The sequence below is a fragment of the Anomaloglossus baeobatrachus genome, chromosome 9 (assembly GCF_048569485.1).
Source record: "Anomaloglossus baeobatrachus isolate aAnoBae1 chromosome 9, aAnoBae1.hap1, whole genome shotgun sequence".
NCBI lineage: Eukaryota > Metazoa > Chordata > Amphibia > Anura > Aromobatidae > Anomaloglossus > Anomaloglossus baeobatrachus.
In genome coordinates, this window is record NC_134361.1 from 59,439,497 (window position 1) to 59,572,041 (window position 132,545).

The window sequence follows — 132,545 nt, forward strand, 5'->3', positions numbered from 1 at the left end:
TGCACTTTGCTTCAGTCTCTATGTTGTTTAGCACTCTCACAGTGCTTGTTACTGCCCATTTCACGGTCACCACTATTGGTTGCAATGCAGTTTCCTTGCTCCTCTATGGCCCTCACTAAACACTGGGACAGTCTACCTTAATAGTGATTGATAGCTAGCTCACAATTTGGGGTGGGTATCTATGGCACAGATATTGCTCTGCACTGCAAAGCGTCTTCTCACCTTTGTGTGCATGTATGTCTAACCTCTTTTGGTGGAAATGTAAGAGCAATTATGTGGTCTGCCGACTAACGGGTTGTGTAGAAACATTTATGCCGCTGATCCCACCCTCTCATCTGCAACTTATTCCACATATTCCTTGATAGGACACATTGCAGAATCTTTGCTTCTTCTTGTGATATGTAACACTGCTACCCAGTGACCTCCTTTATTAGGCTCTGATGCCATTGCTCACTTGTATGATTCATTGTGTCTCACACAGAATTGGAGCGTTGCTAACAATAAAATGACTTTACATATACATTGGTATTACAAAATATTAAATAACATGATACTGTCTAGCTAGCGCATTACTGGTGCTACACGGCAGGTATAATACAGCATAATGAGGCATAGAACCGTTTACATATTGCACAATAATAACATTTGCATAGTAATGCCATAATTTAGGTAACTAGGTTGTGTCTCCAATGCAATGGTTCTTGTAAGAGGGAGTGTCATGAATATCGTCTACTTGTTACACATGTGACTCGAAAGGGGAACTCCACTGTATAGTACAGGTACACCTGCCCTATAACACTTGTTCACACGCACACCCAGCTTTCCCAAGTACCAGACAGGTACACCGACTGCATCCTGGCATACACAGGTAATACAATCTGGCTAATCTTTCCCTCTTTGATGTTTGGAGTCTGTTTAGAGCAGCAAGGAACAAAACTATATTTAATTTTATATTTAATATATGAAAAAATGACAGTGCTTACAAAGTTATAAAAAGATGTAATAAAAAAAAGACAAGGAAAAAAACAGTACAAAATTTAAAAAGGATAAAATACTGAAATGGATTGGATCTGTGAAACCTTCTGGTAGATGAGTCTCTGAAAATTTAGACAGATCTACAATTCATGTCATCTTTCCTGGATGATGATTTTAATGGGTCCCATCCATGTCCATAAGTACACACTGAACCTCAACTCTGTTAACCCGGTCACTGCAGGGTGAATACAATCGAACACAATTTGTCTAAAAGCAACTAAATTCCCTAAGTAACTAATGACCGTTAAAATGTAACTTTTATTATTACTCAAATTAAATGACCTTCTATAAAAAGGAGCAGATAGGGGAAAGAATATAATAGTGTGTGTGTGTGTGTGTATAGATATATATATCTATATATATAATTGCCTTATTCTGTCTGTCTGTCTTGCTCCAAAATTGTGTCCTTACGGTGACAAACAGCGGATTGGCCGCTGGGCTCGCCATGGCCCCGCCCCCCCGCACGGATTGGCCGCTTGCCTCGCCTCGGCTCTTCCCCCCCGCACGGATTGGCCGCTCGCCTCGGCTCCGCCCCCCGCACGGATTGGCCATGTCCTTACGGTGACAAACAGCGGATTGGCCGCTGGGCTCGCCATGGCCCCGCCCCACCGCACGGATTGGCCGCTCGGCCTCACGGGTTGGCCGCTCGGCTCCTCCCCCCCCCGCACGGATTGGCAGCTCGCCCAGGCTCCGCCCCCCACACGGAATGGCCTCTCGCCCCGAGGTGAGCGCATCAAGGTCCTGCAGCGGCGGAACACACACGCACACACATAAGAACAGACACACACATCAGATCACACTCACTCTCACACACACCTCAGATCGCATCCACACACTCACAACATCCCGTGATATCGCTTGCTTCTTGGCGGCGATCCTGTGCATGCAGTGACCTTCCAGGACCTGCCGGAGGATCACATGGCCGAAAGCATGTGGTATCTCCGGATGTTGTGATTGTGTGAGCGCGTATGTGCGATATCGTCAGTGTGTGTGTGTGAGTGTATGCGATCGGATGTGTGTGAGTGTGTTCTGATGTGTGAGTGTATGCGATCGGATCTGTGAGTGTCGGCAGAGGAGCACGGCGTGCAGCACAGCTGCTGGGACCGCCCACCGGTGGGCACAGGGAGAAGTGGGGTGTGTGTGTGAGTGTATGCGATCAGATGTGTGCGTGTATACTGTCTGATGTGTGACTGTGGAGCACGATGGGGGGTGCGCAGCATGGGGGATGGAGCACGATGGGGAGTGCGCAGCATGGGGGATGGAGCACGATGGGGAGTGCGCAGCATGGGGGATGGAGCACGATGGGTAGTGCGCAGCATGGGGGATGGAGCACGATGGGTAGTGCGCAGCATGGGGGATGGAGCATGATGGGGGGTGCGCAGCATGGGGGATGGAGTACGATGGGGAGTGTGCAGCATGGGGGATGGAGTACGATGGGGAGTGTGCAGCATGGGGGATGGAGCACGATGGGGAGTGTGCAGCATGGGGGATGGAGCACGATGGGGGGTGCGCAGCATGGGGGATGGAGCACGATGGGGAGTGCGCAGCATGGGGGATGGAGCACGATGGGGAGTGCGCAGCATGGGGGATGGAGCACGATGGGGAGTGCGCAGCATGGGGGTGGAGCACGTTTGGGAGTGCGCAGCATGGGGGATGGAGCACGATGGGGAATGCGCAGCATGGGGGATGGAGCACGATGGGGATTGCGCAGCATGGGGGATGGAGCACGATGGGGGGTGCGCAGCATGGGGGATGGAGCACGATGGGGATTGCGCAGCATGGGGGATGGAGCACGATGGGGGGTGCGCAGCATGGGGGATGGAGCACGATGGGGAGTGCGCAGCATGGGGGATGGAGCACGTTTGGGAGTGCGCAGCATGGGGGATGGAGCACGATGGGGATTGCGCAGCATGGGGGATGGAGCACGATGGGGGGGTGCGCAGCATGGGGGATGGAGCACGATGGGGGGGTGCGCAGCATGGGGGATGGAGCACGATGGGGGGTGCGCAGCATGGGGGATGGAGCACGATGGGGGGTGCGCAGCATGGGGGATGGAGCACGATGGGGGGTGCGCAGCATGGGGGATGGAGCACGATGGGGGGTGCGCAGCATGGGGGATGGAGCACGATGGGGGGGGTGCACATCTCCCCCCAAAACACACACACACCGCCACACACGCACTGCACAACACACCACACACACACACTGGAAACCACAAACACCGCCCTACACAGACACCCACACACACAGACAACGCCGTACACACACAACACCCAGAACATGTACAGCGCACTACACAAACACTTGGTAACTACACACAACAACATCTATATATATAACAAAAATCATACATTAACTACACAATACGTAAATTCTAGAATACCCGATGCGTTAGAATCGGGCCACCTTCTAATATATATCTCTATATATATATATATATATATATATATATATATATATATATATATATATATATATATATATATATATAATTAGTGCTGGCCAAAAGTATTGGCACCCCTGCAATTCTGTCAGAATACTCAGTTTCTTCTTGAAAATTATTGCAATCACAAATTCTGTTATTATTATCTTCATTTATTTTGCTTGCAATGAAAAAACACCGAAAGCGAATGAAACAAAAATCAAGTCATTGATAATTTCACACAAAACTCCAAAAATGGGCCAGACAAAAGTATTGGCACCCTTAGCCTAATACTTGGTTGCACAACCTTTAGCCAAAATAACTGCGAACAACCGCTTCCGGTAACCATCAATGAGTTTCTTACAATGCTCTGCTGGAATGTTAGACCATTCTTCTTTGGCAAACTGCTCCAGGTCCCTGAGATTTGAAGGTCGCCTTCTCCAAACTGCCATTTTGAGATCTCTCCACAGGTGTTCTATGGGGTTCAGGTCTGGACTCATTGCTGGCCACTTTAGTAGTCTCCATTCCTTTCTATCAAACAATTTTCTAGTGCTTTTTGAAGTGTGTTTTGGGTCATTTTGCTGCTGGAAGACCCATGACCTCTGAGGGAGACCCAGCTTTCTCACACTGGGCCCTACAATATGCTGCAAAATTTGTTGGTAGTCTTCAGACTTCATAATGCCATGCACACGGTCAAGCAGTCCAGTGCCGGAGGCAGCAAAGCAACCCCAAACCATCAGGGATCGGTACCGAATCGGGGAGCCGATTGGAGCCAAGCACCAGGCAGGGTACTCAGACCCCGACTAGGCTTAAAGCCAACCTTTAGCCAAATTTTCTGATTGCGGTCTGGACCTCAGGGGTTCATTCCCACCCAAGTCCTGATTGAAGGCAACAGCCCAACCGTTCCGTATAAGTGCCACCGCCAAGGGCCAGAGATCCAAAGGGCCAGCGTCTGCGGGCAAACGAGCTCCTCCGGCACGTATACGTCGGGGAGCGGACTCCCGGTGCCCAGGCATTGGAGTCAAGACACAAAACACAGGTGCAGGGAAACGACAGCCACCATCAACCCATCCAGGGAGAACATCGCAGCCGGCTGCGGGCCCCGTCCATCCAGCCGTTTGGTTTACCAGAGACTCTGTCCATCTGTGTCTGAGTGAGTACACCAGTGCCATCCGGCACCGCGCTGCACCGCAACCCTGCACCCTGCGAACCCCATCCTGCGGGATCCCAACCTCCTACCGGGCCCCGGGACCAACAGACCCTACACACTCAGGGGTCAACACCTAGCTGTTCCCTGCTATCGCTCCCGGGAACCCTGTCACCAGCCGTGGTGGTGCCCACCATCACCACAACCCGTGGGTGGCGTCACGAACTCTATCTATCCTGAAACCAAATCCAAATCCCCTTTTCACTCGTGGGCGAGGAGCACTGCTCGAGCCCCGGGTCCGGCCTCACTCGAGCCACCGAGGAGAAGGCACCGGATCCGAGCGCAATCTCCCCGAGCAGCCCCTGCAAAGGGGAGGCTGGCTCCCGCCCCCGACATTTATTTTTGTCACATTTTTTTCACCACTGTACTTGGATTAAAAACAAAAGCAGCATAAGATCCCGTCATTTTTTGGGGAACAGATTCTGATGTTTGCTCCAAAGGATTTTTAAAGGGAATCTGTCGCCAGGTTTTTGCCACCTAATCTGAGAGCAGCATAACATAGGGGCAGAAATCCTGATTGCAGCAATGTGTCACTTACTGGGCTGCTTACTGTAGTTTTAATAAAATCACTGTTTAATCAGTAGTAGATTATCATTACAGGACTACTTGGCGTTCTGCAGATAGTCCAGCATAGTAATGAGCTCTGTATAACTGCTAGATCTGCAGCAGAGAAAACTATGATTTTATCAAGATGACCGCAAACAGCTCAGTAAGTGACACATCGCTGGAATCAGGGTCTCTGTCTCTACATTATGCTGCTCTCAGATGGGGGAGCAAAAAACTGATGACAGATTTTCTTTAAAGGGATCCGTTCCCGTGATCGTTGCTGCCCAAGCCTCGGCAGCAGTATCCGGGCCCGGACGTAGACACGAGTGTTCCTCTACAAGATTTCGGAGAAAATAGATCAGGGATCGGCCCGGGGAGCACGAATCGAGCGACAGATCCTGGAACAGGGCTGTTCTGGTGTATAGAAATGACTTGTTGGGTAGTGATGGGTCCTGGGGGGCCGGCTTCGTGTGCAGCGTCGTCCCCTGACTACACGCCCTGGAATAGCGCCCACATAGACTGTGGCGGTGTACAGCACTGCCCCATCTGGTTCCGGTGTAGCCCCTGGGACACAATACAGGACAGGTATATACTTTTTTTTGCCCCCACTTCTCTCATAGCCACGAAATAACTATTCTGCAGCCTGTATGGAGTAGCTGTTCCTTTGTTGTTCCTCCTGGACACGTGAGAATAGTTTGACACATGGGACTGTGCACACAGACCTAGGAGACCATTGCTGACACAATTTCCAGGAGGAGTGACAGAGGACACGGCACAGGGGAGGTGGACCGCAGCCAGAGCACAGTAATCCGGCAGTGACGCGGCCACCGGCTGCTCGTACGGAATAACGCGGCGCAGCAGGGCAGTGAGGGGTTAATGCGCGCGGTGCGTACAGGGGGCGTGTGACGGCGCTTCCCGCCGTTGGCGTGACGTCAGCACGTCGTGCGTCTGCGAATGAAAGGAAACAAACAGTAGAGATTACGGAGCTGTTCCTGGAATCAGTGGCTGTGAGCGCTGGCGGGAGCGGCGCCGGGGCAGCGGGTGAGTGCGGCGGGAGGGAGCCGCGGGGTGAGGCGGCAGTATCCGCTCCGGAGGCCGGACAGCCCGGGACTCTCCCGCCGGAGCCCGGTGTGGGGGCCGTACATGGCATCCTGGGGTTACTGGGAGACGCGTCATGTGTACGGGCTGCACCGAGGGACATGGCGGCCACTCCCCCTGACAGCTGCTGCTCCCAGTAGTCACCCACTGCTGGCGGTGCCTGTTGCTAGGTAACAGTTTAATGTGTCAGCTATGGAGGAGGCTGAGGTCAGATGGGTCACACTGGACTGCTCCCTGGGGGTCCGGCCGCTGAGACCCCACAAGCACTGCCTCTTGCCCTCATCATGTTCAGCACCGCCGGGGAGGTCGGTGTGGTGACGCTCTGTGTCACTCACTGCACGGCTTATACCGTGGCCACTGCGCCCCTGGCTACCGTCAGCTCAGGCTGGACCCCGGGGATGAGCAGTGATCGCGCATCTCCCACTCCGGCAGTTACAGCTCCGCTCGCGCCTGGTTTCTGGCCACGTGAGTGGTGTATGGAGGCAGTCATACCATAGAGATGAGTGCTGGATTCACAGAACGTCGCCTTCCTCCCGACAAGCCCCAGCTGCTCCTCTGATAGCCGGCCTGCTGGTGGCCATGAACGCGGTGATGACCTCTCGCCAGGCCGGCTATCAGAGGAGGAGTCGGGGCATGCAGGACTCACACCACGCGATCGAGCGCCCTCCTGCAAATCAATTACCGCTCATGTACCCCTAATATGTCCATAGGCCCCGTGTTTGCCAAAAAAGTGGCCAGTAAGTGTCTTCCTATAGGGTAATGTAGGCCACTTGGCAGCGGTGCCGGGCTCTGCCCTCCTGGACCGTCAGGACTTAGTGCCCGTATCGTAAGCCGGTATCTCACGTCTGTCATTCACGATTCATGTGTGATCTGTGATGTCTGAACCGGCCGCGGATCCCCGGACTCCAGCCCTGCAGCATCCCAGCCATATATGAGGCTATTGAATTGCAAAGCGCTGCGGAATATGTTGGCGCTATAGACATAAAGATATTATTGGGAGACCTATGGCCAGTATGTTGTCAGAATATGGATGTGACTCCAGCCGTAATGAGAGAAAATGTAATTCATGAACAGTATTTGTTTTTGTTTTGTTTTTTTTTCACCAGCGTTTTGTGAACTTGCGTAAAGCGAACGTCCGATCATGTCGGGCTCTTCAGGACAGAAGAAATTATCATTGCGGCAACGGAAATGTGGATTCTGCAGGTCAAACAGAGAAAAGGAATGCGGGCAGCTCCTTACGTCCAGTAACCAGAAGGTGGCAGCACATCACCGGTGCCTGGTAGGTGTCAGGATACAGTTTCCTGCTCTCGCTACTTTCTGTGTGTTAGATATGATATATATTTGCCCTGAGGCTTGCAGCTCGTCTATCACTGCACGGGACTAATCCTCTGTTGGTCTAGGTGGATTTGGAGAGTTGTAAATTCTTTACACTGACTTTTTTTTTTTTTTTTTTTTTGTACCCTATAGCTCTTTTCTTCCGCTCTTGTATCTTCACAAACTGCCAGTGAAAACCTTGGAGGGTTTTCTGTAGAAGACATACAGAAAGAACTGAGAAGGGGCAAGAAGCTGGTATGTCACAAAAGGTTAAACATTCCTGTCCTGAACTATTAGGTAGTAAATGGTAAAAACAGATGCGGTTCTGCATTATACCTTGAAATGGTGTAGGGAAGGAGTAGGTAATGCTCGGGTCTTTATCCAATGGCACACTGGTCATGGGTGCACATAGAAGAGGGAAAAGAATTCCAATATGAGTCCCAGGAGATCAGAAGACCACGGCACAATCCATTCTATATCCAAAACGTGCTTTATTTAATCCAAGAAGTGCATTAAAAAGCGGGGAGAGAGCCGGGTGCAGGCCCCCAGGGGACGACGGCTGTTTCGCACCCCTAGTGCTTCCAAGGGTCCACTACCATAGTTGACCCCTGGAAGTACTAGGAGGTGCGAAACGGCCGTCGTCCCCTGGGGGCCTGAACTTGGCTCTCTCCCCGCTTTTTAATGCACTTCTTGGATTAAATAAAGCACGTTTTGCATATCGAATGGATTGTACCGTGGTCTTCTGATCTCCTAGGACTCATTAGGTAGTAAATGGGTTTCACTCTTGGGTTTGGTTCATGTCCGTGTTGTAGCCCTCATTTTTAGTCTTTTTAAAATGGACAACTTTAACAAAAACCCTACAGACCCCATCGTGTGTCAGATGGGTACATTTGGTGTCGGTGAAAATTTAGTAATTCATAACCCTAGTGTGGACCCAGTCTAGCTATCATTAGGCTATGTGCGTACTTTGCGTTGTTACTTGCAGTTGTAAATGCATTCTCTGGCAGAAATTGTCTGTCAAGTTTGGTTTTGACCAAAAAAAAAGCCAGTAATATGCTTGCGTTTTGGCCGTGTTTTTACCGCGTTTTACATGCTTTTTCATTGCTTAAAGTCAGATGCGTTTTGAATACAAATACACTAAAGTGTAAACATTCAAAAAAATTGAAAAAAATAATTACAAATATGATTAAAATCATACAAAATAGCTAATTTTATTAAAATGATAACTGTTCTAATATTTATATATAAAATTACGTTAATTTATTGATATTAATTTAATTGTCGGACTATGTGTGTGTGTGTGTGTAAAGGGACATATCATGCCCTTAATGTCAAAAAAGCACGCTTTCAGCATGTAAAACGCTAGGATATTGATTTAGGATGTGTTTTTTAAACTTCTCATTGACTATAATGGTAACGAAACTCTGCCAAAATGGCAAAAACAATTGACATGTTGCTTCTTTAAATGCAAAGATTTTGACAAATTTTCAGCATCAAAAAGGCTGTGTTTTTAACAGCATGGTGCGCAAAAGAAATCCCTATTTCCCATAGACTTTGCTTGAAAATCAAAACGCATGCATTTTTGCATTAAAACGCTGCAGTTGGAAACGCATGAAAAAAAAGCGAAGTGCGCACACAGCCTTAAAGAGGCCGTCTGCAAATTCCCTCTTTGGTGATGGCTCTTGATTACCGGGAGTCCTATCTGTGATAGGCGTTTTTAGAAAGGATCCACCATGGGGATTAGCAGATCACATCTGGTCTGGCTCCCAATAACATCAGCAGGGAGTGGATCTTGTGAAAATTTGTGGCATTTCCTGTGCAGTGGATGCAGCTAGCTCATTGGGGAGGGAGGTCTGGGTGTGGTACCCTTGCGTGATGCCCATTTACTTGGGAGAGGTTGTCTTTAAGGGACATCTTGTTCGTATAGTGTTATTCCCAGCTTATAAAACCATAGCCTACTACCTAACCATGCCATCCTTTTATTGTTACTGGAGGTCTGCTATCTGAGACACTCCCAGCCCTGAAAATAAAGGGGCTATTGACCTGCATCTTTTAAGTTGTTACATATGAGCAGTGCTGCGCCTTACCCTGCCGCCCAGGGGGAGCTGTGAACTTAAATTGGTGGTTCAAAGTCCAAACTAATTTTCTTTCTAAATATGTTTAGTTCCATAATATAAACTTTTGTCTAAACTACTTGAATTAAAAATGTACTTTCCTCCTATACTATCTATTATATTTTATTTTCCTTTCCTTTTTCATGATGCTTTGAGAACCCCCAATACATGCTTGGGTACTCAAATGAAGCATCATCAGCGATGTGCACAATGACAGCGCACTAGATCAGATCAGCAGTAACGAGCTGGCAAAAGAGCATATTGTCAGAATACATGGTATGAAGTGACAAGTAATGTCACTGGTCTCTGCACGTCCGGTATTCTGATACCACTCTGTTGCCGATTCGTTACTGCTGATCAAAGGCCCAGTGCCCACACTGTGTAGTTTTGACGCGTATTTTCAGAAATCTGCAGCAAAATCTGCATGTCCATTGTAACGCCAGCAAAGTCTATGAGAATTCAGAAGTGAAGGGCCCACGTTGCTTATTTTTCCCATGCGTCTTTGGTACAGGAAAAAAGAAATCTGCACCAAATACGCAAGGAAAAAATACTCAACGTGGGCACAGCACTTCTGAATGCTCATAGACTTTGCTGGCTTTACAATGGACATGCAGATTTTGCTGCAGATTTCTGAAAATCTGTGTCAAAATCCGCAGCGTGGGCACTGGGCCTAAAGGGGGCTTTACACGCTGCGACATCGCTAATGCGGAGTCGTTGGGGTCACGGAATTTGTGACGCACATCCGGCCGCATTAGCGATGTTGCTGCGTGTGACAGCGATGAGCAATTTTGCATCGTTGCAAAAACGTGCAAAATCGCTCATCGGTGACATGGGGGTCCATTCTCGATTATCGTTACTGCAGCAGTAACGATGTAGTTCGTCGCTCCTGCGGCAGCACACATCGCTCCGTGTGACACCGCGGGAACGAGGAAGCTCTCCTTACCTGCCTCCTGGCCGCTATGCGGAAGGAAGGAGGTGGGCGGGATGTTACGTCCCGCTCATCTCCGCCCCTCCGCTGCTGAGATTCTCAGTGTCCTCAAAAAGGAAGTAATAAAAGCAGTTTAAGGTGGTGGAGGCAGGGAATTTTTCATTCAGGTATATTAGAATAATAGTTTAGATTATGGCACATATTTAGGGGGAAAATTTACTTTGGACTTCAGACTGCCCCTTTAAAAAATAAAACCATGATCTCAATGTCCGAGTTCACCCACATACTGATCATAAATGGATTCCTTATTCTAGTGATATGCTGTTACTTTATAAGACTGGGGAGCATTTTTAAGAGAGCGTCGTCTTTGCTGCCCGACTGCACAGCCACCTGATTGTCCTTTGCTGATTGAGATTAACTTATATTGTGCAAAATGCATATTCTTGTATGCGATCGTAGCAGATTGCCATTGTGAATTGTATATTTTGCTTGTTCATCAGTTGATTGCTGACCTGTTTAGACAAGCTAATTGGTAACAAGCATTCTTCAATTGTTCCCCACTATCGTCCGGTGTCGGTCACATTTTATGGTGCATTGTCAGTCAATGAGCACAGTTATTGCTTGTGCGTATGACTTACTGAATGTTGTGAAGATGGAGAATAAATTGAAGAAGAAAAAGTGTCATTCCAGTTCCCAGCGCCATAAGCTTATAGTACAGGACTGGATGACGCATTTAATTCCTGCAGTGCTGCCGCTCAGCCTCCATTGTTTCTCTAATGCCTCTGTCTTCCCAGATGTGCACTTTGTGTCACTGTCCTGGTGCAACAATCGGATGTGAGGTGAAGACATGTCGCAAGACCTATCATTATCACTGCGCCCTGCACGACAAAGCCCAGATACAGGAAAACCCATCACAAGGAATATATCTGTAAGAACAAAGAATTCTTCCTCAATGTTGTAGAAGATAATGGGGTTGTCCAGTGAAAACTAGTTATTTAAACGAAAAAAGGGGGTATGAACGGGCATCCTGCTGGTGAGTGATAATTTTTCACCTGACAACCCCTTCAGCCCCCGGGCACTTTCCGTTTTTGTTTTTTGCTCCCCTTCTTCCGAGAGGCGTAACTTTTTTATTTTTCCATCAATCTTGCCATATGAGGGCTTGTTTTTTGCGGGACGAGTTGTACTTTTAAATGAAACCCTAAGTTTTACCATATAGTGTACTGGAAAACGGCAAAAAAATTCCAAGTGCGGAAAAATTGCAAAAAAAAAAGTGTGATCGTACAATAGTTTTTGGGATATTTTATTCACTGTGTTCACTATATGGTAAAACTGAGGTATCTATGTGATGCCTCAGGTCGGTGCGAGTTTGTAGACACCAAACATGTATAGGTTTACTTGTATCTAAGGGGTTAAAAAAAATTAACAAGCTTGTCCAAAAAAACGTGGCGCACGTTTTGCGCCATTTTCCAAAACCCGTAGCGTTCTCATTTTTCAGGATCTGAGGCTCAGTGATGGCTTATTTTTTGTGTCTCGACCTGACGTTTTTAACTGTACCATTTTTTTTCGCAGATGCTATGTTTTGATCGTCTGTTATTGCAGTTTGCGCAAAATTTGTGGCGACCAAAAAACGTAATTTTGGTGTTTGGAATTTTTTTGCCGCTACGCCATTTACTGATTAGATTCATTGATTTTATATTTTGATCGGGCATTTCTGAACGTGGCGATACCAAATGTTTTTTTTATTTTTTTAACCCTTTAATTTTCAATGGGGTGAAAGGGGGGTGATTTGAACTTTTTTTTTTTTTTTTTTTTTTTTTTTATTTTACTAGTCCCCCTAGGGGGCTATAGCGATCAGCAATCCGATCGCTTTGCAGTATCTGCAGATCTCAGCTACAGAGCTGAGAACTGCAGACTTGCTGCTTCACTTTCAATGCCGGCTGTATTCCGGCATTGAGAGGAAGTGAGTCATGTTAGCTACAGGCGTCATCACATGACCCTGTGCTACCATGGCAACCGCCGAAAGTCACGTGATCATGTCACGTGACTTCCGGTGGGGGCGGGGTAAGTGACTGTAATGGCGGCGCCCATATACATATCGCTGCCAAGATTTTGGCAGCGAAATGTAAGGGGTTAATGGCCGCGGGTGGAAGCGATTCCACCCGCGGCTAGCAGGCACACATGTCAGCTGTTGATAACAGCTGATATGTGCGCGGATCGCCGGCGGCGGGGCTTACCGGCACACGATCCATGACGTACCCAGTACGTCATGGGTCGTTAAGGGGTTAAAGGGAACCGGTCACCGGATGTTCCTAATACTACCTAACGGTCAGTGCGAAGCAGACTGGTTGGTTGGGTGTCTCTGCTCTGTGGTGCCGGCGCCTCGTCTTTCAACCATCTTTGTCCTCCTTCTGAAGCAAGTGTGGATGACGCGTCCTACGTCATCCACATTAGCCGGCATTGAGGTCCTGCACAGGCGCACTATAATGCTTTGATCTGCCCTGAGCTCAGTGCACCTGCGCAGGACATCACTGTCGGCTAGTGTAGATGATGTAGGACGCGTCATCCACACTAGCTTCAGAAGGAGGACAAAGATGGCTGAAAGAGGAGGCATGGTCCCAGAGAACGGAGACGCCCATCGGACCAGTCTGCTCCGCACCGATGTCACAAGCTCCCAATAAAAGTCTATGAAAGCCAGAACAAGACTCTCATAGACCTGTATTTAGTTGTGACCTCGGCGTGCTCCATATAACACTGGAGCTGCTGGCAGGTCACAAATCACCAGAGACTTAGCTTGTGTTTGTCCTAAGGAATCTCAGGTAGTAATGACCACCAAACTGAGGCACTGCTGACAAATATTAGAAATGTTTAAGTTTTGTACACTTTGCTTCAGTAATAATAAAAGTTCTTTTCTATTTAGGATTTTTTGCCGGAAACACAAAGAACAAATGCACAATTCAGAAGGTAAATATTATGAAACCTCTTCACTTGCTGTGAGTTTGAAGACCTAATTTAATTCCAGTTTCATTAGAATTAAGGAAGCTTGACCACTGGAGGGCGCCGCGAGGGGATATTGTGAGGGGATGTTTTGGTGTTTAAGTGGGAAGAGGAGGAGAGCTGGGCAGGGAAATGTTATGGAGTAGTGACGCAGCTGACAAACTATTACTAAGAGTGACAGACGGACTGTTGCAAAACCTTATCTTTAATTTTTCATTAGTTGTTTAACTGATCTGATTTAAAACATAAATACATAAAAAAATAAAAATTAGGAAGTTTTGGGGAGATTTGTTGGAAGTGGCGCCAATCAAGATTTTTTTTTCTTTGCTTTTCCAAAAAGCTTTCTAGAATGAGCGGCAATCAGTGGGTTGCTATGGTCAACTCTACTTTTTCTTGCACCCTATTTGTGAGAAATGACCATATTTTTCGTTTTATAAGACGCACCGGATTATAAGATGCACCCCAAATTTAGAAATAAAAAAGGTATGAAATGGGGTCCGTCTTATACTCCGGTGTTGTCTTACCAGAGGGGTGGTGGTGGAGCGGGGTCACAGGAGGCAGCGGTGGCATGTCAGTGGTGGCAGCGGAAGATGCGGTGGTTGTGTGGTGGAGCAGGCCGATGCGGTGAGTGTCCCAGTCTGTCCGCGGTCCGGACTTCAAAGAAATGGCGCCTGGAGCGGCGTGTGCACCGATGGAGCTCTCATCCAAGAGGCTGACTCCCGGCGCCATCATTTGAAGCTGAGACTTCAGACAGACTAGGACACCCACTGCACAGCCACCCAGCCTCCCGCCCGGCCACACAGTGGCAGCCAGCAGGCCACCCACACAAAGAGGCTGCTGGCACAGACAGGCACACACAGCCCCCCCCGCCAATACACTAAAAAGAGAGCTAGAACCCTGCTTCACCTCATAGGTGCTCTGGAGAAAAAAATAATCAATAGGGAGGAAGAACTCCGGCACACTTTTACTCCAATGAAGAAAAAATACTCAAAATGTGTAGTCAATAAACTTGTTTTTATTTCAAAAAGTGAATAGAAAAAGTCCACATGAATGAGAAACGTTTCGACCGAACCCGGTCTTCCTCAGACAGGACTTGATGCCACAGTATTACTACTGGATATACGATTGGAGCTGCAGCACAACAGATGGACAAGTATCCTTAACACCGGGATATATACGGTAAGGTGTGATTGTTTATGGAAGACGGTCATCAAGCATACAACATCATTTTAAGGTTGTATGCTTGATGACCCTCTTCCATAAACAATCACACCTTACCGTATATATCCCTGTGTTAAGGATACTTGTCCATCTGTTGTGCTGCAGCTCCAATCGTATATCCAGTAGTAATACTGTGGCATAAAGTCCTGTCTGAGGAAGACCGGGTTCGGTCGAAACGTTTCTCATTCATGTGGACTTTTTCTATTCACTTTTTGAAATAAAAACAAGTTTATTGACTACACATTTTGAGTATTTTTTTCTTCATTGGGGAAAAAGTGTGCCGGAGTTCTTCCTCCCCGCCAAGACATCTCCTGGTAAACTGTATTGGGATTTCTTCGGCGCTCCATTGGGAGACCCAGACGATTGGGTGTATAGCTACTGCCTCCGGAGGCCACACAAAGCACTACACCAAAAAGTGTAAGGCCCCTCCCCTTCTGGCTATACACCCCCCGTGGGATCACGGGATGCTCAGTTTTTCAAGCTTTGTGCGAAGGAGGTCAGACATCCACGCATAGCTCCACTGTTTAGTCAGCAGTAGCTGCTGACTATATCGGATGGAAGAAAAGAGGGCCCATATAGGGTCCCCAGCATGCTCCCTTCTCACCCCACTTGCGGTTTGTTAAGGTTGAGGTACCCATTGCGGGTACGGAGGCTGGAGCCCACATGCTGCTTTCCTTCCCCATCCCCCTAAGGGGCTCTGTGGAAGTGGGATCTTACCGGCCCCCAAACCCTGAGGCCGGGCTCCATCCACAGACCCAGAGACCCTGCTGGAGGAGCTGAGTACCGTCAGGGACAAGGCCCTGCAACATTCAGGTACTCTGTGTCCCCGCACAGACAGGCCACGCACACTCCAGACTTGCTGGGTGTGCTAGTGCGCCGGGGGCAGTAGCGCTGCGCGCTCGGGTTAGAGTCACTGCAGCTTAGCTGAGTGATTTTATGTGTTGGGAACTGCCGCGCCGGCCGCTCCGGGAGCGGTGGCGCGGCTGGGACTTGTAGTGCGCCGGGGACTCGCGCTGACCGCGCTTTTACGGCGGCAGCGCTCATAAATCTAGTCCCCGGCTTTTGCGGCCTAGCTCCGCTTCGTTCCCCGCCCCCACCCTGTCAATCAGGGAAAGGGAGAGACGCTGTTCTATAGTCAGCGCCGAGGGCTGGAGTCTTATTTACATACTCCAGCCCTCTCACTGGGCACAGTGGGGACGCAAGTTTCCCGCTCTTGGTCTAAACACGCCCAGGGCCCGCCCCTCTCCACAGGACGCCGGCAGCCATTCCTGCATGCAGTCTGGCTGGAGAACGGACACAGGCTCTGGGGGACTCAGACAAGGGGCTCTGGCGACCACACACCCGCGTTTATGCGGGCGGTAAGCTGCACATAAGTGCTGGCCCCACTAGTGCCACAGTGTTTTTTGGTGCACTTTTTCCCTGTACCATATATATTTATATTGCACTGTACGGTCGCTTCTTGGCTTATACCCTATATTGCTCTGAGGAGACAACAACATGTCATCCGCAAAACGCAAGGGTGCCAAGGCACAGGCGGTATGCACTGCTTGTGTCGCATGTGGGGCTAATCTACCGGCAGGTTCCAATGACCCCCATTGTGTGCAATGTTCAATCCCTGTGCCACTTCGGCAGCCAGAGTCTATGGTAGTAGTGGCCCAGGCAGAGACGCCTGTGAACCCTGCCCCGGTGACGGGGACAGAATTTGCAATTTTTGCTGATAAGATGTCTGTGACTATGACAAAAATCCTGGAGACCTTGCAGTCCAGGCCAGTTACTCAGACCATGGACACTGCTGTGTCTATGCTCCCCGGTCCCCCTCAGTTGGAACTAATCCGTACTTCAAGGGGGTCCCAGGCTTCACAGGCTGAAGGCTCTGACTCGGATGACAGTCCCAGGCAGCCTAAGCGGGCTCGCTGGGAAAGACCCTCGACGTCATCACACTGGTCAGGGTCTCAACGAGAAGAGTCTCTGTATGAGGAGACAGAGGTGGGTGATCAGGAGTCTAATCCTGACACCGCTCTCAATCTAGATACCCCTGATGGTGACGCAATGGTAAATGACCTTATAGCGGCCATCAATAGACTGTTGGATATTTCTCCCCCAGCCCCTTCAGCAGAGGAGGCAGCTGCACAGCAGGAGAAGTTCCATTTTCGGTATCCCAAGCGTAAATTGAGTACTTTTCTGGACCACTCTGACTTCAGAGAATCAGTCCAGAAACATCATGCTTATCCAGACAAGCGTTTCTCCAAACGTCTTAAGGATACACGTTATCCCTTTCCCCCTGACGTGGTCAAACGCTGGACCCAGTGTCCAAAGGTGGATCCCCCAATATCCAGGCTTGCGGCTAGATCCATAGTTGCAGTGGAGGATGGGGCTTCACTTAAAGATGCCAATGACAGACAGATGGACCTGTGGTTGAAATCTGTCTATGAAGCTATCGGCGCGTCGTTTGCTCTAGCATTCGCGGCCGTGTGGGCACTCCAAGCTATTTCCGCTGGTCTGGCACAGGTGGACTCTATCATACGTCCAGCAGTGCCGCAAGTGGCGTCCTTAACTACGCAAATGTTTGCGACATACGCTATCAATGCGGTACTGGACTCTACGAGCCGTACCTCAATGGCGTCCGCCAACTCTGTGGTTTTGCGCAGAGCCTTGTGGTTAAAGGAATGGAAAGCAGATTCTGCTTCCAAGAAATGTTTAACCAGCTTGCCGCTATCTGGAGACAGACTGTTTGGTGAGCAATTGGCTGAAATCATTAAACAGTCCAAGGGTAAGGACTCCTCCTTACCCCAGCCCAGATCAAGCAAACCTCAACAGAGGAAGTGGCAGTCGAGGTTTCGGTCCTTTCGAGGCTCGGGCAAGCCCCAATTCTCCTCGTCCAAAGGGACTCAGAAGGAGCAAAGGAGCTCAGATGCCTGGCGGGCTCACTCACGTCCCAAGAAAGCAACCGGAGGAACCGCTTCCAAGCCGGCTGCCTCATGACTTTCGGCCTCCTCTCTCCGCATCCTCGGTCGGTGGCAGGCTCTCCCGCTTTTGCGACATTTGGCTGCCACAGGTCAAGGACCGGTGGGTAACAGACATTTTGTCTCACGGGTACAGGATAGAGTTCAGTTCTCGTCCTCCGCCTCGGTTCTTCAGAACTTCCCCACACCCCGACCGAGCAGATGCCCTTCTGCAGGCGGTGGGCTCTCTAAGAGCAGAAGGAGTGGTGATCCCTGTTCCTCTTCAGGAACAAGGACAAGGTTTTTACTCCAATCTCTTTGTGGTGCCAAAAAAGGACGGCTCATTCCGTCCTGTTCTGGACCTAAAACTGCTCAACAAGCATGTGAACGCCAGGCGGTTCCGGATGGAATCCCTCCGCTCCGTCATTGCCTCAATGTCTCAAGGAGATTTCCTTGCATCAATAGACATCAAAGATGCTTATCTCCACGTGCCGATTGCTACAGAGCACCAACGCTTTCTACGTTTCGTGATAGGAGACGACCATCTACAATTCGTAGCTCTGCCATTTGGTCTGGCGACAGCCCCACGGGTTTTCACCAAGGTCATGGCGGCAGTGGTAGCAATCTTGCACTCTCAGGGACACTCGGTGATCCCTTACTTAGACGATCTGCTTGTCAAAGCACCCTCTCAAGAGGCATGCCAACTCAGCCTGAATGTTGCGCTGGAGACTCTCCAGACTTTCGGGTGGATCATCAACTTTTCAAAGTCCAATCTGTCACCGACCCAATCACTAACGTATCTTGGCATGGAGTTTCATACTCTCTCAGCGATAGTGAAGCTTCCGCTGGACAAGCAGCGGTCACTACAGACAGGGGTGCAGTCTCTCCTTCAAGGTCAGTCGCACCCCTTAAGGCGCCTCATGCACTTCCTAGGGAAGATGGTGGCAGCAATGGAGGCAGTCCCGTTTGCGCAGTTTCATCTGCGCCCACTTCAGTGGGACATTCTCCGTCAATGGGACGGGAAGTCAACATCCCTGGACAGGGAAGTCTCCCTTTCCCAGACGACCAAGGACTCTTTGCAGTGGTGGCTTCTTCCCACCTCTTTATCACAGGGAAGATCCTTCCTAACCCCATCCTGGGCAGTAGTCACGACGGACGCGAGTCTGTCAGGGTGGGGAGCAGTTTTTCTCCACCACAGGGCTCAGGGTACGTGGACTCAGCAGGAGTCCACCCTTCAGATCAATGTTCTGGAAATCAGGGCAGTGTATCTGGCCCTACTAGCCTTCCAGCAGTGGCTGGAAGGAAAGCAGATCCGAATTCAGTCGGACAACTCCACAGCGGTGGCATACATCAACCACCAAGGAGGGACACGCAGTCGGCAAGCCTTCCAGGAAGTCCGGCGGATTCTGATGTGGGTGGAGGACAGAGCATCCACCATATCCGCGGTTCACATCCCGGGCGTGGAAAACTGGGAAGCAGACTTCCTCAGTCGCCAGGGTATGGACGCAGGGGAGTGGTCCCTTCACCCAGACGTGTTTCAGGAAATCTGTCACCGCTGGGGGGTGCCGGATGTCGACCTAATGGCGTCTCGGCACAACAACAAGGTCCCGACCTTCATGGCGCGGTCTCGCGATCAAAGAGCTCTGGCGGTAGACGCCTTGGTGCAAGATTGGTCGCAGTTCCGGCTCCCTTATGTGTTTCCACCTCTGGCACTCTTGCCCAGAGTGCTACGCAAGATCAGATCCGATTGCAGCCGCGTCATACTCGTCGCCCCAGACTGGCCGAGGAGGTCGTGGTACCCGGATCTGTGGCATCTCGCGGTCGGCCAACCGTGGGCACTACCAGACCGACCAGACTTACTGTCCCAAGGGCCGTTTTTCCATCGGAATTCTGCGGCCCTGAACCTGACTGTGTGGCCATTGAGTCCTGGATCCTAGCGTCTTCAGGATTATCCCAAGGGGTCGTTGCCACCATGAGACAGGCTAGGAAGCCCACGTCTGCTAAGATCTACCACAGAACGTGGAAGATATTCTTATCCTGGTGCTCTGCTCAGGGAGTGTCTCCCTGGCCATTTGCATTGCCTACTTTTCTTTCTTTCCTGCAATCTGGGTTAGAAAAAGGTTTGTCGCTCGGCTCCCTTAAAGGGCAAGTCTCGGCGCTATCCGTCTTTTTTCAGAAGCGTCTAGCACGACTTTCTAAGGTGCGCACGTTCCTGCAGGGGGTTTGTCATATCGTACCCCCGTACAAGCGGCCGTTAGATCCATGGGATCTGAACAGGGTACTAGTTGCCCTCCAGAAGCCGCCCTTCGAGCCTCTGAGGGATGTTTCACTTTCTCGTCTATCACAGAAAGTGGCTTTTCTGGTAGCGATCACATCTCTTCGGAGAGTGTCTGAGCTAGCAGCGCTGTCATCCAAGGCTCCTTTCCTGGTCTTCCACCAGGACAAGGTAGTGCTGCGCCCCATTCAGGAGTTTCTCCCTAAGGTGGTATCCTCGTTTCATCTAAATCAGGATATCTCCTTGCCTTCCTTTTGTCCTCATGCAGTTCATCGGTATGAGAAGGATTTACATTTGTTAGATCTAATGAGAGCACTCAGAATCTACATTTCCCGCACGGCGCCCCTGCGCCGCTCCGATGCACTCTTTGTCCTTGTCGCTGGTAAGCGCAAAGGGTCGCAGGCTTCCAAAGCCACCCTGGCTCGATGGATCAAAGAACCAATTCTTGAAGCCTACCGTTCTGCTGGGCTTCCGGTTCCTTCAGGGCTAAAGGCCCACTCAACCAGAGCCGTGGGTGCGTCCTGGGCATTACGACACCAGGCTACGGCTCAACAGGTGTGCCAGGCAGCTACCTGGTCGAGTCTGCACACTTTCACCAAACATTATCAGGTGCATACCTATGCTTCGGCGGACGCCAGCCTAGGTAGAAGAGTCCTGCAGGCGGCAGTTGCCTCCCCGTAGGGGAGGGCTGTCTTTGCAGCTCTAACATGAGGTATTTCTTTACCCACCCAGGGACTGCTTTTGGACGTCCCAATCGTCTGGGTCTCCCAATGGAGCGCCGAAGAAGGGAATTTTGTTACTTACCGTAAATTCCTTTTCTTCTAGCTCCTATTGGGAGACCCAGCACCCGCCCTGTTGTCCTTCGGGATTTTTGGTTTTTTCGGGTACACATGTTGTTCATGTTGAACGGTTTTCAGTTCTCCGATGTTACTCGGAGTGAATTTGTTTAAACCAGTTATTGGCTTTCCTCCTTGCTTTAGCACTAAAACTGAGCATCCCGTGATCCCACGGGGGGTGTATAGCCAGAAGGGGAGGGGCCTTACACTTTTTGGTGTAGTGCTTTGTGTGGCCTCCGGAGGCAGTAGCTATACACCCAATCGTCTGGGTCTCCCAATAGGAGCTAGAAGAAAAGGAATTTACGGTAAGTAACAAAATTCCCTTCTTTAAGACGCACCCCCTCATTTTCCTCCCAGATTTTTGGGAGGAAAAGTGCATTTTATTCGAAAAATACGGTACTTCTTTTGTGCCGTACATGGCAATCATTGCTGAATATAGTGGGGTTTGTTGTTTTTTTTTTTTTTTGTTTTTTTTTTATTATTAGTCCAAGAGCTCTAAAAAAAAAAAAAAAAAAAAAGTTTGGGGAACTCAGATTTCCTGGACACAAACAAATAATGTATTCATTATCATCCATCCATCTTCTGAATAATCAGTTGAAGCCAGCTTTATATGCTTTTGTATACCATGTGGTTGTGTATGTGCCGGGTGAATGACACTGGAATGATTTACAATCTGTCTTTAATTCTTTTAGATGAATTAGAAGAAGAGTTTGGCCACAGAGACTTAAGTCCATCACCTGGTAAACGTGGTAGAGGAAGGGGCTCGCGTGGAAAATCGAGGACTGCAAACTCCAGAGGACAGTCGGAGGAGAGCAGGCTCACATCTTCACACTGTACAGAGGAGACCGAAAGCAGCTCCAGTGTAAGCGGTGGAGGAGGCTGTAGAGATATAAGGGTTGTAATGGTTAAAATAATGCTATTACCTTATTAGATCAGCCACATGGTTGCAGACATGGCCATCTCATGGCCTCCGCAATTAAGTGGGAATGCAGAAAATTGTAAAAGTGTGCATGTTCCAAAAACTGTGGCACTGTATAAATCCCATTAGTTGTGAAATGTCAGCTGAGCTATTCCCTTTTAAACTATTGTCTGGCAGTGTCGGAAAACTGTAAATAATATACAGTGTGTGCACCCATATCCTGTCCACTGCCATTAACTTGAGAACAGCGGTAGCTATAGGCATAAAAGTGGTGTCTCGGTATAGTAAAGTATCCATTTCTGTATGCAAGGTGTCAATTTGTTTTGAATTGATACCCTACAACTTTGTAATTCACTTTTCTTTGTCGCTCCATTGGGAGACCCAGACAATTGGGTGTATAGCTTCTGCCTCCGGAGGCCACACAAAGTATTACACTTTAAAAAGTGTAACCCCTCCCCTCTGCCTATACACCCTCCCGTGCATCATGGGCTCCTCAGTTTTATGCTTTGTGTTGAAGGAGGCACACATTCACTCATGCTCCCATTTTAGTCAGCAGCAGCTGCTGATTGTATCGGATGGAAGAAAAGAGGGCCCCCAACAGGGTCCCCGGCATGCTCCCTTCTCACCCCACTAAGTCGGCGGTGCTGTTAAGGTTGAGGTACCCATTGCGGCTACAAAGGCTGGAGCCACATGCCGTTTTTCCTTCCCCATCCCTTAGAGGCTCTGGGAGAAGTGGGATCCTAACCGGTCACCATTCACTGGGACCGGGCTCCCTCCGCAGCCCCTGGGGGAATCTGACGGACAGGAGACTGGGTATCATCAGGGACAGGCCCTGCATCTAAAAGGTACTCTGTGTCCCCTTGGGGACGGTGCATGGAGCGCCTGTGTTACAGACGCTGCAGCGGCTGCTGGTTTTTTTGTGACGACCGGGACTACCGCGCCTGTTTGCCGGCCGCGTTGTTAAATTTAGTCCCCGGCTTCTGCGGCCTAGTACCATAACTCCCGCCCCCGGACCTGCCAGTCAGGGGTAAGGGCGGGACGGTCGACTGGACGTCGGCAGTGAGGGCTGGAGCATACTTAGGTGTTCTCCTCCCCCCTCACTGAGCACTGTGGGGCACCAGATTCCCGCACTTTATTAGTCACGCCCACGGCTCCCTCCTCACCTGAGAACTCTGGCAGCCATATTTACAATCACTTCTGCCGGTGGAGGATTTCAGAACGAGCTCTACAGCTCTGGGAGGCCCAGGCAGGGAATCTGGTGGACACACAACCGCTTTGGGCGGTCGGTAAGCCACACTGGTTACCCGGTGCTGGCCCCCCTTGGGTGCCGAAGTGTGTGTGTGTATATATATATGTATACAAATATATATATATATATATATATATATATATATATATATATATATATATATATATATATATATATATATATATATATATATATATATATATATATATATATATATATATATATAGAATTTGTATACATTTTCTCTGTTCGGCCGCATTGTTTTGCTTTTGGCTATATACCCTCAGTGATCACTCTCAGAGGAGACTACAGCATGTCGTCCGCAAAGAGCAAGGGTGCCAAGGCACAGGCTTATTTTGCGACCTGTACCTCTTGTGCGGCTATGTTACCTGCAGGTTCCACCTACCCTCACTGTGTTCAATGCTCGGCCCCTGTGGCACTCACTCAGCCGGAGCCTCGGGCACTGGTGGGACCCTCGGCTCAGGTAGAACCGCCGGCTTCCACTGTCCAGGTGGCAGGGACAGAATTTGCAGTTTTGGCTGAGAAACTCTGAGTCGCTTTCACAATCCATGGCTCAGTCTATGGACAGATGGTCTGCTAAGATACTAGAAGCCTTGCAGTCCAGATCGGTCACACAGGCCCCGGGCAACTAAGCGCCTTAATGACACACGTTACCCCTCCCCCCCCCCCCCCCCCCCTGACGTAGTTAAGGGTTGGGCTCAGTGTCCCAAGGTGGATCCTCCAGTCTCTAGACTGGCGGCTAGATCCGTAGTATCAGTGGCAGATGGTTCATCGCTCAAGGATGCCACTGACAGGCAAATAGAGCTCCTGATGAAATCCATCTATGAAGCCATAGGCGCGTTGTTTGCTCCGGCCTTTGCAGCCGTGTGGGCACTCCAAGCTATCTCAGCTTGTCTGTCTGAGATTAATGCAGTCACACGTACCTCTGCTCCGCAAGTTGTGTCTTTGTCTTCTCAGGCGTCGGCCTTTTCGTCCTACGCCATGAACGCCGTCCTGGACTCAGCGAGCCGTACAGCGGTAGCGTCTGCCAATTCGGTGGCAGTCCGCAGGGCCATGTGGCTACGCGAATGGAAGGCAGACTCTGCTTCCAAGAAGTTCTTAACCGGTTTGCCATTTTCTGGCGACCGTTTGTTTGGCGAGCAATTGGATGAAATTATTAAACAATCCAAGGGTAAGGACTCGTCCTTACCCCAGTCCAAACCAAACAAACCTCAGCAACGAAAAGTTCAATCGAGGTTTCGGTCCTTTCGGCCCTCAGCCAGGTCCCAATCCTCCACGTCCAACATGTCAGAGAAGGGCCAGAGGAACTCTTCTGCATGGCGGTCTAAGTCACGTCCTCCAAAGACCGCTGGAGGAACCACCTCCAAGGCGGCCTCCTCATGACTTTCGGCCTCCCCAAACCGCATCCTCGGTCGGTGGCAGGCTCTCCCGCTTTTGCGACGCCTGGTGGCCACATGTCCAAGACCGATGGGTGAGAGACATTCTGTCGCACGGTTACAGGATAGAGCTCAGCTCTCGTCCTCCGACTCGTTTCTTCAGAACATCTCCGCCCCCCCCCGAGCGAGTCGATGCACTTTTTCAGGCGGTGAACACTCTGAAGGCAGAAGGAGTTGTGATTCCCATTCAAGAACGTGGTCGCGGTTTTTACTCCAACTTGTTCGTGGTGCCAAAAAAGGACGGATAATTCCGCCCCGTTCTGGACCTCAAACTGCTCAACAGACACGTGAGAACCAGACTGTTCCGGATGGAATCTCTCCGTTCTGTCATCGCCTCGATGTCCCAAGGAGACTTCCTAGCCTCAATCGACATCAAGGATGCTTATCTCCATGTGCCGATTGCACCAGAGCATCAACGCTTCCTGCGTTTCGCCATCGGGGATGAACACCTTCCGTTTGTGGCACTGCCTTTCGGCCTGACGACAGCCCCACGGGTCTTCACCAAGATCATGGCATCCGTGGTGGCGGTCCTACACTCTCAGGGCCACTCGGTGATCCCTTACTTAGACGATCTCCTAGTCAAGGCACCCTCCCGGGTGGCATGTCAACACAGCCTGACCATTGCTCTGGAGACTCTCCAGAGGTTCGGGTGGATCATCAATTTCCCAAAGTCAAAATTGACACCGACACAATCGCTGACTTACCTCGGGATGGAGTTTCATACTCTCTCAGCGATAGTGAAGCTTCCGCTGGACAAACAGCGTTCGCTACAGACAGGGGTGCACTCTCTCCTTCGGACCCAGTCACACCCCTTGAGGCGCCTCATGCACTTCCTAGGGAAGATGGTGGCAGCAATGGAGGCAGTTCCCTTTGCGCAGTTTCATCTGCGTCCACTTCAATGGGACATTCTCCGCAAATGGGACAGGAGGTCGACGTCCCTAGACAGGAACAGCTCTTTCACTGGCAGCCAAAACCTCTCTTCAGTGGTGGCTTCTTCCCACTTCCTTGTCGAAGGGAAAATCATTCCTGCCCCCATCCTCGGCTGTGGTCACGACGGACGCGAGTCTGTCAGGGTGGGGAGCGGTCTTCCTCCACCACAGGGCTCAGGGAACCTGGACTCCGGCAGAGTCCTCCCTTCAGATCAATGTTCTGGAAATAAGGGCAGTGTATCTAGCCCTAAAGGCGTTCCATCGGTGGCTGGAGGGCAGACAGATCCGCATACAGTCGGACAACGCCACGGCGGTCGCGTACATCAACCACCAGGGCGGCACACGCAGTCGTCAGGCCTTCCAAGAAGTTCGGCGAATTCTGCTGTGGGCGGAAGCCACAGCCTCCACCATCTCCGCAGTTCACATCCCGGGCGTAGAAAACTGGGAAGCAGACTTTCTCAGTCGCCAGGGCATGGACGCAGGGGAATGGTCTCTTCACCCGGACGTGTTTCAAGAGATCTGTTGCCGCTGGGGAACGCCGGACGTCGACCTCATGGCGTCTTGGCACAACAACAAAGTCCCGGCATTCATGGCACGGTCTCAAGATCACAGAGCTCTGGCGGCGGACGCATTAGTTCAGGATTGGTCGCAGTTTCGACTGCCTTATGTATTTCCTCCTCTGGCACTGCTGCCCAGAGTGTTGCGCAAGATCAGGTCCGACTGCCGCCACGCCATCCTCGTCGCTCCAGACTGGCCGAGGAGGTCGTGGTACCCGGATCTGTGGCACCTCACGGTGGGTCAACCGTGGGCACTCCCAGACCGACCAGACTTGCTGTCTCAAGGGCCATTTTTCCATCTGAATTCTGCGGCCCTCAACCTGACTGTGTGGCCATTGAGTCCTGGCTCCTAGCGTCCTCAGGGTTATCTCAAGATGTCATTGCCACTATGAGACAAGCCAGGAAACCAACGTCCGCCAAGATCTATCACAGGGCTTGGAGGATCTTCTTATCCTGGTGCTCTGATCGGGGTTTTACCCCCTGGCCTTTTGCCTTACCCACTTTTCTTTCTTTCCTTCAATCCAGAATGGATAAGGGTTTGTCTCTCGGCTCTCTCAAGGGACAAGTATCGGCGCTTTCCGTGTTTTTTCAAAAGCGTCTAGCCAGGCTTCCGCAGGTCCGCACGTTCCTGCAGGGAGTTTGCCACATAGTCCCACCTTACAAGCGTCCGCTGGAACCCTGGGATCTTATCAGGGTGCTAACGGCTCTTCAGAAACCACCTTTCGAGCCGATGCGGGATGTCTCTCTATCACGCCTTTCGCAGAAGGTGGCCTTCCTAGTGGCAGTCACATCACTTCGGAGAGTGTCTGAGCTGGCAGCGCTGTCATGCAAAGCCCCCTTCCTGGTGTTTCACCAGGATAAGGTGGTTCTGCGTCCGGTCCCGGAATTTCTCCCTAAGGTGGTATCCCCTTTTCATCTCAATCAGGATATCTCCTTACCTTCCTTTTGCCCTCATCCAGTTCACCAATGTGAAAAGGATTTGCACTTGTTAGATCTCGTGAGAGCACTCCGGTTCTACATCTCTCGCACGGCGCCCCTGCGCCGTTCGGATGCGCTCTTTGTCCTTGTCGCTGGCCAACGTAAGGGGTCACAGGCTTCCAAGTCAACCTTGGCTCGGTGGATCAAGGAACCGATTCTTGAAGCCTACCGTTCTTCTGGGCTTCCGATCCCTTCAGGGCTGAAGGCCCATTCTACCAGAGCCATGGGTGCATCCTGGGCATTGCGGCACCAGGCTACGGCTCAGCAGGTGTGTCAGGCGGCTACCTGGTCGAGTCTGCACACTTTCACGAAACACTATCAGGTGCATGCCTATGCTTCGGCAGATGCCAGCCTAGGTAGGCGAGTCCTTCAGGCGGCGGTCGCCCACCTGTAAGAGGGGGCCGTTTTTCGGCTCTTTTTATCGAGGTATTCTTTTACCCACCCAGGGACTGCTTTTGGACGTCCCAATTGTCTGGGTCTCCCAATGGAGCGACAAAGAAGAAGGGAATTTTGTTTACTTACCGTAAATTCCTTTTCTTCTAGCTCCTATTGGGAGACCCAGCACCCGCCCCTGTTCCCTTCGGGCTGTTGTTCTTTTGTGTACACATGTTGTTCATGTTGAATTGTTCTTTTGGTTCATGGTTTCAGTTCTCCGAACATCCTTCGGATTGAATTTACCTTAGACCAATTTATAAGTTTCCTCCTTCCTGCTTTTGCACCAAAACTGAGGAGCCCGTGATGCACGGGAGGGTGTATAGGCAGAGGGGAGGGGTTACACTTTTTAAAGTGTAATACTTTGTGTGGCCTCCGGAGGCAGAAGCTATACACCCAATTGTCTGGGTCTCCCAATAGGAGCTAGAAGAAAAGGAATTTACGGTAAGTAAACAAAATTCCCTTCTTTATCGTTCCTTTGGGAGACCCAGACAATGGGTGTTTAGCTTCTGCCTCCGGAGGACACACAAAGTTCTACACTTAAAAGTGTAGCTCCTCCCACTGAGCTTATACACCCCCTGATAAGCAGACTCAGCCAGTTTATCGCTTTGTGTTCAGGAGGCATACATCCACACATGCATTCTCATTTGATTTTTTTCCTTTTGGAACGAGATTGAAGAGTGGGGTCCACGTCTGGACCCCCGGCATGTCCCTTCTCACCCCACTGTGTCGGCGGTGTTGTTGTAAGGTTGATTCCTAGGCTGGAGCCTTACATGCCATGCTCCTTCACCATCCCTCCTGGGCTCTGGCTTGAAGTAGGAGCCAGCACGGTCTCCATGCTTGGCAGGAGACCGGTCTCCATCCGCAGCCCTTCAGGACCCTGCTGGACCGGAGCACTGATCCCCAGGGACATGGCCCTGCGTCTCAGCAAGCTAAGTACCTGAGACGTTTAGTTTTCAGTGTCCCTGTACTGTATTGTTGTGGGAGAGTGTGCTGATTGTGTTTTCTGACATTTCCGGCGGGTTCTCTAGCTGTCGCCTGAGAGCCGCGCCGATGGTGCCTGCGCGCCGGCCGCGCCGCTCAAATTTAGGCCCCGGCTTCGCCGGAGGCCTAGTTTCAGTTTCACTGACCTCGCCTGTCTCTCATGCAGAGGGACAGGCTCGGCTCCTCCCGGCGGCCGTTCTGTGCAGGGGAGGGACACTCCCCACTGCTGTGTGTGTCCCCCCCCCTCCCCTGTAGGTCCCTATGGCCCTCCAGTTCCCGCTCCTCAAGCAAGTCCCGCCCCCTCTCCGCTCCGGCGGCCATTTTTTTCAGCGTTCTCTCTGCATTGCAGCGCTGGTCTGCAGCATCTCTGCTGAGGTGCTGTGCTTGGGGGTCCGGGCTTTGGGATCTGGAGGGCACACAACACCGCTCCAGCGGTCTGGTAAGCCACAACCGGTCTCCAGTTGTGGACCTCTGTTTATACTCTCTGGGGTTCATTCTCTGGCAGAGCCTCCACTCCAGCAGCATGTCTCACACAAGGAGCAAGGCTCCAAAGCTTTATTCAGTATGCACTGCATGTAAGCTCGTGCTGCCTGAATCGAGCATTTTCCCACATTGTGATGCCTGCTCTAACCTGACGATGCCTCAGCCTGGAGTCTCACCCCCAGTGGTCTCTCAGGCTGCTCCTGCTCCTGTGGCTGAGCCCCCGGGTTGGGTAGAAGCTTTTTCTAGGTCTATCTCCCAGTCTTTTGCTGACTCCATGGGACATCTGTCCAGGACTTTGCTGAACATGCATCAGCCGCCTTCACAGGGTGCCTCTGCTGCTAGGGATCTCTCAGGACCGGAGCTCACAGAGGATTCCTCATTTGGTCCCAGACCCCGTCCTCCTGAGAAGAGACGCAGGGTCCCCTCTCCCTCCTCCCGCGGCTCTGAGGTTAACTCCATGTGCCCCATTGATCTGTCCGAAAGTGACTCAGATGTTAATGATTTGATTACTTCCATTAATTCTGTACTGGACCTCAATCCGCCAGTATCAGAGAAGCAACCCTCTCTAGCAGAAAAGCACCAGTTTACCTCGCCTAAGAGAGTGTTCTTTAACCACTCCAGTTTTCAGGCCGCTGTGGCCAAGCCCAGAGCCTGTCCTGATAAACGCTTCCCAAAGCGTGGTTCTGATGACCGCTTTCCCTTTCCACCTGAGGTGATCAAGGAGTGGGCTCAGTCCCCAAAGGTAGACCCCCGGTGTCTAGACTCTCAGCCCGGACCGTTGTATCAGTGGCTGATGGCACCTCTCTTAAGGATTCCACTGACCGCCAGATTGACCTCCTGGCCAAATCCGTATATGAAGCGGCGGGGGCCTCGTTCTCCCCGACTTTTGCAGCAGTGTGGGCTCTCAAAGCCATCTCTGCTTCTCTAGAGGAGATGCATTCCCTCGCCAGGGAATCTATGCCCGAAATGGTTGCCTTAACTTCCCAAGCTTCAGCTTTTTCATCCTATGCCATGTCTGCCATGCTGGAGGCTTCTCACCGCACTGCGGTGGCTTCGGCTAATTCCCTCGATATCCGCAGGATCTTGTGGCTTCGAGAGTGGAAGGCAGATGCTTCTTCAAAGAAGTACCTTGCTGGACTCCCTTTTGCTGGGTCCAGGCTGTTCGGTGAACAGCTGGATGAAATCATTAAGGAAGCTACTGGCAGGAAGAGTACTTCCATGCCACAAACCAAAGCCAGGAAACCTGCCCAGGGTAGGAATCAGTCGAGGTTTCGTTCCTTTCGTTCCTCCAACTGGTCGTCCTCTAAGCCCTCGGCCTCGTCCACTAACTCAGCCAAGGACCAGAAATCCAACTGGCGCCCAAAAGCGCGTCCACAGAAGACCGCAGGAGGTGCTGCCGCTAAGGCAGCCTCCTCGTGACTATCTGGCCGCGCCAGCAACGTCCTTGGTCGGTGGCAGGCTCTCCCACTTTGGCGACGCGTGGTTTCAACACGTCTGCGATCAGTGGGTGAGGGATATCATCTCCCACTGCTACAGGATAGAATTCTCTTCCAGCCCGCCAAACAGATTTTTTCTCTCAACTCCCCCCTGCTCCAAGGCTGCCGCCTTCTCGCAGGCCGTGGCATCCTTGCAGGCAAACGGAGTAATTGTATCGGTGCCCGCCCGGGAACGGTTCAGAGGTTTCTACTCAAATCTCTTCCTAGTTCCCAAAAAGGACGGTTCCTTCCGGCCCATCCTGGATCTCAAGCTTCTCAACAAGCATGTTCAGGTGCGGCACTTTCGCATGGAGTCCCTGCGATCAGTCATTGCTTCAATGACCCAAGGGGATTTCCTGGCATCCATCGACATCAGAGATGCCTATCTGCATGTGCCAATTGCAGTTTCACACCAGCGTTGGCTACGTTTTGCAATCGGAGAAGATCATTTCCAATTCGTGGCTCTCCCCTTCGGGTTGGCCACAGCCCCTCGGGTATTCACCAAGGTAATGGCAGCAGTGATTGCGGTCCTGCACCTACAGGGGTTGGCAGTGATTCCTTACCTGGACGACCTTCTAGTCAAGGCTTCATCCAGCGCGGACTGTCAGCGGAGTGTCTCGCTCACTCTCGCCACTCTAGCCCAATTCGGGTGGCTGGTCAATCTGCCCAAATCCACTGACTCCGACCCAGAGTCTCACGTACCTAGGGATGCAGTTCGAGACTTTGCCGGCACTTGTGAAGTTGCCCTTAATCAAACAGCAGTCCCTCCAACTGGCGGTGCGCTCTCTCCTGAGGCCCCGCCGTTATACTCTCAGGCGCCTGATGCAGGTGCTGGGTCAAATGGTGGCGTCAATGGAGGCTGTTCCCTTTGCCCAGTTCCATCTGCGTCCACTGCAGCTGGATATTCTCCGCTGTTGGGACAATCGGCCTTCCTCCTTGCACAGGTTAGTGGCTCTGTCGCCACAGACCAGGAGCTCTCTTCAGTGGTGGCTTCGGCCCCTCTCTCTGTCCCAGGGGTGCTCCTTCCTGGCCCCGTCCTGGGTGATCCTCACCACGGATGCCAGTCTATCCGGCTGGGGAGCGGTATATCTCCACCACAGAGCGCAGGGCACTTGGACTCCGTCCGAGTCAGCCTTTTCGATCAATGTGCTGGAAACCAGAGCTGTGCTTGTTGGAGGTACAACGCATCCTTCAATGGGCGGAGGACTCCAAGTCCACCATATCCGCAGTCCACATCCCAGGCGTGGAAAACTGGGAGGCAGATTCTCAGCCGTCAAACCGTGGACAGTGGCGAGTGGTCCCTGCATCCGGCAGTGTTTCAGTCAATCTGCCGCAAGTGGGGCACTCCGGACGTGGACTTAATGGCATCCCGTCACAACAACAAAGTTCCGGTTTACGTGGCTCGCTCCCACGATCCTCAGGCCTTCGCCGCGGACGCTCTGGTTCAAGACTGGTCCCAGTTTCGTCTGTCCTACGTATTTCCCCCTCTAGCTCTCTTGCCCAGAGTCCTGCGCAAGATCAGAATGGAGGGCCGTCGAGTCATCCTCATTGCACCGGACTGGCCCAGGCAAGCTTGGTACCCAGACCTGCTCAATCTGTCCGTAGAGGTGCCGTGGCATCTCCCGGACCGTCCAGACCTTCTCTCACAAGGTCCGTTCTTCCGCCTGAATTCTGCGGCTCTCAGATTGACGGCGTGGCTCTTGAGTCCTGGATTTTGACGGCTTCTGGTATTCCTCCTGAAGTCATCTCCACTATGACTCGGGCCCGTAAGTCTTCCTCCGCCAAGATCTATCACAGGTCTTGGAAGATTTTCCTGTCCTGGTGTCGCTCTTCCGGCCATCCTCCTTGGCCTTTTTCCTTGCCGACCCTTCTGTCCTTTCTACAGTCCGGTCTGCAGCTAGGACTGTCCATCAACTCTCTCAAGGGACAAGTCTCAGCTCTGTCAGTACTGTTCCAGCGGTGTCTCGCCCGGCTGGCTCAGGTCCGCACCTTCATGCAGGGCGCGTCTCACATCATTCCGCCTTACTGGCGGCCCTTGGATCCCTGGGACCTTAATTTGGTTCTCACGGTTTTGCAGAAACCCCCCCCCTTTGAGCCTCTTAGGGAGGTCTCTTTGCATCGTCTTTCTCAGAAAGTGGCTTTTCTGGTGGCCATAACTTCCCTCAGGAGAGTCTCTGATTTGGCCGCGCTCTCTTCGGAGTCACCTTTTTTAGTGCTTCATCAAGACAAGGTGGTTCTCCGTCCGACTCCGGACTTTCTCCCTAAGGTGGTCTCTCCTTTCCACCTTAACCAGGACATTACCTTACCTTCCTTTTGTCCGGCTCCTGTTCATTGCTTTGAAAAAGCGTTGCATACTCTGGATCTGGTGTGTGCTCTCCGGATCTATGTGTCTCGCACCGCTGCTCTTAGGCGGTGCACTTCTTTTTGTGCTAACCACAGGTCGGCGTAAGGGCCTTTCTGCTTCTAAGCCGACCTTAGCCCGTTTGATTAGGTCGACCATTTCGGATGCCTACCAGTGTTCTCAAGTGCCTCCCCCGCCGGGGATCAAGGCTCACTCGACCAGAGCTGTCGGTGCTTCTTGGGCTTTCAGGCACCAGGCTACGGCTCAACAAGTCTGTCAGGCTGCCACGTGGACTAGCCTGCATACCTTTTCAAAGCACTACCAAGTGCATGCTCATGCTTCGGCAGATGCGAGCTTGGGCAGATGCATCCTTCAGGTGGCTGTCGCCCAGTTGTGAAGTTAGGTTCTGCCTAATTCTTTGTTTTTCTGTTTATTTCCCACCCATGGACTGCTTTGAGACGTCCCATGGTCTGGGTCTCCCAAAGGAATGATAAAGAAAAAAAGAATTTTGTTACTTACCGTAAATTCTTTTTCTTATAGTTCCGTATTGGGAGACCCAGCTCCCTCCCTGTTGCCTGTTGGCACTTTTCTTGTTCCGTGTGTTATCACCGGCTGTTGTTGTGGACAGAGTTTCCGGTTGTTCCGGTTTTTGCTCTGTTTTACTTGTGGGTGGCTATTCTCCTTCAGCTTTTGCACTAAACTGGCTAGATCTGGTTCTCCAGGGGGTGTATATGCTCAGAGGGAGGAGCTACACTTTTGAGTGTAGTACTTTGTGTGTCCTCCGGAGGCAGAAGCTAAACACCCATGGTCTGGGTCTCCCAATACGGAACTATAAGAAAAAGAATTTACGGTAAGTAAACACAATTCTCTTTTTTTTTTTTTCTCGTTCCGTTTTCAAGATAAAAATGGTAACTTTATTGTTTTCCACCAGGTGGCGCTATGGGTGGCTTCATTGTGTAGCACATGGCTACTTTACTATACCTAGACACCACTTCTATGCCTATAGCTGCCGCCGTTCTCAAGTTAATGGCAGTGGACAGGATATGGGTGCACACACTGTGTAGCAAATATATGTTAAATGTCTTTCTTACCTCCACTGGGGCATAAGACCTTGAGTTATTTGATTGCTAGTAAGTGTGAGAACACCAATGTTTAGATGGATATCTCTTCTGTTCGCATTTAGTAATGTGTATAGAGGGTATATTGCAATACTTATTGTCCTCCATCTTTTTGCTGTTTCCAGTCCAATGTGGCATCACAGATGGCATTTGTAGGAGGCGAGTTGCCTTGTTCCGAGTATCATACACTTGCACAGAGATAGTTATCTTTGGTCCACACTGCAGACAGAGTCGGCAGGTCACAATTGCAGCCACATAATGCTACGTGAGGCTAGAAAGAATATGCTGTTGGTTGAATCTGTATTCCCGGCTGCGTGCATGCGCAAACAGGTTGTATGCTCCCACCTGCTGAGCTGGTCACAACCTCAAAAAAAAAAAAAAAGTGGAGTTTCTCAGGCTCAGACCCCCACCAATCTGCAGTCAGTTTGTTTGGCTATGTGTGCAAATCTAAAAATAAGGAGCGCTGATAGTGCAATACTAGATGGACAAGTGCGGTATATCAGAAATACACACTCACCTGAATCGGTTGTGAAAGTCACAACCACTGGTACGCATGAGATACTGGCGTCTGCTGCAGCCCTACGTGGATGAACATACAAAATGGAGTAGAGAAGGGGTTAACGCCGCGCATCAGCCAAAGGAAGATGTAGAAATGTTGATGATAATTAAACTTTTTTATTCCATAGGTCTACGCGTTTCGAGGTGAAAACCTCTTCCTCAGGACCAGTACATCAACAAAAAGGCTTTCATCGTTCCTATGGGAGACCCAGACCATGGGTGTTTAGCTTCTGCCTCCGGAGGACACACAAAGTACTACACTTAAAAGTGTAGCTCCTCCCCCTGAGCTTATACACCCCCTGGTGAGCAGACCCAGCCAGTTTATCGCTTTGTGTTCAGGAGGCATACATCCACACATGCATTCTCATTTGATTTTTTTCCTTTTGGAACGAGATTGAAGAGTGGGGTCCACGTCTGGACCCCCGGCATGTCCCTTCTCACCCCACTGTGTCGGCGGTGTTGTTAAGGTTGATTCCTAGGCTGGAGCCTTACATGCCGTGCTCCTTCACCATCCCTCCTGGGCTCTGGCTTGAAGTGGGAGCCAGCACGGTCTCCATGCTTGGCAGGAGACCGGTCTCCATCCGCAGCCCTTCAGGACCCTGCTGGACAGGAGCACTCATCCCCAGGGACCTGGCCCTGCGTCTCAGAAGCTAAGTACCTGAGACGTTTATATTTCGGGGTCCCTGTACTTTATTGTTGGGGGAGAGTGTGTTTATTGCATTTACTGACATTTCCGGCGGGTTCTCTAGCTGTTGCCTGAGAACCGCGCCGATGGTGCCAGCGCGTCGGCCGCGCCGCTCAAATTTAGACCCCGACTTTGCCGGAGGCCTAGTTTCGGTTTCACTGCCCTCGCATGTCACTCATGCAGAGGGACAGTCTCTGCTCCTCCTGCGGCCGTTCTGTACAGGGGAGGAACACTCCCCACTGCAGTGTGTGTCCCCTCCCCTGTAGGTCTCAATGGCCCTCCAGATCCCACTCCTCAAGCAAGTCCTGCCCCCTCTCTTCACTCCGGCGGCCATTTTCTCAGCGTTCTCTCTGCGTTCAGTCTTTGCAGCGCTGGTCTGCAGCATCCCTGCTGAGGTGCTGTGCTTGGAGGTCCGGGCTTCGGGATCTAGAGGGCACACAACACCGCTCTGCACAGCACAGCGGTCTGGTAAGCCACAACCGGTCTCCGGTTGTGGACCGTCTGTATATACTCTCTGGGGTTCATTCTCTGGCAGAGCCCCCACTCCAGCAGCATGTCTCACACGAGGAGCAAGGCCCCAAAGCTTTATACTATATGCGCTGCATGTAAGCTCCTGCTGCCTGAACAGAGCACCTATCCACATTGTGATGCCTGCTCTAACCTGGCGGTGCCTCAGCCTGGAGTCTCACCCCCAGTGGTCTCTCAGGCTGCTCCTGCTCCTGTGGCTGAACCCCCGGCTTGGGTAGAATCCTTTTCTAGGTCTATCTCCCAGTCCTTTGCGGAGTCCATGGGACTTCTGTCCAGGACTCTGAATATGCATCAGCCCCCTTCACAGGGTGCCTCTGCTGCTAGGGCTCTCTCAGGACCGGAGCTCACAGAGGATTCATCATCAGGGCCCAGACCCCGTCCTCCTGAGAAGAGATGCAGGGTTCCCTCTCCCTCCTCCTCCCGTGGCTCTGATTCCAGAGCTGACTCGCAGGATGAGGACGATGCCTTTACAGGGGGCTCGGAGGCTAACTCCATGTACCCCATTGATCTGTCCGAAAGTGACTCAGATCTTAGTGACTTGATTGCGTCCATTAATTCTGTACTGGATCTCAATCCGCCAGTATCAGAGGAGCAACCCTCTATGGCAGAAAAGCACCAGTTTACCTCGCCTAAGAGAGCAAAGAGTGTGTTCTTTAACCACTCCAGTTTTCAGGCCGCTGTGACCAAACCCAGGGCCTGTCCTGACAAACTCTTCCCAAAGCGTGGTTCTGATGTCCGTTTTCCCTTTCCACCTGAGGTGGTCAAGGAGTGGGCTCACTCCCCAAAGGTAGACCCTCCGGTGTCTAGGCTCGCAGCCCGGACCGTTGTGTCGGTGGCTGATGGCACTTCCCTTAAGGATTCCACTGACCGCCAGATTGACCTTCTGGCCAAATCCGTATATGAAGCGGCTGGGGCCGCATTTTCTCCGACTTTTGCAGCAGTGTGGGCTCTCAAAGCCATCTCTGCTTCTCTAGAGGAGATGCATTCCCTCACTAGGAAATCTATGCTCGAAATGGATGCCTTAACTTCCCAAGCTTTGGCCTTTTTTATTCCTATGCCATGTCTGCCATGCTGGAGGCTTCTCACCGCACTGCGGTGGCTTCGACTAATTCCCTCGCTATCCGCAGAATTTTGTGGCTTCGAGAGTGGAAGGCAGATGCTTCTTCAAAGAAGTACCTTGCTGGACTCCCTTTTGCTGGGTCCCGGCTGTTCGGTGAACAGCTGGATGAAATCATTAAGGAAGCAACTGGCGGGAAGAGTACTTCCATGCCACAAACCAAAGCCAGGAAACCTGCCCAGGGTAGGAATCAGTCGAGGTTTCGTTCCTTTCGTTCCTCCAACTGGTCGTCCTCTAAGCCCTCGGCCTCGTCCGCTAACTCAGCCAAGGACCAGAAATCCAACTGGCGCCCTAAAGCGCGTCCACAGAAGACCGCAGGAGCTGCTGCCACCAAGGCAGCCTCCTCGTGACTATCTGCCCGCTCCAGCAACGTCCTTAGTCGGTGGCAGGCTCTCCCACTTTGGCGACGCTTGGTTTCAACACGTCTCCGATCAGTGGGTGAGAGATATCATCTCTGATGGCTACAGGATAGAATTCTCTTCCAGTCCGCCAAACAGATTTTTTTTCTCTCAACTCCTCCCTGTTCCAAGGCCGCCGCCTTCTCTCAGGCCGTGGCAGCCTTGCGGGCCAATGGAGTGATTGTACCGGTTCCCGCTCGGGAACGGTTCAGAGGTTTCTACTCAAATCTCTTCCTAGTTCCCAAAAAGGACGGTACCTTCCGGCCCATCCTGGATCTGAAGCTTCTCAACAAGCATGTTCAGTTGCGGCATTTTCGCATGGAGTCTCTACGATCAGTCATTGCCTCAATGACCCAAGGGATCAGAGATGCCTATCTGCATGTGCCAATTGCAGTGTCTCACCAGCGTTGGCTACGTTTTGCAGTAGGAGAAGATCATTTCCAATTCGTGGCTCCTCCCTTCGGGTTGGCCACCGCCCCTCGGGTATTCACCAAGGTCATGGCAGCAGTGATTGCAGTTCTGCACCTCCAGGGGTTGGCAGTAATTCCTTACCTGGACGACCTTCTAGTCAAGGCTTCATCCAGCGCAGACTGTCAGCGGAGTGTCTCGCTCACTCTCTCCACTCTGGCTCAATTCGGGTGGCTTGTCAATCTGCCCAAATCCACTCTGACTCCGACCCAGAGGCTCACGTACCTAGGGATGCAGTTCGAGACCTTGTCGGCACTTGTGAAGTTGCCCTTAGTCAAACAGCAGTCCCTTCAGTTAGCGGTGCGTTGTCTGCTGAGGCCCCGCCGTTATACCCTCAGGCGGTTGATGCAGTTGCCGGATCAAATGGTGGCGTCCATGGAGGCTGTTCCCTTTGCCCAGTTCCATCTGCGCCCCCTGCAGCTGGACATTCTCCGCTGTTGGGACAAGCGGCCTTCCTCCTTACACAGGTTAGTGGCTCTGTCGCCACAAACCAGGAGCTCTCTTCAGTGGTGGCTTCGGCCTCTCTCCCTGTCCCAGGGACGCTCCTTCCTGGCCCCGTCCTGGGTGATTCTCACCACGGATGCCAGTCTATCCGGCTGGGGAGCGGTATATCTCCACCACAGAGCGCAGGGCACTTGGACTCTGATTGGAAGGGCTGACTCGGACAATGTGCTGGAAACCAGAGCCGTGCTTCTAGCTCTCCTAGGTTTTCACCACCTATTGGCGGGCAAGCACATCCGAGTCCAGTCAGACAACGCGACAGCGGTTGCCTACATCAATCACCAAGGCGGGACACGCAGCCGCCTGGTAATGTTGGAGGTACAACGCATCCTTCAATGGGCGGTGGACTCCAATTCCACCATATCCGCAGTCCACATCCCAGGCGTGGAAAACTGGGAGGCAGATTATCTCAGCCATCAAACCGTGGACGGTGGCGAGTGGTCCCTGCACCCGGCAGTGTTCCAGTCAATCTGCCGAAAATGTGGCACTCCGGACGTGGATCTAATGGCATCCCGTCTCAACAACAAGGTTCCGTTTACGTGGCTCGCTCCCACGACACTCAGGCATTCGCCGCGGACACACTGGTTCAAGACTGGTCCCAGTTTCGTCTGTCCTACGTGTTTTCCCCCTCTAGCTCTCTTGCCCAGAGTCCTGCGCAGATCAGAATGGAGGGCTGTAGAGTCATCCTCATTGCACCGGACTGGCCCAGGCAGACCTGCTCTCACAAGGGCCGTTTTTCCGCCTGAATTCTGCGGCTCTCAAATTGACGGCGTGGCTCTTGAGTCCTGGATTTTGATGGCTTCTGGTATTCCCCCTGAAGTCATCTCCACTATGACTCGGGCCCATAAGTCTTCCTCCACTAAGATTTATCACAGGACTTGGAAAATTTTCCTGTCATGGTGTCGCTCTACTGACCATCCTCCTTGGCCATTCTCCTTGCCGACCCTTCTGTCTTTTCTACAGTCCGGTCTGCAGCTAGGACTGTCCCTCAACTCTCTCAAGGGACAAGTCTCAGCTCTGTCAGTACTGTTCCAGCGGCGTCTCGCTCGGCTGGCTCAGGTCCGCACCTTCATGCAAGGCGCGTCTCACATCATTCCGCCTTACCGGCGGCCCTTGGATCCCTGGGACCTTAATTTGGTTCTCACGGTTTTGCAGAAACCCCCCTTTGAGCCTCTTAGGGAGGTCTCTTTGCATCGTCTTTCTCAGAAAGTGGTCTTTCTGGTGGCCATAACTTCCCTCAGGAGAGTCTGATTTGGCCGCGCTCTCTTCGGAGTCACCTTTTTTAGTGTTTCATCAAGACACGGTGGTTCTCCGTCCGACTCCGGACTTTCTTCCTAAGGTGGTCTCTCCTTTCCACCTTAACCAGGACATTACCCTACCTTCCTTTTGTCCGGCTCCTGTTCATCGCTTTGAAAAAGCGCTGCATACTCTGGATCTGGTGCGGGCGCTCCGGATCTGTGTCACGCACCGCTTCTATTAGGCGGTGCACCTCTCTTTTTGTGCTAACCACAGGTCGGCGCACCTCTCTTTTTGTGCTAACCACAGGTCGGCGCAAGGGTCTCTCTGCTTCTAAGCCGACCTTAGCCCGTGGATCAGATCGACCATTTCGGACGCCTACCAGAGTTCTCAGGTGCCTCCCCCGCTGGGGATCAAGGCACATTCGACCAGAGCTGTTGGTGCCCTCTTGGGCTTTCAGGCACCAGGCTACGGCTCAACAAGTCTGTCAGGCTGCCACTTGGACTAGCCTACATACCTTTTCGAAGCACTACCAAGTGCATGCTCATGCTTCGGCAGATGCGAGCTTGGGCAGACGCATCCTTCAGGCAGCTGTCGCCCATTTGTGAAGTTAGGTTCTGCCTACTTCTTACTTTGTTCGGTTTATTTCCCACCCAGGGACTGCTTTGGAACGTCCCATGGTCTGGGTCTCCCATAGGAACGATGAAGAAAAAGAGAATTTTGTTACTTACCGTAAATTCTTTTTCTTATAGTTCCGTATTGGGAGACCCAGCTCCCTCCCTGTTGCCTGTTGGCACTTTTCTTGTTCCGCGTGTTATCACCGGCTGTTGTCGTGGACAGAGTTTCCGGTTGTTCCAGCTATTGCTCTGTCCTACTTGTGGGTGGCTATTCTCCTTCAGCTTTTGCACTAAACTGGCTGGGTCTTCTCACCGGGGGGTGTATAAGCTCAGGGGGAGGAGCTACACTTTTGAGTGTAGTACTTTGTGTGTCCTCCAGAGGTAGAAGCTAAACACCCATGGTCTGGGTCTCCCAATACGGAACTATAAGAAAAAGAATTTACGGTAAGTAAACAAAATTCTCTTTTTTGTTGATGTACTGGTCCTGAGGAAGAGGTTTTCACCTCGAAACGCGTAGACTTATGGAATAAAAAAGTTTAATTATCATCAACATTTCTACATCTTCCTTTGGCTGATGCGTGGCGTTAACCCCTTCTCTACTCCCATTTTGTATGTTTGGCTATATGCACACCCTGCCGTTTTGTTTTTTTTTTGTTGTTTTTTGTTTTTTTTTACTGCACCTTGTCACAGAGTTTGGAATTATCAAAAAAAATAAACTCTTGTAATGGTGCGTTTTTAAAGGAGAAATAAAATAGGATAGGATAATAGCTAGAATACATAGAAAAAATAGAACATATAGAATAGATAAGAAAAAACAAATAGCAATAGCTTGATAGAGGGATGGCCTGCTGGTCTTCATTTTTGGGGGATAAAAAATGACGTGGGGTCCCCCAATTTTTCATATCCATTGCAGTAACAGCAGCAGGGGTAATGAGGAGTTAACAGTTCACAGTTGCTACTAAGGCCTTGCTTAGTGATGGCAGGCGTCTGAAACACTTCACACACCCCCCCCCCCCTCCCTCAATCACCACTTAACCCCCCCCCCCCCACCCCTCCCAAACACCCCTCCAGGTCCAACATAATCCATAGGAGGTCCCACGGCGATTCAGCTCTGCTGTAGCTTTGTCCTGTCACAGCGAGCATCATAGAACATAACTGTCCGCTGTGAGCTCCACACAGCAAGTGATGTTAGCCGCTCAATATGCGGTGACGTTACTCGGGTGATTTACGGTCACAGCGGAAGTCCATGTGTTGTCGAGTCCGCGACTGAAGTGCCCGCAGGTGGAGGACTCACCGGAGTGACGTCACCGCTGACCAAGCTGCTCACTTCACTTGCTGCGTGGAGCTCACAGTGGGTGGTCTTGTTCTATGGCGCTCGCTGTGGGCGTCAGATGAAGCGGTGCTGGAAGTGTCGTGGGACCTTGTGTGAATTATGTCGGACCTGTAGGGGTGTTTTCGGGGGTGGGGGGGGGTTAATAAAGGCGTGAAAGGGTGCTTTTTAGCCTTTCAAATAAAGGATTTCTTAGGTATGTGCTAAATTTACTTTCACATATAGATTAGTGATGAGGGGGGTGTCTCGTAGGCATCTACCATCACTAATATAGCACTTACTGGCAGCTATGGGCTGCCATTAACTCCTTGTTACCCTTATTTCCACAGCACCAGGGCAATTGAGAAGTGCTGGAACTGTTGCATTTAATGGAAGCAGCAACTCCAGGCGGCGGCTGGCTAATATTTTTAGGCTGGGGAGAGCCTAATAACTATAGGACTCCAGTTTGAGAATACCAGTCATCAGCTGTGGGGCTTTATCTTGGCTGGTTATTAAAATTGGAGGGCACCGCACGCTGTTTTTCTTTAATTATTTGACTGTATGTTAAAGTCCCGCCCAACAGCAGCTGTGATTGGTTGCAGTCAGACAGCTGTCACTCAGCATTGGTTGCAGTCAGATGCGCCCCCATCAGACGCCAGGGAGTGGGGGAAGCGGTGAATATTTGAGTCTAATGAGCGCCTGGCTCGGAAAGATCAGAGTTGCCACGGGAGCAGTGTGACATCCGCCCCTTTGATTAGTGAGTATGTAGCGTTTAGGGAAAGAGAGCCAGACACCCCAAAATCACTCCAGCATTTATTTTTTTTTGTCATTCTGGAACTAACTTCATGAGCTGCGTTTTTGTTGACAAAACCACAGATAAAACATATGCAAAAAAAGCAAACCATTTGTAACCATGAGCTTTGTCATGCGTTTTTCAACCCCTCACTGATTTCAATGGGTGATAAAAGTTGACAAAAACGCAAGAAAGAATGAACATGCTGCTTCTTTGTCACAAAAGACAAACTGCAACGTGCGCACAGCAAATCTGACTTCTCATAGACTTTGCTGGGAAGTTAAAAGTGAACATTCTGACAACAAAACTGCACCAAAAACGCGACAAACTGCAGCGTGCGCATGTAGCCTTAGGTATGTGCGCACTAGGTGTTTTTTCACGCTGCGTCTTTGTGCGTTTTTGTCTCAAACGCGGCAAAAACTCATGCGTTTTTACCGCGATTTGGTGCGGTTTTGCTCACTGCGTTTTTAATCAGTGCACAATGCCATTAAAGATTGTTGATGGAAAAAAAAAGGTCTGTCATTTCCTTCTTCAATATGTTCTTCATTGTATGCAGGAGAGCAGACAGCAGCTGCAGAACTACAAGGCTCAGCATCCTCCATCCCGGACTGTATGCAGGAGTTTTTTTTTACCCAAAAAGAAAAAAAAAATGACATGGGCTTTGCTATATTTTTGTATGCTAGCCAGGTACAGCAGGCAGGTACAGGCTGCCCCCAACCCCCAGCTGCCTATTTGTACCCGTCTGGGAATCAAAAATATAGGGAAGCCCCCTTTTTTTTTTTTTTTTTTTTTTTTTTTTTTTTTGTCTCCCTTCAGTTTATCTATCAGCATAAGGTAGTTCACACTTAAGCTGGGTTCACACTAAGCGACAGCGACAACGACGTCGCTGTTACGTCACCATTTTCGGTGACGTAACAGCGACCTTGTAAGTCGCTGTTATGATCGCTGCTTAGCTGTCAAACACAGCAGAAGCAGCGATCATAACGTCTCTGTGCTACATGTGCAGAGAGCAGGGAGCCGCGCTTAGCGCTGGCTCCTTGCTCTCCTAGGTACAGTACACATCGGGTTAATTAACCCGATGTGTGCTGCAGCTACATGTCACAGTGCAGAGAGCAGGGAGCCGCGCACACTGCTTAGCGCTGGCTCGTTGCTCTCCTTGCTACAGTATACATCGGGTTAATTACCCGATGCGTACTGCAGCCACATGTGCACAGAGCAGGAGCCGGCACTGGCAGCAAGAGCGGAGGCTGGTAACGAAGGTAAATATCGGGTAACCAGGGAAAGGGCTTCCCTTGGTTACCCGATGTTTACGCTGGTTACCGCTTACCGCAGCTGCCAGACGCCGGCTCCTGCTCCCTGCTCGCTTCATTTCGTCGCTCTCTTCGCTGTCACACACAGCGATGTGTGTGTCACAGCGGGAGAGTGACGACCAAAAAATGAAGCTGGACATTCAGCAACGACCGGCGACCTCACAGCAGGGGCCAGGTCGTTGCTGGATGTCACAGACAGCGACAGGACGTCGCTGCAAACGTCACAGAAAATGGTGACGTAGCAGCGACGTCGTTGTCGCTGTGTGTGACACCAGCTTTACAAGTAGTATCCACATTCCACCTCAGTGAAGATTTACTGCTTTTCTTTGTCGCTCCATTGGGAGACCCAGACAATTGGGGTGTATAGCTTCTGCCTCCGGAGGCCACACAAAGTATTACACTTAAAAGTGTAAAGCCCCTCCCCTTCTGCCTATACACCCCCCGTGCATCACGGGCTCCTCAGTTTTTATGCTTTGTGCGAAGGAGGCTGACATCCACGCATAGCTCCACATGTTAGTCAGCAGCAGCGGCTGACTATGTCGGATGGAAGAAAAGAGGGCCCATATAGGGCCCCCAGCATGCTCCCTTCTCACCCCACTCTGGTCGGCGGTGCTGTTAAGGTTGAGGTACCCATTGCGGGTACATAGGCAGCAGCCACATGCTGTTTTCCTTCCCCATCCCTTAATGGGCTCTGGGTGAAGTGGGATTCTAATCGGTCTCCAGGCACTGAGGCCGTGCTCCCTCCGCAGCCCCTGGGGAATCTGCTGGACAGGAGCCGAGTATCGTCAGGGACAAGGACCTGCTACTGTGAGGTACTCTGTGTCCCCGTGGGGGACCGCGCATGGAGCGCTGGTGCCATATACACTGCAGCACTGCTGGGTGTGTTAGTGCGCCGGGGGACTACCGCGCAGGCCCGCGCTGTGAGGTACTGTGTCCCCGTGGGGACCGCGCATGGAGCGCTGGTACCATATACACTGCAGCACTGCTGGGTGTGTTAGTGCGCCGGGGACTACCGCGCCGGCCGCGCTTATATGCCGGCCGCGCTTATAACTTTAGTCCCCGGCTTTTGCGGCCTAGTAGCGCATATTCCCGCCCCCAGGCCTGTCAGTCAGGGGAAGGGCGGGACGCTGCACAGAACGTCAGCGCTGAGGGCTGGAGCATACTCTGTATCCTCCTCCCCCCTCATTCAGCTCAGTGGGGCTCCAGATTCCCGCACTTTCTAGGGCACGCCCTCGGCCCCCTCCTCCCCACAGAACGCCGGCAGCCATTCCTGTCAGCTCTTCTGACGCTGGAGAGGAGAGAAAGCTCTGGGAGGCCCAGGCAGGGAAGCTGGTGATCACACAACCGCTTTGAGCGGTCGGTAAGCAGCACCTGAGGTGCTGGCCCCACTGAGTGCCGTAGTGTACATATATATATATATATATATATATATATATATGCTTATATGCTATACATCTACACTGTACGGTCGCACTGTTGATTTTTGGCTATATACCCTCCTGGATTGTACTCGGAGGAGACAACAGCATGTCGTCCGCAAATAGCAAGGGTGCCAAAGCACAGGCTTACTTTGCAACCTGTACCTCGTGTGCGGCTATACTACCAGCAGGTTCCACTGACCCTCATTGTGTGCAATGCTCGGCCCCTGTGGCACTTACTCAGCCGGAGCCTCTGCTACTGGTGGCCCAGGTGGAACCACCTGCTACCACTGTCCAGGTGACAGGGACTGAGTTTGCAGTATTTGCTGACAAACTGTCTGAGACTATGGATAAATGGTCTGCTAGGATACTAGAAGCCTTACAGTCCAGACCGGTAACTCAGGCCCCGGGCACTGTTCAATCATTGACCCCAGGCCCCCCTCATTTGGAGCTGCAAAGTGCTCCTGGGGTGAACCATGGGTCCCAGGGTGAGGTCTCTGACATGGACCGCAGTCCCAGGCCGCCTAAGCGGGCTCGCTGGGAAATTCCCTCGACTTCATCACATTGTTCAGGGTCTCAGCAGGAGGACTCTCTGGATGATGATGCGGAGGTAGCAGATCAGGATTCTGACCCTGAGACCGCGCTCAACCTGGATACACCTGATGGTGACGCCATAGTGAATGACCTTATAGCAACCATCAATCAGGTGTTGGATATTTCTCCACCAGCTCCTACAATTGAGGAGTCAGCTTCTCAGCAGGAGAAATTACGTTTCAGGTCTCCCAAGCGTCCATTGAGTATGTTTCTGGATCACTCTGACTTCAGAGAGGCAGTCCAGAAACACCGAGCTTGTCCAGATAAGCGTTTTTCCAAGCGCCTTAAGGATACACGTTATCCCTTCCCCCCTGACGTTGTCAAGGGCTGGGCTCAGTGTCCTAAGGTGGATCCTCCTGTCTCCAGACTGGCGGCTAGATCCATAGTTGCAGTGGAAGATGGGGCTTCGCTCAAAGATGCCACTGACAGACAGATGGAACTATGGTTGAAATCCATCTATGAAGCTATCGGCGCGTCTTTTGCTCCAGCATTCGCAGCCGTATGGGCACTCCAAGCTATCTCAGCTTGTCATGCGCAGATTAATGCAGTCACACGTACATCTGCTCCGCAAGTGGTGTCCTTAACCTCTCGGGCGTCGGCGTTTGCGTCCTACGCCATTAATGCTGTCCTGGACTCTACGAGCCGTGCGGCGGTAGCATCCGCCAATTCGGTGGCAGTCCGCAGGGCCATGTGGTTACGTGAATGGAAGGCAGACTCCGCTTCCAAAAAGTTCTTAACCGGTTTGCCATTTTCTGGCGACCGCCTGTTTGGTGAACGATTGGACGAAATCATTAAACAATCCAAGGGAAAGGACTCATCCTTACCCCAGTCCAAACCAAACAGACCTCAACCACGGAAGGTACAATCGAGGTTTCGGTCCTTTCGGCCCGCGGGAAGGTCTCAGTTCTCCTCGTCCAAAAGGCCTCAAAAGGATCAGAGGAACTCCGATTCATGGCGGTCTAAGTCACGTCCTAAAAAGACCGCCGGAGGAACCGCTCCCAAGGCGGCCTCCTCATGACTTTCGGCCTCCTCACACCGCATCCTCGGTCGGTGGCAGGCTTTCCCGCTTTTGCGACACCTGGCTGCCACAGGTAAAAGACCGATGGGTGAGAGACATTCTATCCCACGGTTACAGGATAGAGTTCAGCTCTCGTCCTCCGACTCGATTTTTCAGAACATCTCCGCCCCCCCGAGAGAGCCGATGCTCTTCTTCAGGCAGTGTGCACTCTGAAGGCGGAAGGAGTGGTGATCCCTGTTCCTCTTCAGCAACAGGGTCACGGTTTTTTACTCCAACTTGTTTGTGGTACCGAAAAAGGACGGATCCTTCCGTCCTGTTCTGGACCTAAAACTGCTCAACAAACACGTAAAAACCAGGCGGTTCCGGATGGAATCGCTCCGCTCCGTCATCGCCTCAATGTCCCAAGGAGACTTCCTGGCATCAATCGACATCAAAGATGCTTATCTCCACGTACCGATTGCACCAGAGCATCAGCGCTTCCTGCGTTTCGCCATAGGGGACGAACACCTTCAGTTCGTGGCACTGCCTTTCGGCCTGGCGACAGCACCACGGGTCTTCACCAAGGTCATGGCAGCAGTGGTAGCAGTCCTACACTCTCAGGGACACTCGGTGATCCCTTACTTAGACGATCTGCTGGTCAAGGCACCCTCTCAAGTTGCATGCCAACGCAGCCTGGACGTTGCTCTGGAGACTCTCCAGAGTTTCGGGTGGATCATCAATTTTCCAAAGTCAAATCTGACACCGGCCCAATCACTGACATATCTTGGCATGGAGTTTCATACTCTCTCAGCGATAGTGAAGCTTCCGCTGGACAAACAGCGTTCACTACAGACAGGGGTGCAATCTCTCCTTCAAGGCCAGTCACACCCCCTGAGGCGCCTCATGCACTTCCTAGGGAAGATGGTAGCAGCAATGGAGGCAGTTCCTTTTGCGCAGTTTCATCTGCGTCCACTTCAATGGGACATTCTCCGCAAATGGGACAGGAAGTCGACGTCCCTCGACAGGAATGTCTCCCTTTCACGGGCAGCCAAGGCTTCCCTTCAGTGGTGGCTTCTCCCCACTTCTCTGTCGAAGGGGAAATCCTTCCTTCCCCCATCATGGGCTGTGGTCACGACGGACGCGAGCCTGTCAGGGTGGGGAGCGGTCTTTCTCCACCACAGGGCTCAGGGAACCTGGACTCCGACAGAGTCCTCCCTTCAGATCAATGTTCTGGAGATAAGGGCAGTGTATCTTGCCCTAAAGGCGTTCCAGCCGTGGCTGGAAGGCAAGCAGATCCGAATTCAGTCGGACAACTCCACAGCGGTGGCATACATCAACCACCAAGGGGGAACACGCAGTCGGCAAGCCTTCCAGGAAGTCCGGCGGATTCTGATGTGGGTGGAAGCCACGGCCTCCACCATATCCGCAGTTCACATCCCGGGCGTAGAAAACTGGGAAGCAGACTTTCTCACTCGCCAGGGCATGGACGCAGGGGAATGGTCCCTTCACCCGGACGTGTTTCAGGAGATCTGTTGCCGCTGGGGGATGCCGGACGTCGACCTAATGGCGTCCCGGCACAACAACAAGGTCCCAACATTCATGGCACGGTCTCAAGATCACAGAGCTCTGGCGGCAGACGCCTTAGTTCAGGATTGGTCGCAGTTTCAACTCCCTTATGTGTTTCCTCCTCTGGCACTGTTGCCCAGAGTGTTACGCAAGATCAGGTCCGACTGCCGCCGCGCCATCCTCGTCGCGCCAGACTGGCCGAGGAGGTCGTGATACCCGGATCTGTGGCATCTCACGGTGGGCCAACCGTGGGCACTACCAGACCGACCAGACTTGCTGTCTCAAGGGCCGTTTTTCCATCTGAATTCTGCGGCCCTCAACCTGACTGTGTGGCCATTGAGTCCTGGATCCTAGCGTCTTCAGGGTCAAGAGGTCATTGCCACTATGAGACAGGCTAGGAAACCAACGTCCGCCAAGATCTACCACAGGACGTGGAGGATATTCCTATCTTGGTGCTCTGATCAGGGTGTTTCTCCCTGGCCATTTGCCTTGCCCACTTTTCTTTCCTTCCTTCAATCCGGATTGGAAAAAGGGTTGTCGCTCGGCTCTCTTAAGGGACAAGTCTCAGCGCTCTCTGTGTTTTTTCAGAAGCGCCTAGCCAGACTTCCACAGGTACGCACGTTCCTGCAGGGGGTTTGTCACATAGTCCCTCCTTACAAGCGGCCGTTAGAACCCTGGGATCTGAACAGGGTGCTGATGGCTCTTCAGAAGCCACCTTTCGAGCCAATGAGGGATATTTCTCTCTCACGCCTTTCGCAGAAAGTGGCCTTCCTAGTAGCAGTCACATCACTTCGGAGAGTGTCGGAGCTAGCGGCGCTGTCATGCAAAGCCCCTTTCCTGGTGTTTCACCAGGACAAGGTGGTTCTGCGTCCGGTACCGGAATTTCTCCCTAAGGTGGTATCCCCCTTTCATCTCAATCAGGATATCTCCTTACCCTCTTTTTGTCCTCATCCACTTCATCAGTGTGAAAAGGATTTGCACTCGTTAGATCTGGGGAGAGCACTCAGACTCTACATTTCTCGTACGGCGCCCCTGCGCCGCTCGGATGCACTCTTTGTCCTTGTCGCTGGCCAGCGTAAAGGGTCACAAGCTTCCAAATCAACCCTGGCTCGGTGGATCAAGGAACCAATTCTTGAAGCTTACCGATCTTCTGGGCTTCCGGTTCCCTCAGGGCTGAAAGCCCATTCTACCAGAGCCGTGGGTGCGTCCTGGGCTTTGCGGCACCAGGCTACGGCTCAGCAGGTGTGTCAGGCGGCTACCTGGTCGAGCCTGCACACTTTCACGAAACACTATCAGGTGCATACCTATGCTTCGGCGGATGCCAGCCTAGGTAGGCAAGTCCTTCAGGCGGCGGTTGCCCACCTGTAGGAAAGGGCCGTTTCACGGCTCTATTACGAGGTATTATTTTACCCACCCAGGGACTGCTTTTGGACGTCCCAATTGTCTGGGTCTCCCAATGGAGCGACAAAGAAGGGAATTTTGTTTACTTACCGTAAATTCCTTTTCTTCTAGCTCCAATTGGGAGACCCAGCACCCGCCCCTGTTCCCTTCGGGCTGTTCTTTGTGTACACATGTTGTTCATGTTGAATGGTTTCAGTTCTCCGAAATTCCTTCGGATTGAATTTACTTTAAACCAATTTATAACTTTTCCTCCTTCTTGCTTTTGCACCAAAACTGAGGAGCCCGTGATGCACGGGGGGTGTATAGGCAGAAGGGGAGGGGTTACACTTTTTAAAGTGTAATACTTTGTGTGGCCTCCGGAGGCAGAAGCTATACACCCAATTGTCTGGGTCTCCCAATTGGAGCTAGAAGAAAAGGAATTTACGGTAAGTAAACAAAATTCCCTTCTTTGCCTCTCCTTTGTCCTACAGGTAGGCCCGGCAGCCATGTGATTGTTGACTCACTTATTTTGCATACATTGTATCCACTGCTCTAGGGAGGAGAGGCCTGCAGACGGAGGCTCAATAAATTTGTCAAACATCTGTATTGTTTGTCTCTACAGACGCCTTTTGAAACTTTACTTTCGTGTATTTCCCCAATGGCATAGATGAGAAAATTGCAAATCTGCAAAACGGTCTTGGGCTCTGTTCACACTAGAAAAAGGATTTTTCTCAAGAAATTTCTTGAGTCTCATGCACTTGCGGTCAAAAAACACACAAATAACGCACCAAAAACTGCATGCGTTTTTTTACCACGTTTTTGGTGCGTTTTTTTTTTCTGCAGGTGGGTCCCTGCTGGTTTTCTTTTTTTTTAACATTATCTATGGCAAAAAAACGCAGATACCTGCAGAAACGAAGTGACATGCACATTGTTTTTCTCAAGAAATTCTGCAGAAAGCATGTTCTTGAGAAAAAAAACTGTGTGCGCACAGCTATATATTTTTTTTTCTTCGGCGCTCCATTGGGAGACCCAGACGATTGGGTGTATAGCTACTGCCTCCGGAGGCCACACAAAGCATTACACTAAAAAGTGTAAGGCCCCTCCCCTTCTGGCTATACACCCCCCGTGGGATCACGGGCTGCTCAGTTTTCAAGCGTTGTGCGAAGGAGGTCAGACATCCACGCATAGCTCCACTGTTTAGTCAGCAGTAGCTGCTAATTCCTATTCCTATTGGCGGTGTTTAAGGTTGAGGTACCCATTGCGGGTACGGAGGCTGGAGCCCACATGCTGTTTTCCTTCCCCATCCCCCTGAGGGGCTCTGAGGAAGTGGGATCTTACCGGCCCCCAAGCCCTGAGGCCGGGCTCCATCCACAGACCCGTAGAACCTGCTGGATACGGAGCTGGGTACCGTTCAGGGACAAGGCCCTGCAACATTCAGGTACTCTGTGTCCCCGTATGGACAGGCCGCGCACACTCCAGACTTGCTGGGTGTGCTAGTGCGCCGGGGACAGTAGCGCTGCGCGCGGGGGTTACAGTCACTGCAGCTTCTCTGAGGGACTTTATGTGTTGGGGACCGCCGCGCCGGCCGCCCCTGGAGCGGCGGCGCGGCTGAGACTTGTGGTGCGCCGGGGACTTCGCGCCGACCGGACGGCGGCGCTTATAAATCTAGTCCCCGGCTTTTGCGGCCTAGCTCCGCTTCGTTCCCGCCCCCACCCTGTCAATCAGGGAAAGGGAGAGACGCTGTTCTATAGTCAGCGCCGAGGGCTGGAGTCTTATTTACATACTCCAGCCCTCTCACTGGGCACAGTGGGGACGCAAGTTTCCCGCTTTTCGTCTGAACACACCCAGGGCCCGCCCCTCTCCACAGGACGCCGGCAGCCATTCCTGCATGCAGTCTGGCTGGGGAACGGACACAGGCTCTGGGAGACCCAGACAAGGGATTCGGGCAACCACACACCCGCGTTAAGCGGGCGGTAAGCAGCACATTAGTGCTGGCCCCACTAGTGCCACAGTATTATATTGGTGTACTTTTTTCTCTGTACTAATATATATATATATATATATATATATATATATATATATATATATATATATATATATATATATATATATATATATATATATATATATATATATATATATATATATATATATATATATATATATATATATATATATATATATAATAATATATATATATATATATATATTGCACTGTAAGGTCGCTTCTTGGCTGTATACCCTATATTGCTCTGAGGAGACAACAACATGTCATCCGCAAAACGCAGGGGTGCCAAGACACAGGCTGTATACGCTGCTTGTGCCGCTTGTGGGGCTGATCTACCGGCAGGTTCCAATGACCCCCATTGTGTGCAATGTTCGGTCCCTGTGCCACTCAGCCGGAGTCTATGGTGGTAGTGGCCCAGGCAGAGTCACCGGTGAACCCTGTTCCGGTGACGGGGACAGAGTTTGCAGTTTTTGCTGACAAGATGTCTGTGACTATGACAAAAATCCTAGAGACCTTGCAGGCCAGGCCAGTTACTCAGACCATGGACACTGCTGTGTCAATGTTCCCCGGTCCCCCTCAGTTGGAGCTAATCCGTGCTTCTAGGGGGTCCCAGGCATCTCAGGCTGAAGGCTCTGACTCGGATGACAGTCCCAGGCAGCCTAAGCGAGCTCGCTGGGAGAGACCCTCCACGTCATCACGCTGGTCAGGGTCTCAGCGAGAAGAGTCTCTGTATGATGAGACAGAGGAGGGTGATCAGGAGTCTAATCCTGAGACCGCTCTCAATCTGGATACTCCTGATGGTGACGCCATGGTAAATGACCTTATAGCGGCCATCAATAGACTGTTGGATATTTCTCCCCCAGCCCCTTCAGCAGAAGAGGAAGCTGCACAGCAGGAGAAGTTCCATTTCAGGTATCCCAAGCGTAAACTGAGTACTTTTCTGGACCACGCTGACTTCAGAGAATCAGTCCAGAAACACCATGCTTATCCAGACAAGCGTTTCTCCAAACGTCTTAAGGATACACGTTATCCCTTTCCCCCTGACGTGGTCAAACGCTGGACCCAGTGTCCAAAGGTGGATCCCCCAATCTCCAGGCTTGCGGCTAGATCCATAGTTGCAGTGGAGGATGGGGCTTCACTTAAAGATGCCAATGACAGACAGATGGACCTTTTGGTTGAAATCTGTCTATGAAGCTATCGGCGCGTCGTTTGCTCCAGCATTCGCGGCCGTGTGGGCACTCCAAGCTATTTCAGCTGGTCTGGCACAGGTGGACTCTATCATACGTCCAGCAGTGCCGCAAGTGGAGTCCTTAACTTCGCAAATGTCTGCGTTTGCGACCTACGCGATCAACGCTGTCCTGGACTCTACGAGCCGTACCTCAATGGCGTCCGCCAACTCTGTGGTTTTGCGCAGAGCCTTGTGGTTAAAGGAATGGAAAGCGGATTCTGCTTCCAAAAAATGTTTAACCAGCTTGCCATTATCTGTAGACAGACTGTTTGGTGAGCAATTGGCGGACATCATTAAACAGTCCAAGGGTAAAGACTCCTCCTTACCCCAGCCCAGATCAAGCAAACCTCAACAGAGGAGGTGGCAGTCGAGGTTTCGGTCCTTTCGAGGCTCGGGCAAGGCCCAATTCTCCTCGTCCAAAGGGACTCAGAAGGAGCAAAGGAGCTCAGATTCCTGGCGGGCTCACTCACGCCCCAAGAAAGCAACCGGAGGAACCGCTTCCAAGGCGGCTGCCTCATGACTTTCGGCCTCCTCCCTCCGCATCCTCGGTCGGTGGCAGGCTCTCCCGCTTTTGCGACATTTGGCTGCCACAGGTCAAGGACCGGTGGGTAACAGACATTATGTCTCACGGGTACAGGATAGAGTTCAATTCTCGTCCTCCGCCTCGGTTCTTCAGAACTTCCCCACATCCCGACCGAGCAGATGCCCTTCTGCAGGCGGTGGGCTCTCTAAGAGCAGAAGGAGTGGTGATCCCTGTTCTTCTTCAGGAACAAGGGCAAGGTTTTTACTCCAATCTCTTTGTGGTTCCAAAAAAGGACGGCTCGTTCCGTCCTGTTCTGGACCTAAAACTGCTCAACAAGCATGTGGACGCCAGGCGGTTCCGGATGGAATCCCTCCGCTCCGTCATTGCCTCAATGTCTCAAGGAGATTTCCTTGCATCAATAGACATCAAAGATGCTTATCTCCACGTGCCGATTGCTACAGAACACCAACGTTTTCTACGTTTCGTGATAGGAGACGACCATCTTCAGTTCGTAGCTCTGCCATTTGGTCTGGCGACAGCCCCACGGGTTTTCACCAAGGTCATGGTGGCAGTGGTAGCAGTCTTGCACTCTCAGGGACACTCGGTGATCCCTTACTTGGACGATCTACTTGTCAAAGCACCCTCTCTACTTGTCAAAGCACCCTCTCAAGAGGCATGCCAACTCAGCCTGAATGTTGCGCTGGAGACTCTCCAGAGTTTCGGGTGGATCATCAACTTTTCAAAGTCAAATCTGTCACCGACTCAATCACTAACGTATCTTGGCATGGAGTTTCATACTCTCTCAGCGATAGTGAAGCTTCCGCTGGACAAGCAGCGGTCACTACAGACAGGGGTGCAGTCTCTCCTTCATGGTCAGTCGCACCCCTTAAGGCGCCTCATGCACTTCCTAGGGAAGATGGTGGCAGCAATAGAGGCAGTCCCTTTGCGCAGTTTCATCTGCGCCCACTTCAATGGGACATTCTCCGCCAATGGGACGGGAAGTCAAGTTCCCTGGACAGGAAAGTCTCCCTTTCCCAGACGGCCAAGGACTCTCTGCAATGGTGGCTTCTCCCCACCGCATTATCACAGGGAAGATCCTTCCTACCCCCATCCTGGGCGGTGGTCACGACAGACGCGAGTCTGTCAGGGTGGGGAGCAGTTTTTTCTCCACCACAGGGCTCAGGGTACGTGGACTCAGCAGGAGTCCACCCTTCAGATCAATGTTCTGGAAATCAGGGCAGTGTATCTTGCCCTACTAGCCTTCCGGCAGTGGCTGGAAGGAAAGCAGATCCGAATTCAGTCGGATAACTCCACAGCGGTGGCATACATCAACCACCAAGGAGGGACACGCAGTCGGCAAGCCTTCCAGGAAGTCCGGCGGATTCTAATGTGGGTGGAAGACACGGCATCCACCATATCCGCAGTTCACATCCCGGGCGTAGAAAACTGGGAAGCAGACTTCCTCAGTCGCCAGGGTATGGACGCAGGGGAATGGTCCCTTCACCCGGACGTGTTTCAGGAAATCTGTCGCCGCTGGGGGGTGCCGGACGTCGACCTAATGGCGTCTCGGCACAACAACAAGGTCCCGGCCTTCATGGCGCGGTCTCGCGATCAAAGAGCTCTGGCGGCGGACGCCTTAGTGCAAGATTGGTCGCAGTTCCGGCTCCCTTATGTGTTTCCACCTCTGGCACTCTTGCCCAGAGTGCTACGCAAGATCAGATCCGATTGCAGCCGCGTCATACTCGTCGCTCCAGACTGGCCGAGGAGGTCGTGGTACCCGGATCTGTGGCATCTCACGGTGGGCCAACCGTGGACACTACCAGACCGACCAGACTTACTGTCCCAAGGGCCGTTTTTCCATCGGAATTCTGCAGCCCTGAACCTGACTGTGTGGCCATTGAGTCCTGGATCCTAGCGTCTTCAGGATTATCCCAAGGGGTCGTTGCCACCATGAGACAAGCTAGGAAGTCCACTTCTGCTAAGATCTACCACAGAACGTGGAGGATTTTCTTATCCTGGTGCTCTGCACAAGGAGTATCCCCCTGGCCATTCGCGTTACCTAATTTTCTTTCCTTCCTGCAATCTGGGTTGGAAAAGGGCTTGTCGCTCGGCTCCCTTAAAGGGCAAGTCTCGGCACTATCCGTGTTTTTTCAGAAGCGTCTAGCACGACTTTCTCAGGTGTGCACGTTCCTGCAGGGGGTTTGTCATATCGTCCCTCCGTACAGACGGCCGTTAGATCAATGGGATCTAAACAGGGTACTAGTTGCTCTCCAGAAGCCGCCCTTCGAGCCTCTGAGGGATGTTTCACTTTCTCGACTCTCACAGAAAGTGGCCTTTCTGGTAGCGGTCACGTCTCTTCGGAGAGTGTCTGAGCTAGCAGCGCTGTCATCCAAGGCTCCCTTCCTGGTGTTCCACCAGGACAAGGTAGTGCTGCGCCCCATTCAGGAGTTTCTCCCTAAGGTGGTATCCTCTTTTCATCTTAACCAGGATATTCCTTAGCTTCTTTTTATCCTCATCCAGTTCATCGGTATGAAAATGATTTGCATTTGCTAGATCTGGTGAGAGCACTCAGAATCTACATTCCCGCACGGCGCCCCTGCGCCGCTCGGATGCACTCTTTGTCTTTGTCGCTGGTAAGCGCAAAGGGTCGCAGGCTTCCAAAGCCACCCTGGCTCGATGGATCAAAGAACCAATTCTTGAACCCTACCGTTCTGCTGGGCTTCCGGTTCCATCAGGGCTGAAGGCCCACTCAACCAGAGCCGTGGGTGCGTCCTGGGCATTACGACACCAGGCTACGGCTCAACAGGTGTGCCAGGCAGCTACCTGGTCGAGTCTGCACACTTTCACCAAACATTATCAGGTGCATACCTATGCTTCGGCGGACGCCAGCCTAGGTAGAAGAGTCCTGCAGGCGGCAGTTGCCTCCCCGTAGGGGAGGGCTGTCTTTGCAGCTCTAACATGAGGTATTTCTTTACCCACCCAGGGACTGCTTTTGGACGTCCCAATCGTCTGGGTCTCCCAATGGAGCGCCGAAGAAGAAGGGAATTTTGTTACTTACCGTAAATTCCTTTTCTTCTAGCTCCTATTGGGAGACCCAGCACCCGCCCTGTTGTCCTTCGGGATTTTTGGTTGTTTTCGGGTACACATGTTGTTCATGTTGAACGGTTTTCAGTTCTCCGATGTTACTTCGGAGTGAATTTGTTTAAACCAGTTATTGGCTTTCCTCCTTCTTGCTTTAGCACTAAAACTGAGCAGCCCGTGATCCCACGGGGGGTGTATAGCCAGAAGGGGAGGGGCCTTACACTTTTTAGTGTAATGCTTTGTGTGGCCTCCGGAGGCAGTAGCTATACACCCAATCGTCTGGGTCTCCCAATAGGAGCTAGAAGAAAAGGAATTTACGGTAAGTAACAAAATTCCCTTCTTTTTCAATAAGTTTTGCTGGGGAATATCTGCAGAAAGGTTAACCATTTTCTCAAATTTCTGCAGAAAAACACAAAAAAAAGCACGGGTAAAAACGCAGTGTGTGAACAAGGACTTGTTTAATGTTCCTTCACTAGGTAGAAACTGAGTAGCTCAGCTCGTTAGTCTCCACGTGGCAGCAGTTATAGCTCAGTCTGTCCCCAAGTGAATGGTACGAGCAAAAACTAACAAAAAATAAAGAGGGACTCTGATACGATCATGGCTGTTGCAAGTAGAAAAATATAAATATAAATAAATATATATATATATATATATATATATAATATAAAAATTTATTTAATTAATATTTTATTTTAGATTTTTTTTTTTTTTCTTCCTACAGAGAGACAGGTCACCCCACAGAAGCAGTCCCAGTGACAGTGGACCAAAATGTGGATTCTGTCATGCTGGCGATGAAGAGAATGAAACAAGAGGAAAGCTTCATATATTTAATGCAAAAAAAGCAGCAGCTCACTACAAGTGCATGGTATGTACCCAGACATCAGTTTCTTGACATGTGAACCAATAAAACAGATCTGTTCTTTTAGGCTATGGCCACACGTTGTATTTGCAGCATTTCTTCCGCAGACAAAACCTGCTTTCTGGCAGTAAATAAGTTTTTTGGGTTTTTTTTTTTTTGTTTTTTTTTTGTTTTTAAATGTACTCATTAAAAAGGATAAATTATAAAGCTATTTTTAGTTTCTTTGTCGCTCTATTGGGAGACCCAGACAATTGGGTGTATAGGCTATGCCTCCGGAGGCTGCACAAAGTATTACACTTAAAAGTGTTAAGCCCCTCCCCTTCTGCCTATACACCCCCCGTGCTCTCACGGGATCCTCAGTTATTTTGCTTTGTGCGAAGGAGGCAGACCTGCACACATAGCTCCACAGATTAGTCAGCAGCAGCTGCTGACTATTTCGGATGGAAGAAAAGTGGGCCCATATAGGGCCCCCAGCATGCTCCCTTCTCACCCCACTCTTTGTCGGCGGTGTTGTAAGGTTGAGGTACCCATTGCGGGTACGGAGGCTGGAGCCCACATGCTGTTTTCCTTCCCCATCCCCTTTAGGGCTCTGGGTGAAGTGGGATCCAGGATCGGTCTCCAGGCACTGAGGCCGTGCTCCATCCACTACTCCTGAGGAGCCTGCTGGATAGGAGCCGGGTATCGATCAGGGACAGGGCCCTGCATCTTTGAGGTACTCTGTGTCCCCGTGGGGACCGCGCACAGCAGCACTCCAGCATTGCTGGGTGTGCTAGTGCACCGGGGACTGCGGCGCTGACCGCCTTTGGTGCCATTATACACTGCAGCGGTGCTGAGTGTATTTGTGTATGGGGACGGCCGCGCTGACCGCCGCCGCCATTGTTTTTACTGAGGCGCGGCTGGGACTTGTAGTGCGCCGGGGACTCTGCGCTGGCCGCGCTTTTACGGCGGCCGCGCTTATAACTAGAGTCCCCGGCTTTTTGGGCCTAGTCTCCGTTCTTCCCGCCCTCAGCCCTGCCAGTCAGGGGAAGGGCGGGACGCTGCACAGGACGAGCAGCACTGAGGGCTGGAGCATGCTTAGCATACTCCACCCCCCTCACTGTGCACACTGTGACTCCAACTCCCGCATTTTCTCGGTCACGCCCACGACTCCCTCATATCTCCTCAGGACGCCGGCAGCCATTACTGTCAGCTCCTAGGACGCTGCAGAGGGGAGACAAACTCTGGGGGACCCAGGCACGAGTTCAGGGGGCCACACAACCGCTTTCACGGGTGGTAAGCAGCACCTGAGGTGCTGATTTCACTGGTGTAGTAGTGTGTTTAGAGTTTATATCTTTGCTATACTTTACACTGTATGGTGCACAGTCAATTTTCTGGTCATATACCCTGTGGTGTGGCTCAAGGGGCAACAAAACACAGGCTTACTACGCTGCCAGCGCCGCATGTGCAATCCGGCAGGTTCCATTGACCCTCATGGTGGACCCCTGTGGCATTTGTTCTGGCCTCTGCTCAAGGGGTCCCAGGGACAACAACCAAACAGATCCAGGTGACAGGGACGGAGTTTGCAGTTTTTACTGACAGACTTTCTGAGACTATGGCTAAAATACTAGAAGCTGGCAGTCCAGACTGGTATCTCAGACCATGGGCACTGTACAATCACTGCCCTATATTCCCCTCAGTTGGAACAACAATGTTCCCCCGGGGTGTCTCATAGGTCCCAGGGTGAAGTCTCTGACACGGACCGCAGTCCCAGACCGCCTAGGCGAGCTCGCTTAGACACCCCCTCGACCTCATCACATTGTTCAGGGTCTCAGAGAAATGACTCTCTGTATCAGAAGAGGAGGTAGCTGATCAGGATTCTGATCCTGATGCTGCTCTCTACCTGGATATCCCTGAGGCGGACGCCATAGTGAATGCTCTTATTGCGTCCATACAAATGATGCTGGATGTTTCTCTCTCAGGCTCATCCAGCAGAAGGGTCACCTTCTCAAGGTCCCCCAAGAGTACAGCGAGTAGGTTTTCTGGATCACTCTGACGTCTCAGAGGCAGTCCAGACACACCGAGTTTGTCCGGATAAGCGTTTCTTCCAAGCGCTTTAAGGATACACTTTATCCCTTCCCCCCTGACGTGGTCAGGGCTGGACTCAGTGTCCCAAAGTGGATTCTCCAATCTCTAGACTGGCGGCTAGATCCATAGTGGCAGTTGAAGATGGGGATTCGCTCACGGATGCCACTGACAGACAGATGGAGCTCTGGTTGAAATCCATCTATGAAGCCATCGGCGCGCCTTTTGCTCCAGCATTCGCAGCCCTATGGGCGCTCCAAGCTATTGCAGTGGGTCAGGCGCAAATTGACGCACTTACACGTACGTCTGCGCCGCAAGTGGCGTCTGTAACCTCTCAAACTTCGGCATGGCGTCCTACGCTATAAATGCTGTCCTGGACTCTGCGAGCCGTACGGCGGTTGCAGCCGACAATTCGGTGGCAATACGCAGGGCCGTGTGGCTTCGGGAATGGAAGGCAGATTCAGCTTCCAAAAAAGTGCTTAACCGGTTTGCCATTTTCTGGCGACCGTTTGTTTAGTGAGAGGCTGGATGAAATCATCAACCAATCCTGGGAAAGGAAACATCCTTACCCCAGACCAAACCAAGATTACCCCAACAGAGAATGGGGCAGTCGAGGTTTCGGTCCTTTCCGGGCACGGGCAGGTCCCAATTCTCCTCTCCCAAACATCCTCAGAAGGGTCAGAGGAACTCCGATCCATGGCGGTCTAAGGCACGCCCTTAAAAGACCGCCGGAGGTGCCGCCACCAAGGCGGCTTCCTCATGACCTACGGCCCTCACACCACATCCTCGGTCGGAGGCAGGCTCTCCCGCCTTTCAGACATTTCGCTGCCACAGGTTAAGGACCGTTGGGTGAGAGACATTCTGTCTCACGGTCACAGGATAGAGTCAACTCTCGTCCTCCGACTTGATTTTTCAGAACGTCCCCGCCTCCCGAGCGAGCCGATGCTCTTCTACAGGCGCTGGGCACTCTGAAGACAGAAGGAGTGGTGATCCCGGTTCCTCTTCAGCAACAGGGTCACGGTTTTTACTCCAACCTGTTTGTGGTCCCAAAGAAGGACGGATCTTTCCGTCCTGTCCTGGACCTAAAACTGCTCCACAAACATGTAAAAGCCAAGCGGTTCAGGATGGAATCCCTCCGCTCCGTCATCGCCTCAATATCCCAAGGAAATTTCCTTGCATCGATCGATATCAAGGAGGCTTATCTCCACGTACTTATTGCTCCAGAGCATCAGCGCTTCCTGCGCTTCGCCATCGGAGATGAACACCTGCAGTACGTGGCACTGCCGTTCGGCCTGGCGACAGCCCCACAGGTTTTCACCAAGGTCATGGCTGCAGTACTTGCGATCCTACACTCTCAGGGTCACTCGGTGATCCCTTACTTAGACGATCTGCTGGTCAAGGCTCCCTCTCAAGAGGCATGCCAGCACAGCCTCACCGCTACTCTGGATACTCTCCAGACTTTCGGGTGGATCATCAATTTTCCAAAGTCAAATCTGACACCGGCCCAATCACTGACATATCTTGACATGGAGTTGTCATACCCTCTCAGCGATAGTGAAGCTTCCGCTGAACAAACACCGTTCACTCCAGACGGGGGTGCAATCTCTAGGTCAGTCACTCCCCTTGAGGCGCCCCACGCACTTCCTCGGGAAGATGGTGACAGCAATGGGGGCAGTCCCTTTCACGCGGTGTTCATCAGCGTGCTCTCCAAAGGGACTCCTACGCAAGGAGACAGGAAACCGACATTCCTCAACAGGAACGTCTCCCTCTCTCAGGCATACCACTTCATTGTCGAGGGGAAATTCCTTCCTTCTCCCATCCTGGGCAGTGGTCACGACGGACGTGAGTAGGTTTCAGTGGGGAGCAGTTTTTCTCCACCACAGGGCTCAAGGTACGTGGACTCACCATTGAGTCCTCGCTTCTGATCAATGTTCTGGAGATCAGAGCAGTGTATCTCGTCCTAAAAGCGTTCCAGCAGTGGCTGGAAGGCAAGAAGATCCGAATTCAGTCGGACAACTCCACAGCGGTGGCTTACAGTCCGGCGGCTTTTGCTGTGGATGGAAGCCACAGCCTCCACCATATCCGCAGTTCACATCCCAGGCGTGGAACGCTTGGGAGCAGACTTTCTCAGTCGCCAGGACATGGACGCAGAGCAAGGGTCCCTTCACCAGGACGGGTTTCACGAGATATGTTGCCGCTAGGGCATGCCGGACGTTGACCTAATTGCGTTCCGGCACCACAATTAGGACGTTCATGGCACAGTCTCAAGATCCCAGAGCTATGGCGACAGACGCCTTCGTTCAACACTGGTCGCAGTTTCAGCTTACTTACGTGCTCCCACCGTTGGCACTGTTGCCCAGAGTGTTACGCAAGATCACGGCAGACTGCCGCGGCTGCCGCCGCGTCATCCCCGTCGCTCCAGACTGGCCGAGGAGGTCGTGGTCCCGGATCTGTGGCATCTCACGGTCGGCCAACCGGGGGCACTGCCAGACCGACCAGAATTGCTGTCTCAAGGGCCGTTTTTTCCATCTGAATTCTGGGGCCCTCAACCTGGCTGTGTGGCCATTGAGTCCTGGATTCTAGCGTCTTCAGGATTATCTCAAGAAGCCATTGCCACTATGAGACAGGCTAGTAAACAAACGTCCGCCAAGGTCTAACCACAGGACGCGGAAAATATTCCTGTCGTGGTGCTCTGCTCAGGGTTTTTTTTTTTTCTCCCTGGCCATTTGCCTTGCCCCCCTCACTGTCCTTCCTTCAATTTGGACTGGAAAAGGGTTCGTCGCTCGACTCCCTTTAAGGGACAAGTCTCAGCGCTCTCTGTGTTTTTTCCAGAAGCGCCTAGCCAGACTTCCACAGGTGCGCACGTTCCTGCAGGGGGTTTGTCACATCGTTCCTTTTTACAAGCGACCGTTACAACCTTCGGATCTGAACAGGGTGCTGATGTTCTTCAGAAACCACCATTCGAGCCAATGAGAGATATTTCTCTCTCACGCCTTTCGCAGAAAGTGGTTTTTCTAGTACCAGTCACTTCACTTCGGAGAGTGTCTGAGCTAGCAGCGCTGTCATGCAAGGCCCCTTTCCTGGTTTTCACCAGGACAAGGTGGTTCTGCGTCCGGTTCCGGAATTTCTCCCTAAGGTGGTATCCCCCTTTCATCTCAATCAGGATATCTCCTTACCTTCTTTTTGTCCTCATCCAGTTCACCAATGTGAAAAGGATTTGCACTTGTTAGATCTGGTGAGAGCACTCAGACTCTACATTTCTCGTACGGCGCCCCTGCGCCGCTCGGATGCACTCTTTGTCCTTGTCGCTGGCCAGCGTAAAGGGTCACAGGCTTCCAAATCAACCTTCACTCGGTGGATCAAGGAGCCAATTTTCGAAGCCTACCGTTCGGCTGGGCTTCCGGTTCTCTCAGGGCTGAAGGCCCATTCTACCAGAGCCGTGGACGCGTCCTGGGCTTTGAGGCACCAGGCTACGGCTCAGCAGGTGTGTCAGGCGGCTACCTGGTCGAGCCTGCACACTTTCACGAAACGCTATCAGGTGCATACCTATGCTTCGGCGGATGCCAGCATAGGCAGACGTGTCCTTCAGGCGGCGGTTGCCCACCTGTAGGAAGGGGCCGTTTTTTCGGCTCTATTACGAGGTATTATTTTACCCACCCAGGGATTGCTTTTGGACATCCCAATTGTCTGGGTCTCCCAATAGAGCGACAAAGAAGAAGGGAATTTTGTTTACTTACCGTAAATTCCTTTTCTTCTAGCTCTAATTGGGAGACCCAGCACCCGCCCCTGTTTTTTTGTGTACACATGTTGTTCATGTTGAATGGTTTCAGTTCTCCGATATTCCTTCGGATTGAATCTACTTTAAACCAGTTTATAATTTTTTCCTCCTTCTTGCTTTTGCACCAAAACTGAGGATCCCGTGAGAGCACGGGGGGTGTATAGGCAGAAGGGGAGGGGCTTAACACTTTTAAGTGTAATACTTTGTGCAGCCTCCGGAGGCATAGCCTATACACCCAATTGTCTGGGTCTCCCAATTAGAGCTAGAAGAAAAGGAATTTACGGTAAGTAAACAAAATTCCCTTCTTTTATGTGGATGGTTCACTGAAGAGTTAGTAATACGGTTTACCTCCTGTTTGTGTCTGTAACTGTTATTAGAGGGCTGTGCGTGTAGTCAATCATTATCTCTGCAGAGACGCCGACTTGCTCATCGCCCCAACTGGGTCGTATCCGCTTTCGCTGCCGCACGGCCATCCACGTAGTGTGCTGCCTCCTTCCCCTCCCGGGCCCTGTATATGCTGCACAGGGTTCCTGGGAGTGCTCCTAAGACTTGCGCTCACACTGGCCTTCCCCCTTAAAGGAACAGGGTGCAATTTCCAGGAAATACCTCTAAGATTATGGCTGAGAGGCACTGTGTATTTAAGGCAGCCTCCCATTAGGGGAGGTGCCTGCACAATGCCTCTAGTTAGTCACTCAGTCAGTCTCCTGTTTGCTACCTAGCTAGTTGTCAGGTTCTGAGCTCCTGTCCTGTTAACCCTGTGTCCGCCTACAGTACCTGCCTTCCCATACCTTTTTTGTACCCTTGCCATGCCCACTATTCCTGCCCATACCCACCTGTCTAGCTTGCCTCAGTCACCCGACCTGTACCAGTCTATTCCTGAGTCCGTCACCTATCCTGAGGATCAGCTGTCACAGTCCTGATCACTGCCCTGGGAGTGGTACCTGGCGTCCACCTTAGTCAACCCCTCCCACTAAGGGTTAAGCCCGGGGTCCCCCTGTGGTCCCAGTGGGTCCAGCAATCCCGCTCGCTGCCCCTACACAGGCTGTGAGCATAACACATTATTCTTCTCACTGTAGCTGCACACAATTGTCAAAGTATAATCCACAGTCCTGGTTGTGGGTGTGTTTTTTTTTTTGTTTTTTTTTTTTTTGTTTTGTTTTTTTTTGTTACATTGAAGTAAAAAGCTGGTGCTATTATATAAAGAGCAGGCAGGGATAGAAAAATGTAACTTTGCAGCTACCCTGACTGTAGACTAAACAAGCGCAGCCCATCTACAATGCACACATCAGTAACATTGCATTCAGATGTACTGAATCAGCGGCAGAGAGACTCTCACCAGACTTTGATCTTGGTGTATTTTCACACGTGGCATGTTTGCGGCAAATTGTGGTGGATAAAATCCGCAGCATTTTACAGTACCAGCATAATCAATGATATTTTAAAAATCTCATGCACGCTCCTCTCAATCCTCAATATTTGGAGCCTTGCTCTGCTTTAGCCAAGACATAGCATGTAAATTCTGTCAGTGTTTTCTGCAGCATTTTTCAACCATTCAAACTTCTACTCAGCATTTCTTTGTCGCTCCATTGGGAGACCCAGACAATTGGGTGTATAGCTTCTGCCTCCGGAGGCCACACAAAGTATTACACTTTAAAAAGTGTAACCCCTCCCCTCTGCCTATACACCCTCCCGTGCATCACGGGCCCATCAGTTTTATGCTTTGTGTTGAAGGAGGCACACATTCACGCAAGCTCCACATTTTAGTCAGCAGCAACTGCTGACTTTATCGGATGGAAGAAAAGAGGGCCCCAGGGCCCCCGGCATGCTCCCTTCTCACCCCACTATGGTCGGCGGTGCTGTTAAGGTTGAGGTACCTATTGCGGGTACAAAGGCTGGAGCCACATGCCGTTATCCTTCCCCATCCCTTAGTGGCTCTGGGAGAAGTGGGATCCTAACCGGTCACCATGCACTGGGACCGGGCTCCCTCCGCAGCCCCTGAGGGAATCTGACGGACAGGAGACTGGATGTCATCAGGGACAGGCCCTGCTTTTCAGAGGTACTGTGTGTCCCCTTGGGGACGGCGCATAGAGCGCCTGTGTATCGGACGCTGCAGCAGCTGCTGTGTGTTTTGTGTCGCCGGGACTACCGCGCCGACCGCGCCTGTTTGCCGGCCGCGCTTATAAATCGAGTCCCCGGCTTCTGCGGCCTAGTACCGCATATTCCCGGGCCTGCCAGTCAGGGGTAAGGGCGGGACGCTAGACTGGACGTCAGCGGTGAGGGCTGGAGCATACTTAGTATCCTCCTCCCCCCTCACTGAGCACTGTGGGGCACCAGATTCCCGCACTTTCTGAGGCACGCCCACGGCTCCCTCCTCCTCTCAGAACGCTGGCAGCCATTGTTATCATCGCTGCTGCCGGTGGAGAACTTCAGACAGAGCTCCACAGCGCTGGGAGGCCCAGGCAGGGAATCTGGTGGACACACAACCGCTGAGGGCGGTCGGTAAGCTGCACCAGTTACCAAGGTGCTGGCCCCCCTAGGTGCCGAAGTGTGTGTGTGTGTGTGTGTGTGTGTGTGTATATATATATATATATATATATATATATATATATATATATATATATATATATTGTGTATACATTTGCTCTGTTCGGCCGCATTATTTGCTTTTGGCTATATACCCTCACTGATTGCTCTAAGAGGAGACAACAGCATGTCGTCTGCAAAAAGCAAGGGTGCCAAGGCACAGGCTTATTTTGCAACTTGTACCTCTTGTGCGGCTATGTTACCTGCAGGTTCCATCTACCCTCATTGTGTGCAATGCTCGGCCCCTGTGACACTCACTCAGCCGGAGCCTCGGGCACTGGTGGGACCCTCGGCTCAGGTAGAACCGCCGGCTTCCACTGTCCAGGTGGCAGGGACAGAGTTTGCAGTATTGGCTGAGAAACTTTCTGAGTCTCTTTCACAATCCATGGCTCAGTCTATGGACAGATGGTCTGCTAAGATACTAGAAGCTTTGCAGTCCAGACTGGTAACACAGGCCCCGGGCACTGTTGAATCATTGCCCCCAGGCCCCCCTCGGTCGGCGCAGCAAACTGCTCCTGGGGTGTCTCCTAGGTCCCACGGTGAGGACTCCGACACTGACCGCAGTCCCAGACCGGCTAAGCGGGCTTGCTGGGAACTTCCCTCGACTTCATCACACTGCTCAGGGTCTCAGCATGAGGACTCTCTGGAGGATGAAGCGGAGGTGGCAGATCAGGACTCTGATCCTGACGTTGCTCTCAATCTGGATACACCCGAAGGGGACGCCATAGTAAATGACCTTATAGCGTCCATCAACCAGGTGCTAGAACTTTCTCCTCCAACTCCAATAATAGAGGAGTCAGCTTCACAGCAGGAGAAACACCAATTTAGGTTTCCCAAACGTACACGGAGTGCGTTTTTCGATCACTCCAACTTCAGAGATGCGGTCCAGAAGCACCGAGCGTTTCCGGACAAGCGCTTTACTAAGCGCCTTAATGACACACGTTACCCCTTCCCCACTGAAGTAGTTAAGGGTTGGGCTCAGTGTCCCAAGGTGGATCCTCCAGTCTCCAGACTGGCGGCTAGATCTATAGTAGCAGTGGCAGATGGTTCATCGCTAAAGGATGCCACTGACAGGCAAATAGAGCTCCTGATGATACCATCTATGAAGCCATAGGCGCGTCTTTTGCTCCGGCATTCGCAGCAGTATGGGAACTCCAAGCTATCTCAGCTTGTCTGTCTGAGATTAATGCAGTCACACGTGCCTCTACTCCGCAGGTTGTGTCTTTAACCTCTCAGGCGTCGGCTTTTTCGTCCTACGCCATGAACGCCGTCCTGGACTCTGCGAGCCGTACAGCGGTAGCATCCGCCAATTCAGTGGCAGTCCGCAAGGCCATGTGGCTACGCGAATGGAAGGCAGACTCTGCTTCCAAAAAGTTCTTGACCGGTTTGCCATTTTCTGGCGACCGTCTGTTTGGCGAGCAATTGGATGAAATTATTAAACAATCCAAGGGAAAGGACTCGTCCTTACCCCAGTCCAAACCAAACAGACCTCAGCAACGGAAGATACAACCGAGGTTTCGGTCCTCTCGGCCCTCAGCCATATCTCAATTCTCCACGTCCAACAGGCCACAGAAGGGCCAGAGGAACTCTGATTCATGGCGGTCTAAGTCACGTCCTAAAAATACCGCAGGAGGAACCGCTCCCAAGGCGGCCTCCTCATGACTTTCGGCCTCCCCAAACCGCATCCTCGGTCGGTGGCAGGCTCTCCCGCTTTTGCGACGCCTGGTTGCCACATGTCCAAGACCGATGGGTGAGAGACATTCTGTCTCACGGTTACAGGATAGAGCTCAGCTCTCGTCCTCCGACTCGTTTCTTCAGAACATCTCCGCCCCCGAGCGAGCCGATGCTCTTTTTCAGGCGGTGAACACTCTGAAGGCAGAAGGAGTGGTGATCCCTGTTCCCCTTCAAGAGTGTGGTCGCGGTTTTTACTCCAACTTGTTCGTGGTGCCAAAAAAGGACGGATCATTCCGTCCCGTTCTGGACCTCAAACTGCTCAACAGACACGTGAAAACCAGACTGTTCCGGATGGAATCTCTCCGCTCCGTCATCGCCTCGATGTCCCAAGGAGACTTCCTAGCATCAATCGACATCAGGGATGCTTATCTCCACGTGCCGATTGCACCAGAGCATCAGCGCTTCCTGCGTTTCGCCATCGGAAACGAACACCTTCAGTTCGTGGCACTGCCTTTCGGCCTGGCGACAGCCCCACGGGTCTTCACCAAGGTCATGGCAACAGTGGTGGCAGTCCTACACTCTCAGGGACACTCGGTGATCCCTTAGTTAGACGATCTTCTAGTCAAGGCACCCTCCCGGGTGGCATGCCAACACAGCCTGAACACTGCCCTGGAGACTCTCCAGAGGTTCGGGTGGATCATCAATTTCCCAAAGTCAAAATTGACACCGACACAATCGCTGACTTACCTCGGGATGGAGTTTCATACTCTCTCAGCGATAGTGAAGCTACCGCTGGACAAACAGCGTTCACTACAGACAGGGGTGCAATCTCTCCTTCGAGCCCAGTCATACCCCCTGAGGCGCCTCATGCACTTCCTAGGGAAGATGGTGGCAGCAATGGAGGCAGTTCCATTTGCGCAGTTTCATCTGCGTCCACTCTAATGGGACATTCTACGCAAATGGGACAGGAGGTCGACGTCCCTCGACAGGAACATCTCCCTTTCTCGGGCAGCCAAAGCCTCTCTTCAGTGGTGGCTTCTTCCCACTTCTTTGTCGAAGGGAAAATCCTTCCTGCCCCCATCCTGGGCTGTGGTCACGACGGACGCGAGTCTGTCAGGGTGGGGAGCGGTCTTCCTCCACCACAGGGCTCAGGGAACCTGGACTCCGGCAGAGTCCTCCCTTCAGATCAATGTTCTGGAAATAAGGGCAGTGTATCTAGCCCTAAAGGCGTTCCAGCGGTGGCTGGAGGGCAGGCAGATCCGAATTCAGTCGGACAACGCCACGGCGGTGGCGTACATCAACCACCAAGGCGGCACACGCAGTCGTCAAGCCTTCCAAGAAGTTCGGCGGATCATGCTGTGGGTGGAAGCCACAGCCTCCACCATCTCCGCAGTTCACATCCCGGGCGTAGAAAACTGGGAAGCAGACTTTCTCAGTCGCCAGGGCATGGACGCAGGGGAATGGTCTCTTCACCCGGACGTGTTTCAAGAGATCTGCTGCCGCTGGGGAACGCCGGACGTCGACCTAATGGCGTCCCGGCATAACAACAAAGTCCCGTCATTCATGGCACGGTCTCAAGATCAGAGCTCTGGCGGCAGACTCATTAGTTCAGGATTGGTCGCAGTTTCGACTGCCTTATGTCTTTCCTCCCTCTGGCACTGCTGCCCAGAGTGTTACGCAAGATCAGGTCCGACTGCCGCCGCGCCATCCTCATCGCCCCAGACTGGCCAAGGAGGTCGTGGTACCCGGATCTGTGGCATCTAACGGTGGGTCAACCGTGGGCACTACCAGACCGACCAGACTTGCTGTCTCAAGGGCCTTTTTTCCATCTGAATTCTGCGGCCCTCAACCTGACTGTGTGGCCATTGAGTCCTGGATCCTAGCGTCCTCAGGGTTATCTCAAGAGGTCATTGCCACTATGAGACAGGCCAGGAAACCGACATCCGCCAAGATCTACCACAGGACGTGGAGGATCTTCTTATCCTGGTGCTCTGATCAGGGTCTTTCTCCCTGGCCGTTTGCCTTGCCCACTTTTCTGTCTTTCCTTCAATCCGGAATGGGCAAGGGTTTGTCTCTCGGCTCTCTCAAGGGACAAGTATCGGTGCTTTCCGTGTTTTTTCAAAAGCGTCTAGCCAGGCTTCCGCAGGTCCGCACGTTCCTGCAGGGGGTTTGCCACATAGTCCCACCTTACAAGCGTCCGCTAGAACCCTGGGATCTTAACAGGGTGCTAACGGCTCTTCAGAGACCACCTTTCGAGCCGATGAGAGATGTTTCTCTTTCACGCCTTTCGCAGAAGGTGGTCTTCCTAGTGGCAGTCACGTCACTTCGGAGAGTGTCTGAGCTAGCAGCGCTGTCATGCAAAGCCCCCTTCCTGGTATTTCACCAGGATAAGGTGGTTCTGCGTCCGGTCCCGGAATTTCTCCCTAAGGTGGTATCCCCTTTTTCATCTCAATCAGGATATCTCCTTACCTTCTTTTTGTCCTAATCCAGTTCACCAATGTGAAAAGGATTTGCACTTGTTAGATCTCGTGAGAGCACTCAGACTCTACATTTCTCGCACGGCGCTACTGCGCCGTTCTGATGCGCTCTTTGTCCTTGTCGCTGGCCAGCGTAAGGGGTCGCAGGCTTCCAAGTCAACCCTGGCTCGGTGGATCAAGGAACCGATTCTTGAAGCCTACCGTTCGTCTGGACTTCCGGTTCCTACAGGGCTGAAAGCCCATTCTACCAGAGCCGTAGGTGCGTCCTGGGCATTGCGGCACCAGGCTACGGCTCAGCAGGTGTGTCAGGCGGCTACCTGGTCGAGTCTGCACACTTTCACAAAACACTATCAGGTGCATACCTATGCTTCGGCGGATGCCAGTCTAGGAAGGCAGGTCCTTCAGGCGGCGGTTGCCCACCTGTAAGAGGGGGTCGTTTTTACGGCTCTTTTTATCGAGGTATTCTTTACCCACCCAGGGATTGCTTTTGGACATCCCAATTGTCTGGGTCTCCCAATGGAGCGACAAAGAAGAAGGGAATTTTGTTTACTTACCGTAAATTCCTTTTCTTCTAGCTCCTATTGGGAGACCCAGCACCCGCCCCTGTTCCCTTCGGGCTGTTGTTCTTTTGTGTACACATGTTGTTCATGTTGAATTGTTCTTTGGTTCATGGTTTCAGTTCTCCGAACATCCTTCGGATTGAATTTACCTTAGACCAATTTATAAGTTTCCTCCTTCCTGCTTTGGCACCAAAACTGATGGGCCCGTGATGCACGGGAGGGTGTATAGGCAGAGGGGAGGGGTTACACTTTTTAAAGTGTAATACTTTGTGTGGCCTCCGGAGGCAGAAGCTATACACCCAATTGTCTGGGTCTCCCAATAGGAGCTAGAAGAAAAGGAATTTACGGTAAGTAAACAAAATTCCCTTCTTTTCCTGCTACGATCTCTGGATTTTTTGCAAAAAAAAATCATGCAAATATGGAAATATTCCAACTTTGGTGAAATGAACCTTTAAAGGGAACCAATCGCCAGGATTTTCGTATATAACTTAAAGCCAGTGCTATACTGGCTTTATCAGGCTGAGTCTCTACATATCATTAGTGGTCAGCTTGGATGTTTTTAGGCTTTGAAATCCAAGAAAGTAAAGTTTATAAAATAATCAGCTTCTTGAGTGACAGCAGCTGAGGATGGGATAATATCTGGGGGGGGTATTCAGAGTTATCCCCTCCCCTGTTAGAATTACCATAAGTATTATACAATCACTTTAATGTTTGACTTGCAGGACCTGTGTGTGGTCATACCCATGTGACCAGAAGGGGCGGGGCCTCAGCCAACAGAAAAATGTTGCTTCCTGGTTTCAGCTTTATTGGCTGAGGCCCCACTCCTTCTGGTCACATGGGTATGACCTCACCACAGGTCCTGCAAGTCAAAAATTAAATCAATTGTATATTAATACTTATGCCAATTTTTTCATGGGGAGGGCATAACGCTGAATACCCCCCCCTAGATATTATCTGATCCTCAGCTGCTGTCACTCAAGAAGCTGTTGATTGTTTGTTTATTTTGTTTTTTTTATTACTTTCTTGGATTTCAAAACTTAAACATCCAAGCTGACCACTACAGGTATTTATAGAATCAGCCTGATAGTGCCAGTGCACAAAAAACAAAAACAAAAAAAACAAACTATCCAGGTTTCATCAGTGTCTAATCAAGGCTTCATCAGCTTGGTCCTTGTCCTCCTTCCCCTTTTTTTTTTTTTTTTTTTTTTGTTGTGTATCATCCCACAGTGAGATATATCTGACAATTATCAGTGTTAGTGCGAACCACTTGATCCAAGGAAAAAAATCGGACACGTGAACACTGACACGAAGATGGTGCAGACTCCGACAGAGTCTTAGGGTACCGTCACACTTTAGCGACGCAGCAGCGATCCCACCAGCGATCTGACCTGGTCAGGATCGCTGCTGCATCGCTACATGGTCGCTGGTGAGCTGTCAAACAGGCAGATCTCACCAGCGACCAGTGACCAGCCCCCAGCCAGCAGCGACGTGCAAGCGACGCTGCGCTTGCACGGAGCCGGCGTCTGGAAGCTGCGGACACTGGTAACTAAGGTAAACATCGGATATGGTTACCTGATGTTTAACTTAGTTACCAGTGCACACCGCTTAGCTTTGTGTGTGCAGGGAACAGGAGCCGGCACTGGCAGCGTGAGAGCTGCGGAGGCTGGTAACGAAGGTAAATATCGGGTAACCACCTTGGTTACCCGATGTTTACCCTGGTTACAGCTTACCGCAGGCTGTCAGACGCCGGCTCCTGCTCCCTGCACATTCAGGATCGTTGCTCTCGCTGTCACACACAGCGATGTGTGCTTATCAGCGGGAGAGCAACCATAAAAAAACGAACCAGGGCTGTGTGTAACGAGCAGCGATCTCACAGCAGGGGCCAGATCGCTGCTCAGTGTCACACACAGCGAGATCGCTAATGAGGTCACACAAAACGTGACTCAGCAGCGATCTCGCTGTGTGTGAAGTACCCCTTAGTGAAAAGTTGATTAGATTCTTCCCAATGCTATTGTGCGTGCACGGGACATAAATGAAAAGGTGATGACGACTGGGGAGACAAGCCAGGCAAACAATGGGGCTGAATAAGAACGCAGGACCCGACCCACATAGTCCCGTCCAGATGCACACGGCAATCAAACGAGCAGAGCGTTTCTAGGTCTTGGATTAAAGAATTTTCAGCAATCTGTGAAGTAAACAAATCAACACTTTCAGTTTCCTAGCGTCAGTGTAACTCCGGCTTTACTTTGTGGTAAAGTTCTGATGGTTGGTTGCCTTTAAGGATTAATCACCATAAGTTTATTGGTTCATTTCTTGACAAGTTTGCTTGAGGTTATCTTTTTTATGTAGCAATAAGCTTATGTTTAGATGCCATATAGTATATGGCCTCCTCTTATACATTGTGTATCGCTAGCCCTGCAAGCGAGGTCGCTCATAATTGTCAGAGCGATGTTTGCAGTTTTGACTATATTGCACTTCTTGAGTAAACGTAGTGAGCTACAAAGCCAGGGAAAACTGATTGTGAAAATTATAGGTGTCCTTTATTTGTGCTGCGTATTTTTTAAAAGGGGTTAATAGCTGTCCTTTTGGACTAAACAATTGTAAGATTTATTTATTTTCTCCCCTCTAGCTTTTCTCCTCTGGTACAGTCCAGCTAACAACAACCTCAAGGGCCGAAGTTGGGGACTTTGACATAAAAACTGTGATACAAGAAATGAAACGTGGCAAACGCATGGTGAGTGTCTGTCCTACATTGCACTCACACGCTACAAGTGTTGTCTCATGGAGGTGGTACATTAAACATCCATGTTTTTGTAGTATTTCTACACCTAAGTGGCTTATTAACAAAGTACAAACTTTCTAATTCACAATTTGAAACTTTCCTAAATTTCTATGAAGGGAAGTATGCAGCGATCTATGTATTATACATATAGTTCAGTGGAACCTCTGTTTACGAGTAACCCGGTGTGCGAGTATTTCGCTATGAGCAAAGCTTGCTGTAAATTTGTAACTGTTTACGAGCAAGGTTTTTTGTACGAGTAAATACTCACCGCACACACTTCCGGTTACGTGTCTTGGGCAACCATCGCGACGATGTAGGAACTTCCACTGTCAGCTGCTACTCAAAGGCAGTGCACTGATCAATCAGAGGCAAGCGGCTCATGCCTTTTGATGTCAGCGGAAGGTCCGGCATCGGTCGCAATGGTTACCCGATACACATCCCGTACCGGCGAACTACAAGAACCAGGAGGCCGGCGAGGGAACAGAAGGTAAAGTGAGGTGTGTGTGTGTGTGTGTGTGTGTGTGTGTGTGTGTGTGTGTGTGTGTGTGTGTGTGTGTGCACGCGCAATAGGGGACCAGGATGGCACATTGAACAAGTTGTGGAACGATTTGTCTACATTCCAATGATTTCCTATGGGAAATCTTGCCTTCCTAGACGAGTAACTTAGTTTACGTGTATATGTATGTATATATTATATAATATTTTTGTTTTTTTTATTTTTAATGGGATTTTGGCGTTAGTTTTTTTTACGTCGAGGTAGGTTTGTTTTTTTTTTTGGTTTTTTTTTGGATCCTGATTTAGATTAGGACTTCACAGCTCAGGCATGTGACACATATTGACCCAAGCTGTCGTTTTTGCTTGTAGATTTGGGAAGAAATACCAAGATTAAAATATTGCATCTATAATGGTTTTCAATTTGCAATATTTCTCTTCGGCTGAGTGCACATGGTGCATATTTGCCACGTTTGTTACTGTATTTCTTCTTGTAGATTTGTGTTCATTCTATTTTTATTGAAATTCTTAAACAAAATAACAGAAATAAATAAAGGCAAAGACAAAAAATCATTTGAATAAAGCAATAAGCAGATATCCAAAATCATGTATGGAACATATCACTTATCATCATATCTTCTGAAGCATGTGTTAATCAAGCAATCTCTCAATTACCTCAAAACAGATACTACAATTTTTGAGTATGAGTAACGCTCAAGTCGCCAATACTAGTAAAGGCAATCTCAGGAGCAGAAATTACCATATATAGAATGAGAAAGAACAGACAAAGTAATTCCTCTGCTCTGAGTATATTACAATCAGATCCAAATTAAAATCTATCAATATTGTTATATTCCTTGTTGTTCTTATTTATAGCACTAGAAGTAAATATTATGAGCATTAAGTGTATAAGGATACAAGAGAGAGAGAGAGGGCATAGAATAGATAGAAAGAAGAGAAGAGAAAATGAAAAAAAAGAAAAAAAAAAGGGGGGGGGAGGGGGAAGATGAGGGACCTAAATCAAGAAAAGTAAATATAAGTTGAAAAAAGAGTAGAGTTGGAGCCTGAGAGAACCGTAATGGGAAAACTGGGAAGGGGAAATATAGGGAAAGAAAGGTCCGGGGGGGGGGGTCCTCTGAGATCTACCTTATTAAAACAGTTTATGAAAGTCTGGTGAAACCCTATTTGCAAAGTCTGATAACTGTGTTGTGCACACATTCAGGATTTTTTTTCCTTGCAGATTTTGTTGCAGAAAAAAACCTGCAGCTTTTCAATTCTTTCTGCATTTTTTACTTTACCATTGATGGTAATGATAAAAATGCATAGTTTTGTTTGTTTTTTTTTTCCCAGCAGGGTTTTTCTTGCCAGACCATTCAGTTTTGGGTGCAGATTGTCTGCAACGTAGGCACATAGCCTTTATTCTTCTTGGGGAAAAAAAAGACTCATGAGACGCGTGGTCAAATTGAAACTGAACTTTTAAGCATATTTATCAAATGTTAGAGGTTTTCCGGGCTTGAGGGGAATTTGTGTAGCAATTTTGTGACTGCAGATTAGCACATCCTGATGGTGTGGATTAGGCAAACTGCCAGGATTCACCTCTATCGCCAGAACGAGCGGGTGATCCTCTCACTGCCTGTATGGTATCCTCATATGGGAAGGCAGCAGCTGGGTAGATTCTCAGTCACTTAACCCCTTAACGACCTTGGACGTACTGAGTACGTCATGGTCACATGGTGCTAAACGACCATGACGTACTCAGTACGTCCTGGCGAAATCGCGGTCCCGGAGCCCCGGGGAGTGAAATTTGTTTACCTAAACGGTGGATTCGGGAAGGAGGGGGACCTCTGCCTGACCTCAGGAGGGGTGGTGCCTCCTCCCCGAACCTACAGAGGCTGTGATTGGCTGACGAACGCCGCTCAGCCAATTACAGTCACTGTAATGTGTCAGCCATTGAAAATGGCTAACACATTGCAATCCAGCCATAATCAGTGCTGCTGTAGCACTGATGACTGGCTGGAGCTGGGTGAACTTTGTTTCACCCGCCCCCAGCTCTGATTGGAGAGACCGGCCTTGTGACCGATCTCTCCCAATCACTGTGGATCTTGTGCCGTCACCGCTACCCACAGCTTCACTCCGTCCGTGAAAGCTGATGAGAGCGGTCGCTGCAGGTGCCCATCGGTAAGTTATAGCACCCCCCCCCCCCCCGATCCCCGCCGAGATCCTCCGCCGAGATTCCCCGCCGAGATCCTCCGCCGCTCCCCCGCCGAGATCCCCCGCCGCTCCCCGCCGAGATCCCCCCGCCGCTCCCCGCCGAGATCCCCCGCCGCTCCCCGCCGAGATCCCCCGCCGAGATCCCCCGCCGAGATCCCCCGCCGAGATCCCCCGCCGAGATCCCCCGCCGCTCCCCCGCCGAGATTCCCCGCCGAGATCCACCGCCGCTCCCCGCCGAGATCCACCGCCGCGCCGCTTTACACGCCGCTGTCCCTGCCCGCCACGCCGCTGTTCCCGCCGCTGTCCCTGCCCGCCGATCCACCTCTGCTGCCCGCCACGCCGCTTTACACGCCGCCACCGTCCCCTTTCAGTCGCACCCACCTTTTTCAGCCGCCGCTGCACCCGATCGGCCGCCGCCTCCATCGGCTGCCACTGCACCTAATCGGCTCCCCCCCTCCATGTGCTGCCTCCCCCCCCTCCATGTGCTGCCCTCCCCTCCCCCCCTCCATGTGCTGCCTCCCCTCCCCCCCCCTCATGTGCTGCCTCCCCTCCCCCCCTCCATGTGCTGCCTCCCCCTCCCCCCCCTCCATGTGCTGCCTCCCCTCCCCCCCCTCCATGTGCTGCCTTCCCTCCCCCCTCCATGTGCTGCCTTCCCCCCTCCATGTGCTGCCTTCCCCCCCTCCATGTGCTGCCTTCCCCCCTCCATGTGCTGCCTTCCCCCCTCCATGTGCTGCCTTCCCCCCCTCCATGTGCTGCCTTCCCCCCCTCCATGTGCTGCCTTCCCCCCCCTCCATGTGCTGCCTTCCCCCCCCTCCATGTGCTGCCTTCCCCCCCCTCCATGTGCTGCCTTCCCCCCCCCTCCATGTGCTGCCTTCCCCCCCCCCTCCATGTGCTTCCCCCCCCTCCATGTGCTTCCTCCCCCCCCATGTGCTGCCTCCCCCCCCATGTGCTGCCTCCCCCCCCATGTGCTGCCTCCCCCCCATGTGCTGCCTCCCCCCCCCCATGTGCTGCCTCCCCCCCCATGTGCTGCCTCCCCCCTCCCCTCCATGTGCTGCCTCCACTCCATGTGCTGCCTCCCCCCTCCCATCAGACTCTGCCCCCCTCCCTGATCTGCTGCCTCTTCTGTCTGCTGTGATTTCTGCTGCCTAGATCCATCCTGTAAGGTAGGTATCCCCATCTCACCCCCCCATCCTCTGCCGCTCCTCCATCCGCTGCGCCATTTCCCATCATCCATCCGCTGCGCCCTTTCCCATCCTCTGCCGCTCCTCACACCGCTGCGCCCTTTCCCATCTTCCATCCGCTGCGCTCTTTCTCATCTGCCGCCCCGCCCTCTCGTATCGCATTATCCAGCGCAGTTGCTCGCTTCCAGACTGCAGTGGATGATGCGATACGAGACTCGTGCATTGCTCTCACGTTTGGCACTGGTCTTAGTGGCAGGCGCTCTTTTTTTTTTTTTTTTTTTTTTTTTTTTTACTGATGTCTGTATTTTTTATTTCGCCAAACTAATTTTTTTTGTATGGGGGGGGGGGGCTAGTTTCCAAAATGGGATCACATGTGGGGGGAGCTCCATTGTTTAGGCACCTCAGGGGGGTCTCCAATGAAAACATGGCGTCTGCTAATAATTCCAATCAATTTTACTGTGAAATGGCGCTCCTTCTCTTCTGAGCCCCCGCCGTACGCCCAAACAATGATTTCCACCACATATGAGGTACCTGTGTACTCAGGAGAAATTGCACAATACATTTTATGGTGCATTTTTTCCTGATACCCTTGTGGAAAAAAAAGCTACCTGTTTGAAAAAACAATTTTGTGGTAAAAAAAAGAATAAAATATTTTCACGGCTGAACATTACAAACGTTTGTGAAGCCTCCAGGGGTTCAAAGTGCTCACTAAACAGCTAGATAAATTCCATGAGGGGTCTAGTTTCCAAAATGGGGTCAATTGTGGGGGAGCTCCATTGTTTAGGCACTTCAGGGGGGTCTCCAAATGAAACATGGCGTCCGCTAATAATTCCAACCAATTTTGCTGTGAAATGGCGCTCCTTGCCTTCCGAGTCCTGCCGTGCGCCCAAACATTTGATTTCCACCACATATGGGGTATCTGCGTACTCAGGAGAAAATGCACCATAAATTTTATGGTGCATTTTTTCCTGATACCCTTGTGATAAAAAAAGCTACCTGGTTGAAGCAACAGTTTTGTGGTAAATTTTTTTTTTTCTTTTCACGGCTCAACGTTATAAACTTCTGTGAAGCCCCCAGGGGTTCAAAGTGCACATCAAACATCTAGAAAAAATATTTGAGGGCTCTAGTTCCAAAATGGGGTCATTTGTGGGGGAGCTCCATTGTTTAGGCACCTCAGGGGGTCTTCAAACCCGACATGGCGTCCGCTAATGAGTGCAGCTAATTTTGCACTCAAAAATTCAAATTGCGCTCCTTGCCTTCCGAGTCCTGCCGTGCGCCCAAACATTTGATTACACCACATATGGAGTATCTGCGTACTCAGGAGAAAATGCACGATACATTTTATGATGCATTTTTCCTGATACCCTTGTGAAAATACTAATTTTTATGGCTAAAGTAACATTTTTGTGTTAAAGTAAAATTTTCATTTTTTCGTCTACATTGCTTTGGTTGCTGTGAAGCTCCTAAAGGGTTAATAAACTTCTTGGATGTGGTTTTGAGCAGAGTGAGGGGTGCAGATTTTAGAATTGGGTCACTTTTGGGTATTTTCTGTCGCCTAGGTTTCTCAAATCACTCCAAATGTGATGTGGTACCTAAACAATTTTTTTTTTGTAAATTTTGTTGGAAAAATGAGAAATTGCTGATGAACTTTGAACCCTTCTAACTTCCTAACGGAAATTTTTTTTTTTTCAAAATTGCGCTGGTGTAAAGTAGACATGTGGGAAATGTTATTTAGTAACTTTTTTGTGTGACATTTCTCTCAGATTTATGGGCATAAAATTTCAAATTTTGAAAATTGCAAAATTTTCAAAATTTTCGCTAAATTTCCGAAATTTTCACAAATAAACGCAAAACATATCGGCCTAAATTTACCACTGACATGAAGTACAATATGTCACGAAAAAACAATGTCAGAATCGCCAGGATCCGTTGAAGTGTTCCAGAGTTATAACCTGTCAAAGTGACACTGGTCAAAATTGCAAAAAATGGCCGGGTCTTTAAGGTGAAAACAGGCTGGGGGCTGAAGGGGTTAATGTTTTTCAGAGAGAAGCAGATGATCTCATACTGGAGTTTGACCGGCCGCTTGATATGGCAGCTGGGGGGAATCCTGACACTGCAGTCAGTGATCACATCCACCCCAAAAAAACAATTTTCACAAGTTGTCCCATGAAGGACTTTTTTTTTTCTTTAGCAGCAGTCTGATTACTTGGAGCTCTACAGCGGGGACCCTAATCGATCACTAGATCCTGAATATCCAGTCCTCCTCACTGGACAACTGTAACGAGGAGGTTTATTGGTGATGTGCTAGTGAATGCAGCCTGTCTCTCCAGTCAATATCAAAGGGCTAGATAGCGGACATGAATTGAAACTGCGGGAGAAATGCATAACTACCACCCCATTCATTGCAGTCATGCAAAAGTAAGGGTCCAACTTTAGGGACTATGGGGTCCCCATTGCAATCGCCTATCCTGTGTAGTGGAAATACTTGTCCTTCGAGGTACAACACCTTTTGGAGGGGACTTTCAACTAACCACAGGATAGGTGACAAGATGTTGATCATTGAGCCCTCATTTCCTCCTCTTTCCCCCCCCCCCCCCTCCCCCCCCCCCCCGTAAGATGTGGCAAGTAAGGCTGCTTTCACACCTCCGGTTTTAGCAGAGCTGGCCAATCCGGCTCTAAAACCTATGCAACGGATGCGGCGAAAAAAACGCATCCTTTGCATAAGTTTTTGACATGCGGCCCATCTGGTTTTTGCCGCTTGCGGCAGGCTACTGAGCATGCGCAGTGGAAAAAAAACGCATGCGGCGGCCGGATGCGGTGTTTGCCGCAGGATGCCGCATGCGGCATCCATAGGCATGCATTGCAAATCGCGCCACATCGGCCGGATGCTGCGCGATGCATTTTTTTTTTTTTTTTTTTTTGGGGGGGGGGGGGTTTGCCGGACAAAAAAACGCGCCAGGCAACGTTCCATCCGGCCGTCGCATCAGCTAAATCTGCCGCATGCGGCAAAAACCGGACCAAACGCAAGCCCATGTGGCACAATCCGGCACTAATGAAAGTCCTATGCAAAAAAAACGCAACCGGCGGCAAAAAAAAATGGTTTTTTTGAGAGCCAGATTGTGCCGCACAGGAAAAAATGGATGTGTGAAAGCAGCCTGACAACTCTCCCAGGAGGGATTGTCCATCATTGTTGATTGTTTTGAAATCTTTGCCTTCTGTGTTACTTGCTCCAGGTGTTTTGTTTTGGGGTTTTTTTTGGAGGGGGGGGGGGGCTTTTTAAATTTAAAAGATAGATAGATATATATATATACTGTATTGAACTTTCTTTTCACTTTTTTTTTTTTCCCCTACCACTCTCTCATGTTGTTTTTTTTTGTATCCTATAGAAGTGTACGTTATGTGGGCTTCTAGGTGCAACCATCGGATGTGAGATCAAGGCCTGTGTGAAAACGTACCATTATCACTGTGGCGTACAAGATAAGGCCAAATACATCGAAAACATGTCACGAGGAATTTACAAGTAAGAGTTTGACACATTTGCTTTGTTAATGGATGTGGTAAAAGGAACCGGACGGTTGGTTCACGCTGCCCAAACCACATGCAAGGCAAATCGAAAACCGGCTCTGTTGTTGCAGCCTGGTACGTTACACCCTGAATCACTGCGGTGGCTCAGAGAACATTCACTTTACGTCCATTTTCACATCGCGGCTTTTGCATTACAGGACCGCAGCAATGTACAGCACAAAACAAACAACATTTTTCCAAATCCAGTTTGCACATTGCGACAAATCTGCCTAAAATTGAAGGCATGACCCAGATTTTAAATCTACAAAATTCTTATTTTGTGGACCCTGTCCAATGCCTAACATAAATGTCTAATCAGAAAAGGCTGAATTAGTGTGAATTAGGCCTTATTAAAGGGAACCTGTCAGCAGATTTGGGTCTGTATATAAGAGCTTAGGCCTCTGCGTAGAATGTAAAAATCACTTTATAATACTCACCTATACGGTCATTGCGGTGGAGTTGGGTCATATGGGCGTCTCCATTTTCCAATGCCGGCGCCTCCTCTTTTGGCCATCTTTGTCATCCTTTTTCTGAAGTCGGGGTGCATGACGTGTCCTACATCATCAACACTTGCCGGCATTGAGGTCCTAAGCAGCCCCAAGTAGGGTAGATCAAAGTATTGTAGTGCGCCTGCGCGTTACCGGCGAGTGTGTATGACGTAAGACGCGTCATGCACCCCAGCTTCACAAGGAGGACGAAGATGGCCAAAAGAGGAGGCACCGAAGAACAGAGACGCCCATGTGACCCAACTCCACCGCAGTGACCTTTTAGGTAAGTATTATAAAGTGATTTTCTTTGTCGCTCCATTGGGAGACCCAGACAATTGGGTGTATAGCTTCTGCCTCCGGAGGCCACACAAAGTATTACACTTTAAAAAGTGTAACCCCTCCCCTCTGCTATACACCCTCCCGTGCATCATGGGCTCATCAGTTTTTTGCTTTGTGTTGAAGGAGGCACACATTCACGCAAGCTCCACGTTTTAGTCAGCAGCAGCTGCTGACTTTATCGGATGGAAGAAAAGAGGGCCCCTATGGGGCCCCCGGCATGCTCCCTTCTCACCCCACTCAGGTCGGCGGTGTTGTTAAGGTTGAGGTACCCATTGCGGGTACACAGGCTGGAGCCACATGCCGCTTTCCTTCCCCATCCCTTAGGGGCTCTGGGGAATTGGGATCCTATCCGGTCATCCAGACACTGGGACCGGTCTCCCTCCGCAGCCCCTGGGGGAATCTGCTGGACAGGAGACGGAGTATCGTCAGGGACATGGCCCTGCATCCACAGGTACTCTGTGTCCCCGTTGGGACGGCGCATAAAGCACCTTGGGCCCAGACGCTGCAGCGACTGCGGCGTGGGTATGGGTCCGGGACTACTGCGCCGACCGTGCACTGCCGGCCGGCCGGCCGGCCGCGGTTTTAACTTTAGTCCCCGGCTTTTGCGGCCTAGTATAGTATTCTCCCGCCCCCAGGCCTGCCAGTCAGGGAAAAGGGCGGGACGGTCGGTATGACGCCGACAGTGAGGGCTGGAGTACACTGAGCTGTCCTCCGCCCCCCTCACTACTCACGATGGGGCACCAGATTCCCGCACTTTTGTGACTACGCCCACGCCTCCCTTCTCCTCTGAGAACGCCGTCAGCCATTTTTTCAGCACATTCTGGCTGCAGCTGAGGGAGACCCGGGGCAGGGAATCTGGTGGCCATAACCGGTCATCCAGCCACTGGGACCGGGCTCCCTCCGCAGCCCCTGGGGGAATCTGCCGGACAGGAGACTGAGTATCGTCAGGGACATGGCCCTGCATCTACAGGTACTCTGTGTCCCCGTTGGGACGGTGCATGAAGCACCTTGGCCTCAGACGCAGCTGCGACTGCGGTGTGGATTTTTTGTCTGGGACTACCGCGCCGACCGTGCCTGTTTGCCGGCCGCGGTTTTTACTTTAGTCCCCGGCTTTTGCGGCCTAGTGTGTTAAACTCCCGCCCCTGAGCCTGCCAGTCAGGGAGAAAGGCGGGACGGTCGGTATGATGCCGACAGTGAGGGCTGGAGCACACTTCGCTGTCCTCCGCCCCCCTCACTGATCACTATGGGCCACCAGGTTCCCGCACTTTTGCGGTTCCGCCCACGGCTCTCTCCTCCCCTCGGAACGCCGGCAGCCATTGTTATAATTCTGCCGGTGGAGGATCTCAGAATCTGCTCCACTGCTACAGGGACAGAGTTTGCTGGGAGAGGGGGATCCTAACCGGTCGCCATGCACTGGGACTGGGCTCCATCCGCAGCCCCTGGGGGATTCTGACGGACAGGAGACTGGACATCATCAGGGACAGAGCCCTGCATCATAAGGTACTCTGTGTCCCCTGAGGGACGGTGCATGCAGCATCTGTGTTACAAACGCCGCAGCGGTTGCTGAGTGGTTTGTGAGACTGGGACTACCGCGCCGACCGCGCCATGTTTGCCGGCCGCGTTTTTAAATTTAGTCCCCGGCTCTTACGGCCTAGTGCCATATACTCCCGTTCTCGGGCCTGCCAGTCAGGGGTAACGACGGGACGGCCGACTGGACGTCGGCAGGGAGGGCTGGAGCATACGTTGGTATCCTCCTCCCCCCTCACTGAGCACTGGGGGGGCACCAGTTTTTCAGGTGCTGACCCCCCTTGGTGCCGCAGTGTATGTGTGTGTGTGTATATATATATATATATATATGTATGTATGTATGTATGTATGTATGTAATGTATGTATGTATGTATGTATGTATGTATGTATGTGTATATATATATGTGTATATATATATATATATATATATATATATATATATATGTGTTTATTTATTTTACATCCTCTTGTGCAGCTATATTACAGGCACTGCACAGATGACAGGGACAGAGTTTGCATGTTGGAATCAGCAAATCTCTGAATAGCTTTCACATTCCAGGACTCAGTCTATGGACAGAGGGTCTGCTAAGATACTGGAAGCCTTGCAGTCCAGACCGATAACACAGGGCCAGGGAGCTGTGAGTTCATCGCTCCCAGGTCCCTCTGGGTCGGTACAACAAGGGGCTCCTGGGGTAACACCCAGATCCCACGGTGAGAACTCCGTCACGGACCGCGGCCTCTGATAGGCTAAGCGGGCCCGCTGGGAACCTTCCCCGACTTCATCAGGAGTGCGTGTTTCGATCACTCTAACTCCAGAGGGGCCGTCCAGTAGCACACAACTTGACGGACAAGCGCTTACTAAGCGCCTTATTGACACGCGTTACCCTTTTTCCCCCCTGACGTGCTTAAGGGTTGGGCTCAGTGTCACAGGGTGGATCCTCCAGTCTCTAGGCTGGCGGCTAGATCCGTAGTATTAGTGGCAGATGTCCATCTCTCACGAATGCCACTGACAGGCAAATAAAGCTTATGATGAAATCCATCTATGAAGCCATAGTCGCATCTTTTGCTCCAGCCTTCGCAGCCGTGAGGGCACGCCAAGCTATCTCAGCTTCTCTGGCTGAGATTATTGCGGTTGCACATACCTCTGCCACGCAGGTTGTGTCCTTCACTTCTCGGGCGTAGGTTTTTTCGTTCTACGCCATGAACGCCGTTCCTGGACTCTGCGAGCCGTACAGCGGTAGCATCCACCAATTCGGTGGCAGTCTGCAGGGCCATGTGGCTACGTGAATGGAAGGCAGGCTCTGCTTCCAAGAAGTTCTTAACCGGTTTGCCATTTTCTGGCGACCGATTGTTTGGCGAGCAATTGGATGAAGTTACTAGACAGTCTCGTCCTTGCCCCAGTCCAAAGTTTCGGTCATTTCGGTCCTCAGCAAAGTTCCGTTCCTCCACGTCCAACAGGTCAGAGGAGGGCTAGAGGAACTCTTCTGCATGGCGGTCTAAGTCACAAGGCGGCTTCCTCATGACTTCGGCCTCACCAAGACCGCGTCCTCGGTCGGTGGCAGGCTCTCCCGCTTTTGCGACGCCTGGTGGCCACATGTCCATGACCGATGGGTGAGAGACTTTCTGTCTCACGGTTACAGGATAGAGCTCTGCTCTCGTCCTCCGACTCGTTTTTTCAAAACATCTCCGCCCCCCGAGCGAGCCGATGCACTTTTTCAGGCGGTGAACACTCTGAAGCCTCGATGTCACAAGGAGACTTCCTAGCATCAATTGACATCAAGGATGCTTATCTCCATGTGCCGATCGCACCCGAGCTTCAACGCTTTCTGCGTTTCGCCATCAGGGACGAACACTTTCAGTTCGTGGCACTGCCATTCGGCCTGGCGACAGCCCCACGGGTCTTCACCAAGGTCATGGCAGCAGTGGTGGCGGTCCTACAGGGCCACTCGGTGATCACTTACCTAGACGATCCTCTAGTCAAGACACCCTCCTGGGTGGCATGTCAACACAACCTGACCATTGCTCTGGAGACTCTCCAGGGGTTCGGGTGGATCATCAAAATTCCAAGGTCAAAACTGACACCGACCCAATCACTGACTTATCTCGGGATGGAGTTTTATACTCTCTCAGCGATAGTGAAGCTTCCGCTGCATAGTCAGCGTTCACTACAGACAGGGGTGCAATCTCTCCTTCGGGCCCAGTCACCCCTTGAGGCGCCTCATGCACTGTCTCAGGAAGATGGTGGCAGCAAGGGAGGCAGTTCCCTTGCGCAGTTTCGTCTGCGTACGATTCTATCGGACACCGCAATTGGGACAGGAGGTCGACGTCCCTAGACAAGAACGTCTCTCTTTCCCTTGCAGCAAAACCTCTCTTCAGTGGTGTCTTCTTTCCACTTCTTGGGCGAGGGAAAAATCCTTCCGGCCCCCAGCCGGGGCTGTGGTCACGACGGACGCGAGTCTGTCAGGGTGGGGAGCGGTCTTCCTCCACCACTCGGCTCAGGGAACCTGGACTCCGACAGAGTCCTCCCCTCGGATCAATGTTCTGGAGATAAGGGCAGTGGATCTAGCCCTAAAGGTGTTCCAGCGGTAGCTGGAGGGCAGGCAGATCCGAATTCAGTCGGACAACGCCAAGGCGGTTGCGTACATCAACCACCAGGGCGGCACACGCAGTCGTCAAGCCTTCCGAGCAGTTCGACGGATTCGGCTGTGGGCGGAAGCCACAGCCTCAAACATCTCCGCAGTTCACATCCCGGGCGTAGAAAACTGGGAAGCAGATTTTCTCAGTCGCCAGGGCATGGACGCAGGGGAATGGTCTCTTCACCCGCACGTGTTTCTAGAGATCTGTTGCCGCTGGGGAACGCCGGACGTCGATCTAATGGCGTCTCAGCACTACAACAAAGTCCCGGCATTCATGGCTCGGTCCAAGGATCACAGAGCTGTGGCGGCAGACGCGCTAGTTCACGACTGGTCGCAGTTTCGACTGCCTTATGTATTTCCTCCTCTGGCACTACTGCCCAGAGTGTTACGCAAGATCAGGTCAGACTGTCGCCGCGCCATCCTCGTTGCTCCAGACTGGCCGAGGTGATCGTGGTACCCGGATCTGTGGCACCTCATGGTGGGTCAACCGTGGACTCTCCCAGACCGACCAGACTTGCTGCCTTAAGGGCCATATTTCCTTCTGAATTCTACGGCTCTAAACCTGACTGTGTGGCCATTGAGTCCTGGCTCCTAGCGTCATCAGGGATATCTCCAGATGTCATTGCCACCATGAGACAGGCCAGGAAACCAACGTCCGCCAAGATCTATCACAGGACTTGGAGGATCTTCTTATCCTGGTGCTCTGATCAGGGTTTTACTCCCTGGCCGTTTGCCTTGCCCATTTTCTTTCTTTCCTTCAATCCGGAATGGACAAGGGCTTGTCTCTCGGCTCTCTCAAGGGACAAGTATCGGCGCTTTCCGGTCCCACCTTACGAGCGTCCGTTAACACCCTCGGATCTTAACAGGGTGCTGACGACTCTTCAGAAGCCACTTTTCGAGCCAATGCGGGATTCCTCTATCTCGCCTTTCGCAAAGGGTGGCCTTCCTAGTGGCAGTCACATCACTCAGAAGAGTATCTCAGCTGGCAGCGCTGTCATGCAAAGCCCCCTTCCTGGTGTTTCACCAGGATAGGGTGGTTCTACGTCCGGTCCCGGACTTTCTCCCTAAGGTATCCCCGTTTCGTCTTACCCTCTTTGGGTCCGCATCCAGTTCACCAATGTGAAAAGGATTTGCATTTATTAGATCTGGTGAGAGCACTCCGGCTCTACATTTCTCGCACGGCGCCTCTGCGCCGGTCTGATGCGCTCTTGTCCTTATCGCGGACCAGAGTAAGGGATTTGTGGTTTTCAAGTCAACCTTGGCTCGGTGAATCAAGGAACCGATTCTTGAAGCCTACCGTTCTTTTAGGCTTCCGATTCCTGCAGGGCTGAAGGCCCATTCTACCAGAGCCGTCGGTGTCCTGGGCATTGCGACACCAGGCTACGGCTCGGCAGGTGTGTCAGGCGGCTACCTGGTCGAGTCTGCACACTTTCACGAAACACTATCAGGTGCATGCCGATGATTCGGCAGATGCCAGCCTAGGTAGGCGACTCCTTCAGGCGGCAGTTGCCCACCTGTAAGAGGGGGCCGTTTTTCGGCTCTTTTTATCGAGGTATTCTTTTACCCACCCAGGGATTGCTTTTGGACATCCCAATTGTCTGGGTCTCCCAATGGAGCGACAAAGAAGGGAATTTTGTTTACTTACCGTAAATTCCTTTTCTTCTAGCTCCTATTGGGAGACCCAGCACCCGCCCCTGTTCCCTTCGGGCTGTTGTTTTTTTGTGTACACATGTTGTTCACGTTGAATTGTTCTTTTGGTTCATGGTTTCAGTTCTCCGAACATCCTTCGGATTGAATTTACCTTAGACCAATTTATAAGTTTCCTCCTTCCTGCTTTGGCACCAAAACTGATGAGCCCGTGATGCACGGGAGGGTGTATAGCAGAGGGGAGGGGTTACACTTTTTAAAGTGTAATACTTTGTGTGGCCTCCGGAGGCAGAAGCTATACACCCAATTGTCTGGGTCTCCCAATAGGAGCTAGAAGAAAAGGAATTTACGGTAAGTAAACAAAATTCCCTTCTTTACATTCTACACAGCGGCCTAGGCTCTTATACAGCATTCTAACATGCTGTGTATATATAAGAGCCCGGTGGTGGTGGTCGCAGCTTATAGGCCCCAAATCTGCTGACAGGTTCCCTTTTTAAACCTCATAAAGGTTGTAAAGATACCCCTACACCAGAACGCACTTAGTCCGAATGGACTTGGTCCAGTTTTAAATCAGATACAGTCATGGCCAATAGTGTTGACACCCTTGAGCTTGCTCCAGAAAATTATTGCAATTACACATGTTTTATTTCCTTTGTGTGTATTGGAACACAAAAAATCCGACAGATAAAAAAGGTAAATTGGATAAAATGTCACACCACTCCAAAAAAGGCCTGGACAAAATTGTTGACACCTTTCGAAAAATGTGGGTAAACAACTGTGGGCAATATGGAAATCACACCTGAAGCCAGATAAAAGAAGAGAAGTTAACTCCATCTTTGCATTGTGTGTCTGTTTGTGCCACACTAAGGCTGGAGTCACCTCGCCAGGACCGGCTGTCCTGACGGGAGCGGGTCAACTTCATCTATGAAGCTGACCCGTTTCTGTTAGAGCCAGCAGCCGATCTGGGCAGTACAATGTGAGCCATGCATGAGTTACACACAAGTGTGACTCCTAACCTTGAGATTGTTTTGTTGATATTTTTCATCGTGCCATGTAATATACTAACTACCCATGCAGACACATTGGGATGCTCCACGGCTTTGGCTAATTTCACACATCAGTTTTCTTTATCGTTCCTATGGGAGACCCAGACATTGGGTGTATAGCTTCTGCCTCCGGAGGACACACAAAGTACTACACTCAAAAGTGTAGCTCCTCCCTCTGAGCTTATACACCCCCTGGAGAACCAGATCTAGCCAGTTCATTGCTTTGTGTTCAGGAGGCATACATCCACACATGCATTCTCATCTGATTTTTCATTTTTGGAAGTTTGAAGAAAAGCGGGTCCAAGCCTGGACCCCCGGCATGTCCCTTCTCACCCCACTGTGTCGGCGGTGCTGTTAAGGTTGATTCCAAGGCTGGAGCCTTACATGCCGTGCTCCTTCACCATCCCTCCTGGGCTCTGGCTTGAAGTGGGAGCCAGCACGGTTCTCCATGCTTGGCAGGAGACCGGTCTCCATCCGCAGCCCTTCAGGATCCTGCTGGACCGGAGCACTCATCCCCAGGGACTTGGAACCCTGCGTCTCAGCAAGCTAAGTACCTAAGACGTTTATATATTGGGGGTCCCTGTACTTTATTGTTGTGGGAGTGTGTGCTGAGTGAGTTTTATGACATTTCCAGCGGGTTCTCTGGCTGTCGCCTGAGAACCACGCCGATGGTGCCTGCGCGCCGACCGCACCGCTCAAATTTAGGCCCCGGCTTCGCCGGTGGCCTACTTTCGGTTTCACTGCCCTCGCATGTCATTCATGCAGAGGGACAGCGCGGCTCCGCCCAGCGGCCGTTCTGCACAGGGGAGGGACACTCCTCACTGGGTACATGTCTCCTCCCCTGTAAGTCTCTATGGCCCTACAGATCCCGCTCCCAGAGTGAGTCCCGCCCCCTCTCTTCGCTCCGGCGGCCATTTCCTCAGCGTTTTTCCCTGCGATCAGCACTCCTGCTGAGGTGCTTGGGGGTCCGGGCTTCGGGATCTGGAGGGCACACAACACCGCTCCAGCGGTCTGGTAAGCCACAACCTCTGGTTGTGGACCTCTGTATATACTCTCTGGGGGTCATTCTGGCAGAGCCCCCACTCCAGCAGCATGTCTCACACGAGGAGCAAGGCTCCAAAGCTGTATTCAGTATGCACTGCATGTAAGCTCCTACTGCCTGAACCGAGCACCTATCCACATTGTGATGCCTGCTCTAACCTGACGATGCCTCAGCCTGGAATCGCACCCCCAGTGGTCTCTCCGGCTGCTCCGGCTCCTGTGGCTGAACCCCCGGCTTGGGTAGAATCCTTATCTAGGTCTATCTCCCAGTCTTTTGCCGACTCCATGGGACAGCTGTCCAGGACTTTGCTGAACATGCATCAGCCCCCTTCACAGGGTGCCTCTGCTGCTAGGGCTCTCTCAGGACCGGAGCTCACAGAGGATTCATCATCTGGTCCCAGACCCCGTCCTCCTAAAAGGAGACGCAGGGCTCCCTCTCCTTCCTCGTCCTTTTTCAGAAGCTGACTCGCAGGACGAGGAGGATGCCTTTACAGGGGGCTCGGAGGCTAACTCCATGTGCCCCATTGATCTGTCCGAAAGTGACTCAGATGTTAGTGATTTGATTGCGTCCATTAATTCTGTACTGGATCTCAATCCGCCAGTATCAGAGGAGCAACCTTCTCTGGCAGAAAAGCACCAGTTTACCTCGCCTAAGAGGACAAAGAGTGTGTTCTTTAACCACTCCAGTTTTCAGGCCGCTGTGACCAAGCCTAGGGCCTGTCCTGACAAACTCTTCCCAAAGCGTGGTTCTGATGACCGTTTTCCCTTTCCACCTGAGGTGGTCAAGGAGTGGGCTCATTCACCAAAGGTAGACCCCCCCGGTGTCTAGACTCTCAGCCCGGACCGTTGTATCAGTGGCTGATGGCACCTCTCTTAAGGATTCCACTGACCGCCAGGTTGACCTTCTGGCCAAATCTGTATATGAGGCGGCAGGGGCCTCGTTCTCCCCAACTTTTGCAGCAGTGTGGGCTCTCAAAGCCATCTCTGCTTCTCTAGAGGAGATGCATTCCCTCGCCAGGGAATCTATGCCCGAAATGGTTACCTTAACTTCCCAAGCATCAGCTTTTTCATCCAATGCCATGTCTGCCATGCTGGAGGCTTCTCACCGCACTGCGGTGGCTTCGGCTAATTCCCTCGCTATCCGCAGGATCTTGTGGCTTCGAGAGTGGAAGGCAGATGCTTCTTCAAAGAAGTACCTTGCTGGACTCCCTTTTGCTGGGTCCAGGCTGTTCGGTTAACAGCTGGATGAAATCATTAAAGAAGCTACTGGCGGGAAGAGTACTTCCATGCCACAAACCAAAACCAGGAAACCTGTCCAGGGTAGGAATCAGTCGAGGTTTCGTTCCTTTCGTTCCTCCAACTGGTTGTCCTCTCTAAGCCCTCGGCCTCGTCCACTAACTCAGCCAAGGACCAGAAATCCAACTGGCGCACAAAAGCGCGTCCACAGAAGACCGCAGGAGCTGCTGCCACTAAGGCAGCCTCCTCGTGACTATCTGTCCGCGCCAGCAACGTCCTTAGTCGGTGGCAGGCTCTCCCACTTTGGCGACGCGTGGTTTCAACACTTCTCCGATCAGTGGGTGCGGGATATCATCTCCCACGGCTACAGGATAGAATTCTCTTCCAACCCGCCAGACAGATTTTTTCTGTCAACTTCCCCCTGCTCCAAGGCCGCCGCCTTCTCTCAGGCCGTGGCATCCTTGCAGGCCAACGGAGTAATTGTACCGGTTCCCGCCCGGGAACGGTTCAGAGGTTTCTACTCAAACCTCTTCCTAGTCCCCAAAAAGGACGGTTCCTTCCGGCCCATCCTGGATCTCAAGCTTCTCAACAAGCATGTTCAGGTGCGGCATTTTCGCATGGAGTCTCTGAGATCAGTCATTGCCTCAATGACCCAAGGGGATTTCCTGGCATCCATCGACATCAGAGATGCCTATCTCCATGTGCCAATTGCAGTTTCACACCAGCGTTGGCTACGTTTTGCAATCGGAGAGGAACATTTCCAATTCGTGGCTCTTCCCTTCGGGTTAGCCACGGCCCCTCGGGTATTCACCAAGGTCATGGCAGCAGTGGTTGCGGTTCTGCACCTCCAGGGGTTGGCAGTGATCCCTTACCTGGACGACCTTCTAGTCAAGGCTTCATCCAGCGCAGACTGTCAGCGGAGTGTCTCGCTCACTCTCGCCACTCTAGCCCAATTCGGGTGGCTTGTCAATCTGCCCAAATCCACTCTGACTCCGACCCAGAGGCTCACGTACCTAGGGATGCAGTTCGAGACTCTGCCGGCACTTGTGAAGTTGCCCTTAATCAAACAGCAGTCCCTCCAACTGGCGGTGCGCTCTCTGCTGAGGCCCCGCCATTATTCCATCAGGCACCTGATGCAGGTGCTGGGTCAGATGGTGGCGTCAATGGAGGCTGTTCCCTTTGCCCAGTTCCATCTGCGTCCACTGCAGCTGGACATTCTCCGCTGTTGGGACAAGCGGCCTTCCTCCTTGCACAGGTTAGTGGCTCTGTCGCCACAGACCAGGAGCTCTCTTCAGTGGTGGCTTCGGCCCCTCTCTGTCTCAGGGGCGCTCCTTCCTGGCCCCATCCTGGGTGATCCTCACCACGGATGCCAGTCTATCCGGCTGGGGAGCGGTATGTCTCCACCGCCGAGCACAGGGCACTTGGACTCCGTCCGAGTCAGCCCTCTCGATCAATGTGCTGGAAACCAGAGCTGTGCTTCTGGCTCTCCTAGCTTTTCACCACGTATTGGCGGGCAAGCACATCCGAGTCCAGTCAGACAACGCGACAGCGGTTGCCTACATCAATCACCAAGGCGGGACATGCAGCCGCCTGGCAATGTTGGAGGTACAACGCATCCTTCAATGGACGGAGGACTCCAAGTCCACCATATCCGCAGTCCACATCCCAGGCGTGGAAAACTGGGAGGCAGATTATCTCAGCCGTCAAACCGTGGACAGTGGCGAGTGGTCCCTGCATCCGGCAGTGTTTCAGTCAATCTGCCGCAAGTGGGGCACTCCGGACGTGGACCTAATGGCATCCCGTCACAACAACAAGGTTCCGGTTTACGTGGTTCGCTCCCACGATCCTCAGGCTTTCGCCGCGGACGCACTGGTTCAAGACTGGTCCCAGTTTCGTCTGTCCTACTTGTTTCCCCCTCTAGCTCTCTTGCCCAGAGTTCTGCGCAAGATCAGAATGGAGGGCCGTCGAGTCATCCTCATTGCTCCGCACTGGCCCGGGCGAGCTTGGTATCCAGACCTGCTCCATCTGTCCGTAGAGGTGCCGTGGCATCTTCCGGACCGTCCAGACCTTCTCTCACAAGGTCCGTTTTTCCGCCAGAATTCTGCGGCTCTCAGATTGACGGCGTGGCTCTTGAGTCCTGGATCTTGACGGCTTCTGGTATCCCTCCTGAAGTCATCTCCACTATGACTCGGGCCCGTAAGTCTTCCTCTGCCAAGATCTATCACAGGACTTGGAAAATTTTCCTGTCCTGGTGTCTCTCTTCCGGCCATCCTCCTTGGCCTTTTTCCTTGCCGACCCTTCTGTCTTTTCTACAGTTCGGTCTGCAGCTGGGACTGTCCCTCAACTCTCTCAAGGGACAAGTCTCGGCTCTGTCAGTGCTGTTCCAGCGGCATATAGCCCGGCTGGCTCAGGTCCACACCTTCATGCAAGGTGCGTCTCACATCATTCCGCCTTACCAGCGGCCCTTGGATCCCTGGGACCTCAATTTGGTTCTCACGGTTTTGCAGAAACCCCCCTTTGAGCCTCTTAGGGAGGTTTCTTTGTTTCGTCTTACACAGAAAGTCGTCTTTCTAGTTGCCATAACTTCCCTCAGGAGAGTCTCTGATTTGGCTGCGCTCTCTTCGGAGTCACCTTTTTTGGTTTTTCATCAAGACGAGGTGGTTCTCCGTCCGACTCCGGACTTTCTCCCTAAGGTGGTTTCTCCTTTCCACCTTAACCAGGACATTACCCTACCTTCCTTTTGTCCGGCTCCTGTTCATCGCTTTGAAAAAGCGTTGCATACTCTGGATCTGGTGCGTGCTCTCCGGATCTATGTGTCTCGCACCGCTGCACTTAGGCGGTGCACCTCTCTTTTTGTGCTAACCACAGATCGGCGTAAGGGCCTCTCTGCTTCTAAGCCGACCTTAGCCCGTTGGATTAGGTCGACCATTTCGGATGCCTACCAGTGTTCTCAGGGGCCTCCCCCGCTGGGGATCAAGGCACACTTGACCAGAGCTGTCGGTGCCTCTTGGGCTTTCAGGCACCAGGCTACGGCTCAGCAAGTCTGTCAGGCTGCCACTTGGACTAGCCTGCATACCTTTTCAAAGCACTACCAAGTGCATGCTCATGCTTCGGCAGATGCGAGCTTGGGCAGACGCATCCTTCAGGCGGCTGTCGCCCATTTGTGAAGTTAGGCTCCGCCTACTTCTTAGTTTTTCTGTTTATTTCCCACCCATGGACTGCTTTGAGACGTCCCAATGTCTGGGTCTCCCATAGGAACGATAAAGAAAAAGAGAATTTTGTTTACTTACCGTAAATTCTTTTTCTTATAGTTCCGTATTGGGAGACCCAGTTCCCTCCCTGTTGCCTGTTGGCAGTTTCTTGTTCCGCGTGTTATCACCGGCTGTTGTCGTGGACAGAGTCTCCGGTTGTTCCGGTTCTTGCTCTGTTTTTACTTGTGGGTGGCTATTCTCCTTCAGCTTTTGCACTAAACTGGCTAGATCTGGTTCTCCAGGGGGTGTATAAGCTCAGAGGGAGGAGCTACACTTTTTAGTGTAGTACTTTGTGTGTCCTCCGGAGGCAGAAGCTATACACCCAATGTCTGGGTCTCCCAATACGGAACTATAAGAAATAGAATTTACGGTAAGTAAACAAAATTCTCTTTTTTGGCATCGGGCACAATCCGGCGTGTGCCTGATGCAACGGATCTGGCGCAGAATATGCAAAAACTGATGATGTTCCTTCTAGTTCTTCTTCTTGTTCTTCTTCTTCTTGTTCTTCTTCTTCTTGTTCTTCTTCTTCTTGTTCTTCTTCTTCTTGTTCTTCTTCTTGTTCTTCTTCTTCTTGTTCTTGTTCTTCTTGTTCTTGTTCTTCTTCTTGTTCTTGTTCTTGTTCTTCTTGTTCTTGTTCTTCTTGTTCTTGTTCTTGTTCTTGTTCTTCTTCTTGTTCTTCTTCTTCTTCTTCTTCTTCTTCTTGTTCTTCTTCTTGTTCTTCTTCTTGTTTTTCTTCTTGTTCTTCTTCTTCTTGTTCTTGTTCTTGTTCTTCTTGTTCTTGTTCTTGTTCTTCTTGTTCTTCTTGTTCTTGTTCTTGTTCTTCTTCTTGTTCTTCTTCTTAAACGTTACAAGATACATTCCCTCCGGCCGCCGCTTTAGGCAATTATGACGGATCCGGCGAAAGCCGGATGCAATGCAAGGCCATCAGGCACAATCTGGCGCTAATACAAATCAATGGGGATAAAACTGATCCGGCGCCGGATCAGTTTTACCCGTTTTTTTGTTTGTTTTTTTTTTCTGGATTGTGCCTGATGGGAAAAAAAACTGTGTGAAATTAGCCTTTCCCTAGTAATATCATCTTACCACTTGGCCAACACATCAATCACCCGATTTGGAGGAGGGTTTTAATTTAGGTGTGTCTGTATATCCTACTATAGATGTCCTTACATCTTATAATCTGACACTATATACTTTTATTTCTCAGGCTGTATTGCAAAAATCACAGCGGGAATGATGAACGAGATGAAGAAGACGAAGAACGTGAGAGTAGAAGCAAAGGGAACACGGCCGACGTACAAGGCAATAACAATCCACCGCAGGTCAATGGAAATTAAGAGCAAAGCAACTAAAATCAGAGGGATGTGTGGTGCACGGCCATGCTTCTGGCACATTAGTGATGGGGGAATGCTGGACACTTTATATATTTTATTTTAATTTTTTTTGTTTTAAGTTGCATTTTAGTGAAGATTGTAAAGAAAGAAAAAAAAATCTGGAGTACTTTCTTTTTTTTTTTTTTTCTTTCCCCCCCCCCCCCCCCTCTTCCTACCAAAACTGTTTTGTTAATGATTATCATTAACCCACCCAAGACATTTTGGGCATGATGTTTTGTTTTTTTTTTTACACGCTGAACTTTTTTTTTTGTTTTTTGTAGGGTTTTTTTGTTTTTGCATTTAAAATAGCATTTTTTTTTTATATTTTAAATTTTTTTTTTTGTTTTTTTTTTTTTTATAAACCATTCCTGTGCTCAGGAATAAATCTGGCTGGAAGGCACTTGGATATTTTGCTTCTGATGCAGCAGCAAATAAATGAAATATTTGCCTGTCAATGTCGGTAGCCTTTAATTTTTTATTTTTATTATCAGTGTCTCCAATTCTATGGCATTCCAGCCTGTACAGATGATCAAAAAAAGACATTTTATATGCGATATGACCATTAAACATAGCACTATTTTATTGTTTGGTACAGCAATATTGTACATGTCTATGTCCCATCATAAATACATGGCATATTATCAGACTCTAGGACTGTCTGCTGTTTAATTTTTCTAGGAAAAATACATTGGAAGCTGCAAGCAAATCAGTGTACAATATAAGGTCCAGTTCAGACCACCGTAAGGTCAGTCTAGACTGCACACTAGCCAAAGGCTGAGCTCGCACAAGGGACAATCCCCTCCGTAACCTGCAGGGGAATCCGAAATAGAAGCTGCAGGCGCACGTCACACTCGGGTGCATGTACTATGTGCCATCCAGGAAAACGGACGCTCACGTGAATTCACCCTGGTCCATGTTCAGATATTTGTGCACATGCACTGATATTACCCTAGTCTGAACTGCCCCTGGCTTCCCATCTGGCAGATTAGATATATTAGACTTTTCTGTGATATTTTTTTTTTTTTTTTTCCCCCTCCTTATCGCACATTTTGATTATGGATTGTAGAAATCATTAAATAGTTTTTTTTTTTTTTTTTTTTTTTTAGTTAACGATATGAGCATGACCTGTGTCTTATAATGTAAGTTGTCTGTCCTGCTCATGTCGTGCAACAGTAAGGGTATGGGTTGTTTGTTTTTTTTTGTCAATTCCTAAGTAGAGATGAGCAGACCTGGGGAAATTGGGGTTCAGCCGGACTTTAGCTACGGCCTTGAATCCACTTGTGTTTTGCACAGACATCGAATTGCACTCGCTCCAGTGCAAAACTATGGGGCAGTGTCCATCTGCAATTGATTTCTTATGAAATATCGGCATGATAAATGAATCGCAGCAGTCTGCATTTGGCAGCGAGTTTCGGCTCACGCACCCCCATACAAGTCTGTGGGTGCATGTGAAACATCGCACTGCACTCTGATGTCATCCGAGTGCAGTGCGGTGTACGCAGAGACAGGCAGTGGATGAGATGGGGAGAAAATGCACGCTTCCTCTTTTCCGCAGCTGTGATGCGATCACAAGATCAGATCACAGTCGCACAACCCTTGGCTGACGCTCGCAGCAGAGGCTCATTAGCATATCGCCTCCAATGCTCTTGCATCGGAAGCTGTACACAAGTGGACCAGAGGACCTAAACTTGATCTGAACCTCATTGGAAGTCATTGTTCGGCAATTAAGGTCTCCACCCACATACAGACAGCCATAAACAGAGCATTTCTGTGGGAAGAACTGGATTATTCATGATTTTTGTTTTTGGAGGGGCAGCGTACACACTACATTCGATTAATGCTGTCAACCTCAGTGCAAACCATTCAGAGACTGCAGCTTGCACTAGGCCAACCATATTGTACCCGAATGCCAAACTGGGATATAGAGAGAGAGAGAGAGAGAGATATATTATAAAAAATAAAGTGTGTATGATTGGTGCAAACATCGAAACTTTAAAGTTCCGGTTCACTCCTCCTTACCAAAGTGTTTTTTGTTTTTTTTTGCTTCCCCCTCTGCCCCACTGGCAGAGCAAAGATGCTGAAATAAAGATGTTACATGTTAGTAATTGTATACAGCTATGGAGCATTGTTAAAACTGGAAAACATGTTCTTTTCACATTAAGTCGCAGTGGAATTGTATAAATGAGATATTTGTAGAGACCTTTCTTCTTTTCCAGGCGTCATCGCTGAATGGTGCGTGTATGCAAATGTCATTTAGCTGATAGATATTATATATCATGTGCCACACTGTCATGGATCAAAACTGAAATTTTTATTAAAAACAGGGGGAAAAAAACCTGGCTTTAGGATCATGTGAATAAATATCAATTTTCATATAGGTTTCTATGAATGATGTGATGCTTGTAATGGATTTGCTTCTTTTACATCAGTCGAACGGCTTGCTAACTGGCAGTCCCATGTAACAACACTATTCTATGATTGACTTGGTTTCTTTATAGAGACATATTTGGCCTTCTACCAATCTTGGTTCGATCACTGATCTGACAATCGCCTTCACAATGCCAGATGCTGAAAGAAACGAAGGCAAATTAGCAGCAGGAATATAAGCAAAGAGTGAATAATGCAAACACATGGGAAATGTTGGACATATTTGGGAAGAATTGCTTGGGTACATGGACCTATTTCCATACAGGGTACAGTAATGTTGAGAGAGAGCATAATAAAGGGTCCAAATTTATTTATTTATTTTTTTTTTTTAATATATATATTATTTTATTATATCTAATATGAGGCTGTATGAAATTGGAAAACCTTGGATGGCTTCTTCAGGGATCTGCTCCACCATAGTCCATGGTTTATATTGGTGTTAAGCCCCATTAAAGGGAACCTGTCATCAGAAATTTAGCTTTAAACCTAAAAGTTTCCCCCTCTGCAGCTCCTGAGCTGCATTCTAGCAAGGTTCCTGTACTTTTTGTGGCCCCTTTTAAACCAAATTAAATACTTTATAAACTTTTATTTTTTGCAAATAGTCCATGGGGGCGGGCTCTCTGGTGACCGTTGCTGTTCCTCCAGCAGATTTACGCCGCCCCCCCCAATGCTGAATTTCATATCTCAGGACGCCGCCAGTGGTCCCGCACATGCGCTGTGCGACTGTAGTGGGACTGTGTGCACGTGTGACCGCTGGTGACGTTTTGCGCAGGCACGAGGTTATGGGCGGCGCTGTGAGTGTCATCAGCAAGTGCCGCCCATAACCTCTTGACCACACTTTCCCCTCTTCCTCCAGCGTTCTGCGCAAGCCCTGGCAGATGACCCGATGTCACCTCTTTCCCATCTTACCCTGCTGCAGGGTAAGATGGGAAGGAGGTAACGTCAGGTCATTTGGCTGGCGAGCGCTTGCGCAGAACGCTGGAGGCAGTGGGGGAAAGCGCGTCCACGAGATTATGGGCGGGCACTTGCGATGTAATCACAGCGCCGCCCATAATCTCGTGCTTGTGACACGCGTCACCAGCGATCCTGGCGTGGGCGGCATCCTGATGGATGAAATGGAGCGTGAGGGGACGGCATGAATGTGCTGGATGAACAGCAACGGTCAGCAGAGAGCCCGCCCCCATGGACGATTTACAAAATTTACATAGCAAAAGGTACAAGTTTATAAAGTATTTTAATTTGGTTTAAAAGGGGCCACAAAAAGTACAGGAACCTGCTAGAATGCAGCCCACGAGCTGCAGAAGGGGAAACTTTTAGGTTTAAAGCTAAATTTCTTTATCGTTCCTATAAATATAGGTTATTTAAGCCATTGTTTCTTTATCGTTCCTATGGGAGACCCAGACCATGGGTGTTTAGCTTCTACCTCTGGAGGACACACAAAGTACTACACTTAAAAGTGTAGCTCCTCCCCCTGAGCTTATACACCCCCTGGTGAGCAGACCCAGCCAGTTTATCGCTTTGTGTTCAGGAGGCATACATCCACACATGCATTCTCATGATTTTTTCCTTTTGGAACGAGATTGAAGAGTGGGGTCCACGTCTGGACCCCCGGCATGTCCCTTCTCACCCCACTGTGTCGGCGGTGTTGTAAGGTTGATTCTTAGGCTGGAGCCTTACATGCCGTGCTCCTTCACCATCCCTCCTGGGCTCTGGCTTGAAGTGGGAGCCAGCACGGTCTCCATGTTTGGCAGGAGACCGGTCTCCATCCGCAGCCCTTCAGGACCCTGCTGGAACGGAGCGCTCATCCCCAGGGACCTGGCCCTGCGTCTCAGAAGCTAAGTACCTGAGACGTTTATATTTCTGGGTCCCTGTACTTTATTGTTGGGGGAGAGTGTGCTTATTATGTTTACTGACATTTCCGGCGGGTTCTCTAGCTGTCGCCTGAGAACCGCGCCGATGGTGCCTGCGCGTCGGCCGCGCTGCTCAAATTTAGGCCCCGGCTTCGCCGGAGGCCTAGTTTCTGCTTCACTGCCCTCGCATGTCACTCATGCAGAGGGACAGGCTCGGCTCCTCCCGGCGGCCGTTCTGTACAGGGGAGGAACACTCCCCACTGCAGTGTGTGTCCCCTCCCCTGTAGGTCTCAATGGCCCTCCAGATCCCGCTCCTCAAGCAAGTCCCGCCCCCTCTCTTCGCTCCGGCGGCCATTTTTTCAGCGTTCTCTCTGCGATCAGTCATTGCAGCGCTGGTTTGCAGCATCCCTGCTGAGGTGCTGTGCTTGGGGGTCCGGGCTTCGGGATCTGGAGGGCACACAACACCGCTCCAGCGGTCTGGTAAGCCACCACCGGTCTCCGGTTGTGGACCTCTGTATATACTCTCTGGGGGTCATTCTCTGGCAGAGCCCCCACTTCAGCAGCATGTCTCACACGAGGAGCAAGGCCCCAAAGCTTTATACTGTATGCGCTGCATGTAAGCTTCTGCTGCCTGAACCGAGCACCTATCCAAATTGTGATGTCTGCTCTAACTTGGCGGTGCCACAACCTGGAGTCTCACCCCCAGTGGTCTCTCAGGCTGCTCCTGCACCTGTAGCTGAACCCCCGGCTTGGGTAGAATCCTTTTCTAGGTCTATCTCCCAGTCCTTTGCGGAGTCCATGGGACTTCTGTCCAGGACTCTGAATATGCATCAGCCCCCTTCACAGGGTGCCTCTGCTGCTAGGGGTCTCTCAGGACCGGAGCTCACAGAGGATTCATCATCAGGGCCCAGACCCCGTCCTCCTGAGAAGAGACGCAGGGTTCCCTCTCCCTCCTCCTCCCGTGGCTCTGATTCCAGAGCTGACTCGCAGGATGAGGAGGATGCCTTTACAGGGGGCTCGGAGGCTAACTCCATGTACCCCACTGATCTGTCCGAAAGTGACTCAGATCTTAGTGACTTGATTGCTTCCATTAATTCTGTACTGGACCTCAATCCGCCAGTATCAGAGAAGCAACCCTCTCTGGCAGAAAAGCACCAGTTTACCTTGCCTAAGAAAGCAAAGAGTGTGTTCTTTAACCACTCCAGTTTTCAGGCCGCTGTGACCAAACCCAGGGCCTGTCCTGACAAACTCTTCCCAAAGCGTGGTTCTGATGTCCGTTTTCCCTTTCCACCTGAGGTGGTCAAGGAGTGGGCTCACTCCCCAAAGGTAGACCCTCCGGTGTCTAGGATCGCAGCCCGGACCGTTGTCGGTGGCTGATGGCACTTCCCTTAAGGATGCCACTGACCGCCAGATTGACCTTCTGGCCAAATCCGTGTATGAAGCGGTGGGGGCCGCGTTTTCTCTGACTTTTGCAGCAGTGTGGGCTCTCAAAGCAATCTCTGCTTCTCTAGAGGAGATGCATTCCCTCACCAGGGAATCTATGCCCGAAATGGATGCCTTAACTTCCCAAGCTTCGGCCTTTTCATCCTATGCCATGTCAGCCATGCTGGAGGCTTCTCACCGCACTGCGGTGGCTTCGGCTAATTCCCTCGCTATCCGCAGAATCTTGTGGCTTCGAGAGTGGAAGGCAGATGCTTCTTCTAAGAAGTACCTTGCTGGGCTCCCTTTTGCTAGGTCCCGGCTGTTCGGAGAACAGCTGGATGAAACTATTAAGGAAGCAACTGGCGGGAAGAGTACTTCCATGCCACAAACCAAAGCCAGGAAACCTGCCCAGGGTAGGAATCAGTCGAGGTTTTGCTCCTTTCGTTCCTCCAACTGGTCGTCCTCTAAGCCCTCGGCCTCGTCCGCTAACTCAGCCAAGGACCAGAAATCCAACTGGCGCCCAAAAGCGCGTCCACAGAAGACCGCAGGAGCTGCTGCCACTAAGACAGCCTCCTCGTGACTATCTGCCCGCTCCAGCAACGTCCTTAGTCGGTGGCAGGCTCTCCCACTTTGGCGACGCTTGGTTTCAACACGTCTCCGATCAGTGGGTGAGAGATATCATCTCCCACGGCTACAGGATAGAATTCTCTTCCAGTCCGCCAAACAGATTTTTTTTCTCTCAACTCCTCCCTGCTCCAAGGCCGCCGCCTTCTCACAGGCCGTGGCAGCCTTGCAGGCCAATGGAGTAATTGTACCGGTTCCCGCACGGGAACGGTTCAGAGGTTTCTACTCAAATCTCTTCCTAGTTCCCAAAAAGGACGGTACCTTCCGGCCCATCCTGGATCTCAAGCTTCTCAACAAGCATGTTCAGGTGCGGCACTTTCGCATGGAGTCTCTGAGATCAGTCATTGCCTCAATGACCCAAGGGGATTTCCTGGCGTCCATCGACATCAGAGATGCCTATCTGCATGTGCCAATTGCAGTTTCACACCAGCGTTGGCTACGTTTTGCAATCGGAGAAGATCATTTCCAATTTGTGGCTCTCCCCTTCGGGTTGGCCACAGCCCCTCGGGTATTCACCAAGGTCAAGGCAGCAGTGATTGCGGTTCTGCACCTCCAGGGGTTGGCAGTGATTCCTTACCTGGACGACCTTCTAGTCAAGGCTTCATCCAGCGCAGACTGTCAGCGGAGTGTCTCGCTCACTCTCGCCACTCTAGCCCAATTCGGGTGGCTGGTCAATCTGCCCAAATCCACTGACTCCGACCCAGAGTCTCACGTACCTAGGGATGCAGTTCGAGACTTTGCCGGCACTTGTGAAGTTGCCCTTAGTCAAACAGCAGTCCCTCCAACTGGCGGTGCACTCTGCTGAGGCCCCGCCATTATTCCATCAGGCACCTGATGCAGGTGCTGGGTCAAATGGTGGCGTCAATGGAGGCTGTTCCCTTTGCCCAGTTCCATCTGCGTCCCCTGCAGCTGGACATTCTCCGCTGTTGGGACAAGCGGCCTTCCTCCTTACACAGGTTAGTGGCTCTGTCGCCACAAACCAGGAGCTCTCTTCAGTGGTGGCTTCGGCCTCTTTCCCTGTCCCAGGGACGCTCCTTCCTGGCCCCGTCCTGGGTGATTCTCACCACGGATGCCAGTCTATCCGGCTGGGGAGCGGTATATCTCCACCACAGAGCGCAGGGCACTTGGACTCCGTCCGAGTCAGCCCTTCCAATCAATGTGCTGGAAACCAGAGCCGTGCTTCTAGCTCTCCTAGCTTTTCACCACCTGTTGGCGGGCAGGCACATTCGAGTCCAGTCAGACAACGCGACAGCGGTTGCCTACATCAATCACCAAGGCGGGACACGCAGCTGCCTAGCAATGTTGGAGGTACAACGCATCCTTCAATGGGCCGAGGACTCCAAGTCCACCATATCCGCAGTCCACATCCCAGGCGTGGAAAACTGGGAGGCAGATTATCTCAGCCGTCAAACCGTGGACGGTGGCGAGTGGTCCCTGCACCCGGCAGTGTTCCAGTCAATCTGCCGCAAATGGGGCACCCCGGACGTGGACTTAATGGCATCCCGTCACAACAACAAGGTTCCCGTTTACGTGGCTCGCTCCCACAACCCTCAGGCATTCGCCGCGGACGCACTGGTTCAGGACTGGTCCCAGATTCGTCTGTCCTACGTGTTTCCCCCTCTAGCTCTCTTGCCCAGAGTTCTGCGCAAGATCAGAATGGAGGGCTGTCGAGTCATCCTCATTGCACCGGACTGGCCCAGGCGAGCTTGGTATCCAGACCTGCTCCATCTGTCCGTAGAGATGCCGTGGCATCTCCCGGACCGTCCAGACCTACTCTCACAAGGTCCGTTCTTCCACCTGAATTCTGCGGCACTCAAATTGACGGTGTGGCTCTTGAGTCCTGGCTCTTGACGGCTTCTGGTATTCCTCCTGAAGTCATCTCCACTATGACTCGGGCCCGTAAGTCTTCCTCCGCTAAGATCTATCACAGGACTTGGAAAATTTTCCTGTCATGGTGTCGCTCTACTGACCATCCCCCTTGGCCATTCTCCTTGCCGACCCTTCTGTCTTTTCTACAGTCCGGTCTGCAGCTAGAACTGTCCTTCAACTCTCTCAAGGGACAAGTCTCAGCTCTGTCAGTACTGTTCCAGCGGCGTCTCGCTCGGCTCGCTCAGGTCCGCACCTTCATGCAGGGCGCGTCTCACATCATTCCGCCTTACCGGCGGCCCTTGGATCCCTGGGACCTTAATTTGGTTCTCACGGTTTTGCAGTAACCCCCCTTTGAGCCTCTTAGGGAGGTCTCTTTGCATCGTCTTTCTCAGAAAGTGGCTTTTCTGGTGGCCATAACTTCCCTCAGGAGAGTCTCTGATTTGGCCGTGCTCTCTTCGGAGTCACTTTTTTTTAGTGTTTCATCAAGACAAGGTGGTTCTCCATCCGACTCCGGACTTTCTTCCTAAGGTGGTCTCTCCTTTCCACCTTAACCAGGACATTACCCTACCTTCCTTTTGTCCGGCTCCTGTTCATCGCTTTGAAAAAGCGCTGCATACTCTGGATCTGGTGCGGGCGCTCCGGATCTATGTGTCTCGCACCGCTGCTCTTAGGCGGTGCACTTCTCTTTTTGTGCTAACCACAGGTCGGCGCAAGGGTCTCTCTGCTTCTAAGCCGACCTTAGCCCGTTGGATCAGATCGACCATTTCGGACGCCTACCAGAGTTCTCAGGTGCCTCTCCCGCCGGGGATCAAGGCACATTCGACCAGAGCTGTTAGTGCCTCTTGGGCTTTCAGGCACCAGGCTACGGCTCAACAAGTCTGTCAGGCTGCCACTTGGACTAGCCTACATACCTTTTCGAAGCACTACCAAGTGCATGCTCATGCTTCGGCAGATGCGAGCTTGGGCAGACGCATCCTTCAGGCGGCTGTCGCCCATTTGTGAAGTTAGGTTTTGCCTACTTCTTACTTCGGTTTATTTCCCACCCAGGGACAGCTTTGGAATGTCCCATGGTCTGGGTCTCCCATAGGAACGATAAAGAAAAAGAGAATTTTGTTTACTTACCGTAAATTCTTTTTCTTATAGTTCCGTAATGGGAGACCCAGCACCCTCCCTGTTGCCTGTTGGCACTTTTCTTGTTCCGTGTGTTATCACCGGCTGTTGTCGTGGACAGAGACTCCGGTTGTTCCGGCTATTGCTCTGTTCTACTTGTGGGTGGCTATTCTCCTTCAGCTTTTGCACTAAACTGGCTGGGTCTGCTCACCAGGGGGTGTATAAGCTCAGAGGGAGGAGTTACACTTTTAAGTGTAGTACTTTGTGTGTCCTCCAGAGGCAGAAGCTAAACACCCATGGTCTGGGTCTCCCATTACGGAACTATAAGAAAAAGAATTTACGGTAAGTAAACAAAATTCTCTTTTTCTGATTACAGGTTCCCTTTAAACTAAATGGAGCTGAGCTGTAGTATCAACCATAGTCCATAGATGAGTGGTGCAGTTTCTTGAGGCCTCTTGTTTTTTTTTTTTTTTAATTTTTTTTTTCTACCCTTGTAAAACCAGTTTAATGTGGAGATTATAGAATATATGTACAATTTTTTTTATCAGACTTCATGAATTGATACCTATAAGCAGCAGAGAAAGAAGTCAATGATTGATGATACTTATCTTTTTACTGTAAGGCCCTGTGCACACACTGCATTTTTACCTGCGTCTTTTTTTTTTTTTTTTTTTTTTTCTTTGCTGCAGAAAGTTCTTGAGAAAATAGTTGTAACCTTTCTGCAGACATTTCCTAGCAAAACCTATGGAAAAAAAAATAGCTGTGCGCACACTGCATTTTGTTTTTTTTCTTTCCTAAAGAACATTCTTTCTGCAGAATTTCTTGAGATAAAGAATGAGCATGTCCCTTCTTTTCTGCAGGAACCTGGGGTTTTTGCCATAGATAATGGTAAACACAGGGACCAACCTGCAGCAAAAACACGGTAAAAACGCATGTATTTTTTCGGTGCATTTTTTGACCGCAGGTGTGCTAATCTTTTAGACTCAAGAAATTTCTTGAGAAAAATCCTTTTTTCTAGCGTGAACAAGAGCTTAAGTTAGCCAATAAGTTGATATTTGGGGAATGTGTCACAGCTTTAAACTTTAGCATTAAGTTGCTAGAGTTGATGTAATGCCTCTATAATCCCACGCATCTGACACCAACTGGACGACTAAGGCCGGGGCCACACGGGGATTACTGCGATTCCCCCTCACATGACACTCGGCTCATGCTGGCTGTACAGCAGAGCCAAGTGTCATACGAGTGTCCCTGCGACTGAGGTCCGATCGTGCGAGCAAACCTCAGCTGTGGGGGGGCGGTCCAGTGCTGTGGAGGGGAGGGACTTCTCTCCCTCTCTCCTCCATAGCCGTCTATTGCCATTCTTGCCCTGCACTTGCAGTACACCGGTGTACCGCGAGTGCAGTGCGTTTTTTTTTTGTTTTGTTTTTTTTAATGCGCGTGTGGCTTAGGCCTAATCGATCTTCACAAAATACCATGAAAGCGGTTCCCGTTGGATTTAAACTGGTCCTGTCCTGTACCTTATTCAGGTGACTGCTTTATCCAGGCACTGATCTCAGTGGTGATGCGGTCATATATGCCAGGTGAGTTATACTATGTTGTCACATTACTGTTAGCCAAGTTTTCTAAAATCTTATAACCCCCCTTCTAATGGTCACTGCATTGTCCAATTGGTGTTAGTTGTGTGATTTTAGAGGCACATTGGTTCTACTGTGTTCAGACCAGCACGTGGTGCCCTCAGCCATTGTCATGCTGAAGTTTTTAGAGATGGTGATAGGCTCCCAAAATTTTTAGTAGCTGGATAATTGTGAATCACCTAAACCCTCTGACCAAAGCAAGACTCGCGGTAATGATGTGTAATGCATCCAATATTGCCTTATTTCTCTGCAGCGTATAGGTTTGGCCTAATTCATGCACAGCAGGTCATGAGGACGGAGGGACAGTTTAGGGGCCACGTTGGTCAATTCAACCCCATGTGCTTGGTTGGTTGCACTGTATTTTGTCTTTGTAATTGGTGGATGAACACTTTGTATCTGTCCTCTCCCAACCAGGATATTGATTACTAATGTTAGTAGGGTCACTATTTGGTAAGGGGATTATTTTAGCCGTACTGCTCTGAGCTGATGTGAGGCTTTGGGGGTCTTCATCAGACAGTACATTTTTACTGCAATTTTTGATATACAGAAAGTCAAAGCCATGATGTGATTTTCCAGACCAGCACGACTATGGTAATATCAATCTTGTTGTTTTTTTGTTTTATTTTTATTTAAAGGAATTGGTGACAGAATGTTGTGACCGCTGAACATTATTTTTTTTTTTTTTTGAGACCCATACTTTTTAATTTTTTTTTTATTTATTTTTTTTTTTTTACATCACTTTAATTAGATGAGGTCTCACTTGTTATACCATATTGGGGAGGATGTGACTAAGGCCCTGTGCGCACACTGCATTTTTACCTGCGTTTTTTGCTGCAGATATTTCTTGAGAAAATGGTTGTAACCAATGTGAAAAAAAATGCCTGTGCGCACACTGCGGTTTGGTTTGGTTTGAACATTCTTTCTGCAGAATTTCTTGAGACAGAATGAGCATGTCACTTAGTTTCCGCAGGTTGGTCCCAGTGTTATTTTACCATTTATCTATGGCAAAAACGCAGGTACCTGCAGAAAAGAACAGACCTTTGGCCCCTCTTACTCTAGCAGACCCTTCATGAAAGCTGACATGCACAATGCTACTCTTGGTGAATCTGAACCAAAATGTTAGAACCCCTTCCCTATATAGGACACTATATAGAACCTCTTATGTTGGGTGGCCCCACAGGCCGGCTGTGTAGTACAGATGGCATCAGCCGATCCATAGATCCGCTGATGCCGGCCTGTTCCTTCAGCAGTAGGGTGCTCTCTAATCACTATAGTTTAACCAGTTAAATGCGGCTGTCAATTTCTGACAATGTTATATAAATCCGAGCTGATGCGTATCATCACAGAATTCCACCAGTCACCCTGATGGATTGTCATGACATCAGTAGCCCTGCTGAAGGGCCCCCACCGCCATATTAGTTCACCCACAGAGAGCGGTTTACTATGTAATACTGTGCTATAGTAGTATACCGTATAAGCGATCGAACCTGCTCTGTTGCAGCCAGGTTTGTTTTTCTGTGATGCATGTCGGAGGAATCCTAGCTCTCAGAGCTGACCTCTCCCTGCACCGCTCCGGGTGACCGACGGTGATCTACCTATGTACACACATGGGCGAGACCTGTGAATAACCCAGGGCGGGAAGGGAAAGGAAAAATAAAAAAAAAAAAACACCTTTTGTGCAGCCAGGCTCTGATTAATTTCGTCCATGGCTTGAGCAGCATGAGTCTAATGACCGGAAAGCCTTGAGGCATTTTAAAGCAAACCTAATAACATTAATGTTTCCCGTGGCAATTTATGAAGACACATCAGAGCTCAAAAGAACCTCAATGAGCGTTGTTTTTTGGGGTTTTTTGTTTTGTTGTTTTGGGTTTTTTTGCACAGATATTTTGAAGCAAATTTGCACTTTATCATTGTTCTCTTTAGTGCCAAAACTTTGTACAGATTTACGTATCCTACCTGCTGATCATATAAATGGTATCACAGAGGCAAGGCAGAATGATCTACATTTTTATGATAATAGTTTCAGTATTGCTTGTATTTTATTAATTGAAATCCCTAGAGTTCCTTTGCACAGGAGTCCAGTGGGCGGTGCTCCACAGTGATTGACAGTCTTTCCTGTATGACAGTGCATGTAGTGATGGCTGTCAGTCACTGAGTGGGGCTTGTACTTTCTTCATTGACACCCCTGGTGTTGCTATGTGTAAGTCCATTGGGTGGGTCTAATTGCCGAGTGACAGATCTCTGCATGCATATCATACAGGGAAGGCTGTCAATCACTAGTAGGACCGCCCACTGGGCTAATAATCGTCCCACATTAGGGATGTCAATAAAACAAGTTATACTGAATTTTCTCAAACGTATTATTTATTCTGCTCCTCTGTACCATGCTGTGCACAGACCAGACTGCATGTACAATGTTAATGGGTCCCTTTCATGCCTCCTAAGCTTTGTACATTCCCAGATATGTCTAATATTTTTAACATGTCTACCTGCCCTCACCACTAGAGGGCACTCTGTATTCAACAATAATTTATTTAGTCATTTATATAGCGCTATTAATTCCATAGTGCTTTACATACAGATGGGGACAGTGTTGCCAATGTATGTTTGTTTTTTGAGTGTGGGAGGAAACCCACGCAAATACGGGGAGAACATACAAACTCCTTCCAGATGTTTGTCTTTGGTGGAATTTGAACCCAGGCCCCCAGCGCTGCAAGACGTCAGTGCTAACCACTGAGCCACCATACTGCCTACATAACCCCTATACACACTTGTGCTTGTTGGAATTTGAACCCAGGATCCCAGCGCTGCAAGACTGCAGTGCTAACCACTGAGCCACCGTGCCGCCTACATAACGCCTATACACACTTGTGCTTGGTTTTGCATCACGTTCCAAAACAAATGTAATCTATGGCTGTAAAGAATACATATATCCCAGTAATAGACCGCTAGAGGTGCATGTACTGCTAACTATGTACCACGCAGACTCCCATGCTCATTACTCTACAGCCAAAATATGACTGCAAGGTAACAGGTTTACTGTGAGCAGCCAGGATATAAGGGCACATGCATGTTCTATATGGACCCCCTTAGGAGCTGCTTTCTAAAGATTAGGGGATGGATCAGGAGACCCCCTGCTATTATAATAACGTGCTCTTGTTCTTTATAAGTGCCTTACCATGTATATACCTGTATTTGTATATCCTTGACGAGCATCTTTTGGATAGTGACTGTTTTAGTATGATGCATATAGTGTTGTGTCTTTCAGGGTAGTCGTACTACTTAGGCATGAAGAATTTATTTCTAGTGGTATGTAACATTTACATTTATTCCACTTCTGCCATCAGTTTATATCTATAAATTTCTCACGTAAACTATTACTAGGGCTTACTAAAGCTCGGCTCTGGGTAAGTAGAGGTATAATGGCAGCGGTTTGTCGTGGGTTTTTTTTCCTATTGATGTTCAGCAAGTGTAGAAACCTTGATAAAGTGCACAACTGACCGCAGTTGTGCGAAAGGCTTTACTGTACAGGATTAATTTTATTAACAGCTATGGTAATGACTTTTTTTTTTTATAAATTAAAATGATTACAAAAGATTTACTGAGGTTTATTGTTCTTTATTTGGTTTAAAAAAAAAAGCCGTTTTAATTGGCATTCAAGTACGGAAGTAAAACGTGGCAATGGCACCCCACTCTTCTTGAAGGGCGGCTCTCAAGTCATTGAGGTTGTCGGGTACCGAGTTACAGCCTCTACATCAGAGGTCTCAAACACACGGGCCGCATGCGGAACCCGAGGTTGCTTGTTGCGGCCCGCAGACCCCCATGATGATCGCAGCTCTATGCCCAGGGCCGGTGCCGGCAAGACTTTACTACAGTTGAATCATTTGTAGTGCCGCACAGAGGAGCTCTCTGCACTATACCAATGGCTGCTGCCCGCTAATCAGATGCAAGAAAGTGACGTCGCTGTATGACGTCACCTCCTTGCTTCTGATTGGCCGGCGGTAGCCATTGGTATAACGCAGACAGCTCCTCAGCGTGGCACTGCAAATGATTCAATTGTAGTAAAGTCCGGTGCCGAGAGCTGCGATGGTCCTGGGCCATAACAAGCAGGTACATGCTCACTATCAGGACCCGCTGCGTTCTGGATGTGGCGGGTGGAGACCGCAGCTGCCCGTGCCCGCGATCGGGGTTCGGGGCACTGCGGTCTCCTCGCTGTGCTCTACCTAGGGAGGGCATGCGACTCCGCAGCATAAATTCACATGCTGCAGCCTCTGAATGCAGCACCGCAGGTCAGTTTTCACTGCTGGCTGCACAAGCACAGTGGGCATGGGATTTTTAGAAATCCCATCCACTCTGCTTGTACTGTACATCGCAGCGTTTTGGATACACCTGAAACGCTACATCCAATACGCTCCAAACACTGATCATGGGCACACAGGAAACTGAGGAAAGATGAGTTTTTTTGTTTTTTTTTTACGTATTACTAAAGGATGACCACAATACCAAAAGGATGAGCACAGTACTGCAGGACATAATACTGTAGGGCACAAGGATTAGCACAATACTACAAGGATGGGAACAAAACTACAAGGATGAGCACAATACTACTGGGCACAATGCTACAAGGATAAGCGCAATGCTACTGGGCACTATTACAAGGATGGGTACAATACTACTGGGCACAATACTACAAGGATGAGCACAATACTACTGGGCACAATGCTACAAGGATGAGCACAATACTAAAAGGATGGGCACAATACTACTGGGCACAATACTACAAGGATGGGCACAATACCACTGGGCAGAATACTACAAGGATGAGCACAATACCACTGGGCACAATACTACAAGGATGAGCACAATACTACAAGGATGAGCACAATACCACTGGGCACAATACCAAGGATGGGGGATATTACTACAAGGCACACAGATGGGGACATTACTACAATATGTTGGCTAAGATTACTATATGATGCAGCTAATTTTAAAACAATTTTACAAGAAGGTGATAAAATTCAAAGTAAAGCATGAAATATATTTTTTGCGCCATTAAATATGCTTTTTTTTTATATATAAACTTAACTAAACAAAAGTGTGTTCTAATAAACAAGCAAAAAAATGTTCAAAAAAGTGAACCAAAGATGTATAGTAAAAAAAAAAATGGATTCATTAAAAATGTCACTTTATCCTGCAGAGACTGCGGTCTCTCTATCTATCTATCTATCTATCTATCTATCTATCTATCTATCTATCTATCTATCTATCTATCTATCTATCTATCTATCTATCTATCTATCTATATGGCCCATACACCCAGCTGAGTTTGAGACCCCTGCTCTACATGGCAATGCATCTGATAGTATAGGTTTTATTGAGATTCAGGCCTGGAAAAAGTGCAGCCGTTCCATTTGAGGTCCCCCAGTCTCCAGCAGCTGTTCCCTAATGAAGCGACCGCGATGAGCTGGAGAATTGTCAGCCATGAAGATGACATTAGGCTGGTGGTGCAGAGGCACAATGACTTGATTAACGATAATCCAGTAGTAGGGGCTCTCACTGTACTATTCACAAAGTGTAGGGCAGTTCTGTATTGACTAGACACACCGGCCCACACGAACGCCACCACCATCCAAAGGCTCGTCTTATGACAGCAGCGGCTGATGCATAGTGCTCTCCTTGTCATCTCCAACATCATTGGTGGCCATCATTTCTGCTCAGCTTGAATCGACTTTCATCAGTGAACAGCACTGAGGCCCACTGGTCCCTCATCCAGCGTAAATTATGCCTGTTCCTGGTGGTGCGATCAGGTACCACTAAAGGTTGTCAACCACACAGACCATGCTGATATAAACCGTTTTGAATGGATTCACGTGACACTTGGTTGCTTCTCACCTCACTTGTGTCTGGAGTTGTGGGACATTTATCATCCGGTTCTGAAGCGCATTGTTCGCAATGAAGTGGTCAGCAGTGTGGGATGTGGCGAAAGGACGTCCACTTCTCCACCTTTCTGTAACTCTTCCAGTCTCTCTGTATGTCTTTTGCAACCTGCTGGTGACACTCTAAGCTCAGAGGCCATTTCCATCTGAAAACATCCTGCTTGAAGCCTCACAATGGCGCGGTACTGCTGATCTATTGTTAGGTCTTGGTCTTTTGAAATCAAAATGCGAACAGCATGATGATGAGGACTGTTTAAATGCCAATTCTAATTGAACCCTGTAATTTAGTGGCTGATTCATGGATCAATCACCTGTTGCGATTTTTGCCATTAAGCTCCTTGTTAAAGAACAGCAAGTTGTGCATAAAATACTGAAACACTGAACCGTTGGACATATGCATCCAAAAGATTACAGACGGTCACATTAGTGGTTGCCCAGTACCATAACAGATGGGGTTGGGGGGTGATAGAATCTTATTTTGTGCCACTCAAAACATCCAATACCTTATTTTAGCAGTATTACCGTTCATCATGCACTAGCAGCATTGTTGATGTGTGGAATGAAAGTGACACACCTGCAGAGGACTGGCAATCAGGGTCAGATTGTGCTATTTAACTGAGTAGTTTTCTCTGGTTACTAGCCGGTGGTCAATTGCTCCTGAGTGTAACCAGCTCTGCTCACTTCTAGAACTACTCTGATAAGTGATCTTTGTACAGTCATGGCCAAAAGTTTTGAGAATGCTACAAATATTAATTTTTACAAAGTCTACTGCTTAGGTTTTTCTAATGGCAATTTGCATATACTCCAGAATGTCATAAAGAGTGATCAGCTTAACAGCAATTACTTGCAAAGTCAATATTGGCTAAGAAAATGAACTTTAACCCCCAAAACACATTTCAACATCATTGCATTCCTGCCTTAAAAGGAGCAGCTAATATTGTTTTAGTGATTGTTCCATTAACACAGGTGTGGGTGTTGATGAGGACAGGGCTGGCAATCAATCAGTCATGATTAAGCAAGAATGACACCACTGGACACTTTAAAAGGAAGCTGGTGCTTGGTATCATTGTTTCTCTTCAGTTAACCATGGTTATCTCTAAAGAAACACGTGCAGCCATCATTGCTCTGCACAAAAATGGCCTAACAGGGAAGAGTATCGCAGCTACAAAGATTGCACCTCAGTCAACAATCTATCCCATCATCAAGAACTTCAAGGAGAGAGCTTCCATTGTTGCCAAAAAGGCTCCAGGGCACCCAAGAAGGACCAGCAAATGCCAGGACCGTATCTTAAAACTGTTTCAGCTGCGGGATCGGACTACCAGCAGTGCAAAGCTAGCTCAGCAATGGCAGCAGGCTGGTGTGAGTGCTTCTGCACGCACTGTGAGGCGGAGACTCTTTGAGCAAGGCCTGGTTTCAAGGAGGGCAGAAAAGAAGCTACTTCTCTCCAGAAAAAAACATCAGGGACCGACTGATATTCTGCAAAAGGTACAGGGAGTGGACTGCTGAGGACGGGGGTAAAGTCATTTTCTCAGATGAATCCCCTTTTCGATTGTTTGGGACATCTGGAAAACAGCTTATTAGGAGAAGAAGAGGTGAGCGCTACCACCAGTCTTGTCTCATGCCAACTGTTAAGCATCCTGAAACGATTTATGTGTGGGGTTGCTTCTCAGCCAAGGGAATCGGCTCACTCACAGTCTTGCCTAAAAACACAGCCATGAATAAAGAATGGTACCAGAATGTCCTCCAAGAGCAACTTCTCCCAACTGTCCAAGAGCAGTTTGGCGCCCAACAATGCCTTTTCCAGCATGATGGAGCACCTTGCCATAAAGCAAAGGTGATGATCACTAAATGGCTCATGGAACAAAACATAGAGATTTTGGGTCCATGGCCTGGAAACTCCCCAGATCTTAATCCCATTGAGAACTTGTGGGCAATCATCAAGAGACGGGTGGACAAACAAAAAACAACAAATTCTGGCAAAATGCAAGCATTGCTTATGCAAGAATGGACAGCTATCAGTCAGGATTTGATCCAGAAGCTGATTGAGAGCATGCCAGGGAGAATTGCAGAGGTCCTGAAGAAGAAGGGTCAACACTGCAAATATTGACTGCATTAACTCAATCTAACTGTCAATATAACCTTTTGGTACTCATGATTGCAATTATATTTCTGTATGTGATGTAAACATCAGACAAACACAATTAAAAACCAGAGGGCAACAGATCATGTGAAATTATAATTTTGGTGTCATTCTCAAAATGTTTGGCCATGACTGTACCTCTGCTGTTTGTTTTACACTTTCTTGTTGCTTTTTCTGCTTTGATACTAATGCATGATTTCTATTTTGTCTGTGTGGAGTTCATGGTGGAATGGGATCATTCCCTGCTGGGAGTGTCTGTATACTTAGCTCCATGATTCTGCAAGGTTTGTGTTTGTCATGCTTGGTATTAATTCAGTCCCTCATCTGTATTAGTGTTTTTGGATCCCAGTAACATCTGAGTGCTGATACAGTGGGGGAGAGGTTGTGTGACCTCAGGATTTTTCCATATCAGTAGTGCTAGTATATATTAGGATTTTTACGGTTGCAGACAGTGCTCCTTCCTATCCTTTTCTATATAGTTTGGGCCTCACCTTTGCTGAATCTGTCTTTTCTGGCTTTGTATTGTATTTTTCTATATCACTGTAGCCTTTATATGTGGGGGGCTATCTATCTATTTCTCTTTGGGGACTACTCCGCGGTAGATTAGCTTTCTTATATTTCTATCTGTGAGATTATTTAGTTCTCCGGCTTTGTCGAGGCGTCCAGGTCATCGTAGGCACGCCCCACGGCTACTGTTTAGTTATGTGTCAGGCTTAGGTCTGCAGTCCGTTAAGTTTCCAGCCACTCTGTTACCTTGTTGGGATTCCGCATTTCTTGATCCTCCTCGGTCCCTGAATCATAACACTAGAAGTTCCATTATACATTGCAGTGGCCTGTAAGCCAGCACCTATCACACCCACTCAAAACTCCACCCAAACCCCTCCTTGCCCTATCCGGAACCTCCTGCATCTTGTGACAGTGCAAGCACTGCCATGCGCGCCCACTAGTGATGGGCAGTCCAGCTCTTTTTGGTGATCCATCTCCCTTGGTTCTGCTCACAAAAAAGCCAGATCTTTTGGATCCTAAACGCATTCCTATTAAACATCTGTTCACTCCAAGGTGACATCAGCTGCCGGCATATTCACTGCTCCCCATGCCTGGGATTATGGGCGTGAGGAGCAGTGAATATTCATTCTCTTTAAAGAGAATCTGTAGGGTCAGTAGGATACTATTAGTATGTGCTTGGACATCCCTTTCAGAATATGTAAATTTCATTAATGTACCCTCTGTAGCTTTCTTGCTGTAAGCATCTTCTTACAGGGCACAAATGCGGCGGGGACTAGTCCGCGCAATTACTGGTGTGCACTGGCTAGTCAAGGTTATGTAAATAATATCCAAATATTCACCCCTACCCCTGCCCATATTCATTCCCTCCCTATTTCCGCGCTGATGTCAGTAATTATGAAAATCTCGCACTTGCGCAATACCTCCCTATACAACCGGCTACAGAAAAGTCAATCCGGGTTAAAGGCCGCACGATAGGGTGATGTCACGTTTACTGCTATAGCCTGGAAGTTGACGTGACCTCGGACACAGCAGCCAGGGGTCACGTGATTGGCACTGAGCTACAGTGATAGCACCGCTCGGTGCCAATATTGATAAAAGAAGGTATTTCTCAATACACTTGGCTTATTGATTACAGTAGATGGGCAAAATATATAAAGTAGTGGCCAACCTCTTTTCAGTTCACCTGAAAATGTTATCGTGCTTTTTAGGATCATCCTGAAAATTTACCCAAAGGCCAAATATATACCGTATTTGCTTTTTGGGTTTTTTTCAGAGGTTATTTGCTACAAGTCTTTATGACTAAACCTATAGACATATGTAGATATAACCAAGGTTAGGAAAATCAGTATACATTTTATTAAACATTAATGCAGGCAATACATACAGAACAATATAATAAAAGGTGCATAGTGCAGGACTATGCTAAAGGGCCAGGAAATACATATCAGAGTACACAGGGAGAGAGTTAACTCCACCAGTGTCTCTCGTAGTCATGTCTCTGCCCAGCATACATCCATGGCCCTATGTATTTGGACACATGGGCCTAGTAAGGGTAGAAAGCATCCAAGGTACCAGGTGCAGATGTGCACTGATCTACCATGGAGACTGGATGCCAACGGGCAAAAGGTGCCCTGGGATACTGGGCACAGTCGTGAAAACTGCTCAAGCAGCATCGGAAAACCAGACCAGATGTTGGACCAGTACAGCGCATATCTTGGTGCATGCCTTTCTTACCTCCTGTCTGGACTATTGCAACCTCCTGCTCTGTGGCCTCCCTTCTAACAGTCTCGCACCTCTACAATTTATTCTATACTATGCTGCCCAACTAATCTACCTGTCCCCCGCACTACTCCTTGACCTCTCCTCTCTGTCAATCCCTTCACTGGCTTTCCATTGCCCAACGACTCCAGTTCAAAACATTAACCATGTCCTACAAAGCCATCCACAACCTGTCTCCTCCATACATCTGTGACCTAGTCTCCCGGTACTTACCCGCACGAAACCTCCGATCCTCACAAGATCTTCTTCTCTACTCCCATTGCATTTTCTCTTTCCACAATTGCATCCAAGATTTCTCACGTGCCTCCCCCATACTCCGGAACTCTCTACCCTAACACATCAGACTCTCGTCTATTTGACAAGCTGCAAAAGTAACCTGAACACCCACCTCTTCCGACAAGCCTACAACCTGCCATAACTTTCAGTCCACTATAGCACTGCTATCCTCTCTCCTCCTGTAGACTGTGAGCCCTCGCGGGCAGGGTCCTCTCTCTTCCTGTAGACTGTGAGCCCTCGCGGGCAGGGTCCTCTCTCTTCCTGTAGACTGTGAGCCCTCGCGGGCAGGATCCTCGCTCCTCCTGTAGACTGTGAGCCCTCGCGGGCAGGGTCTTCTCTCCTCCTGTAGACTGTGAGCCCTCGCGGGCAGGGTCCTCTCTCCTCCTGTAGACTGTTAGCCCTGGCGGGCAGGGTCCTCTCTCCTCCTGTAGACTGTTAGCCCTGGCGGGCAGGGTCCTCTCTCCTCCTGTAGACTGTGAGCCCTGTCGGGCAGGGTCCTCTCTCCTCCTGTAGACTGTGAGCCCTGTCGGGTAGGGTCCTCTCTCCTCCTGTAGACTGTGAGCCCTGTCGGGCAGGGTCCTCTCTCCTCCTGTAGACTGTGAGCCCTGGCGGGCAGGGTCCTCCCTCCTCCTGTAGGCTGTGAGCCCTGTCGGGCAGGGTCCTCTCTTCTCCTGTACCAGTCTGTGCCTTGTTTTGTTTATGATTATTGTACTTGTCTATGTACACCCCTTTTCACATGTAAAGCGCCATGGAATAAATGGCGCTATAATAATAATAAATAATATCTTTCTGCTCAAATGTATTCTACGGAATGCTACAGAAGCAGCGGTTGTGGATCCAAAGTCATGACTGAAGAAAGGTTACAGATTAATTCACAACTTCTACGGAGGTGCGCAAGGAATGGAGGGACTGATCTCCTCTACCAGACGTCACCATTGAAAACCGCAGACCCCTCCTTCCAGTGATCAGAGGGGACAACAAATCACATATTGATAGCTAATGCTGAGGAAACTCCTAATAAACGTAACCATTACAACTGCAGATTTTGCAATTAACTGTTGAGAATGGATATTAATCATTGACCTATTCAGGCACGGCCAAAGTCCTGGATTTGCTGTCTATTTTTTTTCTCATCATTTACTAAAGTTGAGCTAAGCCAATCCAGACTTTTTATCTTTTTAACTCTCCTGAGCCAAGAGCTTATCTGTGGCTGTGTACATATGACCTTACAAATGGACCAAGCTCTTGGCCTACAAAGGTTGACTTCACACTTCACTTTTACAAAAAAATGTTTAGTTAAAAAAAACAAAAAAAAATTATTTTTTTTTTACAATTATTTCAAGTATTTTATACTTCGGTCATATTTAATTTGTAAAAGTAAAAAGTCACAAAAGCAAAATAAAAAAAAAATTGCAAGAACTATATATACACTAGAGTTCAACAGTTTGGGGTCACTTAGATATTTCCTTATTTTTGAAAGAAAAGCACTTTTTTTTTTTCTTTTTCAATGAAGCTAACATTAAATTAAACAGAAATTCACTCTATACATTGTTAATGTGATACATGACTATTCTAGTTTCAAAACTCTGTTTTTTAATGCAATATCTACAGTACATAGGTGTATAGAGGCCCATTTCCAACAACCACCACTCCAGTGTTCTAATGGTAACGTGTAATGTGTTTGCTAACTGTGTTAGAAGGCTAATGGATGTTTAGAAATCCCTTAAACTCTTGTGCAAGTATGTTAGCACAGCTGAAAATAGTTTTGCTGATTAGAGAAACTATAAACTGACCTTTCTTTGAGTTAGTTGAGAATCTGAAGCATTAAATTTGTTGGTTCCATTAAACTCTCAAAATGGCCAGAAAAAAAGAGAACTTTCATGTGAAACTCGACAGTTTATTCTTGTTCTTAGAAATGAAAGATATTCCATGCGAGAAATTGCCAAGACACAGAAGATTTCCTACAACGGTGTGTACTACTCCCTTCAGAGGAGAGCACAAACAGGCTCTAACCAGAGTATAAAGAGAAGTGGGAGGCTGCGCTGCACAACTGAGCAACAAGACAAGTACATTAGAGTTTGAGAAATCGACTCCTCACAGGTCCTCAACTGGCAGCTTTATTAAATAGTATCCGCAAAACGCCAGTGTCAATGTCTACAGTGAAGAGGTGACTCCGTGATGCTGGCCTTCAGGGCAGAGTGGCAAAGAAAAAGCCATATCTGAGACTGGCAATAAAAGGAAGAGATTAATATGGGCAAAAGAACACAGACATTGGACAGAGGAAGATTGGAAAAAAGTGTTATGGACAGATGAATCAATGTTTGAGGTGTTTGGATCACACAGAAGAACATTTGTGAGACGCAGAACAACTGAAAAGATGCTGGAAGAGTGCCTGACGCCATCTGTCAAGCATGGTGGAGGTAATGCGATGGTCTGGGGTTGCTTTGGTGCCAGTAAAGTGGGAGATTTGTACAATGTAAAAGGGATTTTGAATAAGGAAGGCTATCACTTAATTTGCAATGCCATAATCTGTGGACAGCGTTTGATTGGAGCCAATATCATCCTGCAACAGGGCAATGACCCAAATCACACCTCCAAATTATGCATGAACTATTTAGGGAAGAAGCAGGCAGCTGGTATTCTATCTGTAATGGAGTGGCCAGCCCAGCAACCAGATCTCAACCCTATAGAGCTGTTGTGGGAGCAGCTTGACCGTATCGTACGCAAAAGGTGCCCATCAAGCCAATCCAACTTGTGGGGGGAAGGGAGAATGGGGGTGAAATATCTCAAGATTACCTCTGCAAATTAACAGCTAGAATGCCAAAGGTCTGCAAAGCTGGAATTGCTGTAAAGGAGCATTCTGTGCCGAAAGCAAAGTTTGAAAGAGAAAATTATTATTTTAAGTAAAAAATCATTATTTCTAAACTCGTCAATGTCTGGATGATATTCTCTATTCATTATGCAACTCATTTGATAAATAAAAGTATGATTTTTCATGGAAAAGACAAAATTGGCTGGGTGACCCCAAACAGTTGAACTGTAGTGTATATATTTTTTTCCCGAAACGTCCGCTATGAGTAAAACTTATAGTATATTTCCAAGGTGATTGTCACGGGGTTCTTCTCTTATATCATACTGTGATGGTGGAATATGGTGTACTGTGTATCATGCTGTGTAGGTTTGTATTTTATGTTTGGTTCACTGTCCATTATTTGTATTGCTTGAGTGTACATTGTATTGTCTGTAGGTAATTACTCCCTATAGTGTTTGGTTACCCGATATTTACCCTGGCTACGTGTGCAGGGAGCCAGCGCTGGCAACCTGTAAGCGGCGTACACTGGTAACTAGGGTAAATATCGGGTAACCAAGCAAAGCGCTTTGTTTAGTTATCCGATATTTACCCTGGTTACCAGCGTACGTTGCTTACACAGAGTCGGTGCTCGTTGGTCTCCCGCAGTCAAACACGCCAATGTGTGTTGCACAGCGGGAGACCAAAGAGCAAAAAATGAACCAGAACAGTGTGTAATGATCAGCGATTTCACAGCAGGGGCCACGTCGCTGCTTAGTGTCTCACACAGCGAGATCGCTGATGAGGTCACTGGTGCGTCACAAAACCTGTGACTCAGCAGCGATCTCGCTAGCGATCTCGCTATGTGAGAAGTACCCCTTACTCCTTTTCTCTTGTCTTTGTCAGCCAGAATGTATAATCGCCCAGGTATCAGAGAGTTTAGATAGACCACAGGCCCCCTCCCCCAGATTTAGGCAAAAAAGCCTAGCAGGGGGTTATTAACCTGCAAACAGGACAATGTACACACAAGGAATACATAGTAGGGACAGAGCACCACGCCTAGTATACGAACATACACAAAATTATACACAACCCCCCATAATCCAGCACAGTGATTTTCTGAGGCAGAAAAAAACCCCCAATATGGTTTGCAAATGAAATCCACATCAGGAATACATTTGGGCTATATTTTATACGGTTATTAAGGATATTTTTTTCAAAGTTTTTATATGATAGCGTCCACAAGGAATTTGTATCAAAGATGCTATTGTTTCCTTAGTTTAAAACCTTGTGGGAAAAAAACAAAACGCATGCAATGTTGGTTGCACATTTTCAATACCAAGGACATTCAGAAAGACTTTATAAGTGATTTCTGATTTGGATTTTGAAGCAAATCCACTTCAAAATCTGTATCCAAAACTACCATGTGGCCTTTTTCCAGAAGTGATGTCGCTTTCGTTTTTAGTGTTTTTGTGCCGGAGTCTTTTCCCTATACTTTAAACTATAAAAAGAAGGCGGCTTCCAAACTAAGACACCTGAAGAATGAATATGTTATTGCTTTTAGCCGTTTCCGTTTCCAAACTTTGAAGAGGGTAAAAGTAGTAACAATAGACTAAGCATGCTCACAGTAATGTCATTTTTACATTGCTGTGCACCAATTTTTTTGAGTGATTTTGCGGAGCTTTTTCAGGCAGAATTTGCCTGAAAGACGTAGTGTGCACATACACTAGAGTGGATTTCAGAGGTCTGGTGGGATTTTGGAAAACTCTTTTGGGTTAGATTGACCCATGTGCATTGTTTTAATGTATTTATCCTAAAGTTGTAAAAAGTAAATAAAAAAGGAAACTAAACTGTAGAACATTCTTTTAATTATGCATAGTCTTAAGTAGTGTTGATTGTTGGGCTTCCAAGCCCTGAGATCCTAAGTTAAGATTCCTAACCAATTGCTTAAACCAAGGGGTAGAAACACTCAGCATGGTGTACACACAAAATAGAAGGTCTATCCTTTTCTGCCCTTTAATTTACCACTACTTAATGGGGGCTATAACATTTAAAAAAAAAATAAAAAAAATAAATAAATATATATATATATATATATATATATATATATATACACACACACACACACAGTGCCTTGCGAAAGTATTCGGCCCCCTTGAATTTTTCAACCTTTTCCCACATTTCAGGCTTTAAACATAAAGATAAACAATTTTATGGTGAAGAATCAACAACAAGTGGGACACAATTGTGAAGTTGAACGACATTTATTGCTTATTTTAAACGTTTATAAAAAATATTAAACTGAAAATTGGGGCGTGCAATAATATTCGGCCCCTTTACTTGCAGTGCAGCAAACTCACCCCAGAAGTTCATTGATGATAAATATAAGCCACCAGTGTGTAATCAAGTCTCTGTATGAATGCACCTGCTCTGTGATAGTCTGTTTAAAGCACAGAGAGTATCATGAAGACCAAGGAACACAACAGACAGGTCTGTGAGACTGTTGTGGAGAAGTTTAAAGACTTGTAGTCAGCTTTTGTAAGGTGAAAAGGTCAGGAACAATGTGCCTAGAAAACCTGATGTACTGAAGGACAGGTCAGGGAAATGCTTATCCAACAATACCTATTCTGTAAGTATCTGGCACTCCTTGAGCTGAAATTCATGTTTTATTCACATGTAAATTAGGCTCACAAGTGCAATGGTGGGTGATATCAGCGCACTTGCACCCCTCAGCTCCTCTCTTCTCCCCCACCAACAACACCCCTGCTTTTTGATTGGCAGTTAAAGCTGGGTTTACACGCTGCAACATCGCAAAGGACATCGCTGTAACTTCACCGGTTTTGTGACGTAACAGCGACCTCCCTAAGTCTCTGGTGAGTCGCTGGTGAGCTGTCAAACAGGCAAACCTGGCCAACAACGCAACAGCGATCCGGACCTGCAGAGCGACCTAGCTGGGTGTTGGGGACGTTGATAAGCAGCCGTTTGAAAGGGAAGTTGCTAACAAAGTCGCTGCAAAGTCTTCACACACTGAAACTTTGTAGCGATGCATGCTGCACAGCGGGAAACAAAGGACCTAGGAATGGTCCTGAACGATTTGTAGCGATCAGCAACTTCACAGCAGGGGCCAGGTCGCTGATGTGATTCACACACTGCAACATCGCAAACAACATCGCTATTGCGTCACAAAACCGGTGACGTTACAGCGATGTCGTTTGAGATGTTGCAGTGTGTAAAGCCACCTTAAGAGCAGAGTTGACATTGTGTAGCAGATCCTCCGTCTCCACTGTCTATCAAGAAGCAGACGTGCTGTCAATGGAGGGGGAGAAGTAAAGATGTGCTGTGTACTGCAAGTGCACTGATATACCCACTGGTGCACTTGTGAGCCTAATTTACATATCATTAAAATATGAATTTCAGCCTAATGGAGCAACAAATAGGAACAGAATCGGTATAGTTGCAAATGCTTTATACCACAGTACCTGAGGTCTCTTAGGTATAGTTTACTGAGCACTGGTCTTTAAAATTAAGCTTGTACTAGATATGGAATATAAATGGTATTTTTCCCATTTGCTTCTTTACAAGACTTTTAGAAAAAAAAAAGTAACAAAAAGGAGATAGTTGCACACTGCAGTGCTAAGATATGTGGAACAATGAATCTGGGAATATGGACATGCATTACTGCTATGAAAAACATGGAAAATTGAGATACAGCTTTTGGGCTCACATAAAGCTGGCCATTTTTGTGTGCTATGTAGCTCAATTTTTACATGTTTTTCATAGCAGTAATGGCAGTGATGCATGTCTATATTCCCACATTCATTGTTCCACATATCTTATCACTGCAGTGTGCAACTGTCTCCTTTTTGTTACTATGTTTCATGTTCATCCTACAAAGGTAGGATGTCCCATCAGTCTTTTTTTTAGATTACAGGGTCATGCCACACTCACGTGCCTCCGGTACGTTTGTGTTTTTTTTTTTCACGTACCGGAGACACGGGCCCACGTGGTCCTATGTATTGTTATTGTTTTGGACACACGTAAGTATTCAGGAACGGAACTTGTGTCCGTTCCGTACTTACGTGTGTCCGTTTTTTAAAAACGCTGACATGTCCGTGTTGCTCCAGCAGCACGGGTGTCACACAGCCCGCACCCGTACCACACGGATGTAGTATGGATGCGGGCCCGTGTGACATGCCCCGGAGAAAGACACTTGTCAGTGTAAAAATAATAAAAACACATACTCACCTCCACCATACCTGCAGTCTCTGCCGCGGCTGTCCCCTGCATCCGTCCCCCAGTGAATTTGAACAACACTTCTTCTTCACTGGGGGCCGGAAGCAGCGTCAGCGGGGCGTGGCCTGTGCCAGACACTGTCATTCAGCACCACAGACAGCGCTGGATAGTGCAGGTAAGGTGGGGCTTTCCGTTCTCTGTGTGTTATTACGTATAACATACGGAGAACACGTACGTGCCATAAACACGGCACACTGGGACAAAACCACCCCTTTAACACGTACGTGACAAAAACGTTACGTTTTGTCACGTAAGTGTGGCAGAGGCCTTAGGCGATTTTAATTCTCCATTTGAAGGTTCCTTTCCACCCCAAAATTGTAGGTTTTTTTTAACCTAAACAGGGGCATTAGTTTGATAAGGACCCAACAATAAGAGGTCTCCTTGTTGTTGGCTGTTGGGCTCACATAAAAGTGGCCATTTTTGTCTGCTAAGTATCTCAATTTTTACATGTTTTTTCTTAGCAGTAATGCACGTCTATATTCACATATTCATTGTTCCACATATCTTAGCACTGCAGAGTGCAACTGTCTCCTTTTTGTTACTATGTCTCATGTTCAGTTTGTAACTGTTCACATTAGAGAGGTAGCGTGTGCCATCAGTCTTTTTTTTTTTTTTTAAAGAAAGGGTCACCAAAAATACTTAAGGCATGAGATATTTTTTACAAGCATCCTTAAATGCAGCCTCCAAAAAAGTGTTGTTGAAACTGTAATCTAACAGAAATGTACGATTGTATAAAATAACTTTTGTAATTAGAATAATTTATTATCCCTAAATGTCGGAATATTGAATTTTGGAAACTAATGCAGCCACTGTTCACATCCTCGTAGCAGCAGAGTGCTCAGTTATTGAATCTATTGCTATTAGTCTATTAGTCTCAGTTATTGAAATGTCTACACTGGGATGCACGTGGTGAGCTCATTTGCTTTTCCCTCGGGAATATTGTGTTAGCTTTTATTCATGCAAATAAGTACATTACCAGAGAGAAAACCGAAATGTGACCCAGCATTTACATGACATACTCAGTCCCTGCTGTAACCTGCATCGCTATAGCTGCGCCCTCCAAATCACATACTGGTGGTCAATTGAGGAATATCAGTATTGAATCATATAAGGGAGCCGCCAATTTTTGTGTTTTTTCTTTTTTTTCCCCCTTTCTTCCAAGAGCTAGAACATTTTTTTTCTGTCAACATACAGTAGATGTAGAGGGCTTTTCTTTTCTGGGACTAGTAGTTTTAAAAGCTACCATTAGATTTTCCATATAGTGCACAGAAAAATGTGGAATAATATTCCAAGTGAGGTGAAATGGGAAATCACACAATTCCACGTTTCTGTTTTTTTTGTTTGTTTCGATATTATAGTGTTAACTGTTGCAGTCAAAATTACCTGGGAACAATTACCGCAATACCGGAGGGGCGGAGAGCAGCCGAAGGAAAGACACGCCCAACTCGTTGCCGGAGGACGCAGGAACGCTGTTGTTCCTCGTTCCTGGGGTGTCACACGTAGCGATGTGTGCTGCCTCAGGAACGACGAACAACCTGCGTCCTGCAACAGCGACGATATTTGGGATTAGAACGACGTGTCAACGATCAACGATTAGGTGAGTAATTTTGATCGTTAGCGAAAGTTCGTACGTTTCACAGGCAACAATGTCGCTAACGAGGCTGGATGTGCGTCCCGAATTCCATGACCCCAACGACATCTTGAAAGCGATGTAGTTGCGTATAAAGCCCCCTTAAGTCCTAGACATGGCCAGTCATGAAGGGGTGAATAATTTTGGGACTGCAGTTGTCAGAAAAAGTGGCATTTTGAGGTGAATTTAGAGAAACCAATTGTAAAATTAGTTGTGTTTAATTATTTAAAGGGGACTTGTCACCAGATCAGAAGTGACCATTTTTGTTTTTGCTCTCATTTTATCCCAAGTGTTGCTTGTATATTTTTTTTATCTTTTGCTATGGTTTATGATGGTGCTGATTTGCATAGTGTTTATGTAGAAGGTGTGGATCATGGAGTTAGGGTATGTTCACACAGGGCTTTTTTTTGGTAAGTTTTTTTTCTTGACCAAAACCTGATCTTGTGGCAGGAAATCTCCTTTGAGTCATCTGCGTTTTTGGTGTGTTTTTCATGCGTTTTTTAGTGGCGTTTTTGCTGCAGATTTGCGTCGGATTTGCTGCTTTTTTTTCTACAAAATGGGTTGTATCAATGAAAAAGCGCAGCAAATCTGCAGCAAAGAATTGACATGCTCATTCTTTAAAAACCTGACCAAAAACGCAGATATTTGACAAAACAGTCAGGAAAAAAAACTGATGTGTGTGTGTGTTGTGTGTATATGAGATTTCAGAAATCTCATAGACTTTGCTGGGACTGTATATAGCAGCTTTTTATTAGCATGGATCTGCATAAAACTAAGGCAAATCTGCAGCTAAAAAATGCAGCAAAAACCTACCAAAAAAGCCCTGTGTGAACATAGCCTAAGATCGCAGAGTAACCTAAAACCATGTTATCTGGCAAAGCAGGGGAGCAACAGGAATAAAATAAGAGCAAACACTAGCCACTTTTTTTGGGACAAGGGCGCTTTAACTACTTGCAATTAGCCCAACAACTTAAAAATTCAGGGCGATTTGCAAGACTACTCATAGGGAGGGCAGAGATGGTTTATTACAGTCTCTGCCTTCCTGATTTCTGTATACCCAGCACTGGATTAGCACTGTGTGTACAGTTTAGGAAACACTGACAGCGTTTCCTCCTGCCATCTTTGCGATCATCTGAGGAGATGTTGCTGGGGTGAAGCAGGAGCTACTGGCATCTAAGGCTATGTGCGCACGTGTGCGTAATTCATGCAGTTACGCTGCGCTTTGTACATGCGTCCTGCGTCCCCTGCACAATCTATGGAGATTGTGCAGGGGCCGTGCGCACGTCGCATATTAGAACGCAGCGATTCGGCTGCTGCCCGTGTCACATGTCACTTCTTCCGTGTGTTTTGCCGGCAGCCCCTGCTCTGTCTATGGCAGGAGCTGCAGGCAGAGCGCACGTTCTCGCTGGCACCATGCGCTTCAGAACGGAGCTTTTCAGCTGCGCTCTGAGGCGCACCTTTTAGGTGCAGTGCAGAGCGTACACGTGCGCACATAGCCTAACAATCTAACAGACCCACATCAGCCCTTCAGAAAGCAGGAGGCTGAATTTGCCCCTTGTAAGGGCAGGTTTGTACTGGACAATGGCACCTGATGAATGAGCTTTTTGCTAATTTGTTCGGTGATTGGCAGCAAGAGAACATTCACAGGAAAGCTAGTTCAGGATGCAGCGGCTGTAAATGAATGCCCTACACTGCATACATATAGACTAACTTAATGAAAAATAAACTTTTGGGGGGCTTCACCTGGCCTGCACCTGGGGAGGGGGATGTGTACCATTGTTCTTCTTTGTAGGGGGCTTCATTGGTACACAACCCAGGCAGACAGGCCAGAGAAGGCCTTCAATCACCTTCATCCACATGCTGAGTTACATGTCAAAAGCTGTTTAAAGGATTAGGTTATGCGCACGTCTACCCTCCCAAGGCCTGATACCAAGATTTAGGCCAAGTCACACTTGCAAGTGACTCAGGGAGTCTCGCATCGGCATCACCCGGCACGTCCGCACACTCTCCTGACAGGAGCGGATTGGCTGTATGTATTTGTATGCAGCTGAGATGCTCCTGTTTGGAGAGTGTGCGACCGTGCCAGGTGAGGCCGATGTGAAACTCTCAAGTGTGACTCTGGCCTTACCTCCAGTAAATAAAGGCAAGATGCATTTTATATTGTTGTGCGATGTGTATTGGATAGGTTGGGATCTGATGTATCACAAAAAAAAATTCTGAAAAATGTTGAAATGCCCCCAAAGGTCTTTTGTTTGAGATACGTTCGATAAAAAAAAAGTATAAAAAAAAAAATCTGAATGAATTAAAAATAGAAAGCATTTATTAGTCAGAATCACTGAATAGCTGATTAATAGCTACAACACAGTCACATATAGAAAATAGAGTTATAGAAAGTAGAACATGACTGCAGTTGTATTTTAGCAGGCCTCTGTGATCATAAAAAAAAATATGAAGAAAAAAACCCTCAAAACAATATTTACCTGTTTATATATACAGACACATACACATTTATATTTAAAAGCTTCAGGCCTCTTTCACACGTCCGTGTAAAACACACGTTTCAGGGTCCGTGGTGTGTGTGCATGTTCTACATGTGCTGTTCGTGCGCTATCCGTGTGACATCCGCATAGCACGCTGAAAGCATGAGCTGGTATACTTACCTGTCTCCGGCGGAGATGTCTACCATGCTGCTGTTAATTCGGGTCCATGGTCAGTGCAGTGAATATATAATGAGCGGGCGTGGAAGTAACAGCAGCGTCAGAGACAGGTAAGTATAAAAATTCTTTATTTTTATGCGACCTCTGTTTACGTGTCACACTTATGTCACACGGATCACATCAGTGTGCGGTCCATGTGACACCCAAGAAAAACAGACATGTTGCAGTGTACACATACGTGACACGTACCAGAAACACGGACGTGTGAAAGTGGCCTAAATCACAAACGTGTTTCCTGATCCGTGTTGTTGGTGTGTATGTGTGTCTCTTCTACGTGTGCTATCCCTGTGCTATCCGTGTGTCATCTGGAAAGCACACGAACATCATGAGCTGGTATACTTACCTATCACTGGTGCTGCTGTTACTTCCGGGTCTGTGCTGAGTGCAATAAATATTTATGAGCATAATGAGCGGGGCCCGGAAGCAACAGCAGAGGCAGAGACAGGTAAGTATAAAAGGTCATTCTTTTTATGTGACCTCTGTTTTCTCTAGTATGTGTCACACTGATGTCACACGAAACAGATCAGGGTGCAGTCCATGTGACATCCGTCCTGCCAGAGAAAAACGGACTTGTCACCATGTGCACGGACATGTGCGCAAACCCATTGAATTTAATGGATCTATGTTTGTCTGTGTCTCCGGTATGTGTGAAACCGGACATGTGAAAGTGGCCTAAATCACAAACTTGTTTCATGATCTGTGGTTTAGGTGCGTATGTGTGTGCGTGTGTGTGTTACGTGTGTGGTCCCTGTGCTATCCGTGTGACATCTGGATAGCACATGGACAGCATGACTTGGTATACTTACCGGTCCCCGGCACTGCTGTTACTTCGGGTGGTGGTGATTGCAGCGAATATTCATGAGCATAATGAGCGAGACCCGGAAGCAACAGCAAAGGCAGAGACAGGTAAGTATAGAAATTCTTTATTTTTATGCGACTTTTGTTTTCTCCAGTACGTGTCACACTGATATCACACGGATCACATCAGGGTCTGGTCCGTGCGACATACGTGCTGCTGGCAGAAATCTAACATGTCGCTCTGTTGGTCACATGGACACACATGTGCTCCACACGAACACATGGTCTGTGTGAAAACACTGATGTGTGCGCAAACCCATTGATTTTATTGGGTCTATGTGTGTCCGTGTCTCTCGAACATGTGAAAGCGGACGTCATACGTACCGTACCGAAGACATGGATGTGTGAAGGAAGCCTTAGGCAGGTGTGGAAAAAATGTTATCAATTAATGAAATAATGCAAAGAAAAAGAACTATTAAACTAATGGGAGGAAAAAAAAATAATATATATATATATATATATATATATACAGCTCTGGCAAAAATTAAGAGACCACTGCACATTTTTATAAAACGTCTCTTCTCTACATGTCTGACAGGCAGAGGGCAAACGTGACTTTCCACTGACCGGGATGACCATCATCTTATTCGAATGTCACTCAGCAACCGCATTATGACATCATGTGACCTACAAAAGGAATGGCAAATGGCAGCTGGGGTGTAGTTCATGACAAGAAGTTTGTAACAGGCTCCTAGAGGAAGGGCTCAAGTCATGTAAAGCTAGAAAAAAGCCTTTCATCAATGAGAAGCAAAGGAGAGCCAGGCTGAAGTTTGACAAAGACCATAAGGATTGGACCGTAGAGGACTGGAGTAATGTAACCTTCTCTGATGAGTCTAATTTTCAGCTTTGCCCAACACCTGGTCGTCTAATGTTTAGAGTCTAAAACATTAGACTGAGACCTGGAGAGGTGTACAAGTCACAGTGTCTTGCACCCACTGTGAAATTTGGTGGAGGATCGGTGATGATCTGGGGATGCTTCAGCAAGGCTGGAATTGGGCAGATTAAACTTTGTGAAGAACGCATGAATCAAGCAGCATACAAGGCTATCCTGAAAAAACAGTTGCTTCCTTCTGCTCAGGCAATGTTCCCCAACTGCGAGGACTGTTTTTTCCAGCAGGACAATGCGCCATGCCACACAGCTAGGTAAATCAATGTGTGAATGAAGGATCACCACATAAAAACCCTGTCATGGCCAGCCCAATCTCCAGACCTGATACCCATTGAAAACCTCTGGAATGTAATCAAGAGGAAGATGGATAGTCACAAGCTATCAAACAAAGAAGAGCTGCTTATATTTTTGCGCCAGGAGTGGCATAAGGTCATCCAAAAGCAGTGTGACAGACTGATGGAAAGCAGCCAAGACGCAGGAAAGCTGTGATTACAAAATCATGGTTATTCCACAAAATATTGATTTCTGAACTATTCCTGAGATAAAACCTTTGTATTGTTGTTTCTAAACGATTATGAACTTCTTTTCTTTGCATTATTTGAGGTGTGAAAGCCATGCATTGTTTTGTTATTTTGACCATTTCTCATTTTCAGAAAATAAATACAAAATGTATTGCTTGGAAATTCAGAGACGATGTCAACAGAATAAAAGTAGAATTTACATTTCACTCAAAAATCTACCTATAAAGAGAAAAATCAGAAAAACTGATAATTTTGCAGTGGTCTCTTAATTTTTGCCAGAGCTGTATATACAGTATATATACATATATGAGAACAAACTGTGAGGGAAAAAAGTGTGTGTGTAACATAACTATATCCATAGTATTTCTGAATGCCATGCACACACACAGCTATACACAGCTATACCCATGCACACACACAGCTAATACACAGCTATACCCATGCACACACACAGCTAATACACAGCTATACCCATGCACACACACAGCTAATACACAGCTATACCCATGCACACACACAGCTAATACACAGCTATACCCATGCACACACACAGCTAATACACAGCTATACCCATGCACACACACACAGCTAATACACAGCTATACCCATGCACACACAGCTAATACACAGCTATACCCATCCACACACACATCCAATACACAGCCAATACACAGCTATACCCATGCACACACACAGCTATACACAGCTAATACACAGCCAATACACAGCTATACCCATGCACACACACAGCTATACCCAGCTAATACACAGCCAATACACAGCTATACCCATGCACACACACAGCTAATACACAGCTATACCCATGCGCACACACAGCTAATACACAGCTATACCCATGCACACACACAGCTATTCACAGCTATACCCATGCACACACACAGCTATTCACAGCTAATACACAGCTATACCCATGCACACACACAGCTAATACACAGCTATACCCATGCACACACACAGCTAATACACAGCTATACCCATGCACACACACAGCTATTCACAGCTAATACACAGCCAATACACAGCTATACCCATGCACACACACAGCTAATACACAGCTATACCCATGCACACACACAGCTAATACACAGCTATACCCATGCACACACACAGCTAATACACAGCTATACCCATGCACACACACACAGCTAATACACAGCTATACCCATGCACACACAGCTAAACCCATGCACACACACAGCTAATACACAGCTATACCCATGCACACACACAGCTAATACACAGCTATACCCATGCACACACACAGCTAATACACAGCTATACCCATGCACACACACAGCTAATACACAGCTATACCCATGCACACACACACAGCTAATACACAGCTATACCCATGCACACACAGCTAATACACAGCTATACCCATGCACACACACATCCAATACACAGCCAATACACAGCTATACCCATGCACACACACAGCTATACACAGCTATACCCATGCACACACACAGCTATACCCAGCTAATACACAGCCAATACACAGCTATACCCATGCACACACACAGCTAATACACAGCTATACCCATGCACACACACAGCTAATACACAGCTATACCCATGCACACACACAGCTAATACACAGCTATACCCATGCACACACACAGCTAATACACAGCTATACCCATGCACACACACAGCTATACACAGCTAATACACAGCCAATACATAGCTATACCCATGCACACACACAGCTAATACACAGCTATACCCATGCACACACACAGCTAATACACAGCTATACCCATGCACACACACAGCTGATACACAGCCAATACACAGCTATACCCATGCACACACACAGCTATACACAGCTGATACATAGCCAATACACAGCCAATACACAGCTATACCCATGCACACACACAGCTAATACACAGCTATACCCATGCACACACACAGCTAATACACAGCTATACCCATGCACACACACAGCTATACACAGCTAATACACAGCCAATACACAGCTATACCCATGCACACACACAGCTAATACACAGCTATACCCATGCACACACACAGCTAATACACAGCTATACCCATGCACACACACAGCTAATACACAGCTATACCCATGCACACACACACAGCTAATACACAGCTATACCCATGCGCACACACAGCTAATACACAGCTATACCCATGCACACACACAGCTATTCACAGCTATACCCATGCACACACACAGCTATTCACAGCTAATACACAGCTATACCCATGCACACACACAGCTAATACACCGCTATACCCATGCACACAC

The 132,545-nt window shown here is 49.5% G+C and overlaps 1 protein-coding gene across 1 annotated transcript; it reads left to right on the top strand.

Annotated features, from left to right (window-relative positions):
* Positions 1 to 6,147: 6,147 nt before the first annotated feature.
* Positions 6,148 to 97,321, top strand: PHF6 (PHD finger protein 6). Its single transcript, XM_075322663.1, has 10 exons — positions 6,148 to 6,251; positions 7,415 to 7,587; positions 7,776 to 7,877; positions 11,459 to 11,592; positions 13,582 to 13,625; positions 21,625 to 21,794; positions 56,891 to 57,034; positions 72,791 to 72,895; positions 80,214 to 80,347; positions 94,808 to 97,321. The coding sequence occupies exons 2-10, from the start codon at positions 7,450 to 7,452 to the stop codon at positions 94,935 to 94,937; spliced, it is 1,101 nt and encodes a 366-aa protein (XP_075178778.1). The 5' UTR covers positions 6,148 to 6,251; positions 7,415 to 7,449; the 3' UTR covers positions 94,938 to 97,321.
* Positions 97,322 to 132,545: the final 35,224 nt, after the last annotated feature.

Coding starts and splice junctions, on each gene's coding strand:
- PHF6 (XM_075322663.1), top strand. CDS start 7,450: ATGTCGGGCTCTTCAGGACAGAAGAAATTATCATTGCGGCAACGGAAA. Junction 11,593..13,581: donor CCATCACAAGGAATATATCT/GTAAGAACAAAG, acceptor TTTTCTATTTAG/GATTTTTTGCCGGAAACACA. Junction 57,035..72,790: donor CAGCTCACTACAAGTGCATG/GTATGTACCCAG, acceptor TCTCCCCTCTAG/CTTTTCTCCTCTGGTACAGT.